The sequence below is a fragment of the Colossoma macropomum genome, unplaced genomic scaffold (genome assembly GCF_904425465.1).
Source record: "Colossoma macropomum unplaced genomic scaffold, Colossoma_macropomum, whole genome shotgun sequence".
NCBI classification, from domain to species: Eukaryota; Metazoa; Chordata; class Actinopteri; order Characiformes; family Serrasalmidae; genus Colossoma; species Colossoma macropomum.
This window is the reverse complement of record NW_023494787.1, coordinates 42,784,003-42,905,898: the sequence shown is the minus strand read 5'-3', so window position 1 is coordinate 42,905,898 and position 121,896 is coordinate 42,784,003. Positions and strand designations below refer to the sequence as shown.

General features: G+C 38.0%; 2 protein-coding genes, 1 non-coding gene and 1 pseudogene across 4 annotated transcripts; all 4 read right to left on the bottom strand.

Moving 5' to 3' along the window:
• Positions 1-347: 347 nt before the first annotated feature.
• On the bottom strand, positions 348-17,724 carry LOC118804966 (adhesion G protein-coupled receptor E1-like). The gene is made up of 16 exons (XM_036565558.1): positions 17,706-17,724; positions 15,554-15,697; positions 15,064-15,186; positions 13,536-13,573; positions 13,188-13,301; positions 11,915-12,062; positions 11,604-11,720; positions 11,296-11,483; positions 9,027-9,194; positions 7,925-8,119; positions 6,536-6,753; positions 6,332-6,398; positions 6,140-6,231; positions 2,111-2,279; positions 984-1,079; positions 348-389 (listed from the first exon to the last, which is right to left on the bottom strand). The coding sequence occupies exons 2-16, from the start codon at positions 15,681-15,683 to the stop codon at positions 348-350; spliced, it is 1,905 nt and encodes a 634-aa protein (XP_036421451.1). The 5' UTR covers positions 15,684-15,697; positions 17,706-17,724.
• A 30,469-nt stretch (positions 17,725-48,193) lies between these two features.
• trnan-guu lies at positions 48,194-48,267 on the bottom strand. The gene has a single exon. It is a non-coding gene; the product is annotated as a tRNA-Asn (tRNA).
• Positions 48,268-48,332: 65 nt separating this feature from the next.
• LOC118806251 lies at positions 48,333-48,486 on the bottom strand (annotated as a pseudogene).
• Positions 48,487-53,493: 5,007 nt separating this feature from the next.
• LOC118806114 (adhesion G protein-coupled receptor E5-like) lies at positions 53,494-82,943 on the bottom strand. Of its 2 annotated transcripts, XM_036567457.1 has the most exons (23): positions 82,465-82,943; positions 77,744-77,830; positions 74,267-74,419; positions 74,022-74,174; positions 71,962-72,114; positions 71,728-71,880; positions 69,668-69,820; positions 69,434-69,586; positions 65,125-65,268; positions 64,635-64,757; positions 62,984-63,021; positions 62,634-62,747; positions 61,413-61,560; positions 61,111-61,227; positions 60,803-60,990; positions 58,566-58,733; positions 57,673-57,867; positions 57,130-57,347; positions 56,926-56,992; positions 56,741-56,832; positions 55,938-56,106; positions 55,108-55,203; positions 53,494-54,559 (listed from the first exon to the last, which is right to left on the bottom strand). In XM_036567457.1, the coding sequence occupies exons 1-23, from the start codon at positions 82,490-82,492 to the stop codon at positions 54,518-54,520; spliced, it is 2,952 nt and encodes a 983-aa protein (XP_036423350.1). In that variant the 5' UTR covers positions 82,493-82,943; the 3' UTR covers positions 53,494-54,517. The 2 variants fall into 2 exon arrangements, with proteins under 2 accessions (XP_036423350.1, XP_036423351.1); XM_036567458.1 differs by lacking the exons at positions 69,434-69,586; positions 69,668-69,820; positions 71,728-71,880; positions 71,962-72,114 and having other exon boundaries at positions 82,465-82,936.
• Between the last annotated feature and the right edge of the window lie 38,953 nt (positions 82,944-121,896).

Below are 121,896 nucleotides of genomic sequence, written 5' to 3'. Positions count from 1 at the left end.
TGTAAATGTGTTGGTTTTTTGTGATCTCATAAAAACCGTGAATTCAAAACAAGCTGTTTTTTGCAGCTTAGTTGGCCTTTGTGGACTGTGTAGATAATACATTTTAAAACAATGTTTACAAACTACATCTAACACTTATTTAAAAACAGTAAGGAAAATTTAATTTTACAGGATATGAACCGTTTAAGACAAAACAGCAATTTGCCACGGCCTTTCGAAGATGTAATCCTGTTACATGCCAACCATGTTTATCGACATTTGGTTAAGACCCACAGTGGTCAGAGGGGCTGCAGACAAAGTCATGTTTGCACATGGAAAGCGCTGCTGATGGATGGATCCAGCCTGCTTCATATGTGTGACTCTCCCGTGTGCTGGATGCTCCTGGATGCCTGCAAAGCTGTTCAAGACAGTCAGACTGGGAGAAAAAGCTCATGCTCCTTCATATTCATATCACAGCTGGTCATTTAATAGTGGAGCTGTAATGCTCATCTTGGTCAAAACGCTCCACTGATCATCACTTCCACACCAGCCTGTCTCAGAGAACATTGGCTGTGATGAGAAATCAGCCTCTTTCTGCCTGCCACCCAAGCTGACACGTCCACAGCATCTTTACTCTCTTCAGTGCCTGAGAGCGCACTTTAAGGCTTGATTGATACGGGTGCTAAACTGGAGCTAAATAATTTCGGTTGGGTCTACATTTGCATACAATTTGGGTCTTCAATAGGGCTATCAGCTTCGGCTGGGGTATTTTTTTTGGTGAAATTAATTTAACTTTAATGGACAGATTAATTAAAACAGCTATTCAGTCACACAGAAGCAAGAGCTAAAAAGCCACTATCTATGTTACTTATTTATTTATTAACAGGGAAAATTCTAATGAGACTGAACCCTTATTTTTAATGAGACCCCAACTGCAATGCATTCCATTCCATTCCCTTGAAGCTGCTTATGATGCCACAGTGCTGATTTAAAAGATAATGTACCTGAGATTTGCTGGACTGGTTTGAGCTGTACTCTGAGTATTTCTTCTTCTGTGGAACACATAGGCTGGTCAGGATCCTGGCATACTCTTCTCTCACCTAATAAGAGAAGATTAGAGAACATCATGAGGCAGATTGGAACAAGATAGAAATGTGAAGCTGCTTGTGTGACGTTCAGACTTAAAGGGGCGCTCTGGCTAAAAGGAAGAATGTAACCATTGCTTCATTTGTTGTAGACACTGCATGCTTGCCCCCTTGAGCCATGCTAAAAAGCATCTAGAGAGAGAACTTTTGGTTTAAAGACTATAAAAACCTTCTTGAAGGTGGGTGAAACTTTTGAGTAACTGCAACAGCTTTGTGGTGAATGCTTTAGGCTTTTTTCCCCCCATCGGTAGCTGGTTAATTCAAAAGAAAGCCAACAGATAGCTAATGATACTACTAGAAAGCCAAATAACACGCTTGTATTTATTAGCCTCTACATCTGTGGCTGCACTAGGAGCGGTGGAGATTCCCAGTGCTTGTACAAAAACTCAGAAAGGATACAAAATCATGTTTCTGTCAAACAGATCAGACTGAGAGGCTATTACATTATTATATTACATTACAAAAAACTATTATATTACAAAATAATACCCAACATAATATTAAATGCTTGTTTTAGCCTGGCATGCCCTTTTAATTTTAGGAGTGAATTATATTTGGTTTGAAGCATCAATTCTAAAATCTGATTATCTAATATATATGGATGCATATAAGGAAACTAAAACTTTGAGTACTTTGCAAAGAAAGTGTCTTCTTTCTTTTAAATGTTTCAAATTAACCAGGAGTAGGCGGAGTTTATTGCTAACTGAAACAGAAATGCAAATGCAAAATGTGCTTGTTAAGATATTGTAGTAAGCTTTAAAGTATCACCTAATATTGTATTGTCTCCTTACAAATCGAGGTACTGTACAAATGCTAGGCCCAAAGTTTATACCCATGTTTACTTCAGCACTGACATTGAGATTTTAGACTGTGTGAGTCTCTGACACACCACACAACACAACCACTGCACTTAGCATTTTGTCTTCAGCTGGCATTTAATCTTTACATTTCAGCTGAGCAGTCCTGCATGAAATGAGTGGACTCACTTGTTTGGAGAGCAGGCAGTGCATGATGAACACCAGCACCCCCTGCAGGCTAAGGAAGATAGTGAAGAGGTAGGACATGACCAGAGATCCCCTCTCAAACTGAAAACAGCCAAAAATCCACATGGTGCCAAGCACACAAAGCTGAGCCATGGCAGTGACTGTGAATGACCTGTTGAGGAGACAAAGATCCAACAATTGTTTTACAGCAGATGTACAAACGACTTGAACACTTCACCCAGTATGTCACCTGCCACACCAGAGACAATAAAATACTGGACTTGTTTTATGCCAATACAAAGGAGGCATATAACTCCCTACCCCTCCCTCCCCTCGGAAGATCAGATCACAACCTGGTTCATCTTCTGCCTGTGTACAAACCACTTGTACACAGAGAACCAACCATCACCCGCACAGTGAAGAAATGGACTGCAGAGTCTGAAGAGGCTTTGAAAGACTGTTTCAGCACAACACTGTGGGAGGAGATGTGTGATCCTTATGCGGAAGATATTGATGGCCTCACACACTTCATAACGGACTATGTCAACTTCTGTGTGGAGAATACCGTACCCACCAAGACCATTCGGTGTTTCTCCAACAACAAACCCTGGATTAATCCTGATATAAAGGCCCTCCTGAAAGAGAACAAGAGGGCTTTTAAATCAGGTGACAAGGAGGAGATGAGATCTGTGCAGAGGGAGCTGAGAAGGAAGATCCGGGAGGGGAAAGCCAGCTACAGGAGAAAGATGGAGGCCCAGCTGCAGCAGAATAATGTCAGTGGAGTCTGGAATAGCCTCAAAACTATTTCTGGACTCAAGAAGCCCGACTCCCGGGCTGTGGGGGACCACAAGTGGGTGAATGAACTCAATCTGTTCTTTAATAGGTTTGATTACTCGCCTGCTCCCCCCACCACAGGCACATCACTGCTGAATTCTCCCTGTCTGGCACTACCAGCATTTGGCCCTCCCCCCTCTCCTGCACCCACCCCCCTTCATCTCAACTCACAGCCATCATCAGACGGCTCTCCTGCTGACATACATCCCAGCACTGTTCTCCCTTACTCCAGCCTCACATTCACATCATCCCAGGTGAGAAGTGAGCTCAGGAGGATGAAGATCAGGAAGGCTGCAGGTCCAGATGCCATCAGCTCAAGGCTTCTCAAGACCTGTGCGCACGAGCTGTGTGACGTGGTCGGGTACATCTTTAACCTCAGCTTGAGGTTAGGGAAAGACCCACAGCTATGGAAAACTTCCTGTGTGGTGCCAGTGCCAAAGACCCCACACCCCAAAGACCTCAACAGCTATAGGCCGGTGGCGCTGACATCTCACCTGATGAAGACCCTGGAGAGACTGCTTCTTGTCCACCTGTGCCCCCTGGTGAGCTCTTCAATGGACCCACTGCAGTTTGCCTACCAACCTGGCATTGGAGTGGAGGATGCCATCATCCACCTCCTACACAGCTCTCTCTCTCACCTGGAGAATGCTGGGAGCACTGTGAGAATCATGTTTTTTGATTTCTCCAGTGCTTTCAATACCATCAAACCCACACTGCTGAAGGACAAGCTGGAGTGTACGGGCCTGGACCATCACCTCACCACCTGGATCCTGGACTACCTCACTAACCGACCGCAATATGTGAGGACCCAGGGCTGTCAGTCGGACACGGTGGTCTGCAGCACGGGGGCTCCACAGGGAACTGTCCTCGCTCCCTTTCTCTTCACCCTCTACACTGCGGACTTCAAGTACAGCTCTGCCAGTTGTCACCTGCAAAAGTTCTCTGACGACTCTGCTATCGTCGGCCTCATCACAGACGGAGATGACAGGGAGTACAGAGAACTGACGCAGGACTTTGTGGAATGGTGCCAGAGGAACTGCCTGCAGATCAACGCAGGAAAAACCAAGGAGCTGGTGGTGGACTTCCGCAAGTCCAAACATTCTCCTCCGGTGCCTGTGAACATCCAGGGAATGGACATTGAGATTGTGAAGTCCTATAAGTACCTGGGTGTTCACCTCAACAACAAGCTGGACTGGACTGACAACACAGCTGCCCTCTACAGGAAAGGCCAGAGCAGGCTACATCTCCTGAGGAGACTCAGGTCCTTTGGCGTGCAGGGGGCACTTCTCAGGACCTTCTTCGACGCTGTGGTGGCATCAGCCATTTTTTATGGAGTGGTGTGCTGGGGTAGCAGCATCTCCATTGCTGACAGGAGGAGACTGAATAAGATCATCAGGAAGTCCAGCTCTGTCCTGGGATGTCCTCTTGACCCAGTGGAGGTGGTGGGGGACAGGAGAATGAGGACTAAACTAACAAACATGCTGAAGAACCTGTCCCACCCCATGCACCGCTCCCTGACAGCACTGAGCAGCTCCTTCAGTGCCCGGCTGCGGCACCCGCGGTGCGTGAAGGAGAGATACCGCAGGTCCTTCCTCCCAGCCGCTGTCAGACTCTATAACAGTCACGGCACTCAGTAGACAGTAGTTTACAATTACTTTCCATGTGCAAGAACTCTCAACATCACTGCCACAGCACTTTACTGTGTGCAATATCTCAACCCACCATGCGTAGTATATTCACTGCGGATCACTGTCAATCAATGTGTTTACCACCATTATGTGCAATTATGTCAAGTGCAATATTTCTCCATTTATTACTGTTTATTTATTTGCTATTTTATTCACTGTGCAATACTCACTACAATACATACATTTCTAAATTTAAATTTAATACTTTGTATATTTTTCTTGTAATTTTTGTACATATACATATATCTTTATATTTTTATTGTTTATTCTATTTTATATATTGTTTGTATATTTCCTGCTGCTCTGTCTTCTGTGCTGCTGTAACACCACAAATTTCCCCGTTGTGGGATTAATAAAGGATTATCTTATCTTATCTTATCTTAACACGGAATCCTAAAATCCAAGAAAAAATAAAAAAAGATCAGGAATAATGTCAATATTTTCCTAAATGTAGATCCATGGGCACTGAAAATAGATTATCAAGCGTGCCTAAAACCACATGGTTTTTAAACTAGCGATTCTAAACCTGGGGTTGCAACTTATGGGATCGTTATCACAAAAGATACAAAGGTGTATTCTGAGAGAATCGTATCTTTGAGAATGAATTAATCATAAAATCTCCATGCTAGCAATATCTCATTGTTTTGTAAACTAAAGAGCGTGACTGCACGGAAAGCATGAGCAACTGTAAAAACATAAATCTACTGCGATCAGCTACAGTAACTATGTAGCGACTTAGTTTAGCTATGTGTGTATCAGTTTACTTGAAGTCGCATGAATGAAGCTGAAATAAATCATAGCTGTTTTGTTTCTTTGTCTTATGTTTATCCTTCTGTTTGCTAGTCATTTTTTGTGCTAATGTTAATAACCAGGTGGGCTGGAACATACTGGGAGCTACAGGAGAGGTAACGTTAAACATTTACTGACCTCAACCCAAAAGGATGCTGTACATGTGCAAATGCAAATTTTTTTATTGAATTTTATGAGTATTCGAACATTGGATTTCATTTTGACAGCCCTACTTCTTAGAGGAAATATTGTGGTATAAATGGCTAAAACATAAACTTCTTGTCTGGCCAAATATTTTATACAGATATCAATATCACCAGCAATACATATCCCACTGCCCGCTGGACAGCCCAGAAATCATTGCGGTCCGATACAGTACCTCAAACTTATAGCTAGACAAAAGCAATTATTCACAAATATGCTATGTTCAAACTTCTTAAACAACATTTTGCATTGCAAATTTTGCATGGCTAGCTGATTAACACACTGAGGCTAATCTGCTGAGGACATGTGCATTCTTATTGTCCCCTCCTCTTCTGCTCTGAGTGGCCACTTGTGAAACGTAAGTGCCACGTACTTGGTGAGTCAATTTGGGCGAAGGCATGTTAGAAAATGTACTGAAATGGGACTTCGATCTTACAGCACCTTGCGTCCTCGCCAAGTTCTGAAGCTGCTGTCATGCTGCAAGACAGTAGTTTGTTTAAAAAATTCATTCCCTTACTTGATTTTTTGCAGCTTGCTCAAGTCTTGTTTGAGAAGGGAAATTTTCTGAACCAGCTTGCATACAGTTATCAGGAAGAAAAACACATTCACCTGACAGAGAAAGGAAATGAGAGAGTCTTTTTCAATACTAAAAATAATTTAGTATATAATATGTAGTAGATTAAGCTCCCATATTTTAATCTGTACTTACACCAATTATGGCGCAAACAGGACCAAAGAAGATCCAGATGAACCCACCCTTCAGGTCGGGCCAACAGCTGATGGCAAATGAACAAACAAGTAAGACAATGCACTTCTAAACTAAAAATGCTACTGTTGTTTGCTGACTGATGCAGCACTGCTGATACAACCATGCCAATCTTAGTAATGGGAGAAAAGCCTGGGCAAAACTCACTGGTGCTTTGTGCCATAACCTCTAGCATTGATACTGGCTGATATGATAACAATAAGCACAGGAACTCCATAACCACCCAGTATCAGGTAGAGTGGTCTCACTGTGGTGTTGAAGACCAGCACTACCATGTTGAAGAGCTGCACACCTTCCAGGCACATCCAGCACAAAGCAACCAGGAAGAAGAAGTGCAGCAGGCCTGCAACAAATGCACAGCCCACCTGGAGAGACAAGGGACAAGGAGCGTCAGTAGACTACAAAACAATAAACTAGAACAGCTGTCAGTTCAGACTTTGAATGAACACACTAGATGGAATGGGACCCAGTGATCTATTAACAGTAAATGTAAAAAGGGACAATGGGGGGAAATGTCCCCTGTCAGAACAATGTCCATTTACTGTGAAGCTACACTATTTCTGTGCACGAGGTTTATTTTTATAGCACAAAAAGAGGAAAATCTTTAAAAGGCCCTGCTGATGAATCTTGTATCAATTTGTATAAAGAATGTATAGTTTATTTGTCAAATAATTTGCAGTCTGTGCATTGGTCAAACAAACTGTACTATTAACCAAAGTACAACACTAAAAAGTATTATTTAAAATAAAATTAAGGCCTCCATCAATTTATGTAGTAATTATTACAGATCATTTTAAAAAAGAACAAATGATAGTTAAATAGGAATGTCAATGTTTTATTCTTTAAATGATTAAATCAATTACATAATGATGTTATGTAAACTAATTTAGTGTTAATTTAGTGTTTCACTGTACAACTTGCATATAAACTCATCTCCAGCTAAAAAATGTTGCCTAATTCTAGCGACCAATCACTATAACTATAACTAGCATGTAACGCTAATGCTAGCTATCCAGTGAAACTACAGTGAACAGCTTTGTGGTTTTTTGGTGAAAATCTAAGTAAATATCAATGCTGAGGCAACGTGCCAAACGGGCCCTTGTTGCTCAGTGTCTAGGGGGTGGCTTGTCCCAAAGCCCTAACATTACACTTTCACTTGAACAGAAAAAAAAACTTTGTTCCCCTCAAAACCAAATGTGTTGTTCTCTGCAAACGCCCCTTATGATTATGTATTTTTGATAGATTTTCTTGTACTACTTAATGTAAATGCATAGATATTTATTATTCAATAACAAAAATGAGATCAACTGACCAGAAAAAATGAGTAAGAAATTCAAGAAACGTGGTCATTCAAATGCAGTTTCAGACATTCATTGAATGTGCTGAGATTAGTTTTGGCTCCATCACTTGATCAGGAGAGAAAATGGGGGGTCATCTTACCCTGGGGAACTTCTCTATAATGTAATGGTAATACATGGTACTTTCACCATGCAACACGCACATAATCCCGTACACAACAGCTCAGTATTAAAGTACCTTGTTCTCCATTCGGCTGATGCCAGCGAGGAAGACGAGGTTGGTAATGAAGAGGCTAATGCAAAGGTGCAGGTGGATTGTGGTGCGGGTGCTCTGTATGGAGCGGATGAAGCCAAAGGTCAGTATGCAGATGAGGAGACAGATGAGGGACAGGGAGAGCCCCACCCATGCGATCAGCTGCAGCTCAAATACCTCCTGTGGCATGAAAAGACAGATGTAACCATAGAAACATAACTGTTTAGGAAATTTTATATTATTCTCATTAAAAGACGAATCTGAACTTCAGACTGACTTTAAGCTAGCTATAACCTTATGGGTTATATACAGGTGAGTTCCATACACACACTGTATTTAATGCCTACTGTGTGAAATTGATGCATCAGGTGTGTAAATCTACATGCAACTTTAGTTGCTTGAAACTTACATGAAACTAAATTTCATTACATTTTCTATAGCTCTTAAGTATAGCTATAGAAGAACGACAGCTGGAAAATTATATAAAGATGATAAAAAGTCTGCAAATATGCAAACATTAATAATCAGCAGAGTTAGTTTTATACAGCGAGAATGATGTAATTCTAATTTGACTAACTAGAGGGATTACTGAATGTGTCGCATGCAACTTTTGAATTGCTCAATGTAACTGTCAATTTGCATGGAAAATAAGTTTATGAAAGTTTACTATGTAAAGCCAGCCTAAGAGTGTACCCTGCATTTTTCTTAGCTATATTAATTAAAAAGCACACATATCACACAGAAGCAAATTAGGTGTGTATTTTTTTCACATTCACTGCCAAGTTTCACCGACAGAAAGGTCACATTATAAACCATGTCTGGTAAACTTGGGTATCATTTACAATCCCAGCTGTAAATTTTACTTTGTCGGCTGTTTAAGTGCAATTTACAAGAAGGAAAATTAATATTTCCTAGTAACAGATACTACTTGAACGTAGCATTAGATTAAAGGCTGGAACTAAAGTCTGCAGAAAGGAAGCTCTTCCTGTATGACTACTGGCTCTGCCAACTTGTACTAAAACAGAGAAGTTTAGTGTTTCATTTAATGTGCAGTTAGCATTTGCTGTGGGGAAAAGAACTACATCACCTGCATTTCATGGAGTGCCATTAGCACAGCAAAACTGCTGAGGTGGGTGAAGGAGCAGACTGTGTGATTGGCATTAGAGCTGACCACAGAGCAGCCCTTGGTGGACCACGCACCACCATCCAGAGAGGAGTCCCAGAACACACACATTTGGTTTCCATCTGATGGCTGCTGTAGGGAAGAGAAAACAAGAAAGTTAGATGTGGAAGTGACCTAAAATCCCCCATGCCATGTGACATGGGCTATAAGCTCTTAGTGCATTATGAACAGTAGCCAAGAGTGACAGCTGGTGTTTTCATATTCTGTTATTTTGTCTTTTTAGCATTTGTACATGATGAAAGATAATAAGGGAATGAAACCTTCAAAAAAACAGAAGTGAGTAATAACTAGTTAACTAGTTTCATTTACTTAGTTACATATACTCGAGTAAAATTTTAATAGATTGTACTTTCCTGTGTATTTTACAATAATAATAATAATAATAATAATGATGATGATGATAATAATAATAATAATAATAATAATAATAATAATAATAATAATAACTTCATTTATATGGCACCTTTCATGCATTAAATGTACGTAATGTAATGTAAAAAACAGAAAGAAAAGAAATAAAATAATAAATACACAAACAAAACAAACAGGGAGAAAAGGCAAATATTAAACATACGTCACACAAAAGCAGTGACAGAAAAGACAGAAAAAGTAATAGTAGCAATTTAAATGAAAAATAGAATAATAGTACAACAATATTTTTTGTTAAAGTAACACTAAGATAATGTGCCATAAAATACAATAATTAAAGCCAGTTAAATGATAAAATGAAGAAATATATTTATAGTTGTCTTTTTTAATCAGTGATAGACAAAGCCTGATGAATGTTTATTGGTAATGTGTTTCAGATTATTGGCTCATAAAAAGAAAAGGCTGCCACACCACTCTTTTTTTTTTTTTAAGTTTCATACACTGTATGGACAAAAGTATTGGGCCACATACACATTACATCTACTGGAGCTTTTATGACATTCCATTCTAAATCCATAGGCATTAATATGGATTTGGTCCCCCCCTTTGCAGCTATAACAGCTCCCACTCTTCTGGGAAGCTTTCTACAAGATTTTGGAGTGTCTGTGGGAATTCATCCAGAAGAGCATTTGTAAGATCAGACACTGATGTTGGATGAGAAGGCCTGGCTCGCCATCTCCATTCTAGTTCATTCCAAAGGTGTTCCTTTGAGGTCAGGGCTCTGTGAGGGCCAGTCAAGCATTAAGATTTCCCATCACTACAATTAAAGGGTCTAGACCAACCCCTGAAAAACAACCTCATATCATCATCCCTCCTCCACCAGACTTTACAGTTGGCACAATGCAGTCAGGTGGGTAACGTTCTCCTGGCATTTGCCAAACCCAGACTTGTCCATCAGACTGCCAGATAGAGAAGTGTGATTCGTCACTCCACAGAACATGTTTCCACTGCTGCAGAGTCCAGTGGCAGTGTGCTTTACAACACTCTGCCCCACACTTGGCATTGTGCATTTTGATCTTAGGATCTTTTGCTGATGTTGATTCCAGAGGCAATTTGGAACTTATTAGTGAGTGATTCAACAGAGGTTAGGCACTGTGCGCTTCAGCCCTTGGCAGCCCCACTAAGTGAGTTTGCGTGGTCTACCGCTTTGTGGCTAAGCTGTTGTTGCTCCTTGGTGCTTCAAATTCACAATAATAGAACTATCAGTTCACAGGGGCAGATCTTGCAGTACAGAAATGTTACAAATTGACTCGTGGCAGAGGTGGCATTTTATGACAGTACCATGTTTAAAATCACTAAGCTCATCAGTACGACCCATTCTACTGCCAGTGTTTATGTGCTTAATTGAACTATACCTATTAGCAATGGGTGTGGCTGAAACACCTGAACTCTATAATTAAAAGGGGTGTCCCAATACTTTTGTCCAAATTGTATATGTGGGATATGAAGAAGGTCGCACTGGATGATTTTTCCTGCAAACAAATTTTTGGGGTCTTTGCTGACGCATTTTGCATTTTAAAATGTGTCACACATTCTCTATCGGGGACAGGTCAGGACTGCAAGCAGGCCAGTCAAGCAACTGCCCCCTCTTTTTCAGCAACCATGCCTTTGCAATGTGTGCAGAATGTGGTTTTGTGCTGTCACAGTAACGCTCATGTAGTGACTTTAAACAATCTACTTTAATCTCTTACTGCTATTTTATAACATAAAATCCTTTAAAGTATAGATTTAAGTATAGCTGCACCTGCAGGTGAGAGAAGGTGAGGATGATCTGTTTCTTCAGCTGTACTGTATCAGGGTTAGTGACCACTGCTGTAACTACTTTCGAGTTTATCTTGAGTGTTTCATCTTCTTGGGTCTTTATCTGGTCGAAGTAGTCGTTGACTGAATTTTCCAAACTATTGAAGCTCAGTAGAGACACAGCAGCAAATCCTGTTCAGCAGTCCAGGAGCAGCATAAAGAAGAAACAGAAAAAGAAAACCAAAAGGTTTTAGTTCCATTTCAGGGCTAACTCTTCTAATTTGAAGCACAGCTTGCAGTGAGTGTTTTTACCCATGTATGAATCTCCTGCTGCAGTTTCCCAGTGGGATTCGAGCTGTGTGCCATGAGTGGACAAAATGAATGGCCCGTGAGGGGGAGCATCATCTCTCCGGACTAATGTATTGACCTCTACAGACAAAATATTAGCATGCAGTGAATTTAATTATATCTAAATACCAATTTCACTGCCATATCAAAGGGTCGAAAGGTCATGTAATAGTACAGAATGATAGTCTTTTCTTACAAAAGGGTTAATATGCTACTCTGGTCACTCATATTGGGTTAAAACTGACAGTTACGGTCAACTGACAGTTACTTCTTACCTGTGTGAACACTTGTTGTGGTGATATTAGATAGCTGGGGTCCAAGCAGTTTCAGTCCATTCTCAGTTGTTTCCAACACTGTCGTCACCTTCTTGTTACTGTTTAGGGGCCCAGCAGACAAAAGCTCGTCTAAAGCATTCAGGAACCTCTACAGAGAGAGAGAGAGAGAGAGAGAGAGAGAGAGAGAGAGAGAGAGAGAGAGAGAGAGAGACAGACAGACAGACAGATTACAATAACTGTGTTCTCTATGTGGCGATTTCCACTGAACATTCAAAAACAAGAACTGACCCAAATGGGAACCAAAATTACATTTTTTGTTCTAGTTTCTCAACCTACTTCTTGAGAGACAACCGGAGCTGCCATTATTAACAATTTAACTTTTTGGTAATTTGCTACCTTGCTTGCTAGCTAGCTTAGCTTCCTTTCTAGAAAAACCATAGACCAGCCTAGCCAGTCACCACTCAAATCATGTGTAGAATCAAGAAAAGCTGATATTTTTCTCTGTCAAGTGTGAAAACATGAACAAAAATATAAAAATAAGTATTTTGTTGAGGCTAGCATGAATGCTAATCGTGTTATGCTTATGCCTCTCTGCAAACTCTTTACAAAGAGAAAATTATAAAAATTGCAATTGACACATTAAATTTTCATTCGAGTTTACATGTTGGTTCAAGAATTGGTCATACATACCAGCATCCAAAACACAACATGTGCTGGTTTTGCTGGTGACCAGCTGCTAGTCTATGCTGCTTTTTCTAGCAGGGTAACTTAGTGCTTGGTAAATGTATCTTCTCTCTTTAAGATAGTAAAAAAAGCTAGAAGCTTACACTAATGCTATCAGCATTTACGGTAGCCTTCACAGAGATTCATGTGTACAGTCAAAGCTTGTATTTTTGTCTGTTGGCTGTGAAAATATGAGCAAAAACACTCACTGTGTGGAGGCCAACAAAAATGCTGATGGCCTTAGCTTCTTATGTCACCCTAGCAAACTCTACAAAGTACAATTCTAAAAACAGCAATAAACACCTCACATAGTTTACTTTCAGATGCATGTATTTTGTCATGTAATAGTGCTTGGTGTATTTATCTTCAGTTGAAAGAATAAAGAATTAGCTGCTAGTGAAGTCAGAGGAGTACCATTACTGGTTGGTACTAGTCTCGAGCAGGTACTGGACTGATGACCAATGAAAGCACAGTTCCAGTATTCTGTGCAGTGGGAAAAACCCTTAAAAACCTAAATATGATTATCATTGGTCTTACTGTACACTGATACCTCTAACTGTGTGTTTCCGTCCACTTGTGACACCCTCTTACTCATAACTGGGTCTTCACTCAGCTTCTCACAGCTGCTCCTCAACTCCTCCATGACTGGTACTAGCTGAGGGATCTGGGTGTACAACACAAAGAGGAAGAGAACAATGAAGCATAAGGTTCAGATGGGTTAAAATAATCTAGTATCATAATATATGTTTAGTAAAATTGTGTACTTTATACATTTTTTAATAAGCATTCATTAATGATAGTAGTAATATGTTTCACTGACATAGCGCCAATGTCACTGTAGAGGAGAAGAGCCAACTGTTAGCACTATGAATTGAGCTGAATACTGTTCTCCACCTACCTCAAGGTCATACTGTAACAGAAACCCACAATTTGGCTCTGGAAAGAAAACACTTAAATGTAATACAAATAACATACCATTCGAAAGTTTGGAATCACTGTTTTAATTCATATAAAACTATTCTTTAACAGACAACTACAACTGCTGAAAAAGAAATCTGAGCATAGTAAAGACCAATGTATGCTTGTTTTACAACAGAGTTTGTTTATTAATTTTATGTTTTATTCATATGTTTTCTATATCTGTAGTTATCACACACTGTTTGAGTTAACACTGCATTTTCATTATGGCCAGGAGAATTGCTTCCATCACCAACTGCTGGGCACTTTGGGGGCGTGTCCAGAGTAAATGAGTACAGAGAGGCAGGCTAGTTCTGCTCCTTAAAGTGGCCTAATATTATTTAACTTTTAAATTCAACGGAATATTTTCCCACATTGCAAATACATGATTTTTTCCCCCAACCACTGTATCTCCCTATCAGTGTGCTTTTGAGTGTTAAATCTCAGCATGTAGGTTGACTGTGGGCATGACGCAACTGGTTACCATACCACATATCAACAATCTGATTATTCTTTGGTTATGTCATTATTATTTACTTACTTCATCCCTTGTGATGTGCATCAGTGGTTTGATGTGTCACTTATGTGTTGATTCATCTCACACCACATTATAGCAGGTTATTACTTTTTTCTTTTTGATGTAAACTATCCAAAATAATCAAATGAAAAAAAAACATATTTTTCTGCTTGGCATCACTGTGTATGTTACATATATACTGCCTAAAATTTCAGCACTCACAACTCAAAACACCTGTCTGCATCTGTGGTGTTGATAAAACCTCGACATCACTTAGCTGTGCAAAAGTCAGAGACCCCTCTTCAGTTATTTCATTTCTAGTCAAAATGGCCATTAAGTACAAGTTATTAATTTTCAAGTACCAGAAAAAATGAAAAAAAAAAAATTTATTTAGTAGAAAATTACACAAAGTTTCAACAGCTAAATATAATATTTTTTCAGTATTTAGTGTGTCCACACTTTCCCTTCACTACAGCTTCCTTTCATTTCAGTAAACTTACTTTCAGTATTTCAGATCTGCAAAGATATTTTTCCCCACCTCCAAAGTTGGTGGCATTTTCTTCTTCTCATCATTCACTGTTCTAAGATCATGAGCAGCTACTTAGATACATTTTAGATCTGAAGCAAGACTGAAGCTTTATTTTCTGCTATCTCTCGACAATGAAAGCTCTATCTGATGGTGACAGTTTTGGTGGTCTATGACTCTGACTTTTGCACAGTACTCTATATAATAGTTAGTAATACATTTCATTATTTACAATTTAAAAACTTCTCACTGTTACAAAAAACTTGAAATATTACATAAAACATCATAAAATACATTCTGGTTTCTAGATTATCAAGTTTGAATCTAGACTGTATAAGTTGTTATGAAACAAACTAACAGAAATTAACAGGTTTTATGTATATTTTTGGGACTAGGCATCATTGAGTACACTTAGTCTGCACTCACTTGTGCATTTCATTGTTTTGAAGCCATAGTTGGTGAATCCTTCCTTGCACACACATTCATGGCCATCTTCAGACTTGTTGCAGACTCCTTCCCCACAGAGGGACTCATCAATCGTACAAACATCTTGAATGAAAAAAAGAACAGCAGAGTCTCAGCTGTATGTTCAGTTGTTTCAGATTTCAGTGTTAAAACTCCAGTCTGGACTGTCTGAGACTTTTTTTGCCGGTTTGTTATAGGCAAGACTAGTTGATACTTGTCTGTTTCCAACAGGGCCAGTGAATCTGGTGGCTTTTACTTTTTTTTATTACTTTGTCAGCTAACTGTATTCATGCATATAGACTGATGCACTGTATACAGATTGAAGATTGACACTGATTGCTGGTAATGTAGCACTAAAGAACAACCTGATTGATTCCGCATTAATGCAAATACAATAGTATTGTTAATAATTTGCAAATGGTAACATGCAGAAAGGCAAAAAAACTATTACGTTCACAAGGTCCACTGTCATTGAAGGTAGTCTGTCCTGACTGCAGCCTGTAGCCTGGGTCACATGTGCAGTAGTGTCCACCAATGGTGTTATTACACTTTGCATGCTGTCCACAAATGTCAAACTCCATACATTCATTCCTATCTGTTAGGAGAACACAAAGATTAGAAGATGAGAAAATGTTACTGGGCAACATGTAGCTCAGACAGACTATCCTGATCATCCGTCACAACCCAGTCACCGCCACCTGCCTTGGACTGGCTGCCCACTCTACACTGAAGTCTCCTAACTATTACTACCTCCTAACTATTACTACCTCCTAACTATTACTACTACTACTACTACTATTAATATTAGTAGAATAATAATTTTGTAGGTAGTTTGACCAGAGGAGGATGGGTCCCCCCATGTGAGCCTTGGTTCCTCCCAAGGTTTCTTCCTCAGCTCTGAGGGAGTTTTTCCTTGCCACTGTCGCCCTGGCTTGCTCACCTGGAGGATTTACATTTCATGTTGAAACTTTGTCCTAAACGGATTTCTGTGAAGCTGCTTTGTGACAACATCAGTTGTAAAAGGCGCTATACAAATAAATTTGATTTGATTTGATTTGATCTGGAGGATGGTGCTGTGTTTATTTCATTCCTAAAGCTGAAATTTGAATTGAATTTGAATTTTAAAATTAACGCTCACAGCTCAGCATTAAAACTTTTAACAGGCACATTTATGCTGGCTAAAAGGTAAGCTAAACTTTAACTGGGTTACTGTGTTTATTCAACACTCATTGTTACATGCTGTCTAACAATAAATATCATCAGAGAACAACTTTAAGGTCTATTAGCTAATTAAGTTAGCTTTTCTTAACTTAGCTGCTGACAGTTAGCTCAGTTAAAGTGGTAAAGTTTTAAAATGTACCATTCACTCTCTGATCCCTAGAGTCCGTTTATGCATCTGTGACAGTGGTTCTCAAACTTTTTATAGTCCTTCACCCCTTTTACACTTCCTGCTGTGTGTCCTCTCTCTCCTTATGTGTGTGTATATATATATATATATATATATGTATATTTGAATATATTTTGTATCATATATTTTTCAAAGTTACATTGATATCATATTGTCCATCTTGACTCCAGGTATTTACTTTATTTTTCTATTTTAAAACCTAAGAAAAGATACAGATATGTCCCTTTTCCCTGGAAAAGTGAAGGCAGTGTATCGCTAAGTCACTTTTAAGGATATATACTGTGTTTGATATATATAATCTTCGAGGGTATATTTACTTGCTTGTTCACTACCTTTTTTCTTACATTGCATAACAGACATTTTTGTTATTGTTTACCTTAAAATGAATAATATAATTAATGAATAATTTCATAAATAAATACATTTAATAAACAAATAATATTAGGAATGTTTCTAGATGACTGCATTATAGGTGTGAGTCAATCTGGAGTTCCTATGAGAACACAGGGAAAAAAGGGAGGAAGATAACATTTTTCATTTGTAATGATCAATGCTGCAGCATCAATATGAGGGCACATATGTGTGTGTGTGTGTGTGTGTGTGTGTGTGAGGGAGAGAGAGAAAGTCTGCAACTGTAAAATGAACAGCGAGCAATTAAATGTTCGCTAACGTGAGCCACAGATTGCGTATATTGCAGTAACATCATCTGCTCAATTTATAACAGCAAAAGTTTGCCATCTTTGTCAGAATTTTTCTGACTTACCCCAAAAGTGGTTTGACATACTACAGTTTGGATACCACTGATCTATGCATACTAAGCTGGCAAAACAGTCTGTTTTGGATGAATTGTTTTATTGATGTCATGAAAAAACAAATAATTTATACATGTGTATATATATATATATATATATATATATATATATATATATATGATGAAATTATATATATATATATATATATATGATGAAATTATATATATATATATATATGATGAAATTATATATATATATATATATATATATATATATATATATATATATATATGCCTATTCTTTTAGCCTGGACTGCTTTTTAAACGAGGCTGGAAAATGGCCAAGTGAAAATGAATTATGACTGTTCTTGGTACTGGCAGAGTTTTGCAAATGGTCAGTCAAACGGGCAAAACGCGCCACGAAAATGACACATCTTGTCTCACCATCACATGTAACACCTTGACTTGCATTAAATATCTCTCTTCTGTTGCTGGGAACAAATCCGTATTTGCATGTGCAGAAATAGGAGCCAATGGTATTATTACACTCAGATTTGGGGCCACAGATATCTGTGATCTCTAAACACTCATTGATGTCTGTGAAAAGAACAAGAGCAGAGATTCAGATTCAGCCTTTTCTACTGAACGACTTGTGCGGGCACAGGCCACTGTGTAATGGAATTATTGACCTTGAGATTTGTTGCTGTTGTGCTGTGTGAAGTTACCTTTCCCTGAAGTTTCCCGGTATCCTGTTTCACACTGGCAGTAGTAGCTACCAATTGTGTTGTAAAAAACTGTGTTTTTGCCACAGACTGGGTTTTCAGACTCACACTCATTCTTATCTGTTGTAAAGATGTAGAGTGCATATGAAAAAAACGTCTTCGCATTATGAGTGGGCAATATGGCAATATTTATCGTTATTGTGATAAATTATGTCACCTTATACAACAGTTAGTTTTGACAAAAATGTAATTGGTTGAGGAAAGTTTTATATGTGCTGTTATTTGTGATGACAGTACTTTTTCAGAATATCAGAATTCCTCTGAGCATCAACAGTCTCACTTTACGCTATTAATTTTCTACTTAAAACATACAAAACCAGAAAACGAACACATTCACTAACTTCTATAGGATGATATTTGACCTGCAGCCTGTTTGGTCAGATTCTGAAGACATACAGCAGGGCCACATCAAATTCAGAACCTGACGTTGCCCCTAAGTGAGCTTTTCAATCGGCAGCTATGATGGCAGAACAACTAAACTAACTGGAATCAGCCAGAAACAAACAGAATACAATTCAACACACAAGATGAGCTGTGAAACACTTTACAAAACGACGTTCAGGTTAATCTGGCAAGTAATAAAAAGCTGATCTGGACCTGATGTTGCGACAGTTTTATGGGTCTCTCTGTAACACAAAGCTGCAAATTTATTAACAGAAGGAACTGCCAACAATAAAGCACGTTTCATCTGATGTTCAGGGCGTCTTTACTTTACTTTTTTTTTTTTTATTTTGCAGAACTGTTGTATAAAAGCTATGGAACATTTGAGGCAGTGTGTTATGACATCATGACTGATTTGGTCGCAGGGATGAGCCGAAGGCATTCTATTGCTTAATGACATCACAATTTGCATTTCTTAGGATCTCTGTATCTAAATATTAAAGGGCTCATGTCATGCAAAATCTATTTTTCCTCACGTTTTTGAACTGAAAGAGTTTGATGTAGTATGTAAACACTGTTAAAATTTCAAAATGTCCCGTCCTCCCCAGTCCATACATGCAAACTAAGCTGCAAAACCAGCCCATTTTAAATTCACGGTTTCAGTAACGTCATGAAAAACAAAAAATTTACATATCACTGCCTACTCCACCTACATCAGCTTAGCTCCTCCCATTTACACTAAAGTTATAAGGAGTATTTCAGCCTAGACTGCTTTCTGGATGAGGCTGGGAAATGGTAAAATGTATTATGAATACTTTGGTACATAAAGCCACCCCAGTGTAATATGTGGACCTGAGGGGTAAAATAAAATGTAAGAAAAATGTCAAATATGGGCCCTTTGTTGCACTCCTGCACAATGCCAGCTTTTGTAATATTTTGATCAAAGTTTGTAAAAGTTGGATAAAAGTCCTCATTCACAGGGCAACCTCATATGGAAAAGTAATACATGGACCTGGATATATTTTTAGATGTGAAATACATGTCAAATACATTGTTTCATTCCAAATTGTATTCCCAGCACTAAAGTATATTAAAGTACAGATGTCATTTACATAGATTTTACATGTATTTCTTTTGCATATGGGGCGAGTCTTCGTCAGCATCTAGTGTTGCACCAAATACTTCCAGTGTGAGTAGCATTAGCTTTAGCATTAGCTCATCTGAAGTGGCAGCTTGCTTTGCTAAAACTTCTTCCTTATTTGACATGAAAACCTGGCACTTTATTGTCGTATGGCTAAAAGATTTTCTGGGTTTGATGAATAAAAACATTATTTTTAGAATTATTTTCTTAAGCTACTAGTCTATTGTCATATTGTGAGTTCCCAAATATGTATGTTTGTTTATGTGGGCTTCTAAAATTTTTCTTTGTGCTGATGAATCTTTAGTCGGCAGCACAGATGCAGTCAGGCGGCCTGAGCAGAAAGTTTGATGGAAGCAGCAACGGTAATTAAGAGAGGTGGGACCTGTCAGAGTTTTGCAAACCGTCAATTATGCAAAACTGAACATAAATGACACATCTTGTCTTACCATCACATGTAACACCTTGACTTGCATTAAATTTCTTCTCTCTGTTGCTGAGAGCAATTCCATCTTTGCATGTGCAGAAATAGGACCCAATGGTATTATTACACTCAGAATTGGGGCCGCAGATATCTGGGATCTCTAAACACTCATTGATGTCTGTGAAAAGAACAAGAGCAGAGATTCAGATTCAGCCTTTTCTATGAGTAGCCCAGGTCACCGTGTAGTGGAATTACTGACCTTGGCATATGTTGCTGTTGTGCTGTGTGAAATTAACTGTTCCTGAAGTTTCCCGGTATCCTGTTTCACACTGGCAGTAGTAGCTACCAACTGTGTTACGACAAACTGTGTTTTTGCCACAGACTGGGTTTTCAGACTCACACTCATTCTTATCTGTTGTAAAGATGTAGAGTGCATATGAAAAAAACTTCTTTGCATTATGAGTGGGCAATATGACAATATTTATCGTTATTGTGATAAATTATGTCACCTTATACAACAGTTAGTTTTGACAAAAATGTAATTGGTTGAGGAAAGTTTTATATGTGCTGTTATTTGTGATGACAGTACTTTTTCAGAATATCAGAATTCCTCTGAGCATCAACAGTCTCACTTTACGCTATTAATTTTCTACTTAAAACATACAAAACCAGAAAACGAACACATTAACTAACTTCTATAGGATGATATTTGACCTGCAGCCTGTTTGGTCAGATTCTGAAGACATACAGCAGGGCCACATCAAATTCAGAACCTGACGTTGCCCCTAAGTGAGCTTTTCAATCGGCAGCTATGATGGCAGAACAACTAAACTAACTGGAATCAGCCAGAAACAAACAGAATACAATTCAACACACATGATGAGCTGTGAAACACTTTACAAAACGACGTTCAGGTTAATCTGGCAAGTAATAAAAAGCTGATCTGGACCTGATGCTGCGACAGTTTTACGGGTCTCTCCATAACACAAAAAGCTACAAATTTATTAACAGAAGGAACTGCCCACAATAAAGCACGTTTCATCTGATGTGCAGGGATTCTTTACTTTACTTTTTTCTTTATTTTGCAGAACGGTTGTATAAAAGCTATGGAACATTTGAGGCAGTGTGTTATGACATCATGACTGATTTGGTCGCAGGGATGAGCTGAAGGCATTCTATTGCTTAATGACATCATAATTGGCATTTCTTAGGATCTCTGTATCTAAATATTAAAGGGCTCATGTAGCATGTAAACACTGTTAAAATTTCAAAATGTCCCGTCCTCCCCAGTCCATACATGCAAACTAAGCTGCAAAACCAGCCCATTTCAAATTCATGGTTTCAGTAACGTCATGAAAAACAAATAATTTACATATCACTGCCTACTCCACCTACATCAGCTTAGCTCCTCTCATTTACAATTATAAGGAGTATTTCAGCCTAGACTGCTTTCTGGATGAGGCTGGGAAATGGTAAAATGCCAGCTTTTGTAATATTTTGATCAAAGTTTGTAAAAGTTGGATAAAAGTCCTCATTCACAGGGCAACCTCATATGGAAAAGTAATACATGGACCCGGATATATTTTTAGATGTGAAATACGTCAAATACATTGTTTCATTCCAAAATATATTCACAAAGTACAGAAAAAATCTTTTTGCCATTTACATACATTTTACATGTATTTCTTTTCCATATTTGACAAGTCCTACTCAGCATCTAGTGTTGCACCAAATACTTCCAGTGTGAGTAGCATTAGCTTTAGCATTAGCTCATCTGAAGTGGCAGCTTGTGTTGCTAAAACTTCTTCCTTCATAGACATGAAAACCTGGCACTTTAATGTTATATGGCTAAAAGATTTTCCTGGTTTGATGAATAAAAACATTATTGAATATTGAGTTATTGAGTTATTTTTTTTAATTACTAGCCTATTGTCATATTGTGAGTTCTCAAATATGTATGTTTGTTTATGTGGGCTTCTAAATTTTTTCTTTGTGCTGATGAATCTTTAGTCTGCAGCACAGATGCAGTCAGGCGGCCTGAGCAGAAAGTTTGACGGAAGCAGCAACAGTAATTAAGAGAGGTGGGACCTGTCAGAGTTTCGCAAACCATCAGTTACGCAATACCTGCACGAAAATGACACATCTTGTCTTACCATCACATGTAACACCTTGACTTGCATTAAATTTCTTCTCTCCATTGCTGGAAACAAATCTGTCTTTGCATGTGCAGAAATAGGAGCCAATGGTATTATTACACTTAGGGTTGCGGCCGCAGATATCTGGGATCTCTAAACACTCATTGATGTCTGTGAAAAGAACAAGAGCAGAGATTTAGATTCAGCCTTTTCTACTGAAGCACTTGTGCAGGCACAGGGCACTATACGGTGGGATTACTGACCTTTGCATCCCCTGCTGTTCTCCAGAGTGAAATTAACTTTTCCTGAAGGTTCCTTGTATCCCTTTTCACACTGGCAGTAGTAGCTACCAATTGTATTGTAGCAAACTGCGTTTTTGCCACAGTATGCCTCTTTAGACTCACACTCATCCTCATCTGTTTTAAAAGATGTAGAGTGCATATGAAAACTTTCTTTAATATGACAATATTTATCATTATTATGATAAATCATGTCACATTATACCAAAAATCTGATTTTGATTGAGAAACATTTTACATTTACTGTTATTTGTAATCACAGCACTTTTTTTCCGCAATCTGTATAATTCTGTATATCTCTATATACATCCCCAATTCCAAAAAAGTTGGGAAACTGTGTAAAATGTGAATGAATGTAAATAAAAACAGAATGCAATGATTTGCAAATCTCATAGACCCATATTTTATTCGCAATATAACATAGAACATAAATCGGATGTTGAAAGTGAGACATTTTACCATTTCATGAAAAATATTAACTCATTTAGAATTGATCGCAGCAGCACATCTAAAAAAGTCAGGCCGTGTCTACCATTGTGTAGCATCCCCTCTTCTTTTAACAACAGTCTGTAAATGTCTGGGAAGTGAGGAGACCAATTGCTGGAGTTTTGGGAGAGGAATGTTGTCCCATTCTTGTCTGAGGTAGGATTCTAGCTGCTCAGCAGTCCTGGGTCTTCATCGCCATATTTTTTGTTTCATGATGCGCCAAATGTTTTCTATTGGTGAAAGGCCTGGACTGCAGACGGGTCAGTTCAGCACCCGGACTCTTCTTCTGCGAAGCCATGCTGTGGTGATGGATGCAGTATGTGGTTTAGCATTGTCTTGCTGAAATAGGCAAGGTCTTCCCTGAAAGAGACGTTGCCTGGATGGGAGCACATGTTGCTCTAAAACCTCAATATAATGTTCAGCATTGATAGTGCCTCTCCAGATGTGTAAGCTGCCCACGCCATAGGCACTAATGCAATCCCATACCATCAGAGATGCAGGCTTTTGAACTGTGCGCTGATAACAAGCTGGATGGTCCCTCTCCTCTTGAGTCTGCAGGACACAGCGTCCATGGGTTCCAAAAAGAATTTTAAATTTTGATTCATCTGACCACAGAACAGTTTTCCATTTTGCCTCAGTCCATTTTAAATGAGCTTTGGCCCAGAGAAGACAGTGGCGTTTCTGGATCGTGTTGACATATGGCTTCTTCTTTGCATGATACAGCTTAAACTTGTGAACTGTATTCACAGACAATGATTTCTGAAAGTGTTCCTGAGCCCATGCAGTGATTTCCAGTACAGAATCATGACTGTTTTCAATGCAGTGCCGCCTGAGGGCCCGAAGATCATGAGCATCCAATACTGACCGTCGGCCTTGTCCCTTGCATACAGAAATTTCTCCAGATTCTCTGAATCTTTTGATGATATTATGTGCTGTAGATGGTGCGATATACAAAGTCTTCGCAATTTTACGTTGATTAATATTTTTCTGAAATTCTTCCACTATTTTTAGATGCAGTTTTTCACAGATTGGTGAAACTCTGCCCATCTTTGCTTCAGAGAGACTCTGCCTCTCTAAAATGCTCTTTTTATACCCAGTCATGTGAGTTATTGCTCTTTTTTTATTAGTATCACTTACTTTTCCAGCCTTTTGTTGCCCCTGTCCAAACTTTTTGAGATGCATTGCTGCCATCAAGTTCTAAATGAGTTAATGTTTTTCATGAAATGGTAAAATGTCTCACTTTCAACGTCTGATATGTGTTCTATGTTCTACTGTGAATAAAATATGGGTCTACAAGATTTGCAAATCATTGCATTCTGTTTTTATTTACATTTATTTACATTTTACATAGCATTCAAACTTTGTGATGTATATATATTTTTTTTACCGTAAAATTCATTAAAAAGAAATGAAAATGATTAACATGCATTAAAAAAATAAATATAGAAAATATTAAATAAACATCACCACAACTGTAATTTGACTGCAGGCACGAGCCAAAGGAGTTCTATAACATCACAATATGTTTTTCTTACATTTACAGAACACTAAAAAACTGCATATTTCATTACAAATAGATCATAATTATCCGGTTTAACTGGACTTACTGCAGTGCAGTTTATTAAATGATTAATTAAACTCATCACGTTCACAGGCTTTAAAGTACTTTTTTTAATGTGGCATAATTAGTTCTTTTTTCGATTTCAACTTATCAAACATCAGAAAAACTATTTTGCATAATGAAAAACACACGTTGTGTATCAATTTTTTTGCCATCTCATCCACCCCTACTTTACATGTTGTCTGCTGACAATTCCTAATGACAACTCTTGATCTCTCTAAGCAGTTCTAATGAGTCATATAAGGTCTAACAATTCATTTCTGAGACTTCAGAAACTGGAAGGGTGTCCAAACTTTTGTACATGCTACAATTAGTTTTATTTTTTCTATTTTTTAAGTTAATCAAATAATAACTGTGCATCTTTTGTGAAAAAATCATTTACTACTCAAAAATCAACAAAATACATAATTTGGCCAGGAGTGTCCAAACTGTATTTTAAATGCAAATGAAAATAAACAGTGAGTATAAGTCTCTGCAGTTACCACTCGAGCCTAGTGATAAAAACATGACAACAAATACAATGAAAGAAAATATTCAGCATTCTGTGGTGATTGAGCATTTTGTTGACTGGACATTATAGTACAGTGTTATACTGGTCTGTGGTCAGAAGTAACATATAACTTGGAGGCTCCTTTAGTTGCTGTACTTAAGCATTGTTTTCCACAAGTTGTCCTGTCTTGAGTATTTTTAAGTGAGAAAGTTAAACACAGGAAGGAGCCACTAAGCTCAGAATCAGATTCAGTTTGACACCAAAAAAAAAAAAAATGTAAAGCAAAAGTGCTTTGGTATTTTAAACAGACAAAAACAGAAACAAATAGACTTCTTGTAGGACTTGTCCATACCTTCGCATTTTTTCCCGAAAAATCCTGTTGGACAATTCTGATTCTGAGCAACTGCTTCAGTCGAAAACAGAAGACCTGTATAGAAAAGAACTTTTACTTTTACTTTTGGTTACAAAGTGAAGTTATTTACTAAAGCTCACATTAGAAAACTGTCTGTGTAAAATATTTTAGATCTATGTTGATTCCACATTTTATTCACTAAACAACATGACATTTCATGAATCAGAAGCTTCCCAGACACAGAAGCACAGAGGATAAAAGATTGAATAGCCATCAAACAAACAAAAACAAACAAAACCCTTTAATGTTTACTGACAGATCATCAGCTTATCAGCAAAAGCATCACTGTGGAAACAACTCCGTCCACACAAAGTTAAATCAAGTCTGACCACAAAGTTATTGGTCAGCGTCTTGTCCGGCTTTTGTCCATCTTTTTAAATTAGTTTGATTGGCTTTATTTTGATATTTACAATACTCTGCTAACATTAGAGACCACCCTTCATTTATTTAATTTCCAGTCAAAATGGCCTTTTTTCCCCCAGAATCAGGAAAAAATGTAGAAAACATTTCACAGAAAATTTTACAGTAGTCTTAACAGCTAAACATAATTTATATTTTTTTCAAAATGTAGTGTGCCTTTATTGCAGTTTGTATTTTTTTCAGGAGACGTGCTGTAAATTCAGTCTTAAAAGTTGCTTGCATTTTCTGCTTCTCATGATAAAGTGTGGATTTTTTTCATGTCTGAAGCAACAATGGAACTTAATTTTCTCCTCTCTCTCAAAGATGAAAGCTTTAAGTGCTCTTTATCTGATAGGGACAGTTTTGGTGGTCTACCTGGTCTTGCATGGTGGTTAGGAGTCCCTTTTTTTACAGTATGTTTAATTTAATATTTTTGGGGGATTTTTTTTCAATTTTCTCCCCAATTTAATTGTATCCAAAAATTACTTTGTGTGGTAACAAGTAAATTACCTAGTTTTATTCAACCTAAATAAACACTTTGAATGAACTATTCTTTCATTTAAAGTAATTTTTGAGCTGAATAAAACTAGTTCAATTGCTTGTTACCTGAAGTGATTTTTTAAAGTTGAACTGACGAGTCATTTTTTACAGTGGAGTTAGGACTCATACCATACCTCCAGCGTTAGGAGGGTGAAGGCTAACACAAGCTTCCTCCAAGTCATCTTTTTATACTGCTGCTAACGCAATGTCATTAGACAGCTGAACGTGCTCGGAGGAGAACGCTAAGTGCCAGTTCTGTTCCGTCAGCTAGCATCACGCTGAGCAACGAGGGGAGGAGGAGGGCCATCCTACCCACACTGAGAGAGCGAGGCCAACTGTGCTGCCTTGGACTCTGAGCCACGGATGGCTGTAGCATCACTGCGGATCAAACTCGTGATCTGATGATAGGGCCAGTGTTTAGACAGTTGCGGCTATAGTGGCTGTGTTGATTAGAAATTATATTGGCATTTATGTAGAATGGTTCCATGACTACATACTTTGAACTAGCTCTGTTTACTGATGGTGTCTTTTAGTGTTTTTTTATCTTTGCAATTCCTCCCCACTCTCTTTCTGTCTGTGTATCTGAAATTAAATTAGCATTTATGTAGAAAATGTGGTTGATACTTTTGAATTATTGTTTTTTTTAAGTGATATAGATCAATTCTCACTGTTGAGTGCCCTTTTCAGTATGTATGTTGTACTATGTATAACTATCATGTACATTCCAGCAAAATTTAATTACTGTATAAATTTGGTTATGTGCTGTTTTTGTTTTTCTCAGTCTGTACTGGCTGATCCAGCTTTGAAGCCGCCCTGAAATTTGCAAATGTTGGTAGAGGAACCTACGGGTCCGCCACTAACATGTACAGTCCAAATGAAAATCTGCTCAGAGTTTTAGTTTCAGGCTTTTTTCAGACCAGATGCTGATTATAAAGGTGGATTCCACTGATTGTCAGATTTCTGCATAATTCAATGGTTGAGATGTAGACAAAGTTATGCAGATTTGATATGAAGTGGTTAATTGTTGAGAAACCTACCAACTCAGATTTCTTTACAGTAGTGAGGATAGAATATATAATATTGTTGATGGTAAAATAGAGATAAATCTGAAAAGGTTTTCTTTGGGTACTGTGCTGCCTTACAGCACCCTGTACGAACCTTAAGCTTTCATGTAATAACTTTCTGTGAGGGAGCTTTTAGAGGCACTAAACTCTTTAGACGTCTGATTCCTGTCACCACACCTGTGAGCAATTCTGTCTCCCTTCTCTACAATGAAGCGTTTCACATCAAACCACACTGAAAGACTTTATTTACATCTTAACCATTCGACTATTCAGAATTTTTTAAAAATACCAGCCACGCTTTATGCTGCTCCTGAAAGTCTCTCCAACTTTTCTGCAAACTTTCTGAATTGTGTCAACACTAACAACATGCACATCAATGATATTAAGTGTTTTTAACAGAAAGGCAACTAAGACAAGGAGAAACTTCCCAGCATTAGTGGCATTAACTCCACATAAATTACATTTACAAGGTGACTCACCCAGAAACAGAAGATATGCACGTCTCATGGTGAGAAGAAAAAAAAACAGATTAAAGATAAAGATACTGAGATCACAGGTTATGCTCAACTAGATTATGTCCATGAGAATAATTCAACAGAAGAGGTCTCTTCAGGAGGTTAACTTTATAGTGGTATCCCCCCTTCGCTTAAACAGTCTTGGTATCTTCTTGCTGCTGCTTTGCTGATGTTATAGAGGCACTAAATTTAACTGGACCAACAGAAAATAAAAGGAAAGCAGGTGGCTGCTCCTTGACCACTCTCCCTGACCTTGCAGTGTCTGTCAAACTGTCTCAAACTACAGGCCCTGTCTTCAGCTGACTGTCTTGCTGAGGTGAAGTAGCAGAGTGTCACTGTGAGAGCGGTCAGACCCAGCTGAGTCACGCCTCTCTGCTGATAGGGGGAACTCTGAGAGGAGGATGACGGTGAGAGTGGAGTTTTGCAATAGTCTCCATTGCTGTAAAAATAAAAGGGCTAAAATTGAAGAACATCATAGAGTACAGTTCCATGACAACATGGTTTTAGCTAGTTCTGTTTAGTGAACAAGTCTTTTACTGTCTTTGCACAAACTCTCTGCCTGCACATCGGTTCCTCTCTTGACAGTAGATGGAAATTAAAAATATTATTTACAGTGAGTAAAGTGAGTGAGTAATACACTGTAAACAGTGAACAACATACCTAGGGCTTAATAGGGTTCTATTTGTGTTCTATTCTAATTAATAACATAATGTTTCACTATATTCTAAGATTACAGATGTTTAATATGGTTGACCAGCAACGGCACTACTCATTTCTTCCTATTACACTCAAACATAAAAGCACTAAAAAAATGTTTTAAGGGGTAAGGACACTGCTGGACTGATTTTTGGTGCCTCAAAAGAACTCTAAATGGTTACTGAAGGAGCTTTTCAAATAAATGTTATCAGTAAAACTTCTTATGAGCCTCCAAGGATCAGAACCATAAGATCTTAATATTCTGATGGTTTCTTAAGAGCTTTGTTATGAAACTAGACCTAAAATCTAAGTGGAAATACCAGAGCAACCAGATTAATCAATGACCAAATTCTAAACTGTATCAAACGTTAGCCAGATCTATGATTTCTGGGAACTAATGCATGTATTTTATGAAATTTAGTTTTATTTCATAAAATCATCAGGCCTGTTATACATAAACTGCAGGTACTGAGTGGAAAATTGGAGCTGTCCCACTGGTTAGGACTGCAGGAGCTGGGCAGATGGCCTCAGGTGTCAGGTAAACAATCAGCATAATTAGAAAGTTTTTAAATCCAATGGGACCAAATTTGCTACAGAAAAACATCACTGCAGGCCCTAGAAACATCACTGATGGTGAACACTAGTGGTAGCAAAACCAGTAAGTTTGTAGCAGTTAGAAATTTTAGACTTTTTACTGAGAGATTCACTGTTTTTTTCCTTTGTTTGCATAAATTGATAACTCCAGATGCCCTTTGTATTGTGTTAACATTTCATGATAAATCAACCAATAGAAATGGTCCAAAATGAATAAAATATTATGAATAAAAAAACAACAACAACAACAACAACAACAACAACAACAGACTACTTGTGTAGTTATCTTTATCCTGCTAACCTTATGCGTGACAAAAAAAGTGTTCTGGATTTTTAACATTTTTAATTCAGATTTAATACTGTGGTGCTTTGTGGTCACATCATTCAGAGGTTATGTGTTTAGACAGTGTGAGGCAGGGGCTTTTGGGTCCCTCTGGGTTTATTTGAGACTCAAAAGCCATTCCTTTCATGCTGAAACAATGGGCTGACCCATCAAAAACGCCTGTTTTACCAAGGATACATGGTGCGTAATGAGTAAAGCTGTTGGCTGAAGATGAAAATGTGAACTCTGGTAGCGAAGAAGGACAGTTTGTGATTTGGTGGAACAAACATTTTCTAGAATTACTACACATTAAAGTGGAAATATTTCCGTTTTATAGAGATTTCATGAAGCTGACCAGCATCAGCTTTTCTTTCTAGTCCATTAAAGAAAATGTTCACATAAAGGAGCATTTTAAGGACATTAGAAAGAGGAAACAAACAGAAATAACCGTTAATAACTAGAGCTAAAAAGAGTCAAAACCAGTTCTCCATCAAAATGTTTGAGTCTGTATTTGAGTAAAACCATATTACATTACTTTTGCAGGCAGTTTTCACTGCTGTAGCTCTGTGTAAGAACATAACAGTTATTAAGTGCCTCCAAGTAAATATTTTAATTTAATACTTTTCTTACTTTCTCATGGAAACTAAAATAACTCCAGATGACAGAACAGAACTCATGTGGGATTACGACAGAGAGCAAATGATCCTACTTCTCTATAGTTCTTGATATACTGCTAATAGAAACTCGGTGGTAGTTAACAGGCCCATATTTCATTTTTAATTTTAATACATCTTTTCACGTGTTTTATTTTCTTGAGATCCACTACAACATTTGAGTGGTTTTATATACCGAAAAACAGTCCTAGATGATTTTTACATGATCATTTTCAACCTCACTTTATCCCTTAAACAGGCTGTTTTGTTACTAAGCTTTTAATATAAACATATGTACATGACTTTTGTTCTCATTGGCTGCCATATATTGTGTCTCTTTCAAGAAGCAAAGTGAAACATTCCATATAGCTTCAGCGTGAATGGGTGGAGCTAACCTGCTGTAGGCTGATTAGGCAGATATGTGTGAATGTGTTTCCTTGTTTTGAAACTTTGACAGTGTTTGTGTACTACATCAGACTTGGCAAATTTGGTTTTCCATGCCATGGGCCCTTTAAATGTAAACATTAAATCATACTCTACTCAGCAGCTGCTGCTGTACTTACTGAAGTCAAATCTACCAAAAAAAGGTCAACCATCATGATACCTTTTGTGGAAATATTTATATTACATTTTAGATGTATCGTACAGAATATTTGGGATCATGGAAAACCTCTGGAATCAGATAAGCTGTTTCGTAAAATAGAAATTCCACCAGTTTTTAAAAATTTCTGCATAATTAAATCAAGATGTAAACAAAGTCTTTCAGAGTGGTTTGATGTGAAATAAGTTATTCTAGAATCATAGTTGTTCACAGCGGCAATAAAAACCAGAGGAATGAAGAGTCTCTTATTCACCAGGGTATATTTTGGTTTTTCTATCTGAATTTACATGACCAAATTGTAAGGCAAATTATTCAGTATCTGCATGAAATAACTTTTTATTTTATTTATTTATTTTTTGCAAAAGTTCCCCTCAAATTAACAGAAAATGTGTTATGATCATACACACATTGCTATTTGCTTACAATTTACTGCTGAAAGCCAAAAATATTAGACGCTCTTTGGATTTTTTACAGAGTATATCATTGAAGAGACTCCATCTGTTCAGCTTCTTATATTATAAGGGTTTAAAATTACATAACCCCTCTATTTGACTGGAAAGTAGACAGTTACAGCTCTCATATGACACCTACCTTTTGAATGTAGCTTATGAAATATGAAAGTTATGAAGAATATGACGAAGTGCGTTTTGGAACCACCGGTGGTCTCAAGGAGTTAAAAAGGTTAATGCCTCTAAAAGCTCCCTGACAGAAAGTTATTACATGAAATTATTACTAATATGTTGCCAGATGCCTGAAACACCTCTTACGATACTTTCGTGATAATGCATTTTTTTAGATTAACCAGGGCTTTGACATTTCACATCAACTCTTTACATCTCAACCACTGAATAATGCAGAAATTGTGAAAAAAAATGTGAAATTTCACTTGGTCATCGGTTTGTTTTTCTGTAAGTTGGTAAAAGTTACAGTGGACTGCAGCTGAGGGACCAAAACATTGTATCAAGGACTGGCATCTAGATAACTGCCTTTTCCTCCATATGTAGACTCTTTTGTACAGATGCATTTAGCAGTTTGGTTGGTTTTTGTCATTGTTGCTGTTCATTTGAAGTCTTTTGAAGCATGAAACAAGTGAGATGACTTCCACTGATGTTCACATCAAAGCAAGCGAGTTTGACCAATAAGCTGCAACATGTCACTGAAATAAGCAGCACCGGCTGTTTACATGTTTTAGATTCCTAGAAAAAAAACATCAAAGAACTTTTCCAAGAAGCTAACCTTTTCAGGCATTAATTCTTAATTCAAATTTCTTTATTTTCAAAAAATAGCCAATATCATAGAAAAATGAATTTAATATTTTGGAAAAAATAAACAAATAAAAAAAAACATAAAATGTGGCCTGTGCAAAGGTTATGATGCATTTTATTTTTATGTTTCATATTTTCTAATTTGTTAAACCTAGCAAATAAATAGAAAATGTGCACTAAAATGTGAAATGAAGGCTGCATATGGACAACATGATGAATGATTGTGGTATTTGTAAAAGAAAACTCTAGTATTCAGCATTTTCAAATTGGCTTCTATTATAACTGAGTTTTGACGGATGTTTTGAATAAATAATCTTTATCTTTGATAGTTCTAACAAGTAGCCTTTATTAACCAAAAGAATAGTAATCTTCACACTGTAAGATAGGCCTTAGCTTGCATGGGAACTTGGACACAGAGTGATACAACAAAATATGCCTTTCATCTGGGGATATTCAAACATTTGCATACGATTGTCTGTCTGTCTGTGGCTGTAATGTCAGTTCTCAGTGTGACTCTGCTTCTCTTCCCCTCTTGGCTCTTTGCTATTAAAGTGTTTAACCAGAAACTACACCATTGCCACTTCTCCCCAGCACAGAAACCACTAAAACTCAGACACTCTAACAACCTAAACCACTGTCACAGCAACAACCGAAAACTGCCAGTTTAACAGCGCTCTTTTATGACATGCTCATTTTTACCTTATCTTTTTACAACGGCTGTGAAGATTACTAAAATGATCACAACTAAACTGCTTGTAAGCCAGGGCTTCTTCTCTTACACAGTCAAATGAGAATAAAGAAAAGCGACAAACAAGCCCAAAGCTTTCACTAGACCACACTTTATAAGAGCTTCTGTCATGTAATCTTGTTAAACTGCATAAACACAAAGTATACAAAAGTTTGGTCTCTCCCTGGTCAGGTTACATATTATGTTACATTTGATTTCTTTCTTTCTCTTTCTCTGCAGGGGATATATTAACTTATTTTCACTTAGAAAATCAACTAAACATGAGACAGTTCTGAAACTGTGTACCCATAAGAATAAACTATTGCTTCCTCCGGAATCTCAGATCAACATCATTTCCTGTCAAAAGTGTAAAATCAAATGTACTCTGAGACTCATTTACATCAAAGCTTGCGACCTTTCCTTATGCAAAATATATATGAAATACATACACTGAACAAGTTTCAATAGCTATACACGTACAAATGTGACACAGGTGATCTGATACATACAAATGCTGTATTTATAAATGAATATGTGAATATATTTAGAACTTGCTTTATCATATCAAGTGTACTTGCTGTCTTATTTATAAATCTTATCTTTAAAAAGGCCAAACAGGCTGCAAAGTAGTTTTAGCTACAATACTGTAAAAAAGTCAGAGACCACCTTTCATTTAGTTAATTTCCAGTCAAAATGGCCATTAACTCTTTAACTCCTGAAACCCCAGGCTTATTGAATACAAAGATTATTCAGTAACTACAGAGACTTCAATGCCAACTGGTTGCGTTATTCTTAGGCTAATGAAATATGTAATTAAACAGAAGAGACACCAAGAGGTCCATGCATGCTATATCCACTCCAATATCTTAAAGGAATACTTCAGTGTTTTTCAGTGTAATCTTTAATTGGTGCCTCTGTAGGATATGGTTGATTACCATGAACCATACACGTGCTTCTGTTCTTATAAAAAGATTAGAACATTTGTTGACTGGAAACTGTCGGGCCTAAGAGCCTCTCTTCTGCGCCCAAGGCCCATTGACAGAAGATGGATTCTTCTACCATGTTCTAATGCTATTACCTGAAGAGCTAACTGCACTATAACTTCTTGTAACAAAATAAGAAAAATATCTAAGAGTTCTTGTGGAAGGAAGGAAAAGGCCTTCTTTTTTATTGAGCCTGAATGGCAAGATGGTTCCCGGACAACCACAATGCAAAGAACTTCTCAAAACACCCATTTTTATATTCTGTTTGGGGTGATGAAGTAATCGCCCCTCCCTCTCTATAAAATTCTATACCATCTTAGTTCCCATCATTTCCAAACCTTACATTTCCTTGGGAACCCTTATTTCCAAACATACATGAAATATGTTTTTTTAAAACTATCTTATCTTAACTGTACCAGGATGTTCCACTTTCACAAGGGCATTAGCTTTGACTGGCCGTATTGTAAATTCACCTACTCCAGAAACTGGTTCTTATCTCAAGGACAGCTCCTCTTTCTTCGAACAGCAGATTCTCACAAACTTCTGGAGGCCCCCTTTGGCACTCTGTGTTCAAGTTCCCATGCAAGCTAAGGCCTATCTTACAGTGTGAAGATTACTATTCTTTTGGTTAATAAAGGCTATATTATTTATTCAAAACATCCGTCAAAACCCAGTTATAAAAGAAGCCAATTTGAAAATGCTGAATACTGGAGTTTTCCTTTACAAATACCACAATCATTCATCATGTTGTCCATATGCAGGGTTCATTTCACTTTGTAAACAGTGAGATAAAATGAAAATTCCATGCCAAACATTTAGCATAGTGCTGGGTGACATGTCTATACCGGTGTACCATGACAACCAACATATTTTAAGTGATATATTTGATAAAAAGAACCATTTCATTTTTTGTACTTTACTTATTGTGTGCAGTCCTTGATGGTTTACATTTAAATCGTTTGCATAAAATCCATAAAAATAAGGAAACTCTGGAAACATGAGTTCATTCACTTTATTAATGTTAAACTTCAATATCACCTGATAGCATGATACTGTGATAAATTTGAAAATATCATGATATTGAATTTTATCAGTAAAGACCCAGCAATAATTTAACATGTAGACTGCTGTTCCAAGAGGAAAAATCCTACATTATCAAAACATTAATTTAATATTTAAATATCATTAGCTAGCAAGTTAAAATGCAGTTTCATAGCCTTTAGATTTTGTTTTGACTCCTCTGTTATCCCATATTCTCATATGCAAACACGTTGTGTTTTGGTTTGTAAAGAGTGGTTTAGCATCTTGCCACAACACAGATGTGTTCTACATGCACGCACATCATGATTAGGTGGACATAGTTCTCCATTTCACTACATTTAGCTCGAAATCAAGGAAGTTAACAATAACAAAGACATATTTAATTAGCAGTGACATGAGTTATCTAACTGAAGTTCAATCTGGGAGGGATTAGTTTTACATGGTGTGGGGGGTAATGTCTTTATTAGGCTACCAAAGTTTCTCAGTGATTTTAGTCCAAATCCACAATGTCAGTGACCTTTGACACAAATTTTTCCACATTTTCTGCATTTAGGAGAGGGATGTAATAAGAGTCAAATGTGCTTCCAATGTCATGAAATGACAAGCCGTATTGGAGAAAAGTCCAATAAATTCCATTATTTTTCTAGCAATTCTGTTCCATTAAGCAACAATAAGCCTTAGTAAGTAGACATACAAAGAATCATACTGCTGTGACACTTCCTGTAGAAGTTTAAATACTTCACCTCCATTTTACAAGTTTCTGTTATCGAGTTTGAAATCTCATGAGAAAGGCAAAGGGTGAGCTGCTGTTAGTATCAGTGCTCCTTAGCCTGACCACAATAACCCTGCTGTGCCTGTGAGGCTTTCACAACTGCATATACATGAGATGTTAGCTAAGGTTAAACATCCATCAGTGTTCAAGTCAGAAGTTGCTGGAGTTGATGACAGGTGTCCTATTTTGAACAAGACTCTACCTTTTTCGCCTTTTCTCAGTGAGGGTTTCTTGACAGCTATGAATCCTGTCAGACCCAAAGCGTTGGGCTGTTTTTTCAGTGGAAGGATGGACAGAAACACCTGTGGATTTTTTTAGATCTGAAGCAACAGTGGAGCTTGGTTTTCTCCTCTCTCTTTTAAAGATGCAAGCTTTAGGAGCTGTTTATCTGATGGGGACAGTTTTAGTGGTCTGCCAAGTCTTGCACTGTTGCTATGAGTCCCATTTTTTCTGTATCTTTTAGTGTTGTCAAAATGGATACATCAATATATATTGACACTGAACATTTTCAAACAGTACAATAATTGTTTCCCGCAGTATCAATACTATTCATATATCAAAATACTCTAAGTTTATAGCCAGACATTCATATAATAATAATCCACTCCTCACTTTCCCCTCCTCCCTTTCTGCCCCGAGTGGCCACTTGTGTATTGTAGTTGTCGCACATCCAAGTGGTGAGTTGAAGCAGGTGAAGGCAAGCTCCAGTCCTCCGGACCCCACACTATACCCATTTTTGTGCTTTGTCTCATCAAGCACATCTGATTCAACTCATTAACTAATTACCAAGATCCACGTGGGCAGACTAGGTGTGCAGAGCAGGAAAAACACAAAAATATGCAGAGCATGTCCTTGCCCTCTAATTGATTGTCCTGTATTTTTGTCTTATTCAAAAAGCAGACCAGGCTGAAATGGTAAATGGGCTGGGCTGAACTGCTGTGGGCTGAAGAGGCAAACGTTCGAAACCCCCCCATCATAACTCTTGATTTGTTGATTGGCTAAGTGAAAATAACATTCTCTACAGAGAATGAACTTAAATATGTTAATTTCCTGCTAATTTTAGTGCACAAATTGAACATATTTGAAACATATATATATATATATATATATATATATATATATAATGTGCCATAACTTTTGCACAGGCCACATTTTGTGTGTGTGTGTTTTCAACATGTTAAATTCCACAAATAAACAGTAATTGTGCACTAAAATGTGTTCAGCCTGGAGGATGTTATAACTTATTTTCACTTAGAAAATCAACACAACATGCAGTTTGACCAGGGATGCCCAAACCTTTTGCATGACTTTATGTAAATAGTTTGGTTTATCTTCACATAATCCTTAAAAAGTTTTGATCTAAAGGCTTAAAAGCTTGAAATTAGTTTCTAATATAAATATTGAAATTGATGCCTATAAATTAATTTATTTCCCAAAAAACTTTATATTTTTAATGCCCCAACAACAAGTAGTCTTGTTGGAAAAGCATCTCAGGTGGCTTCTCATGGAGAATCTGAAACAGTACATTTGATTCATTTAATAGTGCAAGAATCTGTACTTGTGCCCACATGTCAATCTTCTAACTTTATGTTGCCTCACAGCGAGAATGGCCTGGGTTCAATTCCCGGCCGGGCGTCCAGGGTCATTTCTGTGTGGAGTTTGCCTGTCCTCCCCGTGTCTGCATGGGTTTCCTCCCACAGTCCAAAAACATGCAGTTAAGCTAATTGGACATGCTAAATTGCCCCTAGGTGTGAATGTGTATGTCTGTCTGCCCTGTGATGGACTGGCGACCTGTCCAGGGTGTATCCTGCCTTCCGCCCAATGGTCCATTTATCATGAAATTTTAGCACACTGTAAAGGGCAGCTGGAGTTTTCAAATTCTGTTTAAAAATGAATTTTGTTAATAGCTACAATAACTTTGTCGCTTTTAAAACTAAAAGCTTGCTTTCAGCATAAATGTCAGGTCAGAGCTCTATTTCCATCTATGTCTCACATTTGCAACACTGTTAGATTGTGCTGATAAAAGACAGGAGCCGTGAAAGACGTTAGCAAAACACCAGGCCCCTTCATTCTGTGAAGAACGATCTTAATGACAGATTAACTGAAAAAAAGCACTTACCCCAAATATATCGGTAAACATGCTATATTGCATCAGCTTATAATTATAAGATTCTGTCTGTGTTCAGTGCAGCTCTGAGATAATAAAGATCAAAGATTTCACTTTAAAAATAGCAAAACTCTTAAGTAGTACCATCATCTTTCATATCCTATTCAATTTATTGTCTTGAGATACTTCTGACTGCTGAATATTAAAATTACATGATATTTGGAAAGAGTCTTTCCTGGAATGCAAAGCAGACAGAACCTTTTCATTCTGAAAGTTCTCTTTAGGTTTAGAATTAGTAGGTTCTATCTGCAAATAAACACACACTGGAGTGGAAACTTCACCACACTGGTCAAGAATTAAACTTTATTATCATAAATACCTACAATAAATACCTAAAATACATGAAATGTAGGTAAATATAAAGGCAGCTGTTTCAGTGTAATACAATATAATTAAGTGTTTTATAATTTACATTTTATTTTCAGATATTTGCACAGGTTTCATGAGCCTCATCGATATCATGAGCAAGTTATAAAAATTCAATAATTCAATAAAAATGTATCCGTCTTAGTTAGGCAATATAAAGAATACAGTTACTGTTGTACTTCCCGTGGGGCAAATGGCAGTGCTTTGATGTCAGAGACAAACACTTTATATTCCCAATAACAAGACTGAAGACATATATTCATATATGGCACAATTCATATGTTGCTGGAAAGACTTTTGAAATGAGTGCAAAAAGCTTGTGCAGAATAGAAGAGAAATGTAAAGACACTAAACAGACAGGGCACATGCTAGCTCAGCGGAAATAACAAAGGTGTTAGCTGAGATGAAGGTGTTGCGACGAGAACTAAACATGCGCTTAGAGCAAATTGAAGAAACGGCCAAGGAAGTAAACAACGCTGTAAAGGGACTTGGAAAAAAGACCAGATGAGTCTGAGCTAAGAATAGGGACAGCTGAGGGGTGAGGTGAAAGAGCAGGCAGGCTTCTAACGTACATACTGAGAAAAGGGGAAACAGCTTGAAGATCATTGCAAGAACCTAGAAAACACATTGAGGCGAATCAAACATAATGTATAGAGTGGCGGAAGGCACGGAGGGCAACTAGAACATGGCGGGATTCACTGTGTCTTTGGGGGGGATGTAGAAGGCCTCTTAGCAATGTCACAGATCTGGGCTTAGAGTGAGCTCACAGTGAGTCATGCCCATCCATGCTAAAAGTGTTTCTGGATGAGGAGGTTAGGTACCGCTGTCCAGGACACATGTAATATTTGCCGAGTTTGATGATAATATAGCTAAACAAACACAAAGTTGACACTTAAGGACACTGGGCCTCATTCACCAACTGTTCTAAAGAAGAAATTTCTTCTTTAAAACAAGTGTGCCCTTTTACTCCTTTCGTGTTGTCCTTGAATATTGTGAATATTGAATAATAATTAAAAATTAATTAACCACAAGTACATTATGGGCATTGATTTGGCAGTGGAGGAACATATTGATCTATGCAGATGAGGTCATCCTGCATTTCATTGGCTCTGTACCTGTACTCTGCACAATGACAAAGTTGAATCTAATCTAATCTATCTTACTTGAAGTCAGTCCCTAATGTAACAGCATGTTTAGAAACATTTGGCAAAATATTAATAATAAAAAAATATTAAACCTTAACAAATTAAATCCTCCTTACCAATTTTCTGGCCCAAAGAGGGTGTCAGATACCCTTTTGTTATACCTGCTTATCTTAACAAAGTATATAAAGCAAATTATGATAATCAGTAGGTAAAAGGTGATTGCGAATGGGGTTTGGCATCTTTGTAACATAGCAAATATGTGCATCCATCCATCCATCCATCCATCCATCCATCATCTAAACCGTTTATCCTTCTGGGTCACGGTGGGGTGCTGGAGCCTATCCCAGCTGTCATTGGGTGGAAGGCAGGATACACCCTGGACAGGTCGCCAGTCCATCGCAGGGCAGACAGACAGACATACACATTCACACACTCACTCACACCTAGGGGCAATTCAGCATGTCCAATTGGCCTGACGGCATGTCTTTGGACTGTGGGAGGAAACCGGAGTACCCGGAGGAAACCCACGCAGACACGGGGAGAACATGCAAACTCCACACAGAAATGACCCTGGTCACCCGGCCGGGAATCGAACCCAGGCCATTCTTGCTGTGAGGCGACTGCGCCACCGTGCCGCCCCCGCAAATATGTGCAGTTTTTGGATATTTCTTGTTAATGAAGTAAGTTTGATTTCTTACCATGAGGAAACAATGTGAGACCAACTATTCAGAGCATGGGTAAAACTTTATGATAATCATATTTATTGGTCTGCTAGCAATGAAATAACACCTTTTTAGCAATATCATGGACGCAATAAGCAGCACAAGTCAAAACTCCACTTCTCTAAATAAAGGGTCCAATAATGTGGACGGCAGTTCTACAGGTTTCTGTATGCCAACCTTAACCACAGGTTACAAAAATGCCAAAAATTTACACAAACATTTTTTGTGTAACAGTTCAAAAATTACCTAAAATTTCTAAAATCTTGTTGTTCATATAAGATTAGATAATTCTTTATCAGTCCCACAATGGGGAAATTCACAGTGCTACAGCAGCAAAGGGACAAGAGAATTAACGAAGTAATTCGACTTGTTAATAACTTAACAAGGTTACAGTTTGATGCTTGTTACTATACATTATACAACAGTGAGTTCCAACCTCGCAAGCTGATTGGTTCATCACGAAACAATGTCTCAGGTATCAAGCCATGCATTCATAACCATTTTGTGTAATAACTTAACAGGACGTAGCTTTCAGAGCCATAAAATGTGTCGGACATCTGGTTCCTAGTACTATAATGGTGAACTATTTTGACTCAGTAAATTTCTCTGGAAAAGCGCATTTTACACCGAACCACTCTGAATGACTTTGTTCACATCTAAACCATTGAATGATTAAGTAATTTTGCAAAATCGGTGGAGTTCCCCTTTAACATGTGTGGTCCTTTACATTATACACAAAAATACAAAAAAACACTGTATTTTTACGTATTTCTAATTATGTGGTCACTGAGTATACTCCTCCACCTATTAATTGATTTTTAGCTTTAATTCAAAGAGCTTGATATACAGCAAACAGAACCATTTTGATGTCATGGTGAAAATATTGTTTGCGCTTTGTTTTATACGGATCTACTTACTGTTTTCTCATTAACAGTTGAATGACAAGGACTCTTCATATGACTACTCATCCTATGACAATGGCAGTGGTGAACTATACTCCCCTTGTTCATCATCTGCAAGTGATAAGAGTGTGACGACAACTAAAAAGGATTCTGGGAGAATAAATCTCTCAGATGTGGTGAAAACCTTAACAGAAGATCAGGCCTATCAAAACTTGAAAGAGGGATCACAAACAATTTTCTGTTAGTGGTGCAGTGCACAAGTAGTACACCTGCCTCGCCTCTTGCAAAGTGTACATGGCTGGCATGGGCCTCTCTCTGAAAGACTGCCACAAACCCGAAACATGCCCGGTGGAGAACTGCAGTTGTTAATAGAATGAGAGAACACCTGCAGAAAAGACCCAAGCTTGAGATACGGTCAACCCAGCTTTATAGGCTTCTGAAGACATTAAAGCTACAGGGTGCAAAATATAGCAGATGATGATGATTAAGACAAGTTTCTCTCAAAGGCACATTTTAGAGCATGTGTCAGGCTCCAGTCTTCATGGGCCAAAACGCTGCAGACTTCAGCACACTGCCTCATTAAACACACCTGATTCAGCTCATCAGCTAATTAGCGAGGCCTTCACAAACTGAATTCAGAGTGTTAGGTGAGGGTTGAATCTCACAGTTTGAACTGCAAATGGAGCCGCAAAAAAAGTCAGATCTAGTCTCCCTTATTGACACTCTTGGTCACTGGAGTTCATCCTACAGAAAGGAGAAAAAGAGAGAGCTCTTCAAAAGATGGATGAAGACCTCCATTGACTATTTACATCTGAGGAAATTCAGAAATGACGAGGTAATGCAGCAGCAGTGGAAGCAATCAAAGACCTGACAGAGCAAAGACCTCTGGCAGAGTCAGATTATGTGCTTTGCAGAGATTTCCTTACAACGATTATTACTGTAACAAATGGCAACAGGACAGAAGTTCTTACAAATCTCTTGATTACAGAATTCAGTAATGTGAGAGAACTTCAGGGGACAAAAATTATCTCTGTCACAGAGCATAAGACAGCATATAACAAAGGGCCAGCTAAGTTTGTTCTTAGTGAAGAACTTTACAGGTGGATCTGCCTTTTTGTTACTCAAATGCAGATTGAGATTCAGTCAAGAGCTTTTCCTAACATGGGCTGGGCAAAAGATGGATAGCAGTCAGATTGGCAAGGCTGTTCCAAGTTTCCAAGATTTATTATAAAACATTGTATTGTATCCGATTATGAACTGGCAGGATCCTAAAGACCCAGGCATAGACTGGGAGAGTGCCCTACTGCGAGAGGAGCGCTCTAGTAGAGCTGTTGTGGTTCCTGAATTTGAGTGCCTGATAGGAGAACAAACCTTGGCAGAGCTTCAGAGAAGTGTTCATCCTCTTGAGAATGTCACATGATCATGACTTGTACATATGTTTCCTGCAAATTCTGTCTCATTAAGAATCAGCTGCTTAGCATTAAAAATGTTTTGTTTGGCACCTAAAACAATGCTATTATAACAATGCCATTATTAACAGTTTATAGAGAACTAAGCTCTATACAATGTAACATTATTCAACTCATTAATACAGAAAACAGTTTAGCAAAAAGCAAAAAAAAAAACAAAACAAAAACTAATTCACACAAAGTTCAAAATGTGTTTATCTGAATTTTACCCCTTTAGATTTCCACTGCAGCTACAAGCATAAGAAGTAACAGAAGTTTTTAAAGATCCCTGGTGTAACTCCACATGGTTTGAGGCAAGTGTGCAACCATTTAGCAAGATGAAATTAGCAGAAAAAAAAGAATTACCTTCCTTGAATAACCGTGTACTCCACCAAATATAACTATGTTGTACTTGTTTAGGATAAAAAGAACCCCTTTCTCTTCCTATTCTGACTAGTCAAAAGTTAGTACCTCACCCCCCAAAGTTAGTCTTTGTCAAACATCACCTCTGAACTGACTACAAATTAGTTAATAAACTGACTAAAAGAAGCCTGATGTGTAGATGCCATCATCCTCCACCACTGTATTTGGAGGCCTCTCAACGTTAACCCCCCTTGAACCGTTCCATATCCAGCATTTGGCATGTGAGTTTTGATAGATGAAATCATGCTGTCAAGCTCATGGTGACTGATGGTGCTGTATGATCCCCTTACAGACAAGTCAAACTCTTTCATCTTTCTGTAAACTGTCCTCCTCAAAATTCTGGGATGACCAGCACCTGGACCCACTTCTGTTTTCAGTTCTACCCTAGGCATACAGCTGGCATCAATGTCAGATTTGACCAGATGATAAAGGTTTTGTAGTCCGTCTATGACTTCCGGAGGAATATGAATCTGATCAGAAAAAGATTAAAAGAGGATAAGCTCGTTACGGCTCAGGAACTCCAGGTAGTCAAGGTACAGTGTTTGCTGGCTTAATAATTTGGACAGAAGCCCCCCCATAGACTGGTTTGGTGTGAAATGCTCTGTTCTAGAGAAACTGGAACAGAATTGTTCACAGTGGTGGCGATAGGAACTAGATGTCCACTCTAAAAGCTCCCTCACAGAAAGTTACTACATGAAATGGTTATGAATATTCCGAAGTCTGAGACCTTGTTTGCTTGATATTATTGAGATAAGATTTTGTACTGAAACCTACAGTGTACAGCTACATACATGGCACTGTAAAGCATCATAGTCCCTAAACTTATTTCAGATTTTCCACTATTTTACTATCATTAACAACTCGGAAGACACAGGTTCAGTGGTGGTTTTGTACAGAAAAAACGTGGCTATGCTTGTATTGTAGAAAGTGTGACCCCTGGTTTCTCTCACCACCACTGTAAAGACAGAGTCTGTAAGTTTTTTCTACATTTCACATCAAAACACTCTGAATAACTTTGCTTACATCATAAAGACTGAAACACACAAAAATTTTGAGAAACTGATATGATTCTCCTTTAAAGATCATCGCTGATTGTCTAATCAAAATTATTAAAAACTGTGAAGTTGCCGCATCTTGACTATCACCTACTTAAAAATGCATTTGCACCTTATAGATAATACTACATCGGAGGGTTTGTTCAGGCAGTTCATTACACAACTCAGCTTGACTCTCCCTATTTCTCCAAATTTCTTATTAAAATCAATGTTATAACTGTCCTCTGTAGTTGTGTAAAAGTATTTAACCCTAAACATGTAGATTTTAAGGCACTTCAGGTTACAAAGATGACATAATTTAGCAGAGACATGATTAAAAGAGAATCAGTATTTGTACTGTTTTGGACGACTAGCAGCCTGATAACACTGAAAATATGAATTCTCTTTTAACATGTTAAGTTTTAACAGTTTTAAGTGTGGAAAAGAAGTGCTCTAGATTTGTATACGATGGCATACAACCACTGTTCATACTAGGTTTATAAGATCAGGGCAGTGGTGTAACTAGGATCTTATGGGCCCCAGTGCAAAAACAATTAATCCCTCCACCCATACAAAAATTACTTTAATAAATATATCGACAGTGTAAGCTGCATGTTTATTCAGTATTATGTCTCAAATGAGCTGATGCTCTCAGGGCACAGCACTCCACCCACTAGCATCTAATGTGAAGGTGGTTTTAGGAAAACCCTTCCCCGTTATAAAATCTCAATAAGGCATGGCTTCAGGTGGTTTACTGCTTAATCATATTCTCTGCATCTGCAGTCTGATCAGATTTAAGACTAAAAAACAGGAAAACAAACCTGACCGTGACAGAATGATAGACCAGTTTCTGAGGACGGCTGTATTAGAATAGACTTCTCGTATTTCAACCTTATACTGCCGCATATCGCCAAAACTGTATTGCATGTGACTAAACCATAAGCTGTGGGTTGACTAAAGTAGCTAGCTGGCTGACACTTTAGCAAGCTAGCTGACACTTTAGCAAGCTAGCTAGTGAGGTGAACTAAGATAGCTAGCTAGTCCGCCGTTCCCCCAGGCTGTAGTTGAGTTGTGGAAGGTGGAGATTTCGGCAGGGTTTGGGACGTAGATCTGTAAGCTGTTAATAAAGCCATTTTCTGTAAATTCATTTTGAAAAGAATGAAGATAACCGTATTGGGTAAGTCGCTCCTCCTGTGCGCTGCTAACGTTTCTGAATTCGCCTCCTCTGAACTCAGCAGGGCTTACCGTGGATGGGAGCTGCTCTGTTTTTTTAACTGGCTTTGAGAACTGAACATTTTCAATTTGGGCTTTTTACTTATTGGTTTCCAAGCTGTTAAGCTCATAATTTAGATTTAAATTTAACCTGATTAAAAATTAAAAGAGAAGTAAAGGATTTCATATATATATATATATATATATATATATATATATATATATATATATATATATATATATATATATATATATGCATACACACAGATTCTACCAGAGAACTTGTAGAGATCATAGATAAACCGCCTCCAATTCTACGATGATTGCATGTTGGATAATAAGAGAGCTCGTCTACTTTGGTGAGTGTCCTCTTGTGGACAAATTAGGGAGTGCACTTAGCGCTCCTTGTAGAACCAGGTTAAATCGCTTTCCTTGAAAGAATAGTTAAGACAAGTAACTAAAAACTATAGCAAAAGGTTAAGTAACCCACAAAATGTGCACTAAGAGAACAAGCCTGAATGCTTGAGGCCCACAGTGAGGTGGTCCGCTCTGGGGTGCATATTACTGAGGGCCACAACAGGTCACTAAATAAGAGTAAGAAGTAAATGAAATGTAACTCATAGGTTACGGTACACTCAAAAAAATGATTTATGGCCATCATAAACATTAAGCAAATATTTTACATAAAACTTATTTAAAAAATATACTTTACTTATTTATATTCATTAGAAGCAACCCAATTAGGATGAATCCAAAACTGATTTAATTGAATTGTGTAAGACCTGTTCGATTTTTCCACTAAATCTTATTAGGAGCCAGTGCGCATGTGCAATAGTAACAGGTAATGCATCATCAACCAGGAATTTGCTTCAGCTGGCATGGAGGACATGAAATGGCTCTTTTTATTTTTACAATCTGTTGCCATCCTTTGTTATACAGTGCAACTGCAATGAAATAGTGATGCGCATTAACTTAATTTGTGGTTTTGATGTTTTTGACCAAATATTAATGCTTCATTTTGCTTATTTTGAGAGATACTCCAGACAACACCAGTGAACTAGCTAGCTAGCCTCCTTGCTAGGTCTGCTGTCATGTTAACGGGTATGAAAGATAGATTAAATAAACAGTGGGAGTAATTTATTGTGAAGCAGAGTATATAAAGGTTTTATCATTAATATTTAAATCAACAGTTCATGGTTTTTGTAACTGTAGGTGACCTCGACATGTTAGCATGGCATGAAGTGACTGATAGCGTTAACTAGCTAACTTGCATGATGGTTATCATGAGAGTTGCACCTCAGTAGGAATGCTGCGCACATAAACATTTGCTTTCAGTAGTAGTTCAGTTGCGAGTGAATAGAGGTTCTAAACCAGGGAATTTAAGCACAGCTCAAATATATAAAGTTATGTTTATTTCTTTCACATTAGACTTTAAAGTTTACACGTGTCTTGTAATGTGCCTCAGCAAATACTGTTTAATACAGTGTGGACTACAGTAAATGTTTGAATTTAACATGTATTGTCATTTAATACATTTACACAGTCTAAGTAATTGTGCTGTGAATACAGAAGGTACTATTAACTCTTTAGAAATACACAAAAATTATAATACCATTTTTTACATTGGATTTATGTACTTAAATTGAATGGAAAATTGACATGTAATCAAAATACATAAGTTTTAACTTTTGGGCTTAAATATTTTTGTCTGAGTGTATTCACAGTCATCAGATCTCCAGCCAACAAAACACCTTTGGGACATTTTGGACCAATGTGTTAGACAGCGCTCTCATATGACCATGAAAACAAAAACTGAGAGAATCTTTTGGAAGAACGGTGGTCCATCCGTCCAGTACTGTTCCAGGGATTTGTAGCGTCTATGCCAAGGCGCACTGAAGCTGTTCTGGCAGCTTGTGGTGGCCCGGCATCTTACTAAGACACTATGTTGTTTTGTCCTTTCATTTGTCACCCTTCTGTAGTTTCAATGAACTTCAGCACAACAGAAATGGGTTTTGCATTATTCCTTCAACAAGCAGTCATACATTTCAAAACTTTCCTCTCATGATAAATTTCTTGCAATATGTTAATCTGAAAGCTGTTAAAATCAAGATTACAACAGTAAAACTGCAGTGCAGGTGTTGTGGCACGCATAGTTACAGATTTGTGTTTTAAAACTAGATCTTTTTATCCTGAATGAAAAGATGCCTGCATTGCAAGAAAATCATGAAAACTTTAGCAGAAAGAATAAGATTGGGCATCCCTGCTTTAGGGTGTGGTCACACTACAGTGTGAGTGGACAGGGAGTGTATACACTTCTCATCCATTCACTACAGTTGAAATGCATGCAAGGCCAGGAAAATTCATCCACATCAGAATTAGAGCTTGGTGAACTTTGACTTAAATTCACATGTAAACATGCTTGACCTGTAGAATTACTCAGTAGCATCATTTGTCAGTTATAGTGTCAGATTGCTTTTTATTCAAGAAACCGTACTTTATAGATAAGTTATGAAGTATCAGAATCGTTGACCAGCATATCTGTTATACTTTTGGAAGCTGTTTGTGTGGCATAATGTCATATCCTGTTACACCCATGTGTTACAGAAAGAAAAGTGATTTCAGTAAACGTACAAAATACTGACAACATTTTTGTGTTACTGAACATTACCAACACAATATTTCTGCTGCATCTAATTTAAGAAGCAGCCACCTAACTGCATCATCAACAGATCAGGAAATTGAGCAGTGGATTAAAAGGTGGCTCTATCTTGCTTCAGACAGAGATGGAGGACTCTGTGCCAGGCAGCGAACTGAATAGCCTGGTCTGATGAGACCTTTCTCTGTTCCTCAGTTTATTGCATTGACAAGCAAATTTTACTTTTGTTTATGTCTTAAATGGTTTGTGCAAGGAATTTTAATGTGGTGCTTGTTGTCTTCAAGTCTTAAGGTTGTTTTTCTTCAAGCAAAATAAGTTCAAGGAATTCAGAACCTTCAGCCAACTGTGTTTGCACACTGTGGAATTAGACCTCTGCATTTAACCCATCCGTGCAGTGAAATACCCACATACATGCACACTAGTGAACACACACTAGGGGGCAGTGAGCACACATGGCCGGAGCGGTGGGCAGCCCTATCCATGGCGCTCAACGACACTTAAGAAAGGAAGCTGCTGTCATCCCTGGGTGGGCTCGAACCACCAACCTTTTGGTTAACGGCCGAATGCGCTAACCACTTGCGCCACAGAGACAGCTGCAGCAAACAAACAAACAAACAAACAAACAAACAAACAAACAAACAAACAAACAAACAAACAAACAAACAAACAAACAAACAAACAAACAAACCCAGTCGAGATTCACACATTTCAGGAATTCGCAAGGGTCAGCACACCCGAAGTGCAATGGCCGAGCCTCGCCCTGGGTGAACCACCTTCGTGATCATGGTGTCGCCCCTGCCAGGTAGGTATCAGGTAAGGTGTCAGTAGTATTTAAAAAAAATAAATAAATAAAAAATAAAAATAAAAAAAATCACTATTCAAAAAATTTGTGGAAACTAGTTTATTAGCATTCTGAACAAGTGTAATTATCTCATGCAGTAATAGATCTTTTCACTTGTTTTAAGAAAACCAAGACTTGAACACTGAATATGTGGCTAAACTTGTTAAGATGCAGTGTTCCCATGCATGCTGCTAAACCTGGAAATCCTGAAAATGACTGACTTGTTTTCCAAGCATGGAAAATAAATTCTAAATTTTATAAAATATCTTGGAAAGAGTCAAGGAATCCAGAAGAACTCTAAAGTTCAGCTGAGTTATATTTTCAAATATTTTCCCGGGCTCACATTGCATATTTTTACCTGACATTATTTTAAATGAGCATGTTGATTTGATCATTTCAGCTTAATACATTGCAATAAATGGCAAAAGCAGTACTGCTCTATTACTAGGTTTTAGGTAGTTTGAGGCAGGATGAGAGTTAGGGACTGTGTGCTGGTAACGCAGAACTGGTAAATTGTTTTGGTGTTTATCTGACTCTTTTAAGGTGGACCTGTGGTAAGTTGTCTTGGTCCATATAAGGATGTGTGATCTATTTTCTGATTTCTGAGCTGGCACCCAGCATGAATAAACTCAAATTCCACTGTAACTCTGCTGGTACATACTTGACCCCCAACATGCTTAACATACAGACTATTTAATGTGAACCAGTGGTAATTTCCTCTGGCCCATAACATGGCACACATGCCAGACATATAGCCCATGTAAGGTGCGCGTATGCTAAATTTATTTGCCCCAGATTTGGTCCACAACACACTTGACAACTAGCCCATTTAAGGTGGTTCTCTGGCTGAGCTGAGGCAACCAGACTCAGAATCAACACAGTCATTCAAGGCCAAATGTGTCATGAGAGACCTGTAGATGTGGGCCACATCTGGGCCAAACATTCATTGCTATCAGGGTATATGCTACAAAAGAGCCAAGGTCAAGGAAATGAAGTAGAGAAGTTTTTCAGCCGTTCTAAACCAGCCTAGACTGACGAACCCTGCCACAATGGTGGATCACCCACCCAATCACTGTGCTATGACATCACATTTCCAAGCCCTGTTTTTCAATGGCTTCAAACACAGCTCAGCCCATCAGATTTAAGGTCTGGGACAATGTCTTACAATACTCAGTTTAGAACATTAAGTGATATACATAAAAAAAAAAAATGTTTAAAACATTAAGTGAAATCTGACAACTGTATAAGGGAAACAACTCACCTACGTTTCACGTTTTTACAGGTGGACGTCTGATGTGACAAGAGATGTGGTGGTGAGGGAGTGAGGAGGGGGAGAGAGAGGGAGAGGAGAACCCCTTTTGTATGCTTTGAGTCAACAAAAATTACAGTACAAAAAATGTCAATAGAAAATACAATAGAAAAAAAAAACAAGACACAAGTCTACACAAGTATCAATACAACAACAAAGACCACAAGGCAATACAAAAAAAAACAAAAAAAAACAAAACTAAATAAATAAATTAGATAAGGTATTTCATCATGGACATAGTTTTTTTGTTCTTTTGCTGGGTTTCTTAAAAAGATAAACTTGGAAGGAATTGAGAAAGCCACAGATAAACAAAAGGAGGGTCTACATTTTTCCCTCCATTTACAGATGTGAATATGATATTTACCCAAAAGAATAACATGTATTAAATCAAATGTGTGGTTCCAATTTAGGTTTACAAAAAATAATATCTTGGCATTCAAAAAGAGACATTCATTTTTAAAGACAGCCAACATTGAACATCTCACCAAAAATACCCGGAATAACCACATTGAAAAAAGATGAACAGTTGTTTCAAAAGCAGAAGTACAAAAAAAGCAACGTTCTGTCTCCAAACCCTTTCAGGCACAGTGGTTACTGTGAGAAATCACTTTTTTCTCTCATTTCTCAATTTGCATTAGTATTTAAATAGGGAACCTCTACATTTTCTAAAAATGTAGAATGTTGTTCTTGGGACAGTTAAAAAAGTAGCACACAGGAAGTGATGTAAGAACTGTAGTTTTGCTGCAAAGCTGGGTTTGCATGGTTGTTGGAGGAGCCTGTCTAAAACTGCTTACCAGGTGATCCAGGTTGGTTTTGTATGTATGGTTGTAGTTTTTAATTGTAGATAACATGCTATAGAATGAGAATTTGCAAAAGAACAATTAAAATAACTGATATATTCATTTTATAAGTCTAAAATGTGGTAGTTTTGCCTAGTAACCACTGTGAATGTAGGTGAAGTAAATGGTCACATGGCTAAAAATTGGTGGTTTCCCAGAGTGACCACAGTGCATTTAGGACAAACACAATCACATGGAGAAATGGTGAAAGACATTGTGCCTATAGTAGAACTTTATTTGTTTTTTATTCAAAGTAGAGATATTTCACAGAGCTAATTTGATTTATATTGTATATCATAGTGCATCTTGGAAAAACAAAATGAGTGCTGAGGAGGTAGCAAGACTGTTGTAGAAGCCATTCCATCAGATTCTTCATGCAGTGAGAGTGAGAGCAGTCAAAAGGATTGAGGGAGAATAAAAACGACAGAGGTCATGAAAGTGACCAGGGCAATGATCCAGTTGTAAATGTACACATTCTTCAGCTGACAGAAGAGCAAGACAGTTCCCACACTAAAAACCATACATATCAAGGGAGAAGCACAAATCTGAAGCTGCTCATCTCCCAGTGAAAAGCAATATGCCGAGTGCAGCACTAAGAAGGGTATACATTACACAATATGGATGTGCACAGAGTGCAATGTTGGGCTGTGCATCAGCCAGACAAAGAACTGACTTTACCTTTGTCACAAAAATTGAAATAAAACAATGAAATCAGAGAGCAAGTTGAGTATTACATGAAAAATGTCAATGACATAGTCAGCCCCCTTAGTGCACAGTGGTTACTCAGAGAAACCACCTCAGAAATGACCTTTGACCCTGCACCTTAAAAATCTCACCCAAAATCTAGTTTAGTTTAATGGTTTGTAACTTGTTCCTATCAACAAATCTGGTATTTTGAAAGAAATTCTGTATGTGTGCCTGAAAGGGTTAACCCTCTTCTGAAAAAGCTCACTAACCGGACAGACGTCAGTGTTTTGTAATGTGTCTTTAACTCTAGGAGCTACAGGTAATGCCTGATAGCTTTCTCTCTTGTCGATGCCTCAACGTTATAGGAAGGAGAGTGAAAATCACCAAAAAGACGACTCTAACTCATTACTAATCAGTCTGTTACTACATTTTGTATCAAACAAATCAATATTAGATACTTTCAAAGGGGACAATGAAAAAGTGGGCTTCGCTGAGCAATTGTGAAGATCTCTGAATGAGACTGAGGAAAGCTGAGGGTATTGTTTTACAGATCTTCATAACCCTTACAAGTAGTATTTATGCCAGGCAATAACTGGATTTCTGCTTTGCAACCAGCCAACAGACTCGCAGAAGAAACGTAAACAATGTACAACTCAAACTTCATACCGCGGCTTTTTTAAACATCGAGCCACTTCACCTGAAAATATGAACTTACATCATCTAGAAAATCAATATTCAAATCCTTTATTTCGTGTTTGGTTTCGGCGCCGCTCCAACACTGTTTTGCTGCCATCTCGCGACATCCACCGTCTATTCTCGCGCGTGCAGATAGAAATCGGAGTATGAGTTTACGTGCACTGAAAAATTTGATTACTGAGCTAAAATCCAGCTCTCTGAATCCGGTTTCTAAATCGGAGTATGGTGTTTACATGCCCATTTGAATAATCGGATAACTGCAGAAATCCGATTATAATCGGATTATTGAGTGCATGTATACGCACTCATGCACATGCACCTCTGTAGAGGACACTCCGCTACGTTAGCCCGCTCAGCCATGCTGATCAGACCAATTAACAAGAAATGTCGAATTTAGGCGGAAATATGTGGTCTTAACCTCCGAACACGATAATAAAATGTGATCTTAACAGTTTACCCCAAATCACTCACTGTGACTGCAGTTACGGCTATAAACTAGAAAGTTTTCTGAACCTGCAAAATCGACCGCTCACTCCGCCAATTTAGAAACGCCCCCCTCCCGAGATCACCCCTTAAGTACGGTACCCGCAGCTGTTGCTGTTCAGTCCTAATTACCCCTTAGTGGTGCCTTGTCTCCCCCTAGCGGCTGGACGTGGCCTAGCACAAGGCCAGGACATTACAGATGTCATGAGACGAAAATTCAAATGAAGGTCCAGTTCGTCTCCTGGATCAACAGATCAGTGCCCAGTGGCACAGAGAGCTACATACCAACACTACAGATAAGTTTCATATTTTCATTGTCTAGTGAATTTGAACATGTCCACAAGGCACAGCAGTGGACATGTAGTAATCATAGTCTGACTTTAAGCAGTTAAAGAGGAATTCCACTGATTTTTTAAAATGCCTTCATAATTCAATCAATATCATGTGAATAAAGTCATTCTGCACCAGTTTGTTTTCATGTAACCACTTTTTTTATATGGAATGTTGATGATGGTAAAATGTATGTATCTCTCTCCCATGAATGGATGTAAAAATACCTCACGTGCAGCTCTGTTTGTTTGAATGTGTTTTAATTTATTGTTTCGCAACATCTTTGTATTATTACCACTCAGTAGGAGCCACCATAACATTAATAGTTTACAGTAACATTTGCAATCTAGTTGAGGTGGTGGTAGGGGTGGGGGTGGAAAGGGAGATAATGTGGACCCCACCAGCAACGCAGAGGTCCTGGGCAATTTTCTGTTTCACCTGTAGCCTGGTCTCTCCCTGGTTTCAACATTTGGTGTATTTCCTGAATGAAATTAAGCATTCATTTGTCAAATGGATGAGTACTTATTTTGCCGTAATGTTATGCCAATTTGGAACAAATGTCATTCATTTGAAATGATTACCCCTTTTTAAAAATTATATTTCCCATCGAAATACATCTGGCAAATTGCAGCTCTAGAAGTCTTTTTTATTAACGTTTTTAGTACAGAGACATCTGTAGTTATCATCAGCACAGACGTACATTAAAAATTCATTAATCATGCATGCCATAAAAACATTCAGATCTTGGCACAAAACAGGTATAAGGACACAGGCACATTTTCTCAACTCAATATTTTAATGGCAAATAAAAACCTTTGAAAAAGGCACTGATATGCTGTACAGCAGAGAAACACTGACAAAATATAAACAGGCCAGAATGCCGTAATCCAGTGACATCAGTTACAAGAGCAGCCTTAAAGCTCAGCATTAAATATTACAATAGAATCTACTTTTATATTACAAAACACACAGACTGACATACAAATATAACTGAAAATTAAGAGGTTTTTAAAATGGCCTGCATCTACTCTTTGATATTAAGCTTGGAATACATTAACAATAATACCTTCTCCTCTCATAATTTTAGCTTTTAATCTTTGCTTTAAAGGGCTAATATCTTACATTTTTTTTTGTAAATTTTCTGAGGTCCTGCTACAACACTTATGTGGTTTTCTGTACCGAAAACAGTTGTAATTCATTTCTACATGACTGTTTTCCAACCTTCTTTATCACTCTTGTAGGTTGAACAGGTGGATTTATGTAACTGTGTTGGTTTTTGTGACCTCATAAAAACAATGAATTCAAAACAGACTGTTTTTGCAGATTAGTTGGCCTTTGTGGACTGTGTAGATAGTACGTTTTGAAACAATGTTTACCTACTACATCAACCACCATTTTACATGATATGAGCCGTTTAAGACAACACAACAAATTACCACGTCCTTTCAGACATGTAATCCTGTTACATGTAAGCTTACTGCATCATATGCATGGATGGACTACCTTTGGCAATTATAAAAGAAGCTAATGTGACAAAGGAGCTTATGCCAAATATGTTCACCGACATTTGGTTGAGACCCACGGTGGTCAGAGGGGCTGCAGACAAAGTCATGTTTGCACATGAAAAGCGTTGCTGGTGAGCGGATCCGGCCTGCTTCATATGTTTGACTCTCCTGTGTGATGGACGCTCCTGGATGCCTGCAAAGCCATTCAAGAGACAGTCAGACAGGGAAGAAGAGCCTCCTTCATATTCATATCACAGCTGGTCATTTAATTGTAGAGCTCTAATGCTCATCTTGGTCAAAACGCTCAACTGATCATCACTTCCCCACCAGCCTGTCTCAGAGAACATTGGCTGTGATCAGATATCAGCCTCTTCATGCCTGCCACACAATAAGGAAGCATGTCTTGATTGATATGGATGCCAAACTGGAGCTAAATAATTTCAGTCGGGTCTACATTTGCATACAATTTGAGTCTTCAATAGGGCTATCAGTTTTGGCTTGGCGGGGGTATTTTTTCTAGTGAAATTAACTTTAATGGACAGATTAATTAAAACAGCTATTCAGCCACACAGAAGCAACAGCTAAAAAGCCACTATCTATGTTACTTATTTATTTATTAACAGGGAAAATTCTAATGAGACTGAACCCTTATTTTTAATGAGACCCCAACTGCAATGCATTCCATTCCATTCCCTTGAAGCTGCTTATGAGGCCACAGTGCTGATTTAAAAGAGAATGTACCTGAGATTTGCTGGACTGGTTTGTGCTGAACTCTGAGTATTTCTTCTTCTGTGGTACACACAGGCTGGTCAGGGTCCTGGCATACTCTTCTCTCACCTAATAAGAGAAGATTAGAGAACATCATGAAGCAGATTAGAACAAGATGTGAAGCTGCTGGTGTGACATTCAGACTTAAAGGGGTGCTCTGGCTAAAAGGAAAACTGTAAGCATTGCTTCATCTGTCATAAACATTGCATGCTTGCCTCTTTGGGCCATGCTAAATTGGTCTCTAGAGTGAGAATTTTTGGTTTAAAGACTATAAAAAACTCTTCTGATGATGTATCTTGAAGGTGGGTCAGAGTTTTGAATAACTATAACTGCTTTGTGGTGGATACTTCAGGTTGGGGGTTTAATACTTTTCAAAGAAAATGTCTTCTTCCCCCAGTGAGTTAAAGTTTTTAAACAAGCAGATCTTAATACATTTCAAAATTGATTTGGAATAGATAGAGTTTGCTGCTAATTGCAACAGAAATGCAAAATGAGCTTCTTTTTTATAATATCATTGATGTGTTACTGATATGTATTGTACTGCAAGATACTGTAGTAAGCTATGTGTAAGTATCAGCTAATTTTAAACTCTTGCCTTACAAATCAAAGTACTGTATCATGGCGAGGCCTAAGGCCTATACTCATATTTACTTTAGCACTGACAATGCAACTCTACAGGTTTTAGACTGTGTGAGTTTCTGAAGCACCACACAACACAACCACTGCACTTAGCATTTTGTCTTCAGCTGGCATTAAATCTTTACATTTCAGCTGAGCAGTCCTGCATGAAATGAGGGACTTACTTGTTTGGAGAGCAGGCAGTGCATGACAAACACCAGCACCCCCTGCAGGCTGTTGAAGATAGTGAAGAGGTAGGACATGACCAGAGATCCCCCCTCAAACTGAAAACAGCCAAAGATCCACATGGTGCCAAGCACACAAAGTTGGGCAATGGCAGTGACTGTGAATGACCTGTTGAGGAGACAAAGAGCCAACAATTAGCCATAGCAATTTTACAGCACACTTGACAATGGCTTGAACAAGGAATCCTAAAATCCATGGAAAAATAATAAGGACCAGGAAAAATGTTTTAATTTTTCTAGATGGAGATCCATTGGAATTTAGTACATCTGAAAGGCTGGTGCAAGTACAAATTTAGACATTTGTTATCACATGGAGATCAATTGCCACGCCAGTGTATTGTATAAATATATCTGAACATTGAATTTGATTTTGACAGCTGTACTTCTTAGTGGCAGTATTATGGCTTAAACGGCTAAAACATAGACTTGTTGTCTGGCCAAATATGTTATACAGGTATCAATATGATATGTATACATATCCCTCTGCCCACTGGACAGAACTTGCCCAGAAATCCATGCATTCTGATATATTTACGCAAATCTTACAGCTAAGTGAAAGCAATTATTCACAATCTGCCACTTGTGAAACGTAGGTGTGACGCACTTCTGAGTGGTGAGTTACAAGTGTGAGTGGGCATGTTAGAAAAAGTACTGAAATGGGACCCTTACAGCACCTTGGCTCTTTCCTGAGGTGGCTGGCATGCTGCAAGGCAGTAGTTTGTTCAATAAATTCTCTTGCTTACTTGATTTTTTGCAGCTTGCTCAAGTCTTGATTGAGGAAGGAAAATTTCTCAGCCAGCTTCCATACAGTTATCAGGAAGAAAAATACATTCACCTGACAGAGGGGAAATGAGAGAGAGATTTAGTCTTGTTTGATACTAAAATAGTTTACAGTAAAGTAAGCTCCCATATTCTAAGCTGTACTTACAACAATTATGACACAAACAGGACCGAAGAAGCTCCAGATGAATCCACCCTTCAAGTTGAGCCAGCAGCTGACAGCGAATGAACAACAAGTAAGTAAGACAATGTGCCAAAGCTAAAAATGCTACTTATTCCATTGACACATAAAGCACTGCTGACAGAACCATGCCAGTCTTAGTAATGAGAGAAAAGGCTGGGCAAAACTCACTGGTGCTTGGTGCCATATCCTCTAGCATTGATACTGGCTGATATGATAACAATGAGTGCAGGAATTCCATAACCGCCCAACATCAGGTAGAGTGGTCTCACTGTGGTGTTGAAGACCAGCACTACCATGTTGAAGAGCTGCACACCTTCCAGGCACATCCAGCACAATGCAGCCAGGAAGAAGAAGTGCAGCAGACCTGCAACAAATGCACAGCCCACCTGGAGAGACAAGGGACAGGGGAGATTATAGAGTTGAGAGGCATGAATGGCCTAGGATTTCCAGCCTCATGCTGGTAATGCTCAGAAGAAGGCTACTCAGGAAATAAGGAAACAAGCTCATTCAAAAGAAATTCCAGAATGAACTAGATCATAGTCATTAAGTAAATGTGTTCAGTTTAGATTTGGCCCCATCTTCTGATCAGGAGAAAAAAATGGGGGGTCATTTTACCCTGGGGGACTTCCCTATGTGGTAATGGTAATACATGGTACTTTTATCATGCAACACACACGTAATTCCTGGCACAACAGCTCAGTATTAAAGTACCTCATTCTGGGTTTGAGTGATGCCAGCGAGGAAGATGAGGTTGGCAATGAAGAGGCTAATGCAAAGGTGCAGGTGGATTGTGGTGCGGGTGCTCTGGATAGAGCGGACGAAGCGAAAGGTCAGTATGCAGATGAGGAGGCAGATGAGGGACAGGGAGAGCCCCACCCATGTAATCAGCTTTAGTTCAAATACATCCTGTGATAGGAAGAGACAGAAACAGATGTAACCATAGAAACATAATTGTTTAGGAAACTTTATATTTATCTCATTTAAAGATGAATCATTTTTTAGTTAGCTATAACTTCATGAGTTATGTGTAGGCAAGTCCCATACATACAGCGAGAATGATGTAATACTAATTTGAATAACTAGAGGAATTACTGAATGTGTCGCATGCAACTTTGATTTTGAATTGCTTCATGTAACTGTCAAGTTGCATGGATTCTAAGTTGCATGCAACTCATAACATGCAACTAGCTGCATGAAAGTTTACTATCTAAAGTCAACCTAAGGACTTAGTCTGCTTTTTCTTTGCTGTATTATGAAGCACATAGATCACACAGAAGAACATCAAGTGCATATTTTTTACATTCACTGCCAAGTTTCACCGACAGAAAGGTCACATTATACACTACATCTGATACATACACTACATCTGTACTGTCTTCGATGTAAATTTGACTTTGTCAGCTGTTGCAGTTCAATTTACAAGTAGGAAAATGGATATTTCCTAGTTTTCAACACCATATGAGGGCAGCATTAGATTAAAAGTTGGAACTAAAGTCTGCAGAAAGGAAGCTCACCAGAAGACTTCATGCAGTACGACTGGCTCTGCCAATTTTTCGTTTAATGTGCAGTTAGCATTTGCAGTGGGGGGGGAAGAGCTACATTACCTCCACTTCATGGAGTGCCATTAGCACAGCAAAACTGCTGAGGTGGGTGCAGGAGCAGACTGTGTGATTGGCATTAGAGCTGACCACAGAACAGCCCTTGGTGGACCACGCACCACCATCCAGAGAGGAGTCCCAGAACACACACGTTTGGTTTCTGTCTGATGGTTGCTGTAGGGAAGAGAAAACAAGAAAGGAAGTTACCTAAAACCCCCCATGCATGTGCCGCGTAGCCTGGGCTGTAATCTCTCAGTATACCATGAACAGTAGTCGAGAGTGACAGTTGGTGTTTTTATAGTCTGTCTTTTTAGCATTTTTATATACTGTATGTTATGAGAGAAAATACAAGAATGAAATATTTTGAAAACAGAAATGATTAGTAACTTGTTATATTTATTTCAAATGTTATAATATTTTTTTGTAAAAGTAACACTAGGTTAATGTGCCAGAAGGTAAAAGAATAAAAGCTAGTTAAATGATACAGTGAAGAAATATATTTGTAGGTGTTTGTTTTAAATCAGTGATAGACGAAGCCTGACGATTGTTTATTGGTATTGTGTTCCAGATTATTGGTTCATAAAAACAAGAGGCTGCTATACCGCTCTTTTTATGGAATATGGAGAAGGCCACACTGGATGATCTTAAGACACGATTTGAAACATATTTCTTTGGCCATTCAGAGATGAATGATGGTGCTATACTATAAAGTAATGAAATATTACTTAAAAATATGCCATAATATTAAGTGATACAATGTTATAGTCAATTCTAAAGGAAACAGGTAGCCAGTGGAGTGATGCTAAAACTTGTGTAATATGATATTGCTTTCTAGTCAATATTCTTGATGCTGCATTTTGCACAAGTTTGTTTGTTGTAGTTATAGGAAGTCCTGTGTGAAATACATTACAATAGTCAGGGTGAGAAAAAAAGAATGGATCAACTTCTTGGCATCTTGCAAACATTCCTTTAGATGACAGAATGTAGTCAAACCGAAAGTACTTTTACTTACACTACTGTTCAAAAGTCTGAAATCATTTTAATATTCTATATCATTTAAACAATTTGTAGACTTTTTTTTAATGTTGAACAGAGCTGTAGATGATTCCACAATAATTCAGAAAGCTTTATAGCATTAAGAATGAATTTACAAAAACCTAACATCCAGAATGCCTCATATTCAAAAAAGTATGGACCGAATCTCACTGACCAAAATGCTGTTCACAGTAATTTTGTGACAAGAAATTAATATGAACTATATAATTACAGTTCATATTTTAATAATATTTGTTTCTTTTATATTTTATATATTTCAGAACTTCTTGTTGTTGCCAAAATACTTTAAACTGTGACTAAATATTTACATCAGTGTACAGTTTACATCATTTCAATCTACAACATATTATTGAATAACAATTTTTATATAACTAGCAATTCTGAAATATTCCCATGTTTGTACACTCAAGTATACAGTTGTATGCAAAAGTTCATCACTCCTGGTCAAATAACGTGTTTTGTTGACTTGCTAAGTGAAAATAAGTTAACACATGCTCTACAGTGAACACACTTCAATATGGCATTTTCTGCAACTTTTTGTGCAGTTATAAAATAAGATAAACTGACATATAAAATGTGACATAGCTTTTTTTTCCAATATGTCTAATTCAGTAAATAAACAGTGACTGTGCATTAATATACAAGTTCTATGTAGAGGATTTATTAACTTGTTTTCTCATTTTTTTTAGTTTTTGTTTACAATCAACAAAAATATGTCATTTGACAAAGGGTGCCCAAATGTTTGCTGCAGCAAACATTGTTATTCTGCACTGCTTTGTAATTGGTCACATGACATAACCTCAAAAAGAGAAGAGGCTCCTAACAAGCTTCAGTTCTTATGCTGACAGATGCTGGACATACTAAGAAGTTTCACTGCACTTCTGCAAGTTAATCACTTCTTAAGTAGTCAGCAAGTGTATCAGTTCCTAAGCAGTCTTTTTTGAGCAGCTACATTTGCGCTTCTGCTGAAGTTGTTTATTAGAAAGGCACTTTTACATCCAGTCATTATTTCACTGAAGTAACAAAGCTTTTACTTTGTATGAGTTTAGACCACTCTATCCACCTCTGCACTGAAGAATATTGGTCAGTGACTTTCATGAAATAACTTGAAACAATCTTCCTTTAATCTCTTACTGCTATTTCATTACATAAAATCTTTTAAAGTATTGATTTAAGTATAGCTGCACCTGCAGGTGAGAGAAGGTGAGGATGATCTGTTTCTTCAGCTGTGCTGTATCAGGGTTAGTGACCACTGCTGTAACTACTTTCGAGTTTATCTTGAGTGTTTCATCTTCTTGTGTCTTTATCTGGTCAAAGTAGTTGTTGACTGAATTTTCCAAACTATTGAAGCTCAGTAGAGACACAGCAGCAAATCCTGTTCAGCAGTCCAGGAGCAGCATAAAGAAGAAACAGAAAAAGAAAACCAATAGGTTTTAGTTCCATTTCAGGGCTAACACTTCTAATTTTAAGCACAGCTTGCAGTGAGTGTTTTTACCCATGTATGAATCTCCTGCTGCAGTTTCCCAGTGGGATTCAAGCTGTGTGTCACAGGTGGACAAAATGAATGGCCCGTGAGGGGGAGCATCATCTCTCCGGACTAATGTATTGACCTCTACAGACAAAATATTAGCATGCAGTGAATTTAATTATATCTAAATACCAATTTCACTGCCATATCAAAGGGTCGAAAGGTCATGTAATAGTACAGAATGATAGTCTTTTCTTACAAAAGGGTTAATATGCTACTCTGGTCGCTCATATTGGGTTAAAACTGGTCAACTGACAGTTACTTCTTACCTGTGTGAACACTTCTTGTGGTGGTATTAGATAGCTGGGGTCCAAGCAGTTTCAGTACATTCTCAGTTGTTTCCAACACTGTTGTCACTTTCTTGTTACTGCTTAGGGGCCCAGCAGACAAAAGCTCATCTAGAGCATTCAGGAACCTCTACAGGGGGGGTGTGGGGTGAGAGAGACAGACAGACAGACAGATTAGAACTGTGTTCTCTATGTGGCGTTTTGGTGGGAACCAAAATTACACTTTTTGTTCTAGCTTCTTTTCAACCTACTACTTGAGAGACAACTGGAGCTGCCATAATACCCATTATTAACAATTTAACTTTTTGGTAATTTGCTACCTTGCTTGCTAGCTAGATTAGCTTCCTTTCTAGAAAAACCATAGACCAGCATAGCCAGTCACCACTCAAATCATGTGTAGAATCAAGAAAAGCTGATATTTTTCTCTGTCAAGTGTGAAAACATGAACAAAAATATAAAAATATAACTATTTTGTTGAGGCCAGCATGAATGCTAATTGTGTTAGCGTTTGCTCCTAGCTTATGCCTCTCTGCAAACTCTTTACAAAGAATCAACACATCAAATTTTCATTCGAGTTTACATTTTGGTTCAAGAATTGGTCATATATACAAGCATCCAAAACACAACATGTGCTGGTTTTGCTGGTGACCAGCTGCTAATCTATGCTGTTTTTTCTAGCAGGGTAACTTAGTGCTTGGTAAATATAACTTATCTTCTCTCTTTAAGATAGTAAAAAAAGCTAGAAGCTTACACTAATGCTATCAGCATTTACACTAGCCTTCACACAGATTCATGTGTACAATCAAAGCTTGTATTTTTGTCTGTTGGCTGTGAAAATATGAGCAAAAATACTCAGTGTGGAGGCCAACAAAAATGCTGATGGCCTTAGCTCCTTATGTCACCCTAGCAAACTCTACAAAGTACAATTCTAAAAACAGCAATAAACACCTCACATAACTATAGTTTACTTTCAGGTGCATGTATTTGGTCATGTAATAGTGCTTGGTGTATTTATCTTCAGTTGAAAGAATAAAGACTTAGCTGCTCGTGAAGACAGAAGAGTACCATTACTGGTTGGTACTAGTTTTGAGCAGGTACTGGACTGATGGCCAACGAAAAAGCACAGTTCCAGTATTCTGTGCAGTGGGAAAAACCCTTAAAAACCTAAAAATGATTATCATTAGTCTTACTGTACACTGATACCTCTAACTGTGTGTTTCCGTCCACTTGTGACACCCTCTTACTCATAACTGGATCTCCACTCAGCTTCTCACAGCTGCTCCTCAACTCCTCCATGACTGGTACTAGCTGATGGACCTGGGTGTACAACACAAAGAGGAAGAGAACAATAAAGCACAAGGTTCAGGTGGGTTAAAATAATCTAGTATCATAATATATGTATTTTGTGTAATTTATACATTTCTTTAATAAGCATTCATTAATGATAGTAGTAATATGTTTCACTGACATAGCGCCAATGTCACTGTAGAGGAGAAGAGGGTTAAGCCAACTGTTAGCACTATGAATTGAGCTGAATTCTGTTCTCCACCTACCTTAGGGTCAAGCTGTAACAGAAACCCACAATTTGGCTCTGGAAAGAAAACACTTAAATGTAATACAAATAACATACCATTCGAAAGTTTGGAATCACTGTTTTCATTCATATAAAACTAGTCTTTAACAGACAACTACAACTGCTGAAAAAGAAATCTGAGCATAGTAAAGACCAATGTATGCTTGTTTTACAACAGAGTTGGTTTATTAATTTTATGTTTCATTTATATGTTTTCTATATCTGTAGTTATCACACACTGTTTGAGTTAACACTGCATTTTCATTATGGCCAGCAGAATTGCTTCCATCAGCAACTGTTGGCCATTTTGGGGACATGTCCAGTGTAAATGAGTACAGAGTTGTAGGCTAGTTCTGCTCCTCAAAGTGGCCTAATATTATTTAACTTTAAAATTCAATGTAATATTTTCCCTCATTGCAAATACATGATTCAACCACTGTACCTCCCAATCTGTGTGCGTTTGAGTGTTAAATCTCAGCATGTAGGTTGACTGTGGGCATGATGCAACAGGTTACCGTGCCACATATCAACAATCTGATTATTCTTTGCTTATGTCATTATTATTTACTTACTTCATCCCTTTTTGATCTGTTATTTCTTTAATATTTTATTTATGCAATTTTTATGGGTTATTTGGACTGATTGTCTTTTTACTATTAAATTTACTATTATGATTATTACTACTTTTTAAGCATTTGATATATTTTTACAATCTAATTTTATCAGTCCCTGACTTCTGTATTGGCTCGGCTACATTGTAAGTGAGGTTCACACTCAATGTACTCTGAGTTTAAATAAAGGTTGATTGATTGATTGGGTGCTGCTCAAGCTCATTTGCCTAAAGACAGCAGAGTGAGCAAGATGTACGTCACTGTATATGTTACATTTATACTGCCTAAAATTTCAGCACCCACAACTCAAAACACCTTTCTGCATCTGTGGTGCTAATCAAATCTCGACATCACTTATCTGTGCAAAAGTCAGAGACCCCTCTTCAGTTATTTCATTCAAAATGGCCATTAAGTACAAGTTATTAATTTTCAAGTACCAGAAATTTTTTTTAAAACAATGTATTTAGTAGAAAATTACACAAAAGCTTCAACAGCTAAATATAATATTTTTTCAGTATTTAGTGTGTCCACCCTTTCCCTTCACTACAGCTTCCTTTTATTTCAGTAAACCTATTTTCAGTATTTCAGATCTGCAAAGATATTTTTCCCCACCTCCAAAGTTGGTGGCATTTTCTGCCTCTCATCATTCACTGTTTTGAGATCATGAGCAGCTACTTAGATTTATTTTAGATCTGCAGCAAGATTTATTTTCTGCTATCTCTTGACGATTAAAGCTTTATCTGATGGTGACAGTTTTGGTGGTCTACGACTCTGACTTGTGCACTGTACTCTATATAATAGTTAGTAATACATTTCATTATTTACCATTTAAAAACTTCTCACTGTTACAAAAAACTTGAAATATTACATAAAACATCATAAAATACATTCTGGTTTCTAGATTATCAAGTTTGAATCTAGACTGTATAAGTTGTTATGAAACAAACTAACAGAAATTAACAGGTTTTTTTGCATATGTTTGGGACTAGGCATCATTGAGTACACTTAGTCTGCACTCACTTGTGCATTTCATTGTTTTGAAGCCATAGTTGGTGAATCCTTCCTTGCACACACATTCATGGCCATCTTCAGACTTGTTGCAGACTCCTTCCCCACAGAGGGACTCATCAATCGTACAAACATCTTGAATGAAAAAAAGAACAGCAGAGTCTCAGCTGTATGTTCAGTTGTTTCAGATTTCAGTGTTAAAACTCCAGTCTGGACTGTCTCAGACTTTTTTTGCCGGTTTGTTATAGGCAAGACTAGTTGATACTTATCTGTTTCCAACAGGGCCAGTGAATCTGGTGGCTTTTACTTTTTTTTATTACTTTGTCAGCTAACTGTATTCATGCATATAGACTGATGCACTGTATACAGATTGAAGATTGACACTGATTGCTGGTAATGTAGCACTAAAGAACAACCTGATTGATTCCGCATTAATGCAAATACAATAGTATTGTTAATAATTTGCAAATGGTAACATGCAGAAAGGCAAAAAAACTATTACGTTCACAAGGTCCACTGTCATTGAAGGTAGTCTGTCCTGACTGCAGCCTGTAGCCTGGGTCACATGTGCAGTAGTGTCCACCAATGGTGTTATTACACTTTGCATGCTGTCCACAAATGTCAAACTCCATACATTCATTCCTATCTGTTAGGAGAACACAAAGATTAGAAGATGAGAAAATGTTACTGGGCAACATGTAGCTCAGACAGACTATCCTGATCATCTGTCACAACCCAGTCACCGCCACCTGCCTTGGACTGGCTGCCCACTCTACACTGAAGTCTCCTAACTATTACTACCTCCTAACTATTACTACTACTACTACTATTAATATTAGTAGAATAATAATTTTGTAGGTAGTTTGACCAGAGGAGGATGGGTCCCCCCATGTGAGCCTTGGTTCCTCCCAAGGTTTCTTCCTCAGCTCTGAGGGAGTTTTTCCTTGCCACTGTCGCCCTGGCTTGCTCACCTGGAGGATTTACATTTCATGTTGAAACTTTGTCCTAAACGGATTTCTGTGAAGCTGCTTTGTGACAACATCAGTTGTAAAAGGCGCTATACAAATAAATTTGATCTGGAGGATGGTGCTGTGTTTATTTCATTCCTGAAGCTGAAATTTGAATTGAATTTGAATTTTAAAATTAACGCTCACAGCTCAGCATTAAAACTTTTAACAGGCACATTTATGCTGGCTAAAAGGTAAGCTAAACTTTAACTGGGTTACTGTGTTTATTCAACACTCATTGTTACATGCTGTCTAACAATAAATATCATCAGAGAACAACTTTAAGGTCTATTAGCTAATTAAGTTAGCTTTTCTTAACTTAGCTGCTGACAGTTAGCTCAGTTAAAGTGGTAAAGTTTTAAAATGTACCATTCACTCCCTGATCCCTAGAGTCCGTTTATGCATCTGTGACAGTGGTTCTCAAACTTTTTATAGTCCTTCACCCCTTTTACACTTCCTGTTGTGTGTCCTCTCTCTCCTTATGTGTGTATATATATATATGTGTATATTTGAATATATTTTGTATCATATATTTTTCAAAGTTACATTGATATCATATTGTCCATCTTGACTCCAGGTATTTACTTTATTTTTCTATTTTAAAACCTAAGAAAAGATACAGATATGTCCCTTTTCCCTGGAAAAGTGAATGCAGTGTATCCCTAAGTCACTTTTAAGGTACGCAGTTGAGCCCTAAGACCATATACTGTGTTTGATATATATAATCTTCGAGGGTATATTTACTTGCTTGTTCAGTACCTTTTTTCTTACATTGCATAACAGACATTTTTGTTATTGTTTACCTTAAAATGAATAATATAATTAATAAATAATTTCATAAATAAATACATTTAATAAACAAATAATATTAGGAATGTTTCTAGATGACTGCATTATAGGTGTGAGTCAATCTGGAGTTCCTATGAGAACACAGGGAAAAAAGGGAGGAAGATAACTTTTTTCATTTGTAATGATCAATGCAGCAGCATCAATATGAGGGCACATATGTGTGTGTGTGTGTGTGTGTGTGTGAGGGAGAGAGAGAAAGTCTGCAACTGTAAAATGAACAGCGAGTAATTAAATGTTCACTAACATGAGCCACAGATTGCGTATATTGCAGTAACATCATCTGCTCAATTTATAACAGCAAAAGTTTGCCATCTTTGTCAGAATTTTTCTGACTTACCCCAAAAGTGGTTTGACATACTACAGTTTGGATACCACTGATCTATGCATACTAAGCTGGCAAAACAGTCTGTTTTGGATGAATTGTTTTATTGATGTCATGAAAAAACAAATAATTTATATATATATATATATATATATATATATATATGCCTATTCTTTTAGCCTGGATTGCTTTTTAAATGAGGCTGGAAAATGGCCAAGTGAAAATGAATTATGACTGTTCTTGGTACTGGCAGAGTTTTGCAAATGGTCAGTCAAACAGGCAAAACGCGCCACGAAAATGACACATCTTGTCTCACCATCACACATAACACCTTGACTTGCATTAAATATCTCTCTTCTGTTGCTGGGAACAAATCCGTATTTGCATGTGCAGAAATAGGAGCCAATGGTATTATGACACTCAGATTTGGGGCCACAGATATCTGTGATCTCTAAACACTCATTGATGTCTGTGAAAAGAACAAGAGCAGAGATTCAGATTCAGCCTTTTCTACTGAACGACTTGTGCGGGCACAGGCCACTGTGTAATGGAATTATTGACCTTGAGATTTGTTGTTGTTCTACTGTGTGAAGTTACCTTTCCCTGAAGTTTCCTGGTATCCTGTTTCACACTGGCAGTAGTAGCTACCAATTGTGTTGTAACAAACTGTATTTTTGCCACAGACTGGGTTTTCAGACTCACACTCATTCTTATCTGTTGTAAAGATGTAGAGTGCATATGAAAAAAGGTCGTTGCATTATGAGTGGGCAATATGGCAATATTTATCGTTATTGTGATAAATTATGTCACCTTATAAAACAGTTAGTTTTGACAAAAATGTAATTGGTTGAGGAAAGTTTTATATGTGCTGTTATTTGTGATGACAGTACTTTTTCAGAATATCAGAATTCCTCTGAGCATCAACAGTCTCACTATACGCTATTAATTTTCTACTTAAAACATACAAAACCAGAAAACGAACACATTAACTAACTTCTATAGGATGATATTTGACCTGCAGCCTGTTTGGTCAGATTCTGAAGACATACAGCAGGGCCACATCAAATTCAGAACCTGACGTTGCCCCTAAGCGAGCTTTTCAATCGGCAGCTATGATGGCAGAACAACTAAACTAACTGGAATCAGCCAGAAACAAACAGAATACAATTCAACACACAAGATGAGCTGTGAAACACTTTACAAAATGACGTTCAGGTTAATCTGGCAAGTAATAAAAAGCTGATCTGGACCTGATGTTGCAACAGTTTTATGGGTCTCTCTGTAACACACAAAGCTACAAATTTATTAACAGAAGGAACTGCCAACAATAAAGCACGTTTCATCTGATGTTCAGGGCTTCTTTACTTTACTTTTTTCTTTATTTTGCAGAACTGTTGTATAAAAGCTATGGAACATTTGAGGCAGTGTGTTATGACATCATGACTGATTTGGTCACAGGGATGAGCCGAAGGTATTCTATTGCTTAATGACATCACAATTTGCATTTCTTGGGATCTCTGTATCTAAATATTAAAGGGCTCATGTCATGCAAAATCTATTTTTCCTCACGTTTTTGAACTGAAAGAGTTTGATGTGGTATGTAAACACTGTTAAAATTTCAAAATGTCCCGTCCTCCCCAGTCCATACATGCAAACTAAGCTGCAAAACCAGCCCATTTTAAATTCACGGTTTCAGTAACGTCATGAAAAACAAATAATTTACATATCACTGCCTACTCCACCTACATCAGCTTAGCTCCTCCCATTTACACTAAAGTTATAAGGAGTATTTCAGCCTAGACTGCTTTCTGGATGAGGCTGGGAAATGGTAAAATGTATTATGAATACTTTGGTACATAAAGCCACCCCAGTGTAATATGTGGACCTCAGGGGTAAAATAAAATGTAAGAAAAATGTCAAATATGGGCCCTTTGTTGCACTCCTGCACAATGCCAGCTTTTGTAATATTTTGTTCAAAGTTTGTAAAAGTTGGATAAAAGTCCTCATTCACAGGGCAACCTCATATGGAAAAGTAATACATGGACCTGGATATATTTTTAGATGTGAAATACATGTCAAATACATTGTTTCATTCCAAATTGTATTCCCAGCACTAAAGTATATTAAAGTACCGATTTTTTTTTTTTTTGTCATTTACATAGATTTTACATGTATTTCTTTTGCATATGGGGCGAGTCTTCGTCAGCATCTAGTGTTGCACCAAATACTTCCAGTGTGAGTAGCATTAGCTTTAGCATTAGCTCATCTGAAGTGGCAGCTTGCTTTGCTAAAACTTCTTCCTTATTTGACATGAAAACCTGGCACTTTATTGTCGTATGGCTAAAAGATTTTCTGGGTTTGATGAATAAAAACATTATTTTTAAAATTATTTTCTTAAATTACTAGCCTATCGTCATATTGTGAGTTCTCAAATATGTATGTTTGTTTATGTGGGCTTCTAAAATTTTTCTTTGTGCTGATGAGTCTTTAGTCGGCAGCACAGATGCAGTCAGGCGGCCTGAGCAGAAAGTTTGATGGAAGCAGCAACGGTAATTAAGAGAGGTGGGACCTGTCAGAGTTTTGCAAACCGTCAATTATGCAAAACTGAACATAAATGACACGTCTTGTCTTACCATCACATGTAACACCTTGACTTGCATTAAATTTCTTCTCTCTGTTGCTGAGAGCAAATCCATCTTTGCATGTGCAGAAATAGGAGCCAATGGTATTATTACACTCAGAATTGGGGCCGCAGATATCTGGGATCTCTAAACACTCATTGATGTCTGTGAAAAGAACAAGAGCAGAGATTCAGATTCAGCCTTTTCTATGAGTAGCCCAGGTCACCGTGTAGTGGAATTACTGACCTTGGCATATGTTGCTGTTGTGCTGTGTGAAATTAACTGTTCCTGAAGTTTCCCGGTATCCTGTTTCACACTGGCAGTAGTAGCTACCAACTGTGTTATGACAAACTGTGTTTTTGCCACAGACTGGGTTTTCAGACTCACACTCATTCTTATCTGTTGTAAAGATGTAGAGTGCATATGAAAAAAGGTCGTTGCATTATGAGTGGGCAATATGGCAATATTTATCGTTATTGTGATAAATTATGTCACCTTATACAACAGTTAGTTTTGACAAAAATGTAATTGGTTGAGGAAAGTTTTATATGTGCTGTTATTTGTGATGACAGTACTTTTTCAGAATATCAGAATTCCTCTGAGCATCAACAGTCTCACTTTACGCTATTAATTTTCTACTTAAAACATACAAAACCAGAAAACGAACACATTAACTAACTTCTATAGGATGATATTTGACCTGCAGCCTGTTTGGTCAGATTCTGAAGACATACAGCAGGGCCACATCAAATTCAGAACCTGACGTTACCCCTAAGCGAGCTTTTCAATCGGCAGCTATGATGGCAGAACAACTAAACTAACTGGAATCAGCCAGAAACAAACAGAATACAATTCAACACACAAGATGAGCTGTGAAACACTTTACAAAATGACGTTCAGGTTAATCTGGCAAGTAATAAAAAACTGATCTGGACCTGATGTTGCAACAGTTTTATGGGTCTCTCTGTAACACACAAAGCTACAAATTTATTAACAGAAGGAACTGCCAACAATAAAGCACGTTTCATCTGATATTCAGGGCGTCTTTACTTTACTTTTTTCTTTATTTTGCAGAACTGTTGTATAAAAGCTATGGAACATTTGAGGCAGTGTGTTATGACATCATGACTGATTTGGTCGCAGGGATGAGCCGAAGGCATTCTATTGCTTAATGACATCACAATTTGCATTTCTTAGGATCTCTGTATCTAAATATTAAAGGGCTCATGTCATGCAAAATCTATTTTTCCTCACGTTTTTGAACTGAAAGAGTTTGATGTAGTATGTAAACACTGTTAAAATTTCAAAGTGTCCCGTCCTCCCCAGTCCATACATGCAAACTAAGCTGCAAAACCAGCCCATTTTAAATTCACGGTTTCAGTAACGTCATGAAAAACAAATAATTTACATATCACTGCCTACTCCACCTACATCAGCTTAGCTCCTCCCATTTACACTAAAGTTATAAGGAGTATTTCAGCCTAGACTGCTTTCTGGATGAGGCTGGGAAATGGTAAAATGTATTATGAATACTTTGGTACATAAAGCCACCCCAGTGTAATATGTGGACCTGAGGGGGAAAATAAAATGTAAGAAAAATGTCAAATATGGGCCCTTTGTTGCACTCCTGCACAATGCCAGCTTTTGTAATATTTTGATCAAAGTTTGTAAAAGTTGGATAAAAGTCCTCATTCACAGGGCAACCTCATATGGAAAAGTAATACATGGACCTGGATATATTTTTAGATGTGAAATACATGTCAAATACATTGTTTCATTCCAAATTGTATTCCCAGCACTAAAGTATATTAAAGTACCGATTGTCATTTACATAGATTTTATATGTATTTCTTTTGCATATGGGGCGAGTCTTCGTCAGCATCTAGTGTTGCACCAAATACTTCCAGTGTGAGTAGCATTAGCTTTAGCATTAGCTCATCTGAAGTGGCAGCTTGCTTTGCTAAAACTTCTTCCTTATTTGACATGAAAACCTGGCACTTTATTGTCGTATGGCTAAAAGATTTTCTGGGTTTGATGAATAAAAACATTATTTTTAGAATTATTTTCTTAAGCTACTAGTCTATTGTCATATTGTGAGTTCCCAAATATGTATGTTTGTTTATGTGGGCTTCTAAAATTTTTCTTTGTGCTGATGAATCTTAAGTCGGCAGCACAGATGCAGTCAGGCGGCCTGAGCAGAAAGTTTGATGGAAGCAGCAACGGTAATTAAGAGAGGTGGGACCTGTCAGAGTTTTGCAAACCGTCAATTATGCAAAACTGAACATAAATGACACGTCTTGTCTTACCATCACATGTAACACCTTGACTTGCATTAAATTTCTTCTCTCTGTTGCTGAGAGCAAATCCATCTTTGCATGTGCAGAAATAGGAGCCAATGGTATTATTACACTCAGAATTGGGGCCGCAGATATCTGGGATCTCTAAACACTCATTGATGTCTGTGAAAAGAACAAGAGCAGAGATTCAGATTCAGCCTTTTCTATGAGTAGCCCAGGTCACCGTGTAGTGGAATTACTGACCTTGGCATATGTTGCTGTTGTGCTGTGTGAAATTAACCGTTCCTGAAGTTTCCCGGTATCCTGTTTCACACTGGCAGTAGTAGCTACCAACTGTGTTATGACAAACTGTGTTTTTGCCACAGACTGGGTTTTCAGACTCACACTCATTCTTATCTGTTGTAAAGATGTAGAGTGCATATGAAAAAAACATCTTTGCATTATGAGTGGGCAATATGACAATATTTATCGTTATTGTGATAAATTATGTCACCTTATACAACAGTTAGTTTTGACAAAAATGTAGTTGGTTGAGGAAAGTTTTATATGTGCTGTTATTTGTGATGACAGTACTTTTTCAGAATATCAGAATTCCTCTGAGCATCAACAGTCTCACTTTACGCTATTAATTTTCTACTTAAAACATACAAAACCAGAAAACGAACACATTAACTAACTTCTATAGGATGATATTTGACCTGCAGCCTGTTTGGTCAGATTCTGAAGACATACAGCAGGGCCACATCAAATTCAGAACCTGATGTTGCCCCTAAGCGAGCTTTTTAATCGGCAGCTATGATGGCAGAACAACTAAACTAACTGGAATCAGCCAGAAACAAACAGAATACAATTCAACACACAAGATGAGCTGTGAAACACTTTACAAAATGACGTTCAGGTTAATCTGGCAAGTAATAAAAAGCTGATCTGGACCTGATGTTGCAACAGTTTTATGGGTCTCTCTGTAACACACAAAGCTACAAATTTATTAACAGAAGGAACTGCCAACAATAAAGCACGTTTCATCTGATATTCAGGGCTTCTTTACTTTACTTTTTTCTTTATTTTGCAGAACTGTTGTATAAAAGCTATGGAACATTTGAGGCAGTGTGTTATGACATCATGACTGATTTGGTCGCAGGGATGAGCCGAAGGCATTCTATTGCTTAATGACATCACAATTTGCATTTCTTAGGATCTCTGTATCTAAATATTAAAGGGCTCATGTCATGCAAAATCTATTTTTCCTCACGTTTTTGAACTGAAAGAGTTTGATGTAGTATGTAAACACTGTTAAAATTTCAAAATGTCCCGTCCTCCCCAGTCCATACATGCAAACTAAGCTGCAAAACCAGCCCATTTTAAATTCACGGTTTCAGTAACGTCATGAAAAACAAAAAATTTACATATCACTGCCTACTCCACCTACATCAGCTTAGCTCCTCCCATTTACACTAAAGTTATAAGGAGTATTTCAGCCTAGACTGCTTTCTGGATGAGGCTGGGAAATGGTAAAATGTATTATGAACACTTTGGTACATAAAGCCACCCCAGTGTAATATGTGGACCTGAGGGGGAAAATAAAATGTAAGAAAAATGTCAAATATGGGCCCTTTGTTGCACTCCTGCACAATGCCAGCTTTTGTAATATTTTGATCAAAGTTTGTAAAAGTCCTCATTCACAGGGCAACCTCATATGGAAAAGTAATACATGGACCTGGATATATTTTTAGATGTGAAATACATGTCAAATACATTGTTTCATTCCAAATTGTATTCTCAGCACTAAAGTATATTAAAGTACAGATTTTTTTTTTTGTCATTTACATAGATTTTACATGTATTTCTTTTGCATATGGGGCGAGTCTTCGTCAGCATCTAGTGTTGCATCAAATACTTCCAGTGTGAGTAGCATTAGCTTTAGCATTAGCTCATCTGAAGTGGCAGCTTGCTTTGCTAAAACTTCTTCCTTATTTGACATTAAAACCTGGCACTTTATTGTCGTATGGCTAAAAGATTTTCTGGGTTTGATGAATAAAAACATTATTTTTAGAATTATTTTCTTAAATTACTAGCCTGTCGTCATATTGTGAGTTCTCAAATATGTATGTTTGTTTATGTGGGCTTCTAAAATTTTTCTTTGTGCTGATGAATCTTAAGTCGGCAGCACAGATGCAGTCAGGCGGCCTGAGCAGAAAGTTTGACATACGTAGCAAGAGTAACTAAGAGAGGTGGGACCTGTCAGAGTTTTGCAAACCGTCAATTATGCAGTACCTGCACGAAAATGACACATCTTGTCTTACCATCACATGTAACACCTTGGCTTGAATTTGATTTCTTCTCTCTGTTGCTGGAAACAAATCCGTCTTTGCATGTGCAGAAATAGGAGCCAGGGGCGTTATTACACTTAGAGTTGCGGCCGCAGATATCTGTGATCTCTAAACACTCGTTGATGTCTGTGAAAAGAACAAGAGCAGAGATTCAGATTCAGCCTTTTCTACTGAAGCACTTTTTCAGGCACAGGGCACTGTACAGTGGGATTACTGACCTTTGCATCCCCTGCTGTTCTCCAGAGTGAAATTAACTTTTCCTGAAGGTTCCTTGTATCCCTTTTCACACTGGCAGTAGTAGCTACCAATTGTGTTGTGGCAAAGTGCGTTTTTGCCACAGTATGCCTCTTTAGACTCACACTCATCGTCATCTGTTTTAAAAGATACAGAGCACATATGAAAAAAAAGGTTTTTGCATTATAAATGGGCAGTATGGCAATATTTATTGTTATTGTGATAAAGTATGTGACATTATTCAACTGTTCTGACAAAAAAATCTGATTGGTTGAGAAATATTGCTGTTATTTGTGATGACAACACTTTTTTTTACAATATCCATATAATTGCACTGCGCACCGATGGCGTCACTTAACACTAATAGTCTTCTACTTACAAACATACAAACACAGAAAATGGATACAACTACTAACTTCTATATCGCTGCTGTCGAACAAAACCTTGTATCTCCAAAATGGTAACTTTACAGGAGAAGAAAAACATACACTACTTTCAATGTAAGTCAATGAATGTAAGTCATTTTTGGCCATTTATTTTGGTCCATCCTTCATGAAATTTACACACAATATAAAGGCCAGCATGCATTTTCAAATTATGTCAAAAACTGAAAATTGACAAAAATGGAGATATGAGGCTTTGTTCCAACAACAGCGACAAGATGGTATTTGACCTGCTGCCCATTTGGTCAGATTCTGAAGACCTAAAGAAAGCTTACATCAAATTCAAATACTGTTGTTGCCCCTAAGTGAGTTTTTCGGTCGGCAGTTGTGACAACTGCAACTGAACTAACTGGAATTAGCCACAAACAAACAGAATACTGTGAAATGATTTACAAATGACATTCAGGTTAATCTGGCAAGTAATAAAAAGCTGACCCGAACCTGATAGTGCCACAGTTTTACAGGCCTCTCTGTAACATAAAAGGCTAAGACTTTTTTTGGTAAAAGAAACTGCTAAAATTAAACCATGTTTGATCCAATGTTCAGGGCTTCTTTGCTTTACTTTTTTTCTTTCTTTTGCAGAACAATTGTATAAAAGCAATAAAACATTTGAGGGAGTGTGTTATTGTGGATCAACATCATGTCTGTGATTTTCAGGCATGAGCAGAAGACATTCTGTTGCTTAATGACATCACAGTGTGCTTTTCATGGGATATTGTGGACATCAGTACTTAAAGAACACTAAAAACACATATTCCCTTGTAAATGGAACATAATTAGTCTTGATTAATTGGATTTAGTTCAGTGCAGTTTTTGAAATGTTGAAATAAAAACCATTGTAATTAAAGCAAACTCTAAATGCGGCTCCACTTCTTCTTTTTTCTATTCCAAATTATCAAACCTCAGAAAATCTACTGTGATTCATATCATGTGTTGTGAAAATGTCTTGAAGTATGGTGATATATTTTTTCCCGTTTTGCCCAGCACTACTTTGCATGCTATCTGCTTATTAACTTGAGATTTTTGTTCTTCTGTGGATTATTTCTCATAAAATCTTCAGAATCTTGTGAACTACGTTAAAAATTGTATGCAAAAGTATTGGCACCTCTGGCCAAATGACATATTTTGTTGATTTTTGAAGTAAAAAAAAAGAACACATTCTCTGCAGTATACTATTTTTAATAACATTTTTCTGCAAATGTCAAGGGACATCTATTTCCTTAATATACTTAGTTAGTATTTATGATTAACTGAAAAATAAAAGAAAAAAATATTGATTGAGGTTGTGGCATGTGCTAAAATTTCGACACCCTACTAAATCAGTACTTAGTAACACCCCCTTTGACAGATGTTAAAGCTTGCCAACACTTTTTTGTGTCTTCCTTTTCTTGTTTTAGGAATTTTTACCCAATCTTCCTTGCAGAATGCTTCTAGTCCTGTAATATTTTTGGGCAGTCATGCATACACAGCATGATTCTCAATGATGTTTAAGTCAGGGGACTGTAAAAGCCATTCCAAAAGCTTCAGCTGCACTTCTTGAAGTAGTTCATTGTGGATTTTGAAGTATGTTTTGGATTATGTTGTATTGAATGTATTGTTGCAGGAACAAGCCTCTTTTTCAGTGTCTTGACTGACTGTGTCACATTTGCTTCCAGACTTGCTGATATTTTGTGGAATTCATTCTTCCATCTACCTTTGCAGTGTTTCCTTTACTACTGGCTGCCACACAACCCTAAAGCATAATTAATCCCCCACCCCCCAAGCTTAACAGCTGGCAAGGTATTCTTTTCATCAAATGATGCTCCTTGTTTCACCAAATATCTGATCTGTTATGCTGATTTTGTCCAAAGAGTTCAATTTCATCAGCCCACAGCACTTGTTTCCAAAATGCCTCTAGCTTATTTGCATGTTGTTTTGCATACTTCAGATGTTGATTTTTATGAGGTCACAGGTAAGATTTTCTTCTGATGACTCTTCCATGCAGATCATGTTTGTGCAATCAAATCTGCACAGTAGAACAGTGTGTCATCCCTCCTATGTCAGCTAAACCATCCTACAGGTCCTTTGCTATCATATGGGGGTTTTGCGTTGCCTTTCTGGCCAGCATACGAGCAGTTCTACCTGAGAGTTTTCTTGGTCATCCAGATTTTGCCTTGATTTGCACAGTACCCCTTAACTGCCATTTCGTAATTACATTTTGGGCAGTGGAAACTGTAAATTGTAAGCGCTTTGATGTCCTTTTTATAGATTTCTCAGGCTTTGTAGACATCACTTAGCTTCATGATTATTAAGTATTAGCACAAGGTCAGATAATGTAGGACACTCTAAAACTGTCATCAGCGAGTCAGTTAAGACCTAACAGGTTATTCATGTTCTGGGACTTCACAACCTGTCCAGCACATACCAGAATTACAGTTTAGTTTTTTTTCCTGTTTAAGTTAATCACATATAAATTAACTGCACATTAAAATATGCAAAACAGTTTTCAGCAGAGGCTGTCTTTACTTCATGTCAAAAAGCAACGAAATATGTATTCTGCCCAGAGGTGCTCAAACTTTTGCACATAATTGTAAATGAAATGAAAATTGAAATTTAGTAAACAAGTATAACACTCTTCCGTTACTACTTGGACCTAGTAATAAAAGCATGACGATGAATAATGTGATGACTGAGCATTCTGTTGACTGGACATTAGAGTCCAGTGTTATAATGACCCGTGGACATAAGTAACAGATAACACAGAGGTTACACTTAAGCACTCTTTTCTACTAGTTGTGCTGTCTTGAGTATTTTTAAGTAAGAGTAATGTTATTTGACTGTAGTTTGATTTGCTTGGCTGTGATTAAACATCTAAGCTCTACATTCTCTTTTTATTGAAGTTAAACACAGGAGGTGAAGATCAGAATCAGATTCAGTTTGACACCAAAAAATGTAATGCAGAAGTGCTTCTGTATTTTAAATAGACAAATATAAAAAAATTAGACTTCTTGTAATAAAGGTAGCAGGACTTGTCCATACCTTGACATCTTGTGCCATAAATGATAAATCCTGCTGAACAGTTCTGATTCTGAGTGACTGCTTTGGTCGTTAGGGATAACAGAAGACCTGTGGAGAAAAGATCTTTACTTTTACTTTTGGTTGTAAAGTGAAGTTATCTACCAAGGCTCACATGAGAAAGCTATCTGTGTAAAATAATTCAGATCTTTATTGATTCCACATATTATTCACTAAACAACATGATTTCATCATTTCATGAAGCAGAACCTTCCCAGACACAGAAGCACGGAGGATAAAAGACTGAACAGCCATGAAACAAACACAACAAACAAAACCCTTTAATGTTTACTGACAGATCATCAGCTTATCAGCAGAAGCACCGCTGTGGAAACAACTATGTCCACACAAAGTTAAATCACATCTGACCCCAAAGTTATTGCTTGGTGTCTTGTCCTGCTTTTGTCCATCTTAACCTTCTGTAGTCATACTGCTGGTCACTGGAAGTCATCTATCGAACACTGAGTCTGTCTGAGTGATTAGATCTTTTCTGGATTTTGTTCTGAATTGGAGATTGAGCAGGATCAAAAAATAACGAACTCTATCCCCCCCCTCTTTTTTCCTCGTATTGTTCCTAGGCCGAAAACAGAGGGGTCAGGCCAGCTGCTGGCCACACTGCATCAGGAACTTACTCGCACCTCTTCCTGCAGGTCAGACAGCTGGCAGGGTATTGTGGCGGGAGTGTGAGTAGATGAGAAGAAGGGCAGTGCAACTTTTCATCCCACAGACTGACCGCACTGTACAGTCAGCTGGAAGGAGGCTAGGCAACGTCACAACTCTTACCTACCGAGTTTCAGCACATAGCAGCTTTGACTAAGAACAATCAGAAGAATGGAGAAGTGCTAGACAGTGTTTTATTGGATTACAGTGGCAGGAATTACAGATGCTTCACTTATTGTCCTTAACATGAAGATCATTTTCCTTGACACAAATTTTTGAGCCTTTTTCACTGACGCTTCTTTGATTTTACTTGATAATAAAATATTATAACTGTACTCATACACTACTCTTTTAATGAGTGCATGCAATTATATATCATTAAGCTTGTATGGAGCTTAAAAAGAGAATAACATCCAGTTTTCAAAACTTCTGCATAATTTAGAAAATGGCTATAAACAAAATCATTCAGAGTGGTTTGATGTAAGTCAAAGTTGTTCACAGTGGTGGTGATAGGAACCAAATGTCAGAAGCAGCACAAGACATGTTCACTGGTGTTTTTGAATAGTAAATAAATGGCTATATTTGTGTTGTAGTCATGGCGACCCCTGGTTCCTATCACCACCACTGTAGAGGAATCTGAGTCTGTAATTTTCTGTACAATGAACCATCTCACATCAAACCACGAATGATGATTCAATCTTGCTTGTACTGTCCATTTCATCACCACACCCTTCTTTTTAGCTTTAAGCTGCCGGTCAGCTGCCTGTGATCAGTCTATAGCTTATTGCTAGAGTTTTTGTTGTACTGAATATACCTGTTACATGGTAAGTTAGTGAAAATAACAAACAATTCAAAAGATTAAACATTTTGGAATCATGTTATATAAATAATTTGTGCTATTTACATGCAATAATAACTTATACAATGTAGATTTAAATCTGATAAACATGAAATGGTATGTCTAAATGTTTTATTCAATATTTCATTTCAATATTTTACGTTATATTTTTACTTTCAATGTATTTATTTATTTGTGTCAGTTATTTGCCTAAACATTTCATCACCATTTTGCAAATATGAGGCATTCTGGGTTGTAAATGAATTATAAATTCAGCCGTCCTGCATTACCAGCTTTCTCAGTAATCACAGAATCATCTACAGCTCTGTTCATCATCATCGACACATCTAATGCTTCTCCATTTTTAATGCTTCCAATCCTGTTTTTTTTTTTTGTTTGTTTTTATTGGTTATATGTTTATATTTACAATACTCTGCAAAACCTTCATTTATTTAATTTCCAGGCAAATTTACCATAAAATACATTAATAAGTATAACAATAATAATAAGGTGGTTATTTTTCAGAATCAGGAATAGAAATGCAGAAAATTATACAAAACAGAAAATTATACAAAAGCCTCAACCACTAAATATAATTGACATTTTTTAGTATTTAGTGTGCCTTTATTAAGGCTTCCATTCTTTTCAGGAGACTTGCTATACGTTTCTCAAAGAAATCTGCAGGTATATTTTTCCACATCTCCAAAGTTCAGTCTTAAAAGCTGGTTGCATTTTCTGCTTCTCATAATCCAAGCAATTCCAAACACAATCCCGAAAAAAATCCAAGATCTGTGGATTTTTCAGATCTGAAGCAATAATGGAGCTTGATCCTCTCTCACATATTTAGCTTTAAGTGCTGTTTATCTGATGGGGGCAGTTTTGGTGTCTACCAGGTCTTGCACAGTTGTTAGGAGTCTTATTTTCTCTGTATCTTAATCATTTTTTGAACTCACATTTTGGAAACTCTTGTTTTTTCAACTTATTTTCATTTGACTTTCCTCTTCTTTATGCAAGTGTTTTATCTTACATCTAATATCCTCAGAAACATCTAAAAAATAATAACTTATTGCTGATTTGACTGGAAATTAAATAAAAGCTGACTTTTTAGGTTTGTATTGGCATTTATATAGAAAATATTGATTCTGAACTTTTGAAAAATGTTTCCAAGCTATTATTATTTTACTCCATAAGCTGATTTTCACTGAAAGTGTTCTTTTTCAGTACTGCAAATATAATGCTTAGCTTTAAACCCTTATGTACAATTAGTCAAATTGAATTACTGTATAAATTTGGTTATGTGCTGTTCTTGATTCTTTCACATTCCAAACTGGCTCATCCAACTTATTAAGCTGTCAGTAGGGAGGCCTGCTCCGGACTTTTTCCCAACATAACTGCTTCCTGATTTGGCGTCATGGTCCTGCCATCCTGTACTGTGTGGAGAGATAAACACACCTTTGATTTCCTGCGACTCTGTTGCCCCCTCTGCACTACACTCCAGTCTTACAATAACTTCCCACATGCAGTCGGTTCTTGCCTCACAATAGATGCCCCCCTTTTCAGTACTGCTTCTCTGCTAAATTTCCCAGAGAAAAACATCTTTCCATGAAGTCACTGGACTTCCAGGACCCCTAGGGGGATGATGTGTGGGTGTTTGATAAAAAAAATTCTGCTGTGGGGCCCAGAGAACAGATGTGCTTTTCTGAGTAAGGAACAGAAAACCCTAGGGGGAGAATGCAGACTGTGTTCTCTGTGGGTTTATCATGGCCAGTCCCTTCATTCATCTTCCAACTTACAGATCAGTCGAGACAAAAAAAATCATGCCCTGATGCTGCACTTACATCAGATTTTCCCCTTCTGTCTGTCATTTCCTCTCAAAGAGTTTTGCCATTCTTTCACAGCTTTGAAGCCGCCTGTAAATTTGCAGATGTTGGCAGAGGAGCTTATGAATCCCCCACTAAAATGTACAGTGGCTCCAAAGAAACATCTGCTTTAGAGTTTTAGTTTCAAGATTGTTGCAGTGCAGGCAGTGATCATTTAAAGGGGGATTCCACCGATTTTACACATTTCTGTGTAATTCAATGGTTGAGATGTAAACAAAGTCATTCAGATTTGATGTGAACTGGTTAATTGTTGAGAAACTCATCTCATCAACTCAGATGTCTGTACAGTGGTGGTGAGGGGAACCAGATGTTGCGATGTGTGCAACACAAATGTAGCCTTTTATTTATTATCCACTGAACCTACACATGTCTTCCAAGTTCAAATATATAAAACTAATGATGGTAATTTTTTTTTTCTGGGGACTATTTTGCCTTACAACACCCTGCTGCCTCTCCACCATGAATAAAAAAATGTTTGTTTTTGGGCAAAAAGTTTAGCTCAAAACTATTAAAACAATGTCTCAGGCATCAGGCAGCATATTCATGATCATTGAATGGACTAGCTTTCTGCGAGGGACCTTTTAGAGACATTAAACTCTTTAGATGTCTGGTTCCCATCATCACCACTATGAACAATTCTGACTTGTTTCTCCGCACACTTAAAAAAGATGGTTTTTCAAGGGTTCTTTAGTAAAGAAAATGGTTCTAAATAGATATAGCACCTTTTTGAAAATGGTTTTATATAGCACCAAAAAGGGTTCTGTTATTGTTACAAGCTTGACATCTTAATCGTAGTAGAACCCTTTTTGGTGCTATATAGAGCCCTTTTTTAAAAAGGTGCTGTAAAAAAACATCTACAGCACATTCCCTGTCAATCTGAAGAACACTTTCTTGATGTAAAGAACACTTTAATCATGCAGAGGGTTCTTTGAGTATCAATGGTTCTATATATAATCATTTTCTTTACTAAAGACTCCTTGAAGAACCATATTTTTAAGAGTGTAGAGCAGACAGTTTCACATTAAACCACTCTGAATGACTTTATTTACAACTTAATCATTTAATTACACAGAATTTTCAGAAAATCAGTGCAAAACATTCTGAATTGTAAACTGTTTTCTGCACACAAATGAGACTAGGTTTATATTTTGACTGATGCACATCAGCAACTACCAGTGTTGTGAAGGTTTTTCAACAGAAAGGCAGTGTCATACTAACTACACAATGACAAAAAAAAAAAACTTCTCAGCATTAGTGGCACTAACCACTACCACATCCACACAAATTACATTTGGATGGCGACTCACCCAGAAACAGAAGATATGCACGTCTCATGGTGAGAACAAAGAAAACAGATCCTGGATAAAGGTACAGATCACAGCTTATGCTCAGCTCAAGACTATGTCCATTAGATAGATTTAACAGTAGAGGTCTCTTCTCGAGGTTAACTTCACCGTCTTTGCTGAAACAGTCTTGGTATCTTCCTGCTCCTGCTTTGCCAATGTTGTAGAGGCACTAAATTTAACTGGACCAAATATAAATGAAAGGAAAGCAAGTGGCCACTCTTTGACCACTCACCCTGACCTTGCAGTGTCTGTCAAACTATCTCAAACTTCAGGCCCTGTCTTCAGCTGACTGTCCCGCTGAGGTAAAGCAGCAGAGTGTCACTGTGAGAACAGTCAGACCCAGCTGAGTCATGCCTCTCTGCTGAAAGGGGGAACTCTGAGAGGAGGATGACGGTGGGAGAGAGGGTGGAGTGAGCATTGCAACAGCCTCCATTGCTGTAAAAATAAAAGTACTGAAAATAGGGTGTCATACAGAATGATTCCATGACAACATGGTTTTGCCTAGTTCTGTTTACTGATGTTATCTTGTAATCTGTACCCTTCACTCTCTTTCTGTCTGCGTATCTGTTCCTCTCTCAGCCATAGATGGAAGTTAAAAATACTTGTTTATCTATAACATCTTAAGCCTTAAAGGCCCACACTTCAGTTCTTCACTCTCATAACTACATAACATACATATTAGTTTAATAGACGTTAATAAATGATTCACAGTTATTAACTAATAAATCTTAAGATTAATAACTAAACAATATGCCCAGAGCTTAAAGGGTTAAGTCATTTCTAGTCATAACACCTCAACATATTCACCATAAGGTTACAGGTCTTTAATATGGTTGGCCATTAATGACACTACTCATTTCTTCCCATTATACTCTTAAACATTAAGGTACCAGTCAAGAATGTTCTTGAGTGTGATGCCACTGATTGACCATTGATTTGAGATTTAAGAGACTTTCAATAAATCGTTCTTTAAAGAACCATTGACAGGGAAATTAGTCAATCAGGAATTTTTACCCCGTGATATCTAGTCACCTTCAACCAAGCAAGGCCTCCCACTGGTTAGGGCTTCAGGAGCTGGACAGATAGCCTTAGGTTTCAGATTGACCACTAAAATACTTAGGAAGTTTTTATAACTGGGACCAATTTGGCCAGAAAAAAAATCACTCCAGGCCCTAGAAACATCACTGATAGTGAACAGTAGCAGAAGCAAAACCAGTAGGTTTCTAACAGCTGTAAGAAAATGAAAAGAGTGGCAATATACTCAGGATTTTCAAAGAGGGAGGTACTGTAAACATGCAATATATGTAAAGTATAGGTAAATATATGTTAATGTCTGTCACAAGATTTTAATATAAAGCAGCAGTCAACCATTAAAAAGGCCATATTAAAAATCTCAGTAAATCCAAATTTTACTTTGCCATGACCTGAACAGGCCAATGTGTATTCAAAATATGCCAGAACTGCAACAGCAAAATAGGCATTGAATACTTATTCAAAAATAATTCTAAATAAAAAAAATGTTTTAGGTATTTTTTTAAAACTGCCTATTTGCTTGAACTCTGCAACAGGCATTTTTTTCTTTTTGTATAACCACTGGCTCATAGATTATTGTTGGGGGTCAGAATGAACACTATGTTGCAGTGCATGCTGTGGTGCATCTCAGCCTGTAACGGGCTGATAAGAATAGCAAATTAAAATTAATTTGTAGGCCGGATAGGACTGTCATGGGCCTGACTTTGCCTGCATGGGATATAGAACTTCTTCAAATATTTGTCTTTTGGCTAGCTAATTAGCAAGACTAACCTTTACTTTTCTGACAAAAGCCTGGACACAGCTAGTAACTTACAATATATGGTTAAGAATATTTTTGTAAACTCACATACCAAGGATTTTTCCAACCAAGTGTTGGCAGAAGATTCAGAAAAATGAATACAACTGCAGCGCATCAAGTGAAGTAAACAAGGGGAAAATAACTAAAACTACCACAGCCAGTTCTTATCTTTTAAAGGATAAGCACTCAGACGTACACTGACAAGAAAACTGACCTTGTTAGCATTGTGGTTCTGCATATTTGGCCCACTGCAAAATAACCTTAGCATCGCTGTCTCCATAAAACCTTCTAATTTCACGGGAGAAGAAATAAACAGTCTTTTGTTTGAAAGGAATTCAACCGAGCAAGTTTTTTCCAAGTAATTTTGGAGCAGTTCAATTAGTCCATAATTCATAAAAGTTTGAACACATGATACATTTTCAAATTCTGTAAAAAGAAAAAAGAAAGAAAGAAAAACAACAGCAATGGAGTTTCAAGGTCTTTTTCTGACACTGACATTAGGCTACTTACATGATTAGCTTAAGCCTGCTTGCTTTATGCATGACCAAAAGAGCTTTAGGTTTTTTTTGACTTGATGTAAATCAAAGAAGTGAGTTTAAAGAATGTGGTTAAAGTGTAAAGAACCTCTTTTCCACTGCAGCAGAAACTTCCACATAATACAGTAGACTTTAAATGGAGTGTACTCCTGGGATTTTTGAGACCACAATGATTAAATGTGGATGGCACCATTCTCTCAAGTTAGGCCAGCAAGTGTACATTTGGGAGATTGTAAATTCATTTATAATTTACATCAGTGCAATACAGTACTCTTAAAATACTGTAAACAATACAGGGTAGTTTCACATACACTTGTTAACGCCTGCACACTAACAGAGGAAGTATGACTACTTTTGCAATCACACTTTTTTTTTCCATCTTGTCACACTTTAACGTGGGACAGAATGTTCTCTCAGAAGGTGCTGCTGCATGACTGCTGACAGTAGTCTAAAGCTGTTCTGATGACTGGTGTGGTGTAGATGACTTTGGTGTGGATATCGTACATTGTCCACAGCATAGCCTTGAGCCAAAACAAAGCCTGTCTGTATGTACATATATAAGCTTCATTGAGAGGAGACCTAAGAGACTTTCTCAAGGACAGATTTAATACTGTGGTGCTTTATGGCTACGTCATTCAGAGGTTAAATGTGTTTGGACAGTGTGAGGCAGGGGCTTTTGGGTCCCTTTGGGCCCAAATTTAGCCAGAAGAATGAGCGAAAAGTCCCAGGCTTCTAAACAATAGGAATATGAAGTCCACACAGGACACGGTGACATAGTGTGGTGTGATATACTGCTATGCTGATTGATAATTGGCTGTTATAGCGACATTGTGAGGCCCAAAAGTCATTCCTTTTATGCTGAAACAATGGGCTGACCCTTTGTAGACCCCAGTTTTACCAAGGACACATTGCGCGTAATGAGTAAAGCTATTGGCTGAGACTGAAAATGTGAATTCTGGTAATGATGCAGGAAAATTTGTGATTTTACACTTTCAAGTTTGCATCAGTGACACTGTTCATAGAAAAACACTGGCAATTCTGGAATTACTACAAATTAAAGAAGTAATATTTCCACTTAATAGAGGTTTCATGAGAATGACCCTTTCAGCTCTTTTTTTTGGTGCACTGGGGAAACATTTACAGAAAGGAACATTTAAAGGACATTAGAAAGAGGAAACATAAACAGATGATGACCGTTAATAACCAGAGCTGAAAAGTGTCAAAACCAGCATTAGAATGTTTGAGACTGTATTTGAGTAAAAGTGTATTTCATTATTTTTGCTGGCAGTTTGTGTAAATACTGTATATATGCACTTACTTTATTGTATCTGTACTTTATCATTGCACATCTGTTATATTTCTTGCAGACTATTTGTGTACTGTCTATTTTATGTATACATGTCTTGTTTTTATTTTATTGGATTTAATTAAGTTGGCTTGAAAAAGCCAACTTCCTGTTCTGTACTGTACTGAATTTAGGGTGGAAATGAATTTAAGGAAGCACTAAATTTAAAGTGGCTGTGAATTTAAGATGGCAGTGTATATAAGGTATTAGTAAATTTAAGGTGGCAATGAATTCAAATTATGGTTACAGTTAAGGTGGCCTTGAATTTAAGGTGGCAGTGGATTTAAGGTAGCAGTTTAAGGTAGCACCTAACAATCCATTACCAATTGTTTTTATTTCATTGGCTCTGCTCTTGACTGGTTCACTTCCTATCTAACAGATCGTAAACAGTTTGTTACTCTCTCTGGACATCATTCCTCCACTTCCACTGTCACCCAAGGGGTCCCGCAAGGTTCTGTACTTGGCCTATTATAAATTATTCATTATTTACATGCTCCCTCTTGGCAATATTATTCAACATTTTAACCTTGACTTTCATTGCTATGCAGACAACACTCAGATTTATCTTCGGACAAATTCGCCCATTAACCCCCCTCTTTGGAATTGTACCTCTTAGAAATCAGGAACTGGATGAAACACAACTCTCTAATGCTAAACAGTGATAAGACTGGACTCATTCTCATTGGTTCTAAATCTGCACTCAATAAAACTGGCCCCCTCACTCTGTCAATTGATGATATTGTTTTGTCTCCCTCCTCTGTGGTCCGTAATCTGGGTGTCGTAATCTTGACGCCTCACTTAAACTCGACATCTCATGCCAGTTCCCATGTTAAACCCTCTTTCTTTCACTTACGCAATATAGCAAAAATCTGACCATCTCTCTCCCAGGCAGCTGCTGAAACTCTAATTCATGCTTTCATTTCTAGCCATCTAGATTATTGCAATTCTCTTCTTGCAGGCATCGGCTCCTCATCACTTCGTAAACTCCAGACAGTTCAAAACTCCGCTGCTCGTCTCCTCACTTACACCCGGTCACATCACCACATTACACCTGTTCTCCAAAACCTCCATTGGCTTCACATAAACTATCGTATTCAGTTTAAGATCCTTCTTTTCACCAACAAAGCTCTCAACAATCATGCTCTTTCCTATCTCTCTGATCTTCTCCAACCCACAAGCCTACACGCACTCTCCATTCTTCTACCGCTGGTCTGCTTACCATTCCCTCCTCTAAACTCCACAGCTTTGGTGATCGTGCATTTTCCAGAGTAGGTCCATGCCTCTGGAACTCTCTCCCTTCTCATGTTCAGCTGTCTAATTCTCTGTCCTCATTTAAATCCAACCTTAATACACATCTGTTCTGTCGTGCATACATTCTTCCCCTATCCTAAACTATTATAGCTCATGTTAGTTCATCATCTATGCTGTGAATATGTATCTCTGACTTTCCTGTGTCATCTGTTTGTATGTTATGTATTTGTTTCTTGTGCAACTAATTGCAATCTGTAAGCTCTTTGGGTCCAAGAAAAGCACTGAACAAATTTACAAATTTAAGGAAGCATTGAACTTAAAGTGGAAATGAATTTAAGGTAGCACTGAATTTAAGGTGGTTGTAACTTTAAGGCAGTTGTGAATTTAAGATGGTAGTGTATTTAAGGTATCAGTAAATTTAAGGTGGCAATGAATTTAAATTATGATTACAGTTAAGATGGCATTGAATTTAAGGTGGCACTGGATTTAAGGTAGCAGTTTAAGGTAGCACCTAACAACCCATTACCAACTACCAAACTTTTTCTTTCTAGTTTTTTATTGACACCTACACCAAAAGAAATCCCTTGTAATTAGCGAATAAATATTTAGATTGTGATTAAAGGTGTCTTCTAATACTCTTCTTCCTCTCTCACAATGACAAAATAACTTGATGGCAGAACAGATCTCTCACATGAGGTTATGAAATACAGCAAATTACCCTACGTGCCTGTATTTCTTGATATACTGCTTAATAGAACCTCAGTGACAGTTAAAGGGCCTATTTTCCCCATATTGTTGTGTATTTTATTTTATTTCCCAGTAGTCCTCTTATAATGTTTGTGTGGTTTTATGTACCAAAAGCAGTCCTAATTCATTTTTACATCACCATTTTCAACCTCTGTTTATCCCTTAGCAACCAAGTTATTTCTGTGACTGTGCCTTTAAGATTGATACATTCACACGGGAAGACTGAGAAATTTTGTTTGGTTTATCAAGGGAGATCAGATCAGCCAAAAGGCTTCAACAAACTGTTCTGATCATGTTCTGGGTTCTTTTATACAGGAACATCAAGAACTTTTCTAAGAACCTTTCCACAAAACTAACTTTTCCACATTTATTGTTAATTTAAAGGTCTTTATTTGGGTAGAGATAAAGGTATAATTACTTATTTATCCCTACATTTACATTCACTGGTTTTAAATAATGGGTGTAAGTGGCTAAAACAATTCTGTGTAGATACCATTGTAGGGCAAAGTTTAGGAGCCCCTGGTCAAATTATGTTTTGTTGAGACACTTTTGCACATTTGAATACATAATTACTGTTCATTTGCAAAATTGAACATATTGGGGAAAAAAATATAACTAAACTAAAAATATACATATGAATAAAATGAGGCCTTTGGGGAGGTTATGGCACATTTAAGGTGTTTTGTTTTACAAAATCGATGAAACGTAATTTTATCCATATGTCTTTATATAACTCATCAATAAAGATAAACAGTGGTGGCTCTAATGTCACTTTTCAGCGTGTCTCTGCTTCTCTTCCTCTCTCCTCTCTTTGCTTTTCGTCCTCTGACTTCAGTCTTTATAAAGCGTTTAAATTTAACCAGAAACTACGCCATATCCACTTCCTCCCAGCACAGAAACCACAAAAACCCAGACACTCTAACAACTTTACCAGTGTCATAGCATAAAATCCAAAAAAACCTGCCAGTTTAACCGCACTCTTTTATAGATGCTCATTTCTACTTCATCTTTTAAGAATGGCTGTGAACATTAGTAAAATGCTAAAAGGTTAAGGGGTTTTCTCTTACGCGGTCAAATGAGAATAGGGAAATGTGACAAACAAGCCCAAAGCTTTCACTACATCACACTTCAGAAGTGCTTCTGTTATGTAACTGTACCTTGTTAAACTGCCTAAGCACAGTCATATAGTTGTTTCCAAATGCTTGGGTGCTCCCTGGTCAGGTTACGTTTTGTTGATTTTCTTAGTGAAACTAAGGTCACACATCCACACTACAGAGGACACACTGCTGCACATTTGAATGCACAATTGCTGTTTATTGCTGTCTAACAAACATAAATTGTGGCTTGTGCAAAAATTATGGCACATTTTGTATATTAAGTTTGACTTCTTTCCAACATGTTAAATTCATGAAATAAATAGAAAATGTACACAAAAATTAGCAGAATGTTAGTTTCCTGCAGAGGAGTCTTCTGCAGATGACTACATGCTTGAGATGTGCGCACCTATAAAGAGAACTGTTACTTCCCCCGGATTCTCAGATAAACATCAATACCTGTGAGGGTTCTAAAGTGACAATTCAAACATACTCGAAGCTCTTTCACATCAAAGCAACAGCATTTCCCTTTCAACAGTATGTGAGCTTTCCTCTTACAAAATATCTATAAAATGAGTATATTGAGAAATTTATATACACATATCCACTCTCTCTCTCTCTCTCTCTATATATATATATATATATATATATATGCTCAAACATAGGTGACCAGATACATACAAGTGTTGTCCTTATACATGAATTAAATGAACTTGCTTTGTTGTATCTATTGTACTTGCTGTCTTGTCTTATTCTCATTTAAAAGGCTAAACAGGCAATCCCCCAGGCAAATTAGCTTTAGCTACAGTACTTTCACTACATCACACTTCAGAAGTGCTTCTGCTATGTAAGAGTACCTTGTTAAACTGCCTAAGCACAGTCATATAGTTGTTTCCAAATGCTTGGGTGCTCCCTGGTCAGGTTACGTTTTGTTGCTTTTCTTAGTGAAACTAAGGTCACACATCCACACTACAGAGGACACACTGCTGCACATTTGAATGCACAATTGATGTTTATTGCTGTCATACAAACATAAATTGTGGCTTGTGCAAAAATTATGGCACATTTTGTATATTAAGTTTGACTTCTTTCCAACATGTTAAATTCATGAAATAAATAGAAAATGTACACAAAAATTAGCAGAATGTTAGTTTCCTGCAGAGGATCATCTTCTGCAGATGACTACATGCTTGAGATGTGCGCACCTATAAAGAGAACTGTTACTTCCCCCGGATTCTCAGATAAACATCAATACCTGTGAGGGTTCTAAAGTGACAATTCAAACATACTCGAAGCTCTTTCACATCAAAGCAACAGCATCTCCCTTTCAACAGTATGTGAGCTTTCCTCTTACAAAATATCTATAAAATAAGTATATTGAGAAATTTATATACACATATCCACTCTCTCTCTCTCTCTCTATATATATATATATATATATATATGCTCAAACATAGGTGACCAGATACATACAAGTGTTGTCCTTATACATGAATTAAATGAACTTGCTTTGTTGTATCTATTGTACTTGCTGTCTTGTCTTATTCTCATTTAAAAGGCTAAACAGGCAATCCCCCAGGCAAATTAGCTTTAGCTACAGTACTTTCACTACATCACACTTCAGAAGTGCTTCTGCTATGTAAGAGTACCTTGTTAAACTGCCTAAGCACAGTCATATAGTTGTTTCCAAATGCTTGGGTGCTCCCTGGTCAGGTTATGTTTTGTTGATTTTCTTAGTGAAACTAAGGTCACACATCCACTACAGAGGACACACTGCTGCACATTTGAATGCACAATTGATGTTTATTGCTGTCATACAAACATAAATTGTGGCTTGTGCAAAAATTATGGCACATTTTGTATATTAAGTTTGACTTCTTTCCAACATGTTAAATTCATGAAATAAATAGAAAATGTACACAAAAATTAGCAGAATGTTAGTTTCCTGCAGAGGATCATCTTCTGCAGATGACTACATGCTTGAGATGTGCGCCCCTATAAAGAGAAGTTACTTCCCCCGGATTCTCAGATTAACATCAATACCTGTGAGGGGTCGAAAGTGACAATTCAAACATACTCGAAGCTCTTTCACATCAAAGCAACAGCATCTCCCTTTCAACAGTATGTGAGCTTTCCTCTTGCAAAATATCTATAAAATGAGTATATTGAGAAATTTATATACACATATCCATTTATATTATATATATGCTCAAACACAGGTGACCAGATACATACAAGTGCTGTACTTATACATAAATACATACATAAATTAAATTAACTTGCTTTGTTATATCTATTGTACTTGCTGTCTTATTTGTCTTATTCTCTTTTAAAAGGCTAAACAGGCAACCCCCCAGGCAAATTAGCTTTAGCTACAGTACTGTGTAAAAGTCAGAGACCACCTTTCAATTAGTTAATTTCAAGGCAAAACTGCCATTAACCCTTTAACATTCATAGACCTCTTGGGGTCTCTTCTATGACTTCTATACTAACTCCAACATCCAAAATCTTTGTCTGGTGCATCTGTAGGAAATGGTCAATTGCCATGAACATTTATTCATATATGTCCCCTGTTCTTATAAAAACATCAGAAAACGTGTTAACTAGAAGCACAGGTGTAAAAGAAACAATGCACAGGGGTTGTTAAAGACTGGAGGTCTCCATTACTACTGCCTTGTCACCTTGCACTGTTGTCCATTTAATTAGTGAATAATAAGCCTTAATAAGTGAGCATAGAAACAAGCATAAGGGGTAATCACACTAAGATATTTCCATGCTAGCTTTATTATAATTTCTGCAATATGCTTGAGTAACATGGCACTTCCTGTGAAAATGTGGTGTCAGCTCAAAGGATGAATAACAGTGAGAATACTAGTGAGAATAGCAGGGAAGGTCACCTCTAGAAACACAACTGACGGTAAACCCTAAACACACATTAAATAACCCATTGCAGAATACAGTAAAATACAGCCAACAAACAGTGCTTCACCACGAGGCACAATATAGGACAGCCAATCAGAACAGAGGTCATTTACATACATCAGTTTTCAAGGCACTATAACAAAAACAGCCTGATAAAGAGAGGCTGGTAAATGATCATGTAAAAATGAATTATGACTGTTTTAGCGCATAAAACCAACAATATGAAGGGAACTCAAGGAGGAAAAAATGTATATATGTGAATATGTAGGACATGGGCCCTTTAATATTCATTCACTAAGGTTTTATTTGAAGTAATCTTGGACATTTTTATTTGGGAGGTCATCAAGAAATGTTCTTGCAATGTAAAAAGCTGCTAGTGTTTTCAGACTGTGCAAAAAAGTACATAAATATGACATAAATATAAGTAATTGTGTTTGTTATACTAAAAATGGGCTCTTTCTCACACACACTCACGCTCATACACCCATGCTCGAGCTCAGGAAAGCGTGTTGATGGATTTAAAAACCCTATTGTGTCTTTCTGTCCATGTCAGGGTTTGCCTCATTCTGTTTCCTTAAACGTAATTGCCTGCACATGCTGACCAGAAGACCACAGACTGCTGCGGCCTATATAGGAAGGTCACAGTGGTAAACCAACCCACACAAACAAAAACCCCTTACTTCTTTTTTCTTTTACAAAATGTGACTGCTATTCCTCTTTCTCTTTCTTGATCTCTCTCTCCCACACACCACACACACACACACACACAAACATGCTTGCACACTCAAAACCCTCAGTAGTTATGTCTTCATTCTACATCCTCACAATAGCACACTGTTCCTGTTCCCCTGACAGACGCCTGTTATTTATACAAGTGTCTCTGAACCGTCTGTCCAGCGTTCGTTTACTCTGCTGTCAGCGCACAAGAGGCCCATAAACTTAACATGGCATGGAACTTCCAGTTACAGGCAGGCGATATGGCACAATGCCCAAAGACATTTTCACATTACACAATATGGATCAGAATGTTTAGAGCAGCAGTGCTACACTAAAAGGCCCATATCTTACATTTTTTAGTTTTTATTTCCACTTGTCCATTTGTGTAGTTTTATATACCAAAAGTGATAATGATTTGTTTGTACATGACCATCTTCCAACACCTCTCTTTATTTCTTAGATACTATGCCTTATGGTAAATAAACTCTGTTCTTTTTGGCTGCCTCGTTCAAGAAGCACTCAGGGCTGAAACAATCCCTAGAACTTTAATATAAATGGGCGGGGCTAAACTGCTGTAGGCAGCTGAATAGGTGGATATATGCAAATTAATTCCAATGAATTCAAAACAGGCTGTTTGCAGCATGGTTTTCATATATGTGCTGTATGGACTGAATAGTGAATCATATGTTTTGTTTACATGTTACTCCAAGCTCCTTTATTTAAATTTGGGTTTCCATGATATGGGTGCTTTAAAAAGGGCTAAAAACTGAGTACAAGTTCTTTTTTTTTTTTTATAAATAAACTATTTTTAAAAATTAAACAATTGATAAAAATTCATCAATAAAACATAGCATCTTTTTACCATGCAGCATCATGTCTCAGCTTCCTTAATAAAAATCAAGCTTCTAAAAAATGATAATGCGATTAAAGTGCCAATGTTAGCTAATTTTGAAGCCTCAAGCTATTGTTTAAAATAGCCAGCTGGCTATCAACTAAGTATCCAAGCTAGCACTATGTTTTTACACTGCTATTGGCACCACATTGGCATGACCTATGGTAGTGGGGTGGCGGGGCCCAAATATCTTGATATCTTTTCATGGGGCCGAGAATCCATGGCAGGGCCCCTGCTCACAGTGCTGTCTTCGCAGTCATGGTCTTAAGCATGGCCACACTTCACGAACCTCTGAAGGCCAGCGCCAGCTAGTAGTTGCTACAATACAAACTTACACATTGCAAGGTATCTAGCAACAGTTGCTAAGCAGAGATAGAAGGGCTAAGGAAGATGGGGTGAGTCAGGCTCAGTGCCTGATGTTGGCCAGCTAGTCGCAATCCTGCCCTGTAGTACGGCACACAGCTTGCATCGTACAGTAGATGCTGTACGATATACTACTGATGAAGAGCATGCAGTATACAGAATATACTAATGCAGTATGCAGTATACGGTAAACAGTATAGCATATTGTGAATGTAGCCTTTGTGTTTTGATAGTAACATGAAAACAAGTGACAGCATTTTTGACATTTTTTAAATAAAAATTTAATTAATTTAATGATAAATCTAAGTCTTTTAATTTCACTTTAAAAACATCAGATAGATCTTAAAGAAAAATTACCCCGCCTTTCCCAAAAAGGTAAATATTTTCACATTACATTTATTAAAATATGAGAAGACAAGCACAACAATACATGTAAAAATGACTAAATCCAAGTGCTAACTGGTTGTAATAAGTAGCAAAATACAATAGAGTTGTGTCATGAATTTATAAGAATGATTTATTATTCAACAAAGATTGATTTTTACTGTTTTAAATGATTACTTTTGGGGTATTTTAACTGTTTAACTATCTAACGTCAATATGAGATACCTCATAAACTTTTGAGCTAAATAGATAACATTCGCCTAAACTGGGGCTTCTTCTCAAACTGAGGCTCTACTTGGCCTAGGCTCAGTGGAGCTCCACCTGGATACTACTGGAAAAAAGCATCAGGAAGAGCAGTGCTTCACATTTATAACACAATATAGGTACCTCATCAAGTTCTTTGAATGCTGTTCTTTTAAAAATTCAGATATTCAAATAGCAAAGATGGAAAATTGGGTAAAAGATGGTTAAAATGCCCATCACTAATTCCAAGTTTATTGTGTTAGCACACCTGTACTTATGTACATCATAAAATCATGTTATAAATTGGCTGAAATGATTTAAGTAACAAAAACATCCTATTTAAAGGGCAATTTGATTTTTTAAACTTTCTGTATAAAGAAATTGCTGAGAATGCTCCACTCTACAGGAATTTATCAAGTCAGAATTGTTCACAACTGTGGTGATAGGAACCAGACATCCAAAGTGGTTAACATAGCTAAAAGCTACCTCATGAAAATGCATTACATGAAGATATTATTAATCTGCTCTCTGATGAAGACGTTTTATGATTGCTTTGAGGTAAGGTTTTGCACTAAAACATGGGTCTAAAACAAATTATCTGTGGGGCCACTAGCCAGGCAGTGTTCTGGGGGCCATAGTAAAGAAACACAGCAAATTGCAGTGGGAAAAGAGAATATCAACACTTAATATTAACTACATACACATACAGCAGTTGGAGCACATATCGTTCAGTGTTTGCTACCAGAAACTTGGCCGTCTGTGTTTTCATCGAGTGCCAGTGAGCAGGCCCTGAATCTTTGTGATTTGATGCACAGCTGATCATAAGACAACTTGCTCATTTGCTCGGCCAATAAATGACTCACGTTTCTGAATAACATGAGCTAAGAATATGAGCAGCCTGAAGCATGCAGTTAACAACTTCTCTGCTTTCACATGAGCTCGCTCACCACATAGCTTGCCTCAACTGCTGCATCACTTTCTCTTTTTGCTTGGTAAGAATAGTCAGGTCTTTGCAAAGCTGTCCAACTCTCTTTTCCCTCTTCTCTCCCTTGTACTTAGCATATTGATCTGCATGTTTAGTTGTGAAATGGTGCTTGAGATTCCATAAGGACGGCTACTTTCTCCTTGCATATCAGAGAAGTGGTAGTTGCATAAACTAAACAAAAAAAAATCGACTGTCCACCTCTCTTGAAACTGTCTATGCACCAATTCAAATGTTCTTTTATGTTTTGAGAGTTTTGAAAGTGACATTTTGTCAAAAAAAAAATTGCCCTCAGTGGTGAGATAGCACGTCATGAGATGTGCTGTAGACAGGATGGGTTTAGCCAACTTGTTAAAGTTGTTAAAGAGGCGCTGACCTCTAGAAGCTTGAGAGATGTGGCCATGCTTAAGACCATGATGACGTAGACAGCACTGTGAGCAGGGGCCCTGCCATGGATTCTCAGCCCCATAAAAAGATATCAAGATATTTGGGCCCCACTACCCCACCACCATAGGTCATGCCAATGTGGTGGCAATAACGTAGTACTAGCTTGGATACTTAGTTGATGGCCAGCTGGCTACTTTAAACAATAGCCTTATCATTTTTTAGAAGCCAGATTTTTATTAAGGAAGCTGAGACATGATGCTCAACCGGCACTCAGTGCTAGCAGGTATTGTTCATGCCTGGTTTGGACAGAACCATTTCATGTAAATAGTAGGTGTGGAGGGGGTAGAGTGTTGTGGGGTTTGGGCAATATAGAGGCTCTCTAGATGTCTACTTTTTGCCAATAATAAGAAAAAGAAACTGTTGGTTTTATGTATTGTTATACAAATTGTTAATTAAATATTTGTTTAGTGATAACGGGTTTATGATTTAATATTGGAAAGTACCTAATGTTCTACAACATTTTAAGGTCCCATCAGTCACAGGCCCTTAGAATCATTCTAACTGATTCTAATAATCCCCCACATGTCGCTCCCAGGCTGTGAAGCTGTGAAGAAAACATTTTAGTATAAAATCTAAGTCCATCAAAAGTCCAAAATGTGATTTCAACTTTGAACCATTTTGTTATTATGATAGCACAAGTGTTTTTACACCAAATTACCACCATCCCAAATTACATAACAGCACAAGCAAATGGACAAAGAAACAGATCCTCTTTCTTTTTTAAAATGAGTGCTTGTTTTACAGAGGCTGTATATCAATCAGTCTGTTAGTTTGAGTTCACAATGAGTGCATTCAACAAGACTGTGTGAAATAAGAAGAGAGACATGAAGGGAACAGTTTTCACAAGAAGGTGCTAATTTGGACACAATATACTAGTAGAGAGTACATGTTGTACGTGTGGATTTGTGATGGATAGATACTGAATAGATGACTGTTAAAGTGATACTTTGGGGAAAAAATCTGATTTGCACAGTTTTATTCTTACCTCAGGTATAGCTGATCAGCTAACTTTGGCTGTTTGGTCATTCAAACCACATTTGCTCATGTTTGGTTAAGTTGATTTGTAGTACTGTGTGACATACTGGTATCTATAAACATGCACACCAAACATATCTCAGTGGATGAACTGCATTTGGGGTCAGGAAAATTATGTAAATGATTGTTTTTTTCCTGACATACCATCACTTTAAAGGGCCCATAGGTGTGTAAAGTAGCGAAATCAAAGATTTGCAGGGTTGGGAACAACACTGCTTTACAATTAAAGGAGAATACTGATTTTTCAAAATAATGCAATTAATTAGGTTGTTCATATATAAACAAATGTGGAAAGCCCATTTAGACTTACTGATTTGGATTTTCTTTACAGTGGTGGTGACCAGTGGTGTCTACAACACAAACACAGCCATTTAACAAGTTAAACCCATCCTACATGCAGCGTCTCTCATGACATGCTATCTATCTTACCATTCAGGGCAATAAAGCAATGTTTCTTTCACAACTCTCGAAACATTAAAGAAAAGTTGAATTGGAGCATAAACAGTTTCAAGGGAGGTGGACAATTGATTATTTCTTTGTTGAGTTTAACATGACCACCGCTTCTCTGATATGCAAGGAGAAAGTAGCCGTCCTTAAGGAATACAGTCTCAAGTGCCATTACACAACTAAACATGCAGATCAGTACACTGAGTACTAGGAAGAAGAGAGGGAAACTCTCAGGTTTGCAAAGACCTGACTATTTTTACTAAGCAAAAAGAGAAAGTGATGCAGCAGTTGAGGCAAGCTATGTGGTGAGCGAGCTCATCGTGAAAGCAGAGAAGTTGTTAACAGAGAGGTAGGCTCTAAAAGATGCTTCAGGCTGCTCGTATTCTGTGCCCATGTTATTCAGAAATGTGAGTCTGACCATGAATACGGTGATCAAGCAGATCAGCGAGATGTCTGATGACATTTATAATCAGCTGTGCATCAAAGCACAAAGATTCAGTGCCTATTCACTGGCACTTGATGAGAGTATAGACCGCCATGTTTGTGGTAGCAAGCACTGAGCAAACACTGAACAATATGTGCTCAAATTGAAGTGCAGTGTTGAAATTCTCTTTTCCCACTGCAATTTGCTGTGTTTCTTTACTATGGCCCCCAGAACACTGCCTGGCCCGTGGCCCCCAGGTAATTTGAGTTTGAGACCCATGTTTCAGAGCAAAACCTTACCTTAAAGCTAACATAAAACAATGTCTTAGGCATAGACAGCAGATTCATAATATATTCATTTAATACATTTTGATGAGGTAGCTTTTAGCTACGCTAACCACTTTGGATGTCTGGTTCCTATCACCACAGTTGTGAACAATTCGGACTTGGTAAGTTTCTGTAGAGTGGAGTATTCTCAGTGATTTCTTTATGCAAAAATCAACGTAATTGTCCTTTAAATAGGATGTTTTTGTTACTGTTCCTTCAAGACTTATACATGTAAATGAGCTCTGTACTGACTGACTGTCATGTGTTGTGCCCCATTCAAAAAGCGGTCCGGGCTGAAACACTCCTTATAACTTTAATATGGAAACACCCTGGACAGGTCGGCAGTCCATCGCAGGGCAGACACACAGACATACGCAATCACATTCACACTCAGGGGCAATTTAGCTTATCCAAATGGCCTGACTGCATGTCTTTGGACTGTGAGAGGAAACCCATGTAGATACAGAGAGAACCTTCAAACTCCACATAGAAAGGACCCTGGCCGTCCGGCCAGGAGACCAAACGCAGGCCCTTCTTGCTATGAGGTGACAGTGCTACCCACTACGCCACCTGAACGGTTATACATCAAGATCAAAATTAACTTTTCAATTTAAATGGGCTTCTAAGTGTGCAGCACAATCATATAGCCTCTACATTTTTTCTTAAATCTATATTTTTCATAAAGATGGTGTAGCATTTAACTTTAACAGAGACCAGTGATAACATATCAGTCAAAAGTTTGGACACCGCTGAATTGAATATGCATTTTTGATAATTGCTAAGAAATTTGTATCTAAATGCTTATGAAAAGCCTTAAAAGCTTGAAAATTGTTTCTAATATAAATAGTGAAATTGATGCCTTAATTAATTACATTTTTATTGCTCTAACAACAAGATGTTTCCTTCAGCTTTGTTGGAAAAGCATCTCAGGCGGCTGCTTGAGAGAATTTCAAAAGAAAATATAAAGCTGCATCAAGACAAACTGGGGCTAAAAAGAAGATGTATATTTGATTCATTTATTAAGAACATGTGGCTACATTTTAATCTCCTAACTTATATGTACGTATCGCCAAAACCTTGTTTCTCCACAATGGTAACTTTACAGGAGAGTGAAAAAATGTAACACATTGTAAAGGGCAACTGCAGTTCTCAAATACTGTTAAAAAAAGTGTCAAAAGTTTAGTTCCAACAGTGACAACAACTTGTTGACCAGTTTCATAATAGTATAATAGTTTAATAATAAGTTACAGGACTGATAACTAATAAGCCTGCAGTTTCAAGGGTTATAATTTTTGGTCACTACATAATTCCACATGTTAATAAGGACCCTTCCATGAGCAAGTGTGTTCAAACTTTTGGTACTGCTACAAACTGTTAATGTACAGTCATGTGAAGAAGTAAGTATACCCCATGAAATGTTTCTGTTTTTGATATATCAGTATTTGATCTTCATGTAAACTGCATGTATAGTTAAATGTTATGTATTAGAAAAAACAAAAAAAAATCCAGCGTAAGTTTGACTTCGCAAATTTTCATTAAAACCATTAACTGAGATGTCATTTCCATCTGTTGAAAAAGTAAGTACATTCCTGTATTCAGTAACTGGTACAGAGACAGCTTTATGTAGGTCTTTCCTATACCTGTCTATAACAGTGTCTGACATCTCCTAGGAGACATTTTAGCCCATTCCTTCATGCAATACTGTGCAATGTTTGAGGGGTTTCTTGCATGTACAACCTGTTTCAAATCCCCCACTGAATTTCAATGGGATTTAGATCTGTGCTTTGACTATGCCATTCCATAACCCTCCATTTCTTCCTTTTGAGCCACTCCTAGGTGGATTTACTTGTATGTTTGGGATCATTATCCTGTTGGAAGGTCCACTTCTTCAGCTTCAACTTTGTACAGACTGTCTCAAATTCTCCCCAAGCAAATTCTGATGTTAAAGAGAAGCAATAGTCGATACCATGATTTCAAGTTGGCCAGGCCCTGAGGCAACAAAGCATCCCCCAACCACAAGCCACAATCCACCACCATGCTTTACAGCTGGTATGAGGTTCTTCTGATCAAATGCTGTCTTTGGTTTTCTCCTAACATGGCCAAACAACTCTATCTTTATCTATCATAGCACAATGTTCCAGAAGTCCTGGTCTTTGCCTTGATATTCATTAGCAAACTTTAGTCTTGCCTCGATGTTCTATTTAAACAGTAAAGGCTTCTTCCTGGTGCACCTCCCATGTAGAAGATCAAAGTGCAGTCTTTTTCTAACAGTAGATGCATGCACTTTTATTTCAACAGTGGCAAGAGCTGCCTGCAGATCCTATGATGAAATTTGGAGGTTCTTAGAGACTTAGTATCTTACAGTCTGCTCTTGCATTGAACTTCTTCTTTCTTTCTGAAGGCCTCAGAGAGTTCTTTTGATCTAGGCATGATGATACCACACACTCCAATAACAAAGAGCAAACCAGACAAGATACATGAGGTTAAAAGATTTTCAAAGGTTTTTCACACAAGAAAATTGCATTACTGTTTATTTCAATATGTAAATATGACAAAAATGTTGATTCTGAGCTCGTTAAAATATATCACCTTTTTCTACTGGCACTATTTAAAGGAAGACTTGATATTTGCAACTCCAAGTATGTTGAAAAAGTTTGAACTTTTCATGGGGAGGACTTACTTTTTCACATGACTGTACAGCATTACTATAGTACGCTAAAATAAAGGCTAAGCAGGGAAGATACTATTAAAAATGAAAGCTTGCTTTCTGCATGAAGGTCAGATTAACAACAACAACAATCAACACTGAAGATAGCACTATGTCCTTCGCATATCACTGTGCAGTTACCAAGAGCACAATTTCTACTGATGAAATCAGTTCCTCCCAATTTGCAACATTGTTAGACTGTGCTGGTAAAAGACAGGAATCATAAAATACTTAAGCAAAACAGTTAAGATTAGCATGATAAGCGATTGCCCCTAGTACTAGACAAAGCACAAGCATCAGGCCTGAAACTAAATAGACAGAAATGCCATTTTGGAGTGAGACAGAAAACCTACATGGGAGACAAACTGTCAGATGCCGGAGACCAACCAGATCCAGAGAAAATTTGGGCAGTGACTGACATGGCAGCACCCAATAGCAAGATAGAACTGCAAGGAGCACTAGGGTTAGTGAACCACATGGCTGCAATCTAATCGCAAATGCTAATGCTGGTGCACTTAGAAGTTCTTGCTGCATGGCAAATTTTTATATGCTTTTCTGAAAAACAAAGCGGGGATGTACTGATACTAGCCACTAGTATAATTTCCGCTGCATAAAACTACTGCAGAAGCGATGACAAAATGTTACAGTAGTGAACTATAATGCTCAAATACTGAGCTACAACAGACATGTTAGTTTTCGTGCACTGTCACGACAAATAGTGAGAACAGGAAGTGAATGGAAGCACTGAATTAATTATAAACAGAGCTAAAATGTTGTATGTGTGGTGTAGCCCTGCTTACTGCTGCTGCAGCTGCCTCACACCAAAGTCTCTCTGTCTTTGCACAACATGCCAGCGATTTCTGTAATATAAAAACAGGACTGCAAAACGCCAGAGGGTGCCCACAAGCGAGGCCTCAATAAATGGGGATGAATGGAGTTAAACGGCCAAAAATGTTATAATAGTTTCTAATCACTTACCCAGAAATATCCTTTAATTTAGAAAGTAGTAGTATTTTAAGTAGAAGGATGTATTTCACTAAAAAAGCAAAGAAAAGTAACCTGTACATTTGTTTTTTTCTACAGCAAATGTTTTTTGGGCAGCAGGACTATCATTACTACTACTGAGTGCTCACTGGCTGTTTGCGCTCATTGATGACATGAACATGAGGCACCGTTTCAAACTCATATAACTCGAGTTTAAAAGCTCTTAAAAATATAACAGCGACGTTATGATGTTTTATGCTGTTCTGTGTTCGAATGTGAATGTATTCTTTTACATTAAAAATGTTTAAGCATTTAGAAACTATGATTTTGCTCAAATGCCCCATATCAACCTATTCATTTTGGACTCACTCGGGAGCGCCCTCTAGCGTCTGAAAAACCCGAAGACAAAGTTTTTGTACACAAGTTTCAATACACCCATTATAACAAAAAAGATTAAAGTGGCTTAATGTACTAAAACAACAACCTAGAAACACCAAACCTCTCTCACCTACTACTGGTCATAAGTATTATCTACTGCTAAAAGGATGAATGTTCTGCCCCAGACGTGAGTGGATACCGCCACCTCCTGACTAGAACGGGTATTGCAGCTTGGGTTTGTGAAGAGTACAGGCGGGTGAAACAGATGCTCTACGTCAGGGGTCTTTAATTAAAATTCAATAAGGTCCAGTTAGAGAAAACTTCCTCAAGCAAAGGTCCGAAACGTACGGAGCCCCGCTGGTGACATCCTGAATAAATATAAATAACGCGCAGCTACGCCTTATTAACGCACAGGAACAAGATCCTAATGCGTGGCCACAACTTAGTAAGGCATGGGAATGAGATGATTAAGTCATGGCCATGACTTAGTAAGGCGTGGGAATGAGATCACGGCTTACTAAGTCATGGCCACGCATCAGGATTTCGTTCCCACGCTTTACTAAGTTGTAGCCACGACTTAATCATCTCATTCCCACGCCTTACTAAGTCGTGGCCACGCATTATTTTTATTTATACAGGATGTCACCAGCGGGGCTCCGTAGAAACATCATAATGTCTAACTTGCATTATGATTCAGTGCCATATACTGTTTACTGAAGCAGCCTAGTAGGTATATCAACATCTTATACAGTCAACAACTGAATGTCAAATCAAATAAAGTACAATTCAGTCATATTTCAACCATATTGTCAGTTTTCTCTTTTTAGAGTGCGCCATGTGAAATAACTTCCCTCTGACTCACTCGCTTCCCTCGCCTCGTCTCTCCGTGTGTGCATCACTCGAGACTCACTCGAGTCTCAGAAGCTCATCGTAACGCACAGATCTGATCTGATTGGCTGAGTAGCATCACGTGTAATATTTACAACGAATGCGATTGGTCTGTGAGTTTCCCGGGCCGCTAAAGCTACCGTAAAGGCTAGAAAAGCTACCCCGGTTAGTAAAATAGTATAACCCCGTAAAACCCCGTCGAAATTAAATAAATCTCCTTAGTTTATCCGTTATAGGTTCAGGTCCGCATAGGACAGCGTCTGGGTCCGGACTCGGACCGCGGTCCGCCTATTAGTAACCTCTTCTCTACGTCTTATTTCGTTGTACCCCAGGAATTCATGGCTGCAAGCAGGGCAGTAACTAGCATCAGAATTTTTGTGAGGTCCATTTTGCTAAAATTTGACCTGCATCTCATAGTAAATAAAATAACTGTCAGATATCAGTATTACATCAACCTTAAGCTTCATTTACATCTCTCTCTCTCTGCTTGTGTCTTTTGCATCTCTGTCCTCACTGATTACTGAAAATTTAACATGCACATTAAACATGTTATAAAAGGCTGTCTGTACTAAAACCCAGCTAACGGGAAAGGTAGTTACTCCTACAGATAATGAGACAAAATACAGTCTAACGTACCTGCTGATTCCTAAATAATGTTAGCTACATGTCATACCATCAATATATAGCCTAAACTGAGGAGTTACTGGTGCCAGACTAAAGCATGCTGATTTAGCTAGCAACATTACGAAGTCAAAACAAAAAATGAAATATAAGGTTTGCGTTCATAAAGTATCAGCCAGCTACATTTTTACCATAGCGATGTTGTATGTTAGCCTACAGCCTGTGTGCTGCATACCTGAACATCTCAAGAAGTCAAAGTTACTCTGGTTCTCAGGGCTGTGTAGCGGCTCATACAGAGATAAACAGAGCGGACAGTTCAGCCTGTGACCGAACCACAGCTGTTCTGAGGTCAGCTGAGAACCAGTCACTGCTCACTGTGCAGTTTCATCGCTTTTCATCGCCCTTCAGAAACTACTGAGGAGCTCGGAGTCTTAACACTAACCACAGGCGCTGATTACTGCGGATAGCAACGGTTGCTAAGGAGTTATTGAAGGATTGAAGAAAATAAGGCGGAACTTGGCAGATTTTGATTGGCCATAATACAGTAATAGTGCGAACAAAAAAACACCCCAGATTTTTTTTATTATAAAAAATGACGAATAATAAATACATATTAAAATAAATATGGCACCGTATCTGCCTCCCTGAGTGACCTACTGCATTATCATAAAGGCGCTGTTTCTACGTTTAATCTCATGAATGGAGAAAAGTGACAAAAAATCTTCTGAAGCTACCGAGGTCCGGACCTCTGCGTCCTCATAGTTAGTTACGGCCATAACTGTAAGTAATAAAGCAGTGTAATGGCGACAGTTGACCTTTTCACTTAAAGGAGGTTTTTTGACTTTGTTAGAGGCTGGACATTTAGCGTTACCTGCTGTTTACATGTGGTCTTAATGTAGGCCTAATGTCATCTTCTCCCTGCTCAACCTACAGAATGAATCATTCATTAAACACATTTGTTAATAGCGACCTCATAATATAATGGATGGAAAATACACTTAATGATGGTTACTGTATACTTAATGAATAGGACTTAAATAAATTTAAAAATAATCAGGGAATGAATAGCCTACAATACAAAGAACACAGGTGTTTACATTTTCTATTGTTTACAAAGCATTCATGATTCAAACAAAATCTGGGAAAATGACAGTAACTTCTGATAATAAACTATTCTTGTAGCTTCCATGAACCATCCAGTTACATTACAAGAAATAAGATCATTAAAAATGTAGGTGTCGGTTGGGCTCAGCGCCGCAAGATGGCGCTCTTTAGTATAGTTTTTGTACGCAGAGCGAGAATCTGGAGCTAACAGTGTTCTGTACTTTCAGAAGGTAAGAGACTCAGTATTCAGCCCAGAATATGACTTTTTATCAGCTATTCGTGTTGAGGTGTTCTGTGAATATGTCTAAGGTGTGTTTATAGTTCTGTTCTGAACGTTATTTTTCAATATAATTTCGGTGAAACTCTTTACTGAACATTCCTGTAATAGTTAGCCCAGCAGGTACACACACACACTCTCACGGACGAATTTCTTTGAATAGATCTTCCATTAACATGTTTATTTTATCATCTTTTCGGTGATTTTATTTTTCCAGGGACCACAAAGTAGCAATGCGCTGTATTTTTGTGTTGTTAATCCGCTCTTTGTCGGCTCTGCGCATGGAGACCTGTTTACACTGCAGGAATGAACCGCGAGTCTAGGAACAAAAAGTTCGTCTAAACAATAAAAGTCCTCAAGCCAAAACCATCAGACTGATTAAAGAAGTTTTTAAATATATATCAATACAACTATTAATAGGGTTATTCGAAAAAAATCGCCTCTATCGCCCCATGTGTTAAATAAAAATGTTCAGAACCCGATTGCTTGTTCGACTTTTCCTGTTCCACCTTAAGTGGTGCAGCAGTCAGGTTCTGAACTGCTGCGCCATTTAAGGTGGAACGGGGAAATTCGAACAAGCAGCCGGCGAAAAAGAAGCTGACTTCAGCTTCATTGAGGATTGAAAGGCATGATTTCTGCTTAACAGAGTAACATTTTTGCTGTTTCACAGAACCGACAGGTCAGTGTTTTGTCCCGTTTGCTAATGTTTGTGATGGCTAGCCACAGCTGCTGCACCATTTAAGGTGGAACGGGAACATTCAAACAAGAAGCTGGCGAAAAAAGAAGCTTAATTCAGCCTCGTAGTTTTAACACGGGTGGTATTTTTTGATAAGGAGTTTTAGCCTATCAAAATATCCTACCTAGAGGCTATACCCGTAAATATGCGCTACTGCAGAACATTTCGATAAGGTAGCACAGCTCGTCAGAGCACCGGCACAGCCCGCCTTATGGTTTCGTGTAGCTTAGTGACATCAAATTGATGCGCAGTAACGGTAGCGCTAGCTCACATGTAGCAATATTAGTATTAAGGCTCTTTAACGACTTCGTAATTCAGAGGATCCAGTGGTATTCGAGAGAAGACTGTTCACAGGACAAAACGTATGGGGTCCAACATTAACATTTTTATTTAACACGGTGCGATAGAGGCGATTTTTCGAAAACCCTGTTCATTCTGGCCATAGAGAAATGGAGCTTAGACCCGGATTTCCTAATATGGGCATAACGAGGACTACAGAATGACGCACGACTACAGTGGTCTGTGGCGTCATCGTCATTGTTACGTCATCAATTACCTCACCGGGTCTCCAATATATAAAGACGTCGCCGCCGTCGCTGTTCGTTATTTGTGTCTTATGTGGACGTTAGGAAGCAGCAGTGCGGTACTTTGTGTGAAAAAAGGAGAGAAAAATACAAGAGAAAAGAATGGAGGAGGGAAAAACAGCACTTAGTGAAGGTGTGAATGGTGAGAACTAATTTCATATTAATGTACTGTGTGGAAAAAGATGGTGGCTAATGACGAAAGAAAGAACGTAGCTTCAGCTAGTTAGTTGCTAATTCATATTAGTTATAATGTAGGAAAAATAATACAATAAAATATAGTAGTATAGCAGTAATATAATAAAATAATTGGCAATAGAAAAGAACAGTCTAATTCTACATTTAAAAGAGCTTCAGGAGGCTTGTTTTTCAGTAATATGAATGTATTTTACATTTCCTCGTTTAATGTCTTCAATAACATTTAGGCTTAATGGTGCTTATTCATCAAACCTTATCTGACTGTAAAATGAGCCGACACAAATTTCACCAGCAGTTTTCTTACTGGTCAAGTTAATTTAGCTGAATGACCAAACTCATGTGTAGTAAGAGTGAATCTAGATTTGAATACTATATTTTAACTATCGGCATAAAAGCTATTATCAAAGCTAATATCAGCATCATCAGTAAAACCATTGGTAACAATAGAAATAGAAATTAACAGTGATGAAACTAATTTGTGCACATGCTAATTATTGTACAGAAGTGGATGTATTTTTTATGTGCACTCTCATATAAACAAATGCTGTGATTATAAACAATAACATTTAAAGACATATTGAGCTGTGCTTTTGCTTTGTACTGCTGATACAGTAACCACAGTTTATATCTTACCTAGTGCAGTAGAAGCCTTCTCATATTCTGCAGATATAAGCCAAAGCAAAGTGTTTTACAAAAATAATCACACTACACAATCACAGATGATTGTTTCCTTTTCACACATTAAAGCTGATCCATCAGTTGTGCTGAAATCACTGCTTGTTGCGATGTTGTATGACCGTTTCATGTATCAGACACAGTGTAGTTCATTTGTCATTCATATCTGCACTCGTTCTTAGACAGTTTTGATGCATAAAGGACATTATGCCATACATTCAGACTGTCTAATGTAATGCTTTATTGCAGGACTGGAGATCAAAGTGGATGATGTAAGTGATCATCTGCTGGAGGAGGAAAGAAACATCTTCAAGAAAACCACAAGAAGGATCGAGAAGGCATGGAAGAACATTGGGATGCAGAAAGCAGCAATTGAGGCACAAAAGGAGGCCTTTAAGAAAGAAAAGGAGAAAAATGCCCTGATTCAGGCCTACAGAGAGAGACTGGCTGACAAAGAACTCAGTAGGCTGAAAAAGAAAATGGACAGACAGGAGAACGAGAGAAGAATGGCAGTAGATCAGGAATGGAAGAATATTAAGGAAGAGAAAAGTAAGATTGAGGAGGTGTGGAATGCAATTAAAAAAGAGAAAAAGGTGGCTGAGAAAGAGATAAGGAAGCAGAGGAAGAGAGCTGAGCAAGAGGAGGATGAAAGAAAACAGAATGCATTGACTGAAGATGATATTCTAGCCATAGTGAGAGAGGAGATACTCTGGCAGAAAGAGAAAGAGGCGAGAAAGGAGAGGAAGAGAGAGGAGAGGAAGGCTGCAAAGCTGAAAAAGAAGATCATGGAGCAAGTAAGAGCAGAGATAGAGAGAAAAGTGGCCAGAACATTGGAAGTGAGTGAGAGGGAGGAGAAAAAGAGGAGAAAGAAGAGAAGGAGAGTAGAGATGGAGAAAGACCAGAGACTGATGGATGGAGAGAGGGAATCTGAAATGATGCAGAGAGAAGCTGAAAGAATGGAACAATACAGCCTGAACGATAACATCCTGCAGCGGATTACCAAGAGACTCAGGAAGGTCTGTTCCAGGATCTGTTCAAGGATCTGTCCTGGATTTTCAGAGATCTGTTCAAGGATCTATGCTGAGTCTTCTGAGGTCTGTTCAAGGATATGGTCAAGGATCTGCTCTTCAGAGATGTTTTCAAGGCTCCACTCTTGCTCTGAAGAGATCTTGTCAAGGATCTCCTCTTCAGAGATGTTTTCAAGGCTCCGCTCTTGCTCTGAAGAGATCTTGTCAAGGATATCCTCTTCAGAGATGTTTTCCAGGCTCCGCTCTTGCTCTGAAGAGATCTTGTCAAGGATCCCCTCTTCAGAGATGTTTTCCAGGCTCCTCTCTTGCTCTGAAGAGATCTCGTCAAGGATCTCCTCTTCAGAGATGTTTTCAAGGCTCTGCTCCTGCTCTGAAGAGATCTTGTCAAGGATCTCCTCTTCAGAGATGTTTTCCAGGCTCCTCTCTTGCTCTGAAGAGATCTTTACAAGGATCCCATCTTCAGAGATGTTTTCCAGGCTCCGCTCTTGCTCTGAAGAGATCTTTTCAAGGATCTGCTTTTCAGAGGTGTTTTCCAGGCTCCGCTGTTGTTCTGAGGAGATCTTGTCAAGGATCCCCTCTTCAGAGATGTTTTCCAGTTTCCGCTCTTGCTCTGAAGAGATCTTTTCAAGGCTCCATTCTTGCTCCTCAGATATGTTTTCAAGGATGTGCTCCTGCTCTGCAGAGGTCTTTTCAATGATCAGCTATTGCTTGGAAGAGATCTTTTCAAGGATCTGCTCTTGTTTTTATGATTTGGAAGCAAGGTTTTATCGGCGGTAGAGATCTTCAGGTTCCCCTGCTGAAGCATCTGAGTATGAGGTAACCTAGAACAAATTTGTCATAAACATAGGACTTGTTACAAAATACAAGTAACAGGTGTAAAAAATGTTACTACATAAACTGTTCAATCACTATATTGATAAGTACTGTTTTCACAAATAAGGCTCCAGGCTACACTTAATGATAGTCGCCTAAAGAACTGTTATCATAAAGATTCAAATTGGGTTACAAAAAAGTACCACATGTGAACATTACAGAGCCTTACATTATAGTGTGAATTTTGTAGATGGTAATATAATTAGAATATAATTACAGACTGGGCTGGCTTCTTATATCATTTAATAATCAATAATGTGAGTGTTTCTTTGCATTTGGTTGGCTGGAAATCAAAATACTGCCAAACTGGTATGTCTTCTGGACAATGTTTTTTCAGTTTTACTCTTTATTGGAGAGCGATTCTCTTCTACTGTACATTCTTTAATAAATTGCCAAATGCTGTTTTTGTAAAGCCTGTAATTAAATGCATTCTTTTGTATTGTATGCATTTTTTAAACTAATCATAGATTAGAATACTCAAACAGAGGGAAAGGTTAAATAAGGACAAAACAAAAATAAAATCCTGTGAAAGAGAATCAAAGAATGATAATTTGCATAATATTAGCACTTATGTAAATGATTGGGATATTCGACATCAGTTGATAGATTTCTCTGTATTCTGAATACATAACAATAAATCTAACCTGATATTCAACATTCAGACTGTCTAATGTAATGTAATGCTTTGTTGCAGAACTGAGATTTTGAGAGACACACAGATGAAGAAAGAGCAGATGAGGGAGGAGCAGAGAGCACCGAGAGGAGAACGAGAGAACAAGAAAGCCAAGAGTTTGACAGAGTGAGAGAGCAAAGAAAGCAATGTAGAGGAGAAAAAAGGTGAGAAGACGGTTCTGAGAGCAAAGTGAGAGAAAGTGAGGGATCTTTAATCATCTGGATTTCTGAGGCTGATAGGATGCAAAGGCATAACCTACTGTGTTATTCATCAGAGAAACACAGCCTGAATGATAATGTTCTACAGCAGATCTTAAAGAAAATGAGGAAGATCTGTTTGAGTATCTGTTTAAGGGTCTCTTCTTGGCCTTGTTGTGTTAATGTCCTGCATAATTGGGGTTTTTAACTTTGACTAGTTATCACGCTGCATTAACATTTTGAGTTCATTGAACTTTTAATGTTAAGTTAACTGAATCTGCTTCATGCTCTGTCAACATATTATTTAAAGTTCAAATAACTTAAAACTTTATGGCAGCCTGGTAACCCCATTTTTTTTTAGTGTAAATGTTATATGGCTGCATCATTGATGGAGCTAGTAACTCTACTTCAATTCAGATTTCTGTTCATTTTCCTAATCAACATTATTTCAGTCAAAGCAAATCAGTCAGGTGTACTTCAGAAAAATGACAACATTTAGAAATTCTTTTTAATGATATGACACATATGTGTTCACTAAATAACCTGCAACTTTGTCTTATTTATTGAAGGTCTGCAGAAGCCCAGCTGATAAGGAAAGAGAGAGAAAATGAAGAAATTAAATCCTGTTTCAGGCAGAATAGCAACAGTGAAAGAAAACAAATGAAGACATATTTGTGCAAGATCTTGAGCTGAGAAAGAGCAAGAATGAAGAAAAGCCTACAAAGGAGAAAGCAATAGAAGAAATTTGAAGACAAGATATTAATATTGAAAACGGAGGACCTGAGAATCGCTTAGAGAATTTGAACAACTTAAAGAACCTAATTTTCTCCAATTTAAAACACACACACACAAGTGCACTTTATAAAAATTTAATAAACATTTGAAAAAAATGTTTTGTTCTCATATTTAAAAGCTTATTTTAGTTAAAGGTTATATGAATGGATTATCATTGAACACCAGTTGGCCTGACAGTAGACAGAGGGTTTAATCATGTATTACATTTACTGAAGCATTCATGATTGGTAGAAAGACTGTACAAATACAAATATCTACTGATACATGAACTATTCTTGTAGCATTCATGAACTGCTCAGCAACATTACAATAAAATGACAGTATCATTAGTGTAGGTGGCAGTTTCAGCTCTTTCTTTGTATGCAGTACAAGAGAAAGTGATATTTTTTACATTAAGTTTTTTTCATTTTCATTTAAACTTAATTTAAGAAAAAAAAGCTTAAAGTGGCTTCATGTACTAAAACAACAACCTAGGAACACCAAACCTCTCTCACCTACTATTTGTCATAAGTACTATCTACTGCTAAAAGGATCAACCTGTGATCCAAAAAGAAGCGCAAACATTTTTCCATTATGCTTTTTTCTTCACAGTTTGAACCCATCATAAGGAAAAAGCTCAATCCTGATCCTGGACATCTCCCACTCTGCAGAGCTTAACTCCAAACTCCAGGTTATTAAGGCTTTCAGGGACATCTGAATATTAAGACACAGGTAGACTTCTAAGGTGGCAGATTTCCAGAACCAGGATTGGGCTGGGTTCATTTCTTACAACAGAAGTACATACAGAATAGGGTGCATTGTGTTGTAACTACCTCATACCACTCAGTGCAATACCTGATCTCATGTAAATACAACATTGTGAGAAAGTTCATTAGTGTCACCTATCAATGCTGAGTGCTACACAAGGGTGTGCAGTTAATTTTTTAGCTGCGAGAGAACATGACATTGGTATAGGATGCTTTCAGTTGTGCGATCTTGAAAACCCGTGAGTAGCATTTATTCTTGTTATTCTTGCTCATAACAGTAAGCACACGAAACACATCTCAACCCCAACAAACAACATTAACAACAATAAATGTCACTTACAGGAGGAGCCTCCCATGAGCCTCTTTGCACGGCCCTCTGCGTGGCTATGCCTACAAAGCCTCTATAGCTCCTTCTGTGACACGGAGCCTTCACAATATATCTATATATTTATAAAAATGTACATACAGTCTGTGGTACAGACTGAAAGCTCGGACACTCACCCTTTTCACCAGATCTACTGTTAACTACAAACTGTTGGGCTGCTGGTAAAAACAAACTGAACTAAACTAACAAAAAAGCTGTTTGTGCTAATGTGATCCGTGAAATCGGACAGTTCAGAGTAATGCAGAAACTTAAACGGTCACTGAAGATCTGTCTTCCTTTTAATCTGACTAGTCAGCACAGAAAATATGTTCATGACATAGGTTATGCGACCGCTTTGGGCTGAATGTCTTAATACACAGAAAACTGAAAATTAAACAGTGGAGGCTGAAAATTCAGAAAGCTGGAGAAAGACATCAGAGTAAAGTATGTGCTCATTTTGTGTAACATTTCATTGAGATATTATTTCTCCTACAGGTTGAACAACACTTACAACAATAAACGTTTTTTCCTTGTTTTCAGATTACAATAATAAAAATCCATGAACATTCATTCAGGAGAGTGAACAAGTACGTGTCCATTACAGTTCTACCATCCAGCCCAGCTGATAAGGAGAGAGAGAAAAAATGAAGTAAAACAGTTTCTAATCACTTGCCCAGAACTATCCTTTAATTTTAGAAAGTAGAAGGATGTATTTCACTAAAAAAGCAAAGAAAACTAACCTGTACGTTTCTATTTTTCTACAGCAAACAGGTTTTGGGCAGCAGGACACTGGCATTACTGCAACTGAGTGCTGATTGGCTGGTGAGCGGAGCAGCTCATTGGCTGTTCGCACTCACTGACTCATGAGGCACCGTTTTAAACTACAATAACTCGCGTCCAAAAGCACTTAAAAATATATAACCGCTGTGTTATGATGTTTTATGCTGTTCTGTGCTCGAATGTGAATGTATTCTTTTGTATTAAAAATGTTTAAGCATTTATAACCTATGATTTTGCTCAAATGCTCCATCTTAACCCATTTATTTTGGACTTTTTTTTATTTAGGAAACCCGAAAACATTACAGAGTGGTAATTCTCCTCTCTACTAGTTCTCTGGTGTACACAATACACCCATTATAACAAAAAAAATTAAACCTAGAAACACCAAACCTCTCTCACCTACTACTGGTCATAAGTACTATCTACTGCTGAAAGGATGTTCTGCCCAGGACATGAGTGGATACCGCCACCTCCTGACTAGAACTGGTATTGCAGCTTGGGTTTGTCAAAAGTAAAGACGTGTGAAAGATGCTTTACGTCTTATTTCGTTGTACCCCAGGAATTCATGGTTGTAAGCAGGGCCGTAACTAGCATCAGAATTTTAGTGAGGTCCATTTTGCTAAAATGTGACCTGCATCTCATAGTAAATTAAATAACTGTCAAATATGAGTATTACATCAACCGTAAGATAAGATAAGATAAGATAAGATAATCCTTTATTAATCCCACAACAGGGAAATTTGCGGTGTTACAGCAGCACAGAAGACAGAGCAGCAGGAAATATACAAACAATATATAAAATAGAATAAACAATAAAAATATAAAGATATATGTATATGTACAAAAATTACAAGAAAAATATACAAAGCATTAAATTAAAATTAGAAATGTAGAAATGTATGTATTGTAGTGAGTATTGCACAGTGAATAAAATAGCAAATAAATAAATAGTAGTAAATGGAGAAATATTGCACTTGACATAATTGCACATAATGGTGGTAAACACATTGACAGTGATCCGCAGTGAATATACTACGCATGGTGGGTTGAGATATTGCACACAGTAAAGTGCTGTGGCAGTGATGTTGAGAGTTCTTGCACATGGAAAGTAATTGTAAACTACTGTCTACTGAGTGCCGTGACTGTTATAGAGTCTGACAGCGGCTGGGAGGAAGGACCTGCGGTATCTCTCCTTCACGCACCGCGGGTGCCGCAGCCGGGCACTGAAGGAGCTGCTCAGTGCTGTCAGAGAGCGGTGCATGGGGTGGGACAGGTTCTTCAGCATGTTTGTTAGTTTAGTCCTCATTCTCCTGTCCCCCACCACCTCCACTGGGTCAAGAGGACATCCCAGGACGGAGCTGGACTTCCTGATGATCTTATTCAGTCTCTTCCTGTCAGCAATGGAGATGCTGCTACCCCAGCACACCACTCCATAAAAAATGGCTGATGCCACCACAGCGTCGAAGAAGGTCCTGAGAAGTGCCCCCTGCACGCCAAAGGACCTGAGTCTCCTCAGGAGATGTAGCCTGCTCTGGCCTTTCCTGTAGAGGGCAGCTGTGTTGTCAGTCCAGTCCAGCTTGTTGTTGAGGTGAACACCCAGGTACTTATAGGACTTCACAATCTCAATGTCCATTCCCTGGATGTTCACAGGCACTGGAGGAGAATGTTTGGACTTGCGGAAGTCCACCACCAGCTCCTTGGTTTTTCCTGCGTTGATCTGCAGGCAGTTCCTCTGGCACCATTCCACAAAGTCCTGCGTCAGTTCTCTGTACTCCCTGTCATCTCCGTCTGTGATGAGGCCGACGATAGCAGAGTCGTCAGAGAACTTTTGCAGGTGACAACTGGCAGAGCTGTACTTGAAGTCCGCAGTGTAGAGGGTGAAGAGAAAGGGAGCGAGGACAGTTCCCTGTGGAGCCCCCGTGCTGCAGACCACTGTGTCCGACTGACAGCCCTGGGTCCTCACATATTGTGGTCGGTTAGTGAGGTATATTGCGGTCGGTTAGTGAGGTAGTCCAGGATCCAGGTGGTGAGGTGATGGTCCAGGCCCGTGCACTCCAGCTTGTCCTTCAGCAGTGTGGGTTTGATGGTATTGAAAGCACTGGAGAAATCAAAAAACATGATTCTCACAGTGCTCCCAGCATTCTCCAGGTGAGAGAGAGAGCTGTGTAGGAGGTGGATGATGGCATCCTCCACTCCAATGCCAGGTTGGTAGGCAAACTGCAGTGGGTCCATTGAAGAGCTCACCAGGGGGCGCAGGTGGACAAGAAGCAGTCTCTCCAGGGTCTTCATCAGGTGAGATGTCAGCGCCACCGGCCTATAGCTGTTGAGGTCTTTGGGGTGTGGGGTCTTTGGCACTGGCACCACGCAGGATGTTTTCCACAGCTGTGGGACTTTCCCTAACCTCAAGCTGAGGTTAAAGATGTACCCGACCACGTCACACAGCTCGTTCGCACAGGTCTTGAGAAGCCTTGAGCTGATGGCATCTGGACCTGCAGCCTTCCTGATCTTCATCCTCCTGAGCTCACCTCTCACCTGGGATGATGTGAATGTGAGGCTGGAGTAAGGGAGAACAGTGCTGGGATGTATGTCAGCAGGAGAGCCGTCTGATGGTGGCTGTGTGTTGAGATGAAGGGGGGTGGGTGCAGGAGAGGGGGGAGGGCCAAATGCTGGTAGTGCCAGACAGGGAGAATTCAGCAGTGATGTGCCTGTGGTGGGGGGAGCAGGCGAGTAATCAAACCTATTAAAGAACAGATTGAGTTCATTCACCCACTTGTGGTCCCCCACAGCCCGGGAGTCGGGCTTCTTGAGTCCAGAAATAGTTTTGAGGCTATTCCAGACTCCACTGACATTATTCTGCTGCAGCTGGGCCTCCATCTTTCTCCTGTAGCTGGCTTTCCCCTCCCGGATCTTCCTTCTCCTTGTCACCTGATTTAAAAGCCCTCTTCTTCTCTTTCAGGAGGGCCTTTATATCAGGATTAATCCAGGGTAAGCTTCTCCTTTAGCGCTTTTACCAGATCATTGCTCCTCTTTTTTGTTATGCACCTTTTCCTTTCATTTGTTCCTTCTTCATCCCTCCATTCTTCCATAAACTGCTATTACTAAACTGACTTGACTCTTTTTTGTCCTGTTTAACTTTGTTTAATTAATCCTTTGGCCATTTATTTACAAGTTTATTTTCAGCCGAAAATGCATGTTGAAACCTACATTAAACCAAATGATAGTTTTCAATTGATTGTATTTCATTTACCTCTTTCTCTCTCTCTCTGCTTGTGTCTTTTGAATCTCTGTCCTCACTGATTACTGACAATTAAACATGCACATTAAACATGTTATAAAAGGCTGTCTGTACTAAAACCCAGCTAACGGGAAAAGTAGCTACTCCTACGGATAATGAGACAAAATATAGTCTAACGTACCTGCTGATTCCTAAATAATGTTAGCTACATGTCATACCATCGATATGCTGGTTAACAGTGAACTTTCTCATGGTGGTTGTAGTATGTTATGTGTAGGTAACAGTACAACCTTCTCATCACTAATATAGCCAACTACGGAGCCTGTAGCCTAAACTGAGGAGTTACTGGTGCCAGACTAAAGCATACTGATTTAGCTAGCAACATTACGAGCAGTCCAAACAAAAAATGAAATATAGGGTTTGCGTTTTACATTCTTATGTGTTAATTGCGCTCATAAAGTATCAGCCAGCTACATTTTTACCACAGCGATGTTGTATGTTAGCCTATAGCCTGTGTGCTGCATACCTGAACATCTCAAGAAGTCAAAGTTACTCTGGTTCTCAGGGCTGTGTAGCGGCTCATACAGAGATAAACAGAGCGGACAGTTCAGCATGTGACCGAACCACAGCTGTTCTGAGGTCAGCTGAGAACCAGTCACTGCTCACTGTGCAGTTTCATCGCTTTTCATCGCCCTTCAGAAACTACTGAGGAGCTCGGAGTCCTAACACTAACCACAGGCGCTGATTACTGCGGATAGCAACGGTTGCTAAGCAGTTATTGAAGGATTGAAGAAAATAAGGCGGAGCTTGGCAGATTTTGATTGGCCATAATACAGTAATAGTGCGAACAGAAAACACCCCAGATTTTTTTTATTATAAAAAATGACGAATAATAAATACATATTAAAATAAATATGGCACCGTATCTGCCTCCCTGAGTGACCCACTGCATTATCATAAAGGCGCTGTTTCTACGTTTAATCTCATGAATGGAGAAAAGTGACAAAAAATCTTCTGAAGCTACCGAGGTCCGGACCTCTGCGTCCTCATAGTTAGTTACGGCCATAACTGTAAGTAATAAAGCAGTGTAATGGCGACAGTTGACCTTTTCACTTAAAGGAGGTTTTTTGACTTTGTTAGAGGCTGGACATTTAGCGTTTACCTGCTGTTTACATGTGGTCTTAATGTAGGCCTACTGTCATCTTCTCCCTGCTCAACCTACAGAATGAATCATTCATTAAACACATTTGTTAATAGCGACCTCATAATATAATAAATTGAAAATACATTTAATAATGGTTACTGTATACTTAATGTAGAGGACATGAATAAATTTAAATATAATCAGGGAATAAATAGCCTTCAATACAAAGAACACAGTAGCCCTACTCAAAAGGTGTTTACATTTTCTATTGTTTACAAAGCATTCATGATTCAAACAAAATCTGGGAAAATGACAGTAACTTCTGATAATAAACTATTCTTGTAGCTTTCATGAACCATCCAGTTACATTACAAGAAATAAGATCATTAAAAATGTAGGTGTCGGTTGGGCTCAGCGCCGCAAGATGGCGCTCTTTAGTATAGTTTTTGTACGCAGAGCGAGAATCTGGAGCTAACAGTGTTCTGTACTTTCAGAAGGTAAGAGACTCAGTATTCAGCCCAGAATATGACTTTTTATCAGCTATTCGTGTTGAGGTGTTCTGTGAATATGTCTAAGGTGTGTTTATAGTTCTGTTCTGAACGTTATTTTTCAATATAATTTCGGTGAAACTCTTTACTGAACATTCCTGTAATAGTTAGCCCAGCAGGTACACACACACACTCTCACGGACGAATTTCTTTGAATAGATCTTCCATTAACATGTTTATTTTATCATCTTTTCGGTGATTTTATTTTTCCAGGGACCACAAAGTAGCAATGCGCTGTATTTTTGTGTTGTTAATCCGCTCTTTGTCGGCTCTGTGCGTGGAGACCTGTTTACACTGCAGGAATAAACCGCGAGTCTAGGAACAAAAAGTTCGTCTAAACAATAAAAGTCCTCAAGCCAAAACCATCAGACTGATAAAAGAAGTTTTTAAAAATATATCAATACATCTATTAATAGGGTTTTCGAAAAAATCGCCTCTATCGCCCCATGTGTTAAATAAAAATGTTCAGAACCCGATTGCTTGTTCGACTTTTCCTGTTCCACCTTAAGTGGTGCAGCAGTCAGGTTCTGAACTGCTGCGCCATTTAAGGTGGAACGGGGAAATTCGAACAAGCAGCCGGCGAAAAAGAAGCTGACTTCAGCTTCATTGAGGATTGAAAGGCATGATTTCTGCTTAACAGAGTAACATTTTTGCTGTTTCACAGAACCGACAGGTCAGTGTTTTGTCCCTTTGCTAATGTTTGTGATGGCTAGCCACAGCTGCTGCACCATTTAAGGTGGAACGGGAACATTCAAACAAGAAACTGGTGAAAAAAGAAGCTTAATTCAGCCTCGTAGTTTTAACACGGGTAGTATTTTTGAGAAGGAGTTTTAGCCTATCAAAATATCCTACCTAGAGGTTTTATTTACGGAAATACCCGTAAATATGATATATATGGTATAAGATTTCGATAAGGTAGTTAGCACAGCTCGTCAGAGCACCGGCACAGCCCGCCTTATAGTTTCGTGTAGCTTAGTGACATCAAATTGATGCGCAGTAACGGTAGCGCTAGCTCACATGTAGCAATATTAGTGTTATAGCTCTTTACGACCTCGTAATTCAGAGGATCCAGTGGTATTCGAGAGAAGACTGTTCACAGGACAAAACGTATGGGGTCCTGAACATTTTTATTTAACACAGGATGCGATAGAGGCGATTTTTCGAAAACCCTATTCAGTCTGGCCATAGAGAAATGGGGCTTAGACCCGCAGTTCCTAATATGGGCATAACGAGGACTACAGAATGACGCACGACCACAGCGGTCTATGGCGTCATCATCATTGTTACGTCATCGATTACCTCACCGCGTCTCCATAAAGACGTCGCCGCCGTAGCTGTTCGTTATTTACGTTTTGTGTGGACGTTTAGAAGCAGCAGTGCGGTACTTTGTGTGAAAAAGGAGAGAAAAATACAAAAGAAAAGAATGGAGGAGGGAAAAACAGCACTTAGTGAAGGTGTGAATGGTGAGAACTAATTTAATATTAATGTACTGTGTGAAAAAAGATGGTGGCTAATGACGAAAGATAGAACGTAGCTTCAGCTAGTTAGTTGCTAATTCATATTAGTTATAATGTAGGAAAAATAATACAATAAAATATAGTAATATAGCAGTAATATAATCAAATAATTGGCAATAGAAAAGAACAGTCTAATTCTACATTTAAAAGAGCTTCAGGAGGCTTGTTTTTCAGTAATATGAATGTATTATACATTTCCTCGTTTAATGTCTTGAGTAACATTTAGTGCTTATTCATCAAACCTTATCTGACTGTAAAATGAGCCGACACAAATTTCACCAGCACTTTTCTTACTGGTCAAGTTAATTTAGCTGAATGACCAAACTCATGTGTAGTAAGAGTGAATCTAGATTTGAACACTATATTTTAACAACATTATCAGCATAAAAGCTATAATCAAAGCTAATAGCAGCATCATCAGTAAAACCATTGGTAACAACAGAAATAGAAATTAACAGTGATGATACTAATTTGTGCACACGCTAATTATTGTACAGAAGTGGATTAATTTTTATGTGCACTCTCATATGAACAAATGCTGTGATTATAAACAATAACATTTAAAGACATATTGAGCTGTGATTTTGCTTTGTACTGCTGATACAGTAAACACAGTTTATATCTTACCTAGTGCAGTAGAAGCCTTCTCATATTCTGCAGATATAAGCCAAAGCAAAGTGTTTTACAAAAATAATCAAACTACACAATCACAGATGATTGTTTCCTTTTCACACATTAAAGCTGATCCATCAGTTGTGCTGAAATCACTGCTTGTTGCGATGTTGTATGACCGTTTCATGTATCAGACACAGTGTAGTCCATTTGTCATTCATATCTGCACTCGTTCTTAGACAGTTTTGATGCATAAAGGACATTATGCTATACATTCAGACTGTCTAATGTAATGCTTTATTGCAGGACTGGAGATCAAAGTGGATGATGTAAGTGATCATCTGCTGGAGGAGGAAAGAAACATCTTCAAGAAAACCACAAGAAGGATCGAGAAGGCATGGAAGAACATTGGGATGCAGAAAGCAGCAATTGAGGCACAAAAGGAGGCCTTTAAGAAAGAAAATGAGAAAAATGCCCTGATTCAGGCCTACAGAGAGAGACTGGCTGACAAAGAACTCAGTAGGCTGAAAAAGAAAATGGACAGACAGGAGAACGAGAGAAGAATGGCAGTAGATCAGGAATGGAAGAATATTAAGGAAGAGAAAAGAAAGATTGAGGAGGTGTGGAACGCAATTAAAAAAGAGAAAAAGGTGGCTGAGAAAGAGATAAGGAAGCAGAGGAAGAGAGCTGAGCAAGAGGAGGATGAAAGAAAACAGAACGCATTGACTGAAGATGATATTCTAGCCATAGTGAGAGAGGAGATACTCTGGCAGAAAGAGAAAGAGGCGAGAAAGGAGAGGAAGAGAGAGGAGAGGAAGGCTGCAAAGCTGAAAAAGAAGATCATGGAGCAAGTAAGAGCAGAGATAGAGAGAAAAGTGGCCAGAACATTGGAAGTGAGTGAGAGGGAGGAGAAAAAGAGGAGAAAGAAGAGAAGGAGAGTAGAGATGGAGAAAGACCAGAGACTGACGGATGGAGAGAGGGAATCTGAAATGATGCAGAGAGAAGCTGAAAGAATGGAACAATACAGCCTGAACGATAACATCCTGCAGCGGATTACCAAGAGACTCAGGAAGGTCTGTTCCAGGATCTGTTCAAGGATCTGTCCTGGATTTTCAGAGATCTGTTCAAGGATCTATGCTGAGTCTTCTGAGGTCTGTTCAAGGATATGGTCAAGGATCTGCTCTTCAGAGATGTTTTCAAGGCTCCACTCTTGCTCTGAAGAGATCTTGTCAAGGATCTCCTCTTCAGAGATGTTTTCAAGGCTCCGCTCTTGCTCTGAAGAGATCTTGTCAAGGATCCCCTCTTCAGAGATGTTTTCCAGGCTCCTCTCTTGCTCTGAAGAGATCTCGTCAAGGATCCCCTCTTCAGAGATGTTTTCCAGGCTCCTCTCTTGCTCTGAAGAGATCTCGTCAAGGATCTCCTCTTCAGAGATGTTTTCAAGGCTCTGCTCCTGCTCTGAAGAGATCTTGTCAAGGATCTCCTCTTCAGAGATGTTTTCCAGGCTCCTCTCTTGCTCTGAAGAGATCTTTACAAGGATCCCATCTTCAGAGATGTTTTCCAGGCTCCGCTCTTGCTCTGAAGAGATCTTTTCAAGGATCTGCTTTTCAGAGATGTTTTCCAGGCTCCGCTGTTGTTCTGAGGAGATCTTGTCAAGGATCCCCTCTTCAGAGATGTTTTCCAGTTTCCGCTCTTGCTCTGAAGAGATCTTTTCAAGGCTCCATTCTTGCTCCTCAGATATGTTTTCAA

What these genes read in the sequence shown, in the direction of transcription:
- LOC118804966 (XM_036565558.1), bottom strand. Translation starts at nt 15,683, where the DNA reads ATGGAGTTTGACATTTGTGGACAGCATGCAAAGTGTAATAACACCATT. An exon ending in CACAACAAGTGTTCACACAG is followed by an intron (nt 11,721 to 11,914) that starts GTAAGAAGTAAC and finishes TTTTGTCTGTAG; the next exon opens with AGGTCAATACATTAGTCCGG. An exon ending in AGCAGGAGATTCATACATGG is followed by an intron (nt 11,484 to 11,603) that starts GTAAAAACACTC and finishes ACTGCTGAACAG; the next exon opens with GATTTGCTGCTGTGTCTCTA.
- LOC118806114 (XM_036567457.1), bottom strand. Translation starts at nt 82,492, where the DNA reads ATGAGACGTGCATATCTTCTGTTTCTGG. An exon ending in TTATGGCACAAGATGTCAAG is followed by an intron (nt 74,420 to 77,743) that starts GTATGGACAAGT and finishes CTTTTAAAACAG; the next exon opens with ATGACGATGAGTGTGAGTCT. An exon ending in TGGCACTCCATGAAGTGGAG is followed by an intron (nt 57,868 to 58,565) that starts GTAATGTAGCTC and finishes TTCCTATCACAG; the next exon opens with GATGTATTTGAACTAAAGCT.